The 144,179-nt window shown below is 45.3% G+C and overlaps 2 protein-coding genes across 2 annotated transcripts; one reads left to right on the top strand and one right to left on the bottom strand.

Annotated features, from left to right (window-relative positions):
• The first annotated feature begins 3,971 nt into the window (after window positions 1-3,971).
• On the top strand, window positions 3,972-27,029 carry LENG9 (leukocyte receptor cluster member 9). The gene is made up of 2 exons (XM_082274351.1): window positions 3,972-3,991; window positions 25,629-27,029. The coding sequence occupies exon 2, from the start codon at window positions 25,644-25,646 to the stop codon at window positions 26,916-26,918; it is 1,275 nt and encodes a 424-aa protein (XP_082130477.1). The 5' UTR covers window positions 3,972-3,991; window positions 25,629-25,643; the 3' UTR covers window positions 26,919-27,029.
• A 34,311-nt stretch (window positions 27,030-61,340) lies between these two features.
• On the bottom strand, window positions 61,341-129,176 carry LOC309568632 (leukocyte receptor cluster member 8 homolog). The gene is made up of 16 exons (XM_082274353.1): window positions 129,105-129,176; window positions 122,954-123,025; window positions 119,704-119,863; window positions 117,793-117,891; window positions 114,249-114,356; window positions 113,820-114,060; window positions 107,277-107,444; window positions 106,987-107,173; window positions 99,968-100,237; window positions 83,605-83,742; window positions 81,749-82,040; window positions 77,969-78,070; window positions 77,822-77,890; window positions 67,673-67,802; window positions 67,377-67,584; window positions 61,341-62,557 (listed from the first exon to the last, which is right to left on the bottom strand). The coding sequence occupies exons 2-16, from the start codon at window positions 122,989-122,991 to the stop codon at window positions 62,395-62,397; spliced, it is 2,373 nt and encodes a 790-aa protein (XP_082130479.1). The 5' UTR covers window positions 122,992-123,025; window positions 129,105-129,176; the 3' UTR covers window positions 61,341-62,394.
• Between the last annotated feature and the right edge of the window lie 15,003 nt (window positions 129,177-144,179).

Genomic DNA, 144,179 nt, shown 5'->3' with positions numbered 1-144,179 from the left:
GTCAGCAAGGTTTTCACCAGAGCCTCTGATGGTGAGGCTGCAGCTGACGCCAGGTCGGGGCCCCCAGGGTCTCCTAGCTCATGCTTACGGCTGGCTCTGGTGGATGGAGAGGAAGTAGCAGTACAGGGCCACAAGGGGTAGTCAGGTGAACAAGCCAAAGTCGGTACACAGAGATCATATGTAGAGCACACGGCAAGAAAGTCTTCACACAATTATTGCTCGGACAAGGCTGACTTGCAGTACGCGGGTAATATAGTGTTTCCTGTTAGAGTCTGGGGTGAAGCCATGCAGAGAGAAGATTATTTAAACCCACAGGTGTGAGAGCATGGGCCCTAAAGCTGAAACAGACCAGAGAGGTAAGCAGACAGTCAGGGCATGAAACATTACTGCAGATTCATGACACCCATATTTGGTAAATGATATCGCCTCTAGATCCCACTTTTTTGTTAACATTTGTTCTGTCTTCGCCAGGCTTGACGCTTGGTAGTCAGTCGTCGTTTTTTCTTTTGGCATCAGGACTGAAGACGAATTGGATTGCTGGATTTACATCGTGGGGTGTGGGGTTTTCTATTTTCATTAAAAGATTTGTCAAAGTGTGTCTGTGTATTTACAAATAACATCATTTTTTTTTTTCGGGAATGAGTAGGAGTACAATGTACCCCTTATTCATTCACATAGAGAGAGCTGGTATCTGGGGGCCCCCTTATTTTTAAAGGGGACTTTGAGATTCCAATGAGCTCCCCACCCACATCAAGATGCCCCCCTTTATTGAGGGTTTGCCGCCTGGTAAGGTTCAGGAGGGGGAGGGGCATATGCTGCACACTCACCATGTGCTTAGATTAAAGGTCTGGTATGGATTGGGGGGGGGGGGGGCATGACATTTTTTTTGTTTCTGGCACAAGTTTCCCCTTAAAACTCATGTCAGATCCAAAGGGCACTGGTATTGACTTTTAAGTGTTACTAAACCCAGGGCACAGCATTCACTATATCTGCTCTCACACGGTACACAGAACATGCAAATGTTCCAGGACCAGGACCCCTGACCCTCTGTCTGGACAGTGCTGATTGGCCCTGTGCTGATCACATGCACTCTCCCAAGAAAAAAAAAACTCTCTAGCAATACACACCAAGCTGAGCATGTGCAGCCTGGCTCCAAAGGCTCTGTCTTATCTGGACATGTTCTGAAGTCAGTGGAAGAAGAGGAGGATCTGTGCATACAGGATCAAACAATCTTTTTACACAATGCAGGGAATTAACCCCTTTAGAGTTCCACAGTAAGTATAACAAGCATGCTTTACTGCGCTTACACACTGATTTTACTGTTGTGGGTTTAATAACACTCTAAAGGGGATCCTACCATTTTTTTTCTTTGAGACAGAAAGAGAAAAAAACTGTTTCAGTATTTTACATTTTCCAGTTGGCTTCCTCAATTTTGTAAAGAATGGCATGTAAAAAAAAAAAAGAAGTAGGTACTAGGTAGTATACCTTCCACAAATGCGTCACTTCACAGGCAGATTCAGGACACCGACCAGGCATGCCATTAAAGGGACTTTGTATTTTTAAGGGCTCTTTCACACAGCCCGTCCGTCGGACGGACTCCGTTTATCTCAGCGGGGGATCGATCCGCAGATCCCCCGCTGAGCAGGAGGATGACAGCTTTTTTTCGCACTGTGTGCAGAGACACAGCTGTCAGTACCCCATACATCTCTATGGGGGAATCGGATGGGAAATCCGCTGGACGGATGGAAAATAGGGTTTCCATCCGTCCAAATTTGACGGATCGGATGTCAGCAGACATGTCTCCGCTGACATTCGATCCCCCATAGGGATGCATGGGGGGACCGTTCAGATCCGCCAAAAAAATGGACAGGCGGATCTGAACGGTCCGCCTGTGTGAAAGGGGCCTAATAGTTTACTTTAGGCATTCATAAAGCCATAAACAAAAAATAGAGTGCCCTCAACCTGTACTGAGTGTTACATATAAAATAACATAAAACAACACCGCATAACATAAATGTGCATCAAACTAAAAAATATGTGACATTATGTATGGATGATATACAAAATAAAGTATATCACCCATACATAATGTCACATATTTTTGAGTTTGATGCACATTTATGTTATGCGGTGTTGTTTTATGTTATTTTATATGTAACACTCAGTACAGGTTGAGGGCACTCTATTTTTTGTTTATTCTTTATTCTACTGTTCTTAGAGTTCGAGTGCAGCCACCCCCCCCTTTTTTTTCTCAGTTAAGTGCATCCATATATATTTATTTATTAACCGTTTGCCGACCGCTGCAAGTACATATACTGCAGCGGTCAGCCCCGGCCAGGCAAAGTAACGTATATATACGTCACTAGCCTGTCACTTGCTATTGAGCCTGGGAAGTCCGTGCGTGTGACCGGCGGACCCGATGTCCGCCGGTCACTCGCGATCGTCCTCCGTGAAGGGAGAAAGGCAGGCGGCTGATGTAAACAAGCCGCCTGTCATTCTCCCCTGTGTAGGAATGGTGATCATATGGTTCTACTATGTAGGACTGTTGATCACTGTTCCTACACCAGTAGCCACATCCAATCACAGTAAGAAGCACGCCCCTAGGGACACACTTAACCCCTCCTTCCCCAATAAAGTTAACCCCTTCCCTGCCAGTGTCATTTTGCAGTAACAGTGCATATGTATAGCACTGATTACTGCAGTAATGTCACTGGTAACCCCAAAAGAGTCAAAAATGTCAGTCAAGGGTCCGATCTGTCTGCCGCAATGTCGCAGTACCACAAAAAAAATCGCAGATCGCTGCCATTACGCGTTAAAAAAAAAACACCAAAAATGACAGAAATCTTTCCCTTTGTTAGTAAACGCGATAACTTTTGCGCAAACCAATCAAAATACGCTTTTTGCAATTTTTTTACCAAACATATGTAGCAGAAAACAAATTGGCCAAAAATGTTAAAAAATTTTGATTTTTACATTTTTTTTTGGGGAATTTCATATAAAAAATTTTGAAAAATCTTGTTATTTTTGCAAAATTTACGCTCTTTTTTTGTTAATAGCGCAAAAAGTAAAAATGGCACAGGTGATCAAATACCACCAAAAGAAAGCTCTGTTTGTGGGAAAAAAAGATGTCAAATTCGTTTAGGTACAGCGTCGCACGACCGCGCAATTGTCCGTTAAAATCATGCAGTGCCGAATCGCAAAAAAGGCCCTGGTCAGGAAGGGGGTAAAATCTTCCGGGGCTTAAGTGGTTAATAAAGTCATAGCTTCCTGTATAAGGGTGTAAAAAAAAAGTTTATTGATACATGTCCCCCAGTGCAGAGTGAGCCCCCCGTGCCATATTTGGCAATCATTTAGGCATATTAGCCTTTAGGATAAGTATACTTGTTTTGACAGATTCAGCTCCCAATGATTCCAATGGGGATTGGATTCGGCAGCTGAACGTATCACATATTTGAAGGTACATTCAACTTATCTGTAACACATACATATAACGTTTTTGCCAGAGTGGGCAAGGAACCTGAAGAAAATATAAGGCTGTATGCTATTACTAATCTATTTTCTGAAAAAAAAAAAAAAAGTTAGGCGCTGACCCAGAACAACTACGTACAGTAGAATGGGAGTTCTGGCTTCACCTCAGAAAACTGATTATTGAATGCTTGTTCATGGTCAGTGACTGTGAAAAGCATTAAAGCCAGAGACAGCCAGGCAACTAGCAGAAGGTTAGCAGAGCAAGTTTCAAATCCCTACTAAAGAATTGCCAGCCAGGCTGTTGCTGACATGAAGATAATGTGGCTGTACTGGGACTGATACATAGGATAAATAAGAGGGTGACTGCCCTCTTGTGGAAGAGCTTTGTACATCACCCATCCCAGAACACACTGCAGGGGAAGGTGGGGTTAGCGTCATTCTGATCAGAGCTACTTCCTGATTGTCTTTGGACAATGTTTTGTTTAGTAACTAAGAACCATGTGACGTACAGTGCAGTAAATAGGTGAGTCACTGTGACTTCGACTGCTGTACAAAGTATCAGATCAGAAGGTGTGGGAAGGAAGCATTGGAAATCTCTCTAAATCAAGTAAGTTTTAAAAAGGTTGTTATTGAAATAAGCTAGATATCAACATGATAGAATTGGTGATCCTAAAGAATCCCCTGGGCTCCCCATACACCTTACAGTCTTGTACAATTCCCTTTCGATCTACCAACAACTATGTAGTAGGGGGGTTGCCACCTCATCCCTTTATACCCGAACACATATTAACCCACTTTACCCCGGAAGGATTTGCCCCCTTAATGACCTGGTCCTATTTTGCCGTTCGGCACTGCGTTATTTTAACGGATAATTGCGCGGTCGTGTGACGCTGTACCAAAACAAAATGTACGTAATTTTTTCCCACAAATGGAGCTTTCTTTTAGTGGTATTTGATCACCTGTGTGATTTTTATTTTTTGCGATATAAACAAAAAAAGAGCGACAATTTTGAAAAAAAAAAACAATATTTTTCACATTCTGCTATATGACATTCTTAAAAAAAAACTAAATATTAAAAAATATGTCTGCTACATATTTTTGGTAAAAAAAAAATCGCAATAAGCGAAAGCAGTTTGGGCAAAAGTTATTGTGTCTACTAACTACGGGAAAGATTTATGTAATTTTTTTTTTTTAATAGTAATGGCGGCAATCTGCGATTTTTTTTTTTTTTTTGTGGTACTACGACATTGCGGCGGACAGATCGGACCCCTAACTGACATTTTTGACACTTTTGGGGGGACCAGTGACATTACTATAGTAATCAGTGCTATAAATATGCACTGTTACTGTAATAATGACACTGGCAGGGAAGGGGTTAATACTGGGGGTGATTAATGGGTTAAATGTATGCCTAATGCTTACTGACTTGTGGGGGGGGGGGGGGGGTTCTGTGACAGGCACAGAAATCGCAGTTTCAGCATAGCTGAAACTGCTGCTCTCTCCCTGCCTGTCAGTGAGAAGATCCGCCTGCTTTGTTTACATAAGCAGGCAGGTCTTCTCTCGGTTTCCCAGATGATCGGGGGAGGAAGGCGGCAATCGCCGCCTCTCCTCCCCTGGCCCGATTCCTGCTGTGTCTAAACAGTAGTACTACGTGACTGGACCCAGGGGAGCCGCACTGCCCCAGTAATATTACTGTGAGCAGTCAGCATGTGGTTAATTAAACAGGTTCTGAGGCTAATTTAATGCAGATAAGGTACTTAGCCCCCCTGTTCACATGGGGCCGATCTGATATGTCAAATCGCATGCCAAATTGGAGCCTATTGCCGGCAACGGCACCGTCTGAATCGGTGTGATGCCGACTTTGCGGCGCCACACCGATTCCCATAGTAGTTCCTGCACTACTTTTGGGGGCAATTTCAATAGACATTTGTGCATGAACTAGGGATACCACCTCATCCCTTTAAACCAGAACACATTAATTACACAGATTCTGTGGCTGATTAAGGCCCCTTTCACATGGCTCTGTTCCGTTGATGGAGCTGTGCTGTTCAGCCGGGATCGATCCGCCGATCTCCCACTGAGCAAGCAGATGACAGCTCCATCTCCGCTCTGTGTGCGGAGACGGAGCTGTCAGATCCCCGCTCTACTCTATGGGGGAATCGGATGAGAACGGACCGCCTGTCCATTCTTATCCGATCCGCTGGACGGATGGAAAATAGGTGTCAGTTTTTCAGGCGGACCTGATCGGATTCTCCATGCACCTCTATGGAGCAGCGGGTTTCAGTGGTGACATGTCCACTGACACCCGCTGCTATCCGATCCGGTCTGTGAAATCCAAGCGGATGGTAACCTTATTTTCCATCTGTCTGGATGATCGGATCGGTTTAAAATGGACAGGCGATCTGTTTTCATTCAATCTCCCATAGAGGAGAGCTGGGTGGAGACGGAGCTGTCATCCGCCTGCTCAGCGGGGATCAGTGTATCGATCCCCCGCTGAGCAAAACTGAGTCTGCCAGGCGGAAAGCCATGTGAAAGGACCCTTAGTGCCTTATGTGCATTATATTAGCCTCAGAACCTGTGTAATGTAATATGTGTCCTTGTTTAAAGGGATGAGGTGGCAAGCCTAGCATGAACCCGCACAGATGTCTCTCAAATCTCTCCCGAAGTCAGACTGAAATGCTGATTTGAAATCGTGTGAGTTCAGCTGAACTTGCGCAATTTCAAACCCTCATTCAGTGTGAACCTAGGCTAAGTGAGTTTAATTACCACCTTAATTAGCCATTGTGTAATCAATATGTTACATAGTTACATAGTTAGTGAGGTTGAAAAAAGACATCCGTATATCCAGTTCAACCTATGATGTGTGTGTGTCCGATTTTAACCGTACGATGTATACCCCTGTATGTTGTGGTCTCTAAGGTGCCCATCTAATAGTCTTTTGAAACTATCAATGCTCCCTGCTGATACGACTGCTTGTGGAAGAGAATTCCACATCCTTACCGCTCTTACAGTGAAGAACCCCTTACGCACTTTAAGGTTAAACCGCCTTTCCTCTAGTTTTAGTGAGTGGCCACGTGTCTTATTGCATCTCCTTTCTCTGAATAGTTTGTTCCTTATGCTAGGGTCGCCAGTACAGTATTTGTACATTGATATCATATCCCCCCTCAATCGTCTCTTCTCCAGAATAAGTTCAGTGCTTGTAGTCTTTCCTCATAGCTGATGTCCTCCATTCCCCTAATTATTTTTGTTGCCCTTCTCTGGACTTTCTCCAGTTCCAGCACATCCTTCCTGAGGACCGGTGCCCAGAACTGGACAGCATACTCCAGATGTGGCCGGACCAGAGTCTTGTAGAGTGGGAGAATAATCTCTTTATTTCTGGAGTGAATCCCCTTTTTTATACATCCCAGTATTCTGTTGGCTTTGCTTGCAGCGGCTTGGCATTGCATGCCACTGCCAAGCCTGTTGTCTACCAGTACCCCCAAGTCCTTTTCCATCCTAGACTCACCCAGAGGTTTCCCCCCCTAGTGAGTAGCTTGCTTTCTGGTTTCTGGCCCCCAAGTGCATTACTTTACATTTTTCAACATTAAACCTCATCTGCCATGTAGTTGCCCACCCCGTTATTTTGTTCAGGTCCGCTTGTAAGGTTTCCACATCCTGCATAGAAGATATTGGCAAGCCTAGTTTAGTATCATCTGCAAATACTGAGATTGTACTAGATATCCCCTCCTCTAGATCATTTATGAATAAATTAAACAGGATTGGTCCCAGGACAGAACCCTGGGGGACCCCACTTTCCACACCCGCCCAATCCGAGTACTCCCCATTAATCACCACCCTCTGGACTCTCCCCTGGAGACAGTTCTCTATCCAGGTGTTTGGGTTTAAAGGGATGAGGTGGCAACCCTACGAGAGACTGCCTGATTGGATCGATTGAATAGATTAGGTGGGTGCTCCTATTAGCTAGTTTTGGTAGATCTATGGTTGATTGTACAGTCAGATTGTAACATGTATAGTGAGCCTTATGGGCCTGTACACGCGATCAGAAAATTGTATGAAAAATACCGCTTTGAAACGATCGTACAATAGCATGATGGTTAGTACACAGCTTTCAAGAGCCGATCACGACAGTTCATCCGATATTATCCGATCAGACAAGCATGAAAATTTTTCTTGTACGACTTTTGTTTAATCTGTACAGTTGTCATTCGAAAATACACTACAACACATGACCTCACTTCCGAACTTTTATTCTGTCGTACGAGAATTTTCACCAAATTTTTGATATGGTAACTAGCATGCAAAAAAAAAGGACGATCATTCGTCTGATAATCTTATCGCGTGTACCAGGCATTAGACATTACACAATGGACTTGTATATACTGCTCGAAAAAATGAAAGGAACACTTTTTAATCCGAATACAGCATGAAGTCAAACTCCTGCAATGTTGATCTGGTCAGTTAAGTAGCAGAGGGGGTTGTTAATCAGTTTCAGCTGCTTTAGTGTTATTGATATTAACAGGTGCACTAGATAGGCAACAATAAGAGGTCCTCCAAAACAGGAATGGTTTTACAGGTGGAGGCCACTAAAATTTTTTCCCTACTCATTTATTCAGACTGTTTTTCACTAGTTTTGCATTTGGCTAGGGTCAGTGTCACTACTGGTAGCATGAGACATTACCTGGACCCTATAGAGGTTGCTCAGGCAGTCCAACTCCTCCAGGATGGCACATCAATACGTGCCATTGCCTGAAGGTTTGCTGTGTCGCCCAGCACAGTCTCAAGAGCATGGAGGAGATTCCAGGAGACAGGCAGATACTCTAAGAGCTTGACAAGGCCATAGAAGGTCCTTAACCCATCAGCAGGATTGGTATCTGCTTCTTTGTGCAAGGAGAACCAGGATGAGCATTGCCAGAGCCCTACAAAATTACCTCCAGCAGCCACTGGTGTGAATGTCCTTAACCAAACAATCAGAAACAGACTTCATGAGGGTGACCTGAGGGTCTGACATCCGCTAGTGGGCCCTGTGCTCACTGCTCTGCATCGTGAAGCTCGATCTGCATTTGTCACCAGAATTGGGTGATGAGATTAGGTTCACCCTGAGCTCATGTGACAGATGTGAAAGGGTCTGGAGAAGCCATGGAGAACATTATGCTGCCTGTAACATCATTCAGCATGACCAGTTTGGTGGTGGGTCAGTGATGGTCTGTGGAGGCATTTCCATAGAGGGATGCACAGACCTCTACAGGCTAGACAATGGCAACCTGACTGAAATCCTTGGAACAGAATGAGCCCTGCCAGAGCCCTACAAAATGTCCTCCAGCAGGCCACTGGTGTGAATGTCTCTTACCAAACAATCAGAAACAGACTTCATGAGGGTGGCCTGAGGGCCCGACGTCTAGTGGCCCCTGTGCTCACTGCCCGGGACTGTGGCGCTTGATTGACAATTGCCATTGAACAACAGAATTTGCAGGTCTGTCACTGGCACCCTGTGCTTTCATAGATGAGAGCAGGTTCACCCTGAGAACATGTGACAGACGTGAAAGGGTCTGGAGAAGCTGTGGAGAACGTTTTGCTACCTTTAACATTGATCAGCATGATCGGTTTGGTGGTGGGTCAGTGATGGTCTGGGGAGGCATATCCATGGAGGGATGCACAGACCTCTACAGGCTAGAGAATGGCACAATGACTACCATTAGGAATCAAGATGAAATCCTTGGACCCATTGTCCAACTCTACGCTAGTGCAGTGGGTCCTGGGTTCCTCCTTGTGCACTACAACTCCTGGCTTCATGTGGTGAGAGTATACAGCCAGTTCCTGGAGAATAAAGGAATTTATACTATTGAATTGCCCCCACACTCGCCTGACCTACATCCAATAGAACACCTCTGGGACATTATGTTTCGGTCCATCTGACACCGGCAGGTTGTACCTCAGTCTGTTCAGGAGCTCAGTGATGCCCTGGTCCAGATCTGGGAGGTAATACCCCAGGACACCATCCGTCGTCTCATTAGGAGCATGCCCCGACGTTGTCAGGCATGCATACAAGCACATGGGGGCCATACACACTACTGACTACAATTTTACATTTCTGCAAAATGGACTAACCTGCTGCATCATTTTTTCACTTTGATTTTCGGGGTGTCTTTGAATTCAGCCCTCCTGTAGGTTGATCATTTGCTTTCCATCAAATGATCTGATGTGTTTTCAAAGTGTATATTTCAGTGTGCTACAAATAGGGTGAATACCATCAATCAGTTAAATCTCTTCATCGTCAATGTAGTTTTCCTTAAAGCTCTCACAAAGATTACAGCATACCTTTGACAAAGAATGTATCCACTCTTCTCTGCAGAGGGAATGAGCCCTCTTTGTTCAGGTATTATCCAGGACCATCATTTACTGTAAATCAGTGCAATTCTATGCTGTGTTCACAAATGTCTGACACAGACCAACCCCCTGCTGCAGCCTCTCATCTTGTGGCTTGCTACAACATTATAATTAGCCATGGGCTCAGGCGTGTTCGGATCCTAGTTTCAACCCACCTGCCTGATCCTGCCAGGGAGCCGACACTGCACACCGCTAGAGATGGACTCAGGCGTGTTTGAGTTCCAACCTGCCCAATCCCACCAGGAAGTGGAAACTGCACTCCGCTAATCACAGGCAGTGAGACATCTCATAGTCCGCAGCTGCACAGATCGGGAAATGTCTCACTGCTTGTGATTAGCGGAGTGCATTGTCTGCTTCCTGGCGGGATCGGGCAGGTGGGTTGGGACCAGGATCCCGAACACGCCTGAGCCCATCTCTAATTCTAATAATGTAGTCTGATCACTGATAAATGGGGGATGCATTCCCCTGCCTACAAAATTAACTTAAAGCGGTATTAAACCCCAAACAAAAATGTTATATATTACTGCTTACTAATCATTAGATGTGGCTGCATTAGTTTTCTTTTTTTTAGGCTTTTTCCCTGTGTTTTCACCTGGTGATCTGGCCAGTAACACCATTCCTGTATTAGAGTGCCGCCTAGGGTTTCCACCTTTTCTTCAAGCCAAACCCGAACATTTTACCATTTTTTTCATATTTTTTTTTTTTAGTATACACAATAGTATTGTAAAAGACCTGGGAGACCTTTGGGTGCCCCGTAGTAATGTGACGTGTGTAGCGGTGAACAGTGGGTGTGGCCAAATTGCATTAACAGTGGCAGAGGCATGCCTAAATAAAACAAAAGCATTCTTGTAACCATAAAAATATGCTTAGATTGCTGTGCCACAAGTAAGAGCCTCACAGACTCATTTTTGAGTTTCTTCATGCACAAAAGTTAATCATCCTGGCACACCGGATCAGGCCGGCTGCTGTAAGCTGAGCTGCGCATGCTTACATTCCAGGCAAGCAGGTAGGTGTATTTTATTGCAGAAGAGAAATTGCATGTCTCTTGTGCAATAAAAAGCCCACCTACTCACAGCATGTAACGACAGCACTTTAAGACGAACATACTTTGGGACAAACTATATGAAAAAATAAACAATGCAACATATACTTTTCTGCACCCCAAAAGCTAATTTGCATTTGTAGGAAAAGGGGGGAGGAGGCAGCACACCATGACATTTAAGGTGAAAGTCTGCTTTAATATTCAACAAGCTTTAATGCAAGTAGTGCAAACTCACAAAGCCAGAATGCAGGAACAGACCCTCTCCTACCCCCTTCAATGTGTTTCTCTCCAACAGGGGCTTAAAGTGATTGTAACGGCAGAAGTTTTCTTTTTATCCTAATGCATTCGGATGAAAAAACCTTCTGTGTGCAGTAACCCCCTTAATAATTACCTGAACCCCATCTCTATCCGGCGATGTTTCTCAGCTGTTTGGGACCCCACCCTTAATTGGCTGAGATAGCAGTGCGGCGCAATTGGCTTCTGCTGCTGTCAATCAAAATCAGTCAGCCAATCAGGAGAGAGAGGTGGTGGGGGGTAGGTCACGGCTCCGTGTCTGAATGGACACAGGGAGCCTTGGCTCGGCTCCGGTGCCCCCATAGCAAGCTGCTTGCTGTGGGGGCACTCAACAAGAGGGAGGGGCCAGGAGCACAGAAGAGGGACCCAAAAAGAGGCGGATCCAGGCAACTCTGTGCAAAACCAACTGCATAGAGCAGGTAAGTATAACATGTTTGTTACTTTTATATTTCTTTTAAAACGAGACTTTACAATCACTTTAGGGTGGCCATACACGACTTAATCTGATTGCACAATCTCCTTTAGACTTACCAAAACAATGTAAAATGAGGACACACCTGAACAATCTATTGCATTTATATAAAATACGCAGGCCCTTACACTATATAGTTCTTAGCAGATCTAAAGCAGATTGTCACCTTAAAGCTTGTTTGGCTGTACTTTTCCTATGGATCACAGGATTGCAGTTTGTTCTGAACTCCTGTGACCTGTTTTCAGCAGAGAGGGGGCTGAAGTCCGCTCTCTGCTGACATCACAGAAGCCAGTCCAGTCACTGCATTATCACAACAATGGAAGTCGGGATCCTCCAGGTGCCTGGACTGACACCCGGCTCAGCCTCTCAGTGAGCCGCTGCGAGCCTGAGCCAGCTGCTCCTTTCCCCTCCACAGCCCCTAGCTCCAGTGAGCGAGGAGGGGCAGAGCAGAGAGCTGTGACTGACAGTCAGCAGCTCTCTGCTTGGGGAGCTGTCAGAACCGAGCGATCAGCGGTTTTCTATCTCTCAGTTCTATCTCTCTCTCGGTTCTCAGTGTAGAGGCGTTGGGGCACAGATGCAGCATCGGTAAGTATAAATGGGGGGAATCATACATCTCTTTTAAGTCCTGACCTGTGAGCTTGAAACACTTAAAATAAAAATATGTCGGGGGCGTGGCCTGGCGCAGCATGTGAGAGGACGTGTGTGAGAGGAGCTCCGCCGGACCGATCTCCTTTACCGCTAATCCTGCAGCCCTCCGGGCACGATAATCCTCCCTTCACCTCCCGCACACCCGCGGCACTGACCTCCACATGTCTCCGCCGAAGAAAGGCTCGGAAGCGGCGGCAAAACTAGCTGCATTCCGGAGGCTGGAGAAGGAGGCCCCGATCCAAGATGGCGCCGGCCCGTCGCTCGTGGTGGAGGAGCCGGAGAGCCCTGCTACATCCAAGGTATTGGAAGCGATTGCCACCTGCCAGACCATGCTGACAACTAAAATCGAGGAGGTGAAGGTAGATATATCACTGATGCGTCAGGATATGCAGAAGCTAAGGGACAGAGTTGGTGAGGCTGAACACAGAATCAGCGAGGTGGAAGACTCCCTCCCCCCATTGCAAAGCTCCTCAGACAGGCTGCAGCAACAAGTACACCTTATCCTTCAAAAACAAGATGACATGGAGAATAGGCTGCGCCGCTGTAACTTGCGGTTCATTGGCCTCCCGGAGGGCTCTGAAGGTGCAGACCCCTCATCTTATTTGGAACAATTGCTCACTCAAACATATGGCAGAGAATCCTTTTCACCCACTTTTGTTGTGGAACGTGCACATCGCCTCTCAGGGCGTCCCCCCCCCCCCCAGGGTGCACCCCCCCGCACATTCATCGCTAAATTCCTGAACTATCGGGACAGAGATGCCATATTGCGCCTGGCCAGAGTTAAGGGGAACATTCCATTTGGAAATCACAAAATAGCGATTTTCCCCGACTTCTCTGCTGAGGTCCAGAGGCGCCGCAAGAGCTTTTTGGAGGTCAAACGCAGGCTGCGTATCAAGAATATCAAATACTCTATGTTGTACCCGGCCCGTCTTAGAGTGGAGGGTGAGGACCGAGCCCACTTCTTTGAGGATCCGGAAGCCGCCATCTCCTGGCTAGAAGGACTGGAAGCTAGAGCCTGACCACCTTGCCCTGGCGACTTCATGACACTTTCTCCCTGATTGCCTATGCCTTATGCTGCTGCAGAGGTGGGGGGGGTTTTGTAGATCCTGCGGAACTCAAGACTTTGCGCCCCCCTTCCCCCCCCCCCCTCATTTCCCTGAACCACTGCTCCTGTGTTTGACCGGCGGAGCGCCCTAGCTCCACAGATGGAACTGATTTTTCTGTTCTCTTCCTATGGATTTCCACCTGCCCATAGGTTTTGCTACCCAGCGATACACCTGTTGGTTTTCGCCCCCTACACCCGCTCAGGCGTGTGTTTGTGCCCAACTCCCCTGTTGCCCCCTGCGACTTCTGCTGGACCTGGGCCCCCGGGCCCCCTTGCTTGTCCTAGTTGTATTTTGCTGTATTTTTGCTGACTATCCTGGGGGTCCCTGGCCTCCTGATCTTGCTCTTTACCAGTCGCATGTGGGCCTGTTCTGGTTGAGGCACTTGTTTGGGAACATGCCCGCACAAGTTGGGGTTGGTGCAGGGCAGGGAGGGGGGATTGGGGTATTACCATTGTTTACAGTTTATAATTGGTACAATCTCTATACTGTTTCTGTTCTATGCACATTGACCTCAAGTAATAACTGCCTGCTCTTTTGCTGCCGTTTATTAATGCTAGTGTATGACCGTGGAATTGTTAGTTCTGTGGCCTTATTGCCTGAGATCCTGGGAGCCTCCGCTCCACGCTCCGTATTACCCCTGCCATGGCCGCATTGAAATTGTTGACGTGGAATGTCAGGGGTATGCGCGATAAGATTAAACGGACGGCTGTCTTTAATGTTTTACGCCGTGTCCGGGCTGACATTATAGTACTGGTGGAGACACATTTGGAGGGCCGCGTACAGCAGTCTCTCAAACGGCCTTGGGTTGGCTGGGTGCAGCACTCTGCATATAGCTCGCACTCCAGGGGTGTGGCGCTTCTGGTGGCCAAATCGGTACATTTCCAGCTCCTAGGATCTCAGGTTGACCCAATGGGTAGATATGTCTTCCTTAAAACGTCAGTCTATGGGGAATTGATGCTGCTGATGGCTTTCTATGTGCCCCCCCCTTACACTGCTGTGGTTATAATGGAGGGATTGGCGTTTATGGCACAATGCCCGGGGGCCTCGGTGATCTGGCTGGGCGACTTTAACAATGTGATGGACTCGGGTCTGGATAGATCCGGTGGCGGCACCCAGGCACCGCCGGGGTCGTCCCCGACCAGGTTCTCCCGATTGTTGGAGAGCTTTGGTTTGGCCGACTCTTGGCGCAGCAAGTACCCCGCTCAGCGTGCGTACTCCTGTTTCTCGGCTGCACACCATTCTATGTCACGCATTGATCTGATATTGATGTCTCGAACCCTGCTCCCCAGGTTACTGGCGGCAGGCTTCGCCCCACGGACTCTGTCTGATCACTGCCCTTATTGGATACTGTTGTCCTTGCCCTGCAATAGACCTCCCCCGGCCTGGCGCCTGAATCCCGCCTGGCTCCCCTTGGTGTCTGATGGGAACGACATTGAGGGGACCTGGACACAATTCTTTTCTGATAATGAGGGCACTGCCTCCCCGGCTGCAGTGTTGGAGGCATTTAAACTGTTCGCCAGATCCACTATGATTTCCAAAATCAAAGCTGTTAGAGCGCGGGCTGCTGAGGAGATCTCCAGGGCAACGGCGAATCTGTTTGAAGCTGAACAGGCCTTTATGGCGGACCCGACTCCGACGCATGAATCCCAGTATAAATTGACCTCTAAAGTCCTTTCCCAACTTGAATATGAGAAGGCGAAATCTAAGATGTTTTTTCAGAAGCAGAATCTGTTTGCACATGGAGAGCGGGCGGGGAAACTCCTCGCATATTTAGTTCATTGTGAGGATAGGCCCCCGGTAGTTATTACTTTAAAGGATGACCTGGGTAATGAGATCACCGATCCTGCTGCGGTGACACAGTGTTTCCGATCATTTTTTAGTACACTTTACACCTCTAGGGCCCCCGCTGACTGCACTGACATGCATGACTTTCTGGACTCTATTGCCTTTCCCACATTGACACCCGACCAGTTGGCGACCCTCGAGGCACCCATTTCTGTGGAGGAGATTGCAGCAGCCGTGTCCGAGTTCCCTAGATCTAAGGCCCCCGGCCTGGACGGCCTCCCGATTGAATTCTTCTCCCAATATTCGGAACTCCTTTCTCCTAAATTATTGGCTTTGTTTCAATCTCTGTTCAAGGATGCAGCCCTGCCCCCTTCTATGCGGGAGGCGCTAATTGTGCTCATCCCCAAGCCGGGCAAGGACTTGCACGCCCCAGAGTCTTACCGTCCCATCTCTTTGCTCCCAGTAGACACTAAAATCCTTGCGAAAATTTTATCCCTCCGTCTTAACAAGGTGATCCTTTCACTCATACACTCGGACCAGGCCGGGTTCATGCCTGGGAGGAACACCTCATTTAACCTTCGCCGGTTATTCATGAATCTCCAGGCACAACACGACGGAATGGGCGGCAGGGTGGTGGTCTCCTTGGACACGGCTAAAGCATTCGACTCGGTAGAGTGGCCATTTCTATGGACCTGCCTGGACCGATACGGCTTTGGACCTAATTTTATTAAGTGGGTCAAACTTCTATATAGCGCCCCGGTAGCTAGGGTCCTGGCCAACGGCTGGCAGTCGACCGCCTTCCCTTTATCCCGTGGCACTCGACAGGGGTGCCCCCTCTCCCCCCTGCTGTATGCCCTGGCCGCGGAACCCCTGGCGATGGCCATTAGAGCACATCCCGGGATTCGTGGCCTACGTAAGGGACCGCTGGAGGAGAAAATCAGCATGTATGCTGATGACACTTTGTTATATTTGGAAGACTCTCGAGAATCCCTGCTCACAGCCCTTTCTTTAATTGAACGGTACGGACGATTCTCCGGTTTTCAGATAAACTGGGATAAGTCACAAATTCTCCCGCTTGACGAGAGCCCGCAGGCGATCGCCCCCGCAAACCCGGCCCTGCAGTGTGTATCCCGCATTAAATACTTAGGGATCCAGGTGACAGCTAGCTCAGCAGATTATGTCCCAGATAACGTTCAACCCTTGTTCCCTCTGCTTAAGGCCAAAATTCAAGTATGGTCCAAATTACCTCTGGGAGTGATGGGTAGGGTCAATTTAATTAAAATGGTTCTCCTTCCCAAAATTCTCTATGTTGTATGGCATTCTCCTATATATCTGCCACTCAGGCTGTTTAAGCAGATGGAATCACTCCTCAAGACCTTTGTTTGGGGTGCTAACCGGCACAAGATCTCCTGGCGCAAACTCAAAAATCCTACAAATCTAGGGGGGTTGGCCCTGCCGGATTTTAATCTGTACTATCTGGCAGCTCAGTTGTCCCAGTTCTTTCACATTGATAAAACGGATAGAGAACGCTTCTTGACCCTGCTCTGCCCTGGGTGGGCTCATCCCCTCGGGGACCCCCTCCTAGTTATCCTTAGGGGCATCAGGGGCTCGCCGGAGCCCCTGTGCCCCAGATCTCTCCTATATCACTATTGTCGGATCTGGGAGGTGGTAGCGTCCAGGCTTCGGTGCCCTCCGTTCCACACACTCACCCCTCTGTGGCATAATAGTACATTGCGTGAGTTCCTCTCCATCCCTGACCTGTCGATATGGAGTGGGAGGGGTATTCTCCTCCTTAGCCATATCTCCACGACCACTGGTCTGCGGTCTTACGAGACCCTGCGAGACCAGTTTGCGCTCCAGGGCCCCATGCACTACAGATACTTACAGCTCTCCCATGCCTATAGATCTCAATTCCCTGACGGTCCTCCTGAGATAGAATCGGTCACCACCCTTGAGATTGTTAAAAGTACAGAACCCAGTCACCTCATTTCCATGTTCTACTCTGAGCTCCACACACCTTCCTCGACCACTTTAGCTTTTGCACTTAAGACCCGCTGGGAGCGCAATGTGGGGGCTATGGAGGATGAGGAATGGGAGGATGCCCTGGAGACGTGCCGCAGAGTGTCGCCGAAACTGTCGGATCGCCTAACCCAGACCTTTATAATACACCAGGCTTATCTCACCCCACTTAGACTGTCCAAATATCACCCTGACTTGGTCCCCTCTTGTCCTATGTGCGCAGACCATGATGCTTCCTTCTTTCACCTATTGTGGAGCTGTCCCCAATTACAGACTCTATGGCAACAGGTAGTCACATTTCTGCACGACAAAATGGGGTCTCCTCTACAACTCTCCCCTAAGGAGTGTCTCCTGGGGGTCTATCCGGATGGAGAGATGCCCAAATCCACTGTCATATTTCTTCAGGAAACTTTGTTTATAGCGCGTAAATTGATAGCCAGGCGGTGGATGAGACCTACTCCTCCTACTCTAGGATTGTGGATTAAGGAAATTAATAGTGTCATCCCATTTCATAAACTTTTATATAAACATAGGGGGTGCCCTCAGAAGTTCAACAAGATTTGGGACAAGTGGGTGCAGTGCCCTGATACGGCTCAGTAGTGCAGTGGGTAACTACTTTATGCTGACCGCCCCAATTGACATAATATTGTCTGCTTGAGTGTTGGGCCGGAAGAAAGTAACTGACTACTGCCTTATTTTTACTATGTCTGTTCTGTTTCTAAGTGTTAATCACTGTGTATATTTGTATTTTTTTGTACTTCTGTGTGTTATGAATCTGATCGAAGTTTCAATGCACGGTTTATTTTTGTATTGTACCAAAAGTTTCAATAAACCTCACTGTTTTAAAAAAAAAAAAAAAAAAAAATATGTCCTACGTATGCCATCAGAAACTAAAATAAAAATAAAAACCCCATTGTTGGTGTCAGATCCCCCTCCACTCCCTGCAGTCTTCCATTTCCAAGCTGACTACATTGATGGGGGCTAAAGCTGGATACACACTATCCAACTTTTGTGGTTAGATTTCCTTCAGATTTACCTTTTCTACTGTATGTAGTGCAAGGGCCTGCCAGATTGCATACAAATTGAAAGTGTTTAGGTTTGACCTCATATTATATGGTTTTGGTAAGTCTAAAAGAAAAAGTCTTCAAAAAAATCTTATAGTGTGTATGACCCATTAGAGGCTATAGCACTATGGAGTCTGCATGCAGAAGGGGGAACTCTATCACTGCAATAATGCCAAAGTTCTACACCTATGCAGACACCATGGGGGGGTTTATTTACTAAGAGAGGGCAAAATGAGTCACAATTCTGCAGAGAAACCAATCAGCTTCCAGGTTTTATTGCTAAAAAACGTAGTTAAACAAGCTGAGGTTAGAAGCTGATTGGTTTCTTTGCATAATTGTGACTTATTTTTCCCTCTCTAGCTTTAGTAAATAAACCCCCATAGCACATAACACAGACTTGCTGAACTTCCGTGCAGACTGGGGATTCTCTGCTACACACGGGGGAGAGGGCATGGCTAAGCAAAGACTGAGTTGGCGGAGTTCCTCTTTTTTCAGTGAGTACAACCACCAGGACCAAGGAGGAGTGCTCAGTGGACCCCCATTGGCAGTGAGTGGAAACACAGGGCAGCTCCGCAGTTTCCAGCGATCACTTGCCATTTTTGGGCTGCCGATGGGACCAGGGAGAGGAAACCCCTCATGGTGTCTGTGTAACCGGTAGGTTGAAATCCGGACACATGATTGAAAAACCGGCCTGTCCAGGTGAATACCGAATAGGTGGCAACCTTAGTGCCTCCACTCTGGATGAAGGCGTCAGAAACACCTTCAGACAACAGTACTGACAGTTTGCGGAAAGGGGAGTGTTAGATATACTAGTAGATTTAGAGACAGGTAAGGGGAGTGTTAGATATACTAGTAGATTTAGAGACAAACAAATTGCAGCCAATCTCCAGCTAACACATTTTAAGCAATTAGGCCTGCCATACATGTTAAATCTTCTTATACAATTTTAGATTTACCTTTTAGTGCAAGGGCCTGCCTAATTGGATACAATCAAAAGTTGTTTATTTTGACCTCGTATTATATGGTTTTTGGTAAATCTAAAGGAAAATTGAATACTTATGGCCAGCCTTAAAGCGGCTGTAAACCCTAAAAAATAAAAAAAACCTGCAAGACAAAGGCATAATGAGCTAGTATGCATCGCATACTAGCCCATTATGTGTAACTTACCTTAGAACGAAGCCCCGACACGGACCCCCAGACATCGCTGCGGGCGCTGCCATGATCCCTCGCCGTCTCTTCCGGGTTCGGCGGCTCCGGCGCGGTGATTGGCCGGAAGAGACGGCTCCGGCGCGATGATTGGCCAGAGCCGCAATGATGTCACTCCCGCGCATGCGCGCGGGAGTGATTTTCCGGCAAGCTCCCGGCAAACTAATTGAAGGTCCCCCTGGACCTTCAGAGCGCATGCGCCGCTCGCGAGAGCGGCTGCATGCACTGTAAATATCTCCTAAACCATGCCGGTTTAGGAGATATTATTTGTACCTACAGGTAAGCCTTATTATAGGCTTACCTGTAGGTAAAAGTGCCAAAAAGTGGGATACTACCGCTTTAAGCTCTAAGCACACTGGGCTTCAGAAAAAATGCACACTCACGTAGAGCATTTTTGTACACAGTTTTGGAGAGTTTAGCTTTTTCTGCCAGAAAGCTCAAATCAAAAACACAAACTAAAAGGGTTTTATTTTTTTTACGGCCTCTATCGTCCTGTTCTGTAGAAGCAGCGATTTTTAAGCCTGTGTGCACGGAGCCTTACGACTGTTTTGTTCCTTTTGGGATAAAGGTTTTACATAAATGAATAAAAGCTGACCATTGTAATCATCCTTGTCAGTCGTAAATAGTTTGTCTCAACCCTCTGACTGCTACATCTGTAGATCAGCTTGTTCTGTTGAAAAAATGACAGACTTACTGACAAGATCACCAGGTGAAAATGAAAAAAAGAAAACGAATGCAGCCATCACATCTAAGAATTGCTAAGTTGCAATGTAATGTTTGCTTTTGGGTTTAATACTGCTTTAAAGTGGACCTTTTTTGGGTGTTATATATACAGCATTTTAAAATCCATTGCATACACAATACAGGAAACACAGCAATAAAGAGTCAATCAGTATGCAAATGATTCTCACAGGCTTTCTGTGGTAAGTGGCCCCTTGTTGGGTTTTTTTTCTGTGCTGACTTAAGGCCCGTACACACGATAAGAAAATCTGTAGGGAAAATTCGTCCGACGACCGATTTTCGGATTGTTAGTATGGTGCTTTCGACAGCCAACTCCAACTTTTCGGCTGACAAAATCCTGATGTGCAGGCTATATAATTTTTGTCGTCTGTAATACAACGTCCGATTTCCATCTCATTAGTACAGATTTCAACGGAAAAAATCTTATGAGCAAGACTAGGCATGCTCAGAGACGAAAGAACACCTACAAAACAATCCAACACATGACATCACTTCTGAAGTAGATTTCTGTCGTATGAAAATAACCTCTTCATTTTCCACATCAGACTAGCATGCCACAAAAGAACGGACGACAGATTGTTTGATAATCTGATCGTGTGTACGGGGCTTTAAGCTGGATACACACTATACAACTTTTGTTGGTAGATTTCCTTTGGATTTACCTTCAACTATGTAGTACAAGGGCCTGCCTGATTGCATACAAATGAAAAGTGTTTAGGTCTGACCTCATAGTATATGGTTTTGGTAAGTCTAAAGGAAAATAACTAAAGCAAATTGTATAGTGGGTATCCAGCTTTATTCCCATGTACCAGTGTGTGACAACTGTTTCAAAACTATAAATGCTAGTGGCTATAGAGACATGGCCATTGGGGTGGAAATGTGCATCTTAAAATGACATGGTGGGGATGCAATAGGTAAGATCTGCAATTCAAATGTTAAATTTCATCCTGTTGCCTTTTCTGGTCCACAATGCCCAGCTACAGCATACTGCAGGAACCTGCTGGGAGAGAGAGTGGTGCATTGTACAAGTCATTGGAGCCCAATGGAAGTTCTACATCTACAACTACTCACATGGTCACTACAAGCTTCAAAGATCCTGAACAATAAAAAGCCATAAGTGATATCCTAAACTTAAACACACAACTAGCAGGTGCCAAAATCTTCCTTTAAAAATGTGGACCAGAATGGTCAAAAAAAGGATTATACTTTAATATATCAGAATAATTTATTATCATTTTACAAAAACTATAAAATAAAATGCAGATGCAGCCTCCTTACATAAAAGACATCACAGATGGACATTTTCTTCACAAAAACAACACATACATTGCATAAAAATACATACTGCGTATTTCATTTAACGCTAAAAAGTCTCTACCATTCAGAAAATGAAGGAACTGTGGGAAGAAGATGTTTTGCAAGCTGTCAGTAAGGCTGCATTCACATGTCAGCGTTTGGATCGCGGGCAGAACCGCCGCGGTTCCGCCCGTGATCCGGAGATTATTGCAAATCGCGGGACGCCTAGCGTTGCCCGTTGATTTGCAATAGCCCCCCAAACGCTGAGCGATGTTGCCGCGATTTCCGCCTGCCGAATCGCGGCAACATCGCGCAAACAAAATCGCGGGACGCAATACGCTCCAAAGAAGTACAAGAGCTTCTTTGGAGCGTATTGCGTCCCGCGATTTTGTTTGCGCGATGTTGCCGCGATTCGGCAGGCGGAAATCGCGGCAACATCGCTCGGCGTTTGGGGGGCTATTGCAAATCAACGGGCAACACTAGGCGTCCCGCGATTTACAATAATCTCCGGATCGCGGGCGGAACCGCGGCGGTTCTGCCCGCGATCCAAACGCTGACATGTGAATGCAGCCTTAGAGAGGAAATACTCCTAAATCGCCTGCCAGAGGCCAACACTGTAAACAAGGCTTTTGCAGGATGGGAGTTATCTTTCAGGATAGCATTAGCTTCCTGAAGGCACCTCCTCTCCTAGTTCTTCCACACTCGGTAAATACGCCCCCTTTAATAATCGTCTGCATTATTTTTCTAACCTTCTGTAAGGAATTTCTGTTACGCACCATGCACATACCTTGCCACAGAGAGGTGTGATAAGTCAGCACACTCTCAATGGCAGCCTTTTAGAAGCTGAGGAGGATTCGCTTAGAAAAGCCTGCCCTCCAAAGCTTTCTCAAAAAGTACTATCTCTGATGAGCTTTGCCCACCAGACAGGATATGTGCCCTGTCAATAACAGATCCTCCCTAATTATTGTTCCCAAGAAACAGAATTCCTGTATGCTCTGGACCTCCACCTCAATCAATCACAACTGGTCCATAGCTGGTCTCTCTACATTTCCTAAAATCCTACAATCTGCAAATTTTAGAACATAATTGCTGTACATGCTTTAAAGTAGAACTTCAGCCAAAAGATTTTTTTAGTTTTAGATAGTTTTGAAGGTGTAAAACCCACAGTCAGGTTCGTACTGCTCACCAATTGTCCTGGTTATGAAAAATCATAACTAGCACCATAGTAGGCCATGAAGCTGTTCGGGGGTCCAGAGCTGTCTGGTTACACAGTGTATTATGCAGGTCACAATAATATTTGTAAAATGCATTTGGACAAAATGAATGCACAGCGTATCTAGTTTGGGAGCTTCTATAAAGTTCCTATGAAAATAATTAGTATTCTATATCGGTAAAGGAATTCCTTTAGGATGAAGTTTAAAGAGATTATTTAATGGATTTGTTCCAAGGCCCCATAACTTCGGTTCACACTACCGGGACCATAAGTCGCCCCATGACGGAGCGACTTTTTACCGCGACTTGTGAATTATTTAAAGCGACTTATATGATATACGACTTTGTATTTGGCCAATCAGAATATGATGTGTTGTGACCTAAATCCCATTTCCGTTTTTTTTTTTTTTACTAATCCTCATTTCCCACCAGTGCCACGTATCAGTGTCCACAAGTGCCACGTATCAGTGCCCACCAGTACCACTTATCTGTGTCCACCAGTGCCACTCACAGACCAGGCAGAGATAATGGTACAGTGGGTACGAAAAGTATTCAGACCCCCTTAAATTTTTCACTCCTTGTTATATTGCAGCCATTTGCTAAAATCATTTAAGTTCATTCTTCTTCCTCATGAATGTACACATAGCACCCCATACTGACAGAAAAACACAGAATTGTTGACATTGTTGCAGATTTATTAAAAAAGAAAAACTGAAATATCACATGGTCCTAAGTATTCAGACCCTTTGCTCAGTATTTAGTAGAAGCCCCCTTTTGATCTAATACAACCAGGAGTCTTTTTGGGAAAGATGCAACAAGTCTTTCACACCTGGATTTGGGGATCCTCTGCCATTCCTCCTTGCAGATCCTCTCCAGTTCTGTTAGGTTGGATGGTAAACGTTGGTGGACAGCCATTTTTAGGTCTCTCCAGAGATGCTCAATTGGGTTTAAGTCAGGGCTCTGGCTGGGCCATTCAAGAACAGTCACGGAGTTGTTGTAAAGCCACTCCTTCGTTATTTTAGCTGTGTGCTTAGGGTCATTGTCTTGTTGGAAGGTAAACCTTGGGCCCAGTCTGAGGTCCAGAGCACTCTGGAGAAGGTTTTTGTCCAGGATATCCCTGTACTTGGCCGCATTCATCTTTCCCTCGATTGCAACCAGCCGTCCTGTCCCTGCAGCTGAAAAACACCCCCACAGCATGATGCTGCCACCACCATGCTTCACTGTTGGGACTGTATTGAACAGGTGATGAGCATTGCCTGGTTTTCTCCACACATACCGCTTAGAATTAAGGCCAAAAAGTTCTATTTTGGTCTCATCAGACCAGAGAATCTTATTTCTCACCATCTTGGAGTCCTTCAGGTGTTTTTTAGCAAACTCCATGCGGGCTTTCATGTGTCTTACACTGAGGAGAGGCTTCCGTCGGGCCACTCTGCCATAAAGCCCCAACTGGTGGAGGGCTGCAGTGATGGTTGACTTTCTACAACTTTCTCCCATCTCCTGACTGCATCTCTGGAGCTCAGCCACAGTGATCTTTGGGTTCTTCTTTACCTCTCTCACCAAGGCTCTTCTCCCCCGAAAGCTCAGTTTGGCCGGACGGCCAGCTCTAGGAAGGGTTCTGGTCGTCCCAAACGTCTTCCATTTGAGGATTATGGAGGCCACTTTGCTCTTAGGAACCTTAAGTGCAGCAGAAATCTTTTTGTAACCTTGGCCAGATCTGTGCCTTGCCACAATTCTGTCTCTGAGCTCTTCAGGCTGTTCCTTTGACCTCATGATTCTCATTTGCTCTGACATGCATTGTGATCTGGAAGGTCTTATATAGACAGGTGTGTGGCTTTCCTAATCAAGTCCAATCAGTATAATCAAACACAGCTGGACTCAAATGAAGGTGTAGAACCATCTCAAGGATGATCAGAAGAAGTGGAAAGCACCTGAGTTAAATATATGAGTGTCACAGCAAAGGGTCTGAATACTTAGGACCATGTGATATTTCAGTTTTTCTTTTTTAATAAATCTGCAACAATGTCAACAATTCTGTGTTTTTCTGTCAGTATGGGGTGCTATGTTTACATTCATGAGGAAGAAGAATGAACTTAAATGATTTTAGCAAATGGCTGCAATATAACAAAGAGTGAAAAATTTAAGGGGGTCTGAATACTTTTCGTACCCACTGTATATAGGAACTGTAGGCATGGCTGCAATGTGGGGAATGCCTGGCTAATTTCCCTTCTTCCTGGAAAATCGGATCACAGTCGCTTGACAAAAGATAAGGATCCAACTTAGAGGCGACTCCCATTGAAGTCTATTGGCACAAGTCGGATACAAGTCACCTTGAAGTAGTACTGGACCCTTTTCTGAAGTCGGAGCGACTTCAGTAGTGCATATTAAGACGGCTCTCATTCATTTACATTGCATTTGTTATGACAAGCGACTTGAGGGCACACGAGTCGCCTGACAAGTCGTACTAGTGTGAATGGAGCCTTAGTTATGCACCTGCTGGTGTTAATTGTTACAGGAAAAGAATACAAATAAAAAATGTTTGTCACTGGGATAAGAACAGAGGGAACACTTCCAATACAACTGTCAAAAGTAGGGGTTTCCCTCAATTTGGGGAGATTTATACTACTTCCTGTTGTGCTCATGTAAAAGGAAGTAAGGAGAAATATTTTTCAACGGCGCACAGATGGCAAAAAACTTCTTTGGTCCTTTCTACATGCTACCAAAATCTTTAAAAAATAATTGCAATAAAATGTTGGGCTGGCTTTAACTATTTTAGTGTAATGTTCTATTTTCCTTTAAAAAAAAAAAATCTAATTTGACCAGAATTTATTTGTGACGTTACAGTCCTAATTTAGGATTTAATTTTTGTGTTTTAATTTTATCTTCTTTTTTAGAGACCTTAACTAAAAATGGAGGGAAGTGATTGTGAGGCTGATGCCAAAATGGAAGAAGAGAACTCACAAAATATGACAGAAGAACCTGAGAAGGAAGCATCTGATATTACAGTATGCCAATTTTTTCTTGCAGGAACATGTAGATTTGGCGATAGATGCCGAAACACCCATGTTGGTGCATCCGGTGGTTCTGAACAACCTACTGCTAATGAAAACAATTTAAGCCAAGACAAGAGCCCCAGTAAACCAAAAGGCAAAAAACCTCCAATGAAGACAGCCAGTGATGTCATCTCCAGAATCCAATGGGACCCAAATTTACCCAAAGAGCATTTTTCCGTTGGTTATCTTGATAGATTTTTGGGGGTTATTGAAAAACCATTCTCCGCTTTTTGTTGGGAAGATTTAGCTTCAGCTGGGATAGATGTCCTTGCCATACCTAAACATCGCATCCAGTACTTTAAATATCAAGAACTGGTGGTCTGGGACAAAACTAGTCGCACAGATGATGTGTTTGGTTCAACAGGAAGCGGATTGACAATCTTAGACGTAATTGCACAGCACAAAACTCTAGTACAAACAGAACAGAATGATAAGGAAGAGATGGAACAAATGGCCCCTGATTTGTTGGATGAAGAAGAAGACTCGGAGAATAGTACCCAAGATAATCATTTGCAGAACCAAAGCACTAAAAAAGTGAGGCCTACTCACTTTATAGCAGTCCGTATTAGCAGTGAAGAAGTGAGAAGCACTGTAAAAGAGGTACAAGAAGTTCTGATAAAACATAACACAGAAATAGCACCATTCCTTATTCCTTTGCCAGAACTTCATTTAACATTGTGCCTTTTGCATTTGGTCACTTCAGATGAAATGGAAATTGTTCATACGGTCATTCAAGAAATTAGGACTGAAATTCAGAGGATCCTTTCTCCAAGCTTCATTTTAAGCTTTGATGGACTGAAAGATTTTCATTCACGTGTGCTCTATTTGGCACCCATGTTTGTTCCAGGACTGTCAAGCTTTGTGGACAATCTAAACCAAAGGTTTCGCAGCAGAGGCTTAGTAGTCATAGATCCACCAACTTCCTCCAGCTTTCATGTGACTATAGCTAAAGTACCTAGAAATATGGCCAGTAAAAATCCCAGCCTTCTATTCCTACCAGAGGTTTACAAGAATATCCAGATTACTCATTTTGGGGCACAACATATTGACACCATTAGCTTTTGCCATGCCAGGAGTTCAAGACGTACTGATGGATTTTATACAACACTTCTAGAACTGCCACTGTACTAATATATATGACTGTACGCTAAACAATCTGGCTAATTTGTTTTTCAAAAGAATAACAGAAAAGTCTGTTGAGAGCAGCAGCCAAATGGTTTCAAGCTGTCCTTTTTAGAATAAAGAAAATAGAAATCTGCTTTGGATAATAGTCTTATTTCTTTCACTGTAGATGTTCAAAATAAAAAGCCTCAGATTCTGACAACTGTGCAATGTACGCCAAGAAATATGTTGAAAGCTTACAATTAGTAACAAATTAGATGTTTTCTTCCATTATTGATTGTTGATTTAAATATTTCTGCAGAAACAATTGCAGACTAAGCATTAATAAATAGACTACTTAAAAAAAAAAAAAAAAGGAAAAACTCCAATACAGTATAAAGCAGGGCTTCTCAACCAGGGTTCCTCCAGAGGTTGCTAGGAGTTCCTTTAGCAATGGGCAATTTCTGCCTCTCAGATAAGTTTTCAATGACACCATTGTTCCTTTTAGCTATCTGTAAGGGGGTAATTCTTCCCAATGATGACAAGAGTAAGGAGCATTCTTCCCACTGACTGTCACACTAATGTATCATGAGTTGTAGAATTTTAATTTTTAACAGGGGTTCCCGAGACCAGAAATTTATTTCAAGGGTTTCTCTGTGTTGAAAAGGTTGAGAAAGGCTGGTAATAAAGGATCACAAGCCACACTATTTCTCCAAAATATACGTAGAAAAATAAGGCACATATCGGTAACCACTTGCTGCCCACGACAATTCCGAATGTTCTCACATGTAAAAATCAGCTTCTTTTTTTTTTTCTCAGAAAACTACTTAGAACCGTCAAACATTACACATTTTCTGAAAGCAAAAGCACTGGAAAATAAAATGGCCATTTTTGCAATTGTTTATGTCACACATTATTTGCACAGCGGTTTATTAAAAGCAAAATATCAGGAAAAATTATACTTTAATAAATTTACTTTACATTTTCTTTAAAAAATGATACCAGGATTATGGCTGTAGCTGCAGCCATAATCCTGGTATTGCTGCTTTTGTCCAGGACATATATGTACATAAGATGGATAAATAGAGGTTAAACCGAAATTAGTAAATGTACTCAATTTAATATAGCGATCTAGGTATCAAAAACATTGCAATATTGTGCCACCTAGTGACCATAATGTGATAATTGTTTTCACATACCTTAAACAGGAAAAGCATTAGGGCCACTAGATGAAGCTTACTATCATAGGAGAAAATTTTACACAAAATATGGCATGTTTTTGTTGAGAAACACAAGCAGTGAGCGCAGGAGGGTATCAGAATAATAAGCATTTAATAGAAAATAAAAAAGCAACATCCATTTACAATTATGAAGAGTACAGCGTAGTAGCTCTGCAGGGCAGCTCAACAGTAGCAGCAAGGCATAGCAGAAGCAGTGAACATCCACAGTTTGAAGCCGGCTTGCTGTGACAGGTAAAGCTGGCACTAGAGCACTGAAGTCAAGCTGACACACACCATGATTGAGAGAGGAGAATTTTGCCCTAAAATGTATTGCCTGATCTTGTATTGCTTCCAGCTGTGCTCCTGCAGCTCCCCTGTGTGTAAGCAGCCTTTCTCAAAAAGGGTGCCGCTGGAGGTCAGGATGTGCTGTTGCATCATGGTACAGAAGGGCATTCAAATCTGACCAAGCTCCTCCACCAAACATCGGGAGCTCAGTCAGCACAGTTATATGCAGGGGAAAAGGGAAGGCATCTTCCAGAGTCCCCTGAGCGGTCTGCCTCCTCCTACAAGGCAGCACCTGGCAGCAAATGCATGTACAATATTGCAGATTTAAAGAGGATGTGTGTTTATACATTATACTGTAAAAAAAAATTGGGACGCCTGCCTCTACACGCACATGAACTTTAATGGCATCCCAGTCTTAGGCCGTAGGGTTCAATATTGAGTTAGCCCACCCTTTGCAGCTATAACAGCTTCAGTTCTTCTGGGAAGGCTGTCCACAAGGTTTAGGAATGTGTCTATGGGAATATTTTTCCATTCTTTCAGAAGCGCATTTGTGAGATCAGGCACTGATGTGGGCTCGCAGTCTCCGCTCGAATTCATCCCAAAGGTGTACTATCGGGTTGACGTCATGACTCTGTGCAGGCCAGTTAAGTTCCTCCACCCCAAATTCGCTCATCAATGTCTTTATGGACCTTGGTTTGTTCACTGGTGCACAGTCATATTGGAACAGGAAGGGGCCATCCCCAAACTGTTCCCACAAAGTTGGGAGCATGAAATTGTCCAAAATGTCTTGGTATGCTGACTCCTTAAGGCTGGGTTCACACTGATGCGAATTGGATGTGGGTTTCCCCGCATCTAATTCGCATGACAGGAGACTGTGACTGGCTCTCAATGGAGCCAGTTTATACAGCTCTAGGGTGGCCACAGTCCGCATTGCAGCAGGGTCCTGTGCGTCTTTGGCTGGGTCTGAATTCAGACAAAAATTTGGACCTGATTCACACCTGAAACGGTGAACAGGGACGCACTGGACCACCTGCTGTGAGCCGCTGACGAAGCTAGTGTGAACCAATGCATGGATGAGCGAGTTTGGGGTAAAGGAACTTCACTGCCCTGCATAGAATCCTGACCTCAACCCGATAGAACAGGCCTTCTTGTCCAACATCAGTTTCTGACCTCACAAATGCACTTCTGGAAGAATGGTCAAACATTCCCATAGACACACTCATAAACCTTGTGGACAGCCTTCTCAGAAGAGTTGAAGCTGGTATAGCTGCAAAGGGTGGGATGGGCAAACTTTATATTGACCCCTACGCCATCCCCATGAGTAAGTTTGTGGGTGGAGTGAAATGTGTTGAGGGCGGGGGCTGGCTGGGGTCTAGGTTGAGACTACCACTTGTCTATACACAGCAGGTCTTGCTCTGATGTGCAGCTCCCAGGCTCTTTAGCTCTTATCTGTTGTTGAACCCTACGGACTAAGAGTGGAATGCCATTAAAGTTCATGTGCGTGTAAAGGAGGTCGTCCGAATACTTTTGACAATATAGTGTATGTGTGTAAATGTATGTTCATGTACTATAATCACTTCAATACAGGGCAGTTACACCCCCTTCCTGCCCAGGCCAATTTTCAGCTTTTAGCGCTGTTGCATTTTGAAAGACAGTTGCACGGTCATGCAACACTTTGCTTTTGGCGGTATTTGACCACCGCAAGGTTTTTTCTTTTTTTGCTACACAATTAAAAAAAGACCAAAAAGTTTTAAAAAAAAAAAAAAAGTTTTTTGTTTGTTATAAAATTTTGTAAATAGATCCTTTTTTCCCTGCACTGATCGGGTGGCACTAATATGCGCACTGATGAGTAGCACTGATATGCAGCATTGGTGGGCACTGATAGATGGCAATGATGGGGAGGGCACTGGCAGGCTCCCTGAGCCCTGATTGCCATCCCCCCCCCAGGGTCTGCACTGGTAATCAATGCTCTGATTGCCAGCACAGACCCCCCCCCCCCCCCCCCGTCAGGAGAGCCGCTCAACAGCTCTTCCAATTTACTATCTGACCGGACGGGCGTCAAGTGGTTAAACCTTGACCTATAATCCAAACCAAACCGCAAACACTTGTGCGTATATATTGCCAGTTAACCTGTTCCCATCCGGCCTACATATAGGTTTCCACATTGGGCTGTATACCTCCTATGACACACCCTAACTGCAATCTTTTTGGTTCCACTATTTTATTGTATATTGATCTTGGTGAGCATCCGATGTAAGATGGGTGGGAGATACCTCAAACCTGTGGTTTGAACAGCGATTTCATTTGTGAGCGCAATTTCCGTATACGTTTTATTTCGTGCGCAAGCTCACGGTGGCGGGAGCGGTTACACATTTTTTTTTTCTATTTTTTTTTTTTTAGTTTTAGCACAGGTTAATTTTTTTTTTTTTTAAAAAAATAAACCTGATCACTTTTATTGCTGTCACAAGCAATGTATACATCCCTTGTGACAGCAATAGGCAGTGACAGGTACTCTTTATGGAGGGATCAAAGGTCTAAAATACCCTAAACCCCTCCACTACACTTCAATGTATTCAAAATGTCAAAAACTGCATTTTTGAATACTGTCACTTTTTAAATTCGGCGACTTTAGCAGCCAAGTAACCTGGATGTGATGTCATGGACGCCGCCTCCCGGTTACATCATCGGAGACCCGATCAAAGCCACATCTGGCTTTTATCGGGACTCCAACCAGCCTGCGGACGCACTGGGGTAACGATCGAGCGGCTTGACCATGCCTATGGGCAGTCACGGGGGTATACACCTACTCTCAGGTCTAGGCACTCAGTTTAGTTACAAGCAGTGTCAGAAGAAAGCCAATTCCACAAAGGGTTGGATGTGGTATCCGTCGATGATCATCAGAGAAATGGATTTTACCGCAAGTCAAAAATCCCATTTTCTCTTTCATTCATTGACAGACGCAGCTCCTGATTCTTTTTAACCATTGGGATGTCCCAAAGCAGTGTTACACATGAGGGATGGGAAATAAGCAGAAAAGGAATTGAAGGCTAACCATAGCCAAACAGATAACATGGAGATCAACCCTAAAAAACTGGAGCTTCCAAAAAAAAAAAACAACAATACATCCTCAAAGAAGACCAGGTTTTCCAAACAGCAGCCAGCAAAACCTTGCGGCCAAAAGAAGCATATGCAGATGCCAACATACACTTTATAATTTTGTAAAAAGTGTTCACCAAAGACCAGGTGACCTCCTTGCAAACCTGCGTCACTGACGCTTGATTACAGAAAGCCCAGGAGACACTAAACACCCCAGTTAAGTGCACCTTGAGAGGGAAAAAGAGGAACCTGACCCTTGATGCAATAGGCCTGAACAGTCTGTCTGATCCATCTGGAAACGGTCGCAGAAGAAGCAGGCAACCCTTTGTGAGGCCCATCTGTGAGCAGAAATAGAGTAAATTCCTGAAAGACTCTGTAGCTGCTAGGTACACCCTAATTGTCCGGACTGCATTCAAGGCAATTTCTTTTGGATGTTTAGCCTGGGACACAGGAAAGGCAACACAACACAATGTCTTCATTCTAATCACAGTCAGAAACCACCTTAGGAAGGAATGACGGACAGAGGCGAAGCACCACCTTATCCTTGTGAATCACCGATAAGGTGAACGACAGGATAATGCCGCCAATTCAGACACCCTGCGTGCAGAGGTGATAGCCACCAAAAAAGGCCACCTTTTGGGGCAGCGCAAGCAGGGAAACCTCCCGAATATTTTCAAAGGGAGGCTTCTGTAGTGCTGAAAGCACCACATTAAGATCCAAGGTCAGTAACAGAACCCACACAGAAGGAACCAAATTTAAGACACCCTGAAGAAAAGGTACACACCAGGGAGTGCGAGGTCAATGGTTGTTGGAAAAAAAAAAAAAGACAGCCAAAGCCGATACCTGGCCCCTGATGGTACTCAAGGCAGATTTCTGTTCAACCACCCCCCCCCCCCCCCCCCGTTGAAGGAAGGTTAAGATCCGATCCACCGGGGAGGAGCGAGGATGAACTCCCAAGAGACTCACACCACGCAACATACAACTTCCACGTAAGATGGTAGATCTTCCTAGAATCCCAACAAAGACGTTCTATATGCGGAGGAGGGAGAGCCGGCTCAATGCGGCATATCCAAACAACTTTATTATAACAAAAAAGTGAAAAGCACACATTCAAGCTACAACAGATTACGTATATAGGGATATGAGACAGAGAGCATTTTGTATGTGAACCAAAGAATCCATTAGTGGCATCATCTTGTGCATACAAGTGAGAATACAGTATTACAAAGAAATTTGATATACAGCAATCGCATGCATATAAGTTTCAGTATATCATGTTATATAGAATATACTCACCAGGGGAGAGCATATTTTTCATCACTCTCCACTAGCAGAGCACATCTAGCCAAGCACGCACAATCATAGTACAGATTGTTTTATTATTAATTTAAGGTGTCAGAAAAATCTGGAGACTCATCTCATTATTGAGTCCCTTTGGCGACATCGCCCCCAATCGAAATATCCACTCCTTTTCTCGCTGAAGGAGAATATTCTTGGGCAATATGACAGGAGCAGAAGTCCATGAAGTGTCTGTACAGCTAATGAGCAGCTGACATCACTCAGGTTACCTGTCGGAGCCAGACCTTTACATGTGCATGTTTTTCTGTCTAACCTAATTTACTGTATTTTAATGGTGCATAATTGCTTGGATTCAGGTGCATTTTAAAAGGCAACGTTGTCATTTTTACCCTATATACGTAGTCTGTTGTAGCTTCAATGTGTGCTTTTCACTTTTTTGTTATAATAAAGTTGTTTGGATATACTGCATTGAGCTGGCTCCCCTTCCTCCACATATAGAACTTCTTTGTTGGGGTTCTTGCCCCTGTCTAGCCTTGATTTATGTTCTAGAGTTTGAAGGGGAGGGCACAACCAGTATGGTGTGTCAGTCATCCATGCCTTACTGAAAGCGAATGTCTCAGTAACCTGATCAGGAGATACTACCCACTTTTCTTATTTAGATCTTCCTAGAAGTAGATTTCCTAGCTTTCAACAGCATAAGAATCACTGACTCGAACCCCAGGTGCTGAAGGATAGAGGTTTGTCTAACAGCCAAGCCGTCAAAGCCAGCGACTATAAAGCAGGATGGAAGATCTGTCCTTGGGACAACAGATTCCCCCCGAGAGGAAGTTCAAGGCGCATCGGCGACCAGCCATACCCGATCGGCGTATCAGACTGGCAACGGCCGTCTGGACAGAGTCCTTTCTGCTTTGATCCTGCATAGGAGTCATGGCAGATATTTGAGAGGGCTGGACCAAAAATCGGTCAGCCCACCTTAGAAAGCCAGCTGCACACCGAGCTGCCAGGACATTATTTGTGCCCCCTAGGTGATTGACAGACCACAGCCATGGCATTGTCCAAATTAATTTGTACCAGACACCCCTGAAGACGAATTGTCCAATGAGCCACACAAAGGCTGATCGCTCGGATTTCCAGAACATTAAATCGGCAGTCTGGACTTTGCCAGAGTCCAGACGCCCCTGAGCACATCTGCGCTGAGGACGCCTCCCCACCCGGACAGGGCGAGGAAGGATTTTTCATGCCAAAGTGCCAGAGAATGAAGCCACCTCTAGAGGCCGTGGATCCTTGCCCCATTTCACCAGAATCTCTTTAGCAGAGATCTTGTGTGGAACTGTGCAAACAGACGGCCTCAAGGGTGGATACCATCAGGCCCAACACCTACATGCAAGCTCAGAGGGGTGGCTGTCTGCTTAACAGAGGCTGAATTGCCTCCTGCAATGTCTGGAGTTAATCCAGAGGAAGAAACACTATGGCTGAGGCCGAGTCTAGAGAGTCAGACCCAGATAGTCCAGTTTTTTTATGGACAGAACCAAATCAGACTCCTGAAGGTTCAGAATCCAATTGAACTCCCTCAGAGTTTGCAGAGCAACCTCCAGTTGTCCGTCAGACTCCACTCGCAGATCATCCAGGTATCGCGATCCTCTGCTGACAACCAATGCCAGCACTGGGGCCAACAATTTTGTGAATACCCGAGGAGCGGAGGTGAGACCAAAATTCCCATGCCACAAACCGATAATGCTCCTCACACATGGCGAAATGGAAGAAGCAGTGGTGACTGGCACATATTAGAATGTGCAAGTAGGCGTCCTCGATGTCGATAGAAAATGAGAAAATCCCCGAGGTAGGGACGCCACTTCCGTGCGAATGGACTACATTCGGAACTTCTGTACCCGTACAAAGCAGTTTAGCGCCTTGAGGTCCAAAATTGGACGTACCTTGCCTTCCTTCCTGAGAACTGTAAAGAGGGTTGAGTAAAACCTCTGACAACAATTCGAAGTCGGAATCCGGGACAATCACCCCTCGGAAGTAACAAGTCTTGCACTGCCCAAAAGACACTCCGTAAGGAATCTGGAGACAAGTGCAGGTTGGAAGGGAAGAACCTTTCCAGAAGACAAGACCGAAACTTGATCTTGGAGCCAGACCAAATTAACTTTGTGGACCCACTTGTCCTGTACCAGGGAAGTCCATGATTCCGGAAACCAGCGAAGGCGCCCCCCCCCCACCCCAGATATGAGTGAGGGCGCCCCTTTATGCAGAGGACGCATTATCCGCAGGTCTTGAAGAGCCCACTCGTGGCTTGCCAGACCAGGTCCTCTTGGAACCTCTGGTGAAGGCCCTGAAGTGCTTTGATTCCTTGTCTAGAGACCCTGAGGGACAAAAAAAGGCCTCTTATGAGCCAAGAAGAATGGCCCACGTCTACGATGGGGCTCCTTGCCCTTGGTAGCCTGCGGAAGAAGAGTACTCTTCCCCCCCATGCGACCCTCAATGATGCCATCCAAAGAAGCTCCAAACAGGTGATCCCTCCCCAAGGGGAGATCAGATAAGGCCTTCTTAGAAGTCTGGTCCGCAGACTAGCATTTCAGCCAGAAAATACACTGAAGGATCACTGCTGATACAGACAGCCTAGAAATCAAAGTTACCCTAATCCAAAGAGGCCTTAAAGATAAACTGTAGCCCCTGGACCAACTGATTTGCCAGCTCCGCAAAGGCAGGGGGAAGCTTTTTCCCCTCCAGGTCCTGATGTAAAAGTTTAGCCCTCTCGGTCAGGAGTTTGCTTTATTTAACCTGGAACCGGCGAGTCCACTACAGGTGGTACCATCCACTTTTTAAGCAGGGAATCTACATAAGGATACCGCATAGCAAAACGCTTAGGGACCACAAGAGTGCATTTTGGACAACCCCACTGTTTTGTGACAATGTTGTCAAAGTAAGGAGGAAAGGGGAACACCCTTGCCGCTTTAGATGGCCTGTGAGTGCCAAAAGGGACCGGCGCCTTCGACGCAGCATAAGACAGTTTTAAAGTTTCACGCACGGACACAATCAGTGCATCCACCAGTGCCTTTTCATGCACGGCTAGAGGAGCAGAGGAATCGTCCTCACTATCTGAGCACTCGGGGTGTGTAGACGCAGACTCAGTAGCGTCGCCATATACCAAGTTCACCTGGAAAACAATGAGGGGAGGCCGCCAACTGCGATCCCCCAAAGGGGACACCGACCAAGGGTCCACTAATGGACCACCTACTGGACACTGCAGCAAAAAAAAAAAAGAGGGGAGGTCGCCCTCGATAAAGGGCAAAATGGGAAATAGCCCCCTTGTAGAGAGTCGCCCGCCAGATGCGTGGGCACGGTACCCTGGTGGTCCCGCAGTGCTAAAAGCGCTCCCCCCCTTCCAAGGGAGGCGCGAAGCTGACCAAAGGTCTAGCAGGCTGCAAGCACCGGCTCAAATTTTTGTGGAGGCCCAGCTGGAAGTGCACGGATCCCAGCCCGGCAGATGGCCAAAGGAAGAGTGGGGGCTTCAGCTGAATGCATTGGGGCCGCCCCCAATGGAAAGACCTACATTGACCACCAACATTTTAGAGGAGCTGGAGGGGGGGGGGAGGAACCTGGGGGTCCCACTGTCCTGCTTAGGGAGGGACCCACGTCCACCCCAAAACCCACCAGGAGTAGAGGAGGGACAGCTACTTACCATACCAGGAACAATGGGCACCGCTTCGGACAGACCACCGCTCAAAGCAATGTGGGTGCTGTCAGCCAGGAGGAACACTGCACCTTAGGCTGAGGTCATATGCATCCTTGCGAGACGTTTAACTCACGGGACAGCCTCTGTCCAGTGGGGCTTTGTCGCGGTCAACCTAGCGTGGAGCTGCAGTCTGCACACGCTTGCTGGCCAGACTGGGGGGACCCTCTGGATCTAGATTATCCAGTCCGTCAATTGATTGTAAATTCTCACAGGAACAAAAAATAGATAGAAAAAAATTCCATTAAAAAAAATCCTCAGGACCAGAGATCCCAGCAAGGAACTGGGTCCTTACTCCTGACTAGGCAAAAAAAAAAAATGAGTGCCTATAGCTGATTGTGGGTGTATACCCCCTGGAACTGCTCAAAGGCGTAGTCAAGCTTTTTCCCGCCTAGCGTCCTACTCCTGTAGGGGGCAGTATAACCCAAAGCTTACGAAGAATCAGGAGCGGTGTCCGTCAACGAATGAAGGAGAAATGGCAGCAGGTTCTCTGGACTGATGCGTCAAAATGTGAAATATTTGGCTGTAGCAGAAGACAGTTTGTTCACCAAAGGGCTAAAGAGCAGTACAATTATCAGTGTCTGCATACAACAGTGAAGTGGAAGTTTGGGGATGCCTTTCTGCAAATAGAATTGGAGATTTGGTAAGGGTCAATGGTGTCCTCAATGCTGGAAAAAATGGGATTTTTTACTTATCGTAAAATCCATTTCTCTGAGTCAACCGACAGACGTAGCTGCAGCTTTAAATCATAGACGGATGGGTAATAAGTCCTTCCCACTAGGAGTGACCAGGTAGAGCCAAAGGCTTTGACACGCCCAGGGGGGGCGGGATCCCTGGGTTATTACTCCTGGCCTCACCGTTGCATCTTCAGTTTAATTGCAAGCAGTGAACAACAACCAAAACCCAACTCTTCAGACAAAAGAGGGGTGGGAGCTACGTCCGTCGGTAAAAAATCCCATTTTCTTTTTTGTTCACCAACGGACGTAGCTGCTACTTTAAATCATAGACGGATGGGACGTCCAAAAGCAGTAACCACTGAGGGGTGGGGAAAGGACAAACTTTAAAGAATGCAATTCCCACGGCTAACAAAGCCAACTATATAACAAGGAGCCCAACAAGCAACAACTGGGGCTCAATTGTAGCAAAACCACAAAGGAGAAGGAAAAGTAAACTGCTACTTAAATAGCGGCCTGCAAAACCTTGCGGCCAAAGGACGCATATGAAGATGCTAACACATCCACTCTGTAATATTTGGTGAACGTATGTACAGGCGACCAAGTGGCCACCTTTCAAATCTGCATCACTGACGCCTGATGGCAGGAAGCACAAGAGGCACCCAACGCCCGCGTAGAGTGAGACGTAACAGGGAAAGGAGGAACCTTGCCCTTAAGAGAATATGCCTTCACCACCGTCTGTCAGATCAATCGAGAGATGGTCGCCGCAGATGCAGCCTGACCTTTACGGGGTCCATCCGTATTCACAGATTCCGACTTGCGAAAGGACTCGGTAGTCTCCAGCTACCCATATCGCCCGAACCACATCCAAACGATGCAAGGCAATTTCCTTAAGAAATCAAATAAAAACTATCTGCGCAAAAAATGTGAAAAATATAAATATTGTGAAAAACAAATCAGTGCACCAAAATATATAATAATTTGTTTAAAAACCAAAGAGATCTCCAGCAGCTAACACCAAAAAATGTGCTCACTAATCCCATCAAGGAAAATAAACAAATCAATAGTGTAGCGCCAGACTCATACAGGTGCAAACAATCTAAATAAAGCAAATAATATAATGTGCTAATATAAATCATATACAATCAATAAATGTTTATAGTGATAATATACGGTGCCAATAATAAATCATGCACAATGAAAAAAGTCCTTAATAGGTGAAAATACACAGTCTATTGAAACTGTGCACACAAATCCATGTATAGAAAGCAAGTAAAGTCCTTTCAAAAGAATCCCATAAGTGATGGATATAAGCAAACAACTTTGTGAATGTGCCAAATCCCTTCACCTCCACTCGTGGCCTCTCACCTTATATATAGACCCAAGAATCACCAAGGGTCCCATACAGCATTTATACCCTCTCTAGGGAGGTCAGGAGAGATCAGGTTCCACAACAGAAGGGGATCTTCACTTCCTTATATCGAGCTCAAGCCACATACAGCATGAAAGATAAATAAGGGGACATCTAGTGCTCTCTGTATGAATCAGTATGGCATTTATTCATCAAGCAAACCACACTTACATTAGATGGCACTCTGCAGTGCGTGCATCAACAGGCATGTGTAATACAAGACAATAGAGATGTGACGATCGGCATGCAGGCTCTGCCCCCTATACGCGTTACGTCAGAGCTTCACACAGCGTTGACTTCCTCGGTAGGGGTGGGAGCTACATGGCCGGCCCTGCATTTAAGAGGTCTACAGGTCTCACTAACTGAGCACTGATAGGAGGATACATCTGGTGCCCGCCCTATAGCTCATCAACCCACGGAGTTTATCACAGAGCTGAAAGATAAAATTGAGTTATTTAAGATTCACCAGAGTTTAATCAATTGGCGGGTGAATTAAAGAAGAAACTTGAAAAAATTGATAAGGAGATGCAGGAGAAGAAAAGGAAGACATTTATTAGAGATATGAACGACTACGAGAAATATGAGGTCTTTAACTGGCAAAAACTCCTTCAGGGGGATTCATTGCCTCCCTCCCGGGATAGTAACCCTCAGAGGGGGGGGAAAGGGATCCATCCATGTGGAGTAGAGCACCCCCAGCCCAGAATACTAATGGGAGGGGGAATAATGGATATGTTTACCAAAACCAGAGCCCAGCCCCCACCCATTATCCCCCATTCAGAGGGAATGGACATGGAAGATGGCCAGGAAGAGGTGGTCCCTTTAGGGGAAGGGGGAGAGGGCAATGGAGAAATAATAGGGGATCTCATCATTATACCCAGGATGAGTGGCACCGTCCTGAGCCAAATGGTCCCCCTAACCAATATGTAGAAACGAGAGAGGAGTCAGTGTATGACTCCCCGCGACCCTCCACATCCTATTCTATTCCAAATGGTAATAGATTTGCCCCGCTATATCAATCACATGAAGACCCCTCAAAGGTTTTTTTTAGGGACACCTAGTGGGCATACAAGAAACCCACTGGAAATCTATTTGGGGGAAAAAGAAAAGACAAAGAGGAAGGAGAGCGGGCCGACGCATCCAAAAGAAAAAAATACCAATAGGTACAGGGGTTTTCAATATCAGTGGAGCTTCCCTGAGTAAGGAAGAATTGAAGGTTTTAGACAAGGGATTAAAATATGCCCCTGTCAACAACCTCAACAAATTTAACACATATGTCAATTTGCAGAAATACGTACGTACCTTGAATCAGAAAAAATATTTTTTGTCTAAACCTGATAGTCGCCCTTCTGTAGTAGAGAGATCCCATCATTCTACAAGAATAGATCAGTGTTTAACCCGCCAAATAAAGACAACAAATATTTGGAAGTATTTAAATATTTGGTGACACATGATCTAGAAAAATTAGAAATAAAGAAAGTCCATGATCCACAATGGATCAAAAATGGGATAAGGAGTCTGGAAAATAACAAACAAGTGGTTATACGACCGGCAGACAAGGGGGGCGGAATAGTGGTTATGAGTGCTGAATATTACAATAATGAAATGAATAGACAGCTGTCAGATAGAGAAACGTATCTTCCATTTAACCACAACCCTATGATTAAGTATAAAGCTGTGTTGGAGAAATTGATTAAAAAAGGTCTGAATACGGATATTTTAAATAAAAAAGAGGCCACACACCTCAATCCCTCAACATGCAGGACCCCTATTATATATTTTCTTCCTAAAATGCACAAGGATCTAATTAATCCCCCTGGGAGGCCAATTATCAATGGTATTGACTCCTTGAGTTCGCGACTGGGCCAATACATTGACTTTTATTTACAACCCTTGGTTACAAGGACTGAAGCATTTGTGAAGGATACGAAACACATTATCCAATCCCTGCAACAATTACAGAATATGGATGACTGTATCCTAGCTACAGCAGACGTGAGTTCGCTATATACTATTATAGGACACCAAGCTGCTGTTAAAGCAGTAAAGTGGGCCTTGCAGGATACGGAGCTTGATGAAGGCCATACCAAGTTCATTCTAGAGAGCCTAAAGTTTTGTTTAGGCCATAATTATTTTTGGTATGCAGATTTTTTTCCTTCACATCAGGGGTGTTGCTATGGGGGCAAGGTTTGCCCCCCGTGTAGCAAACTTGTTTATGGCCCAGTGGGAAAGAGAGACTATTCTTTTGGATAGACCCGTTGAACTTGTGTGCTATAAAAGGTTTATAGATGACCTACTGATTATATGGAAAGGAAGTCTTGACTCTTTTAATCTTTTTAAGAATAATATGAAAAAGAATGATAGAGGTATTACACTCACCTGGACAGAAAGTAGGGAGGTGATACAGTTCTTGGAATTATATAAAAAAAGATGGACATATCTGTACAAGGAATTATTTTAAACCCACAGACCGAAACTCCTATTTACCAATAGACAGTTGCCACCATAGGAATTGGCTTTTTAATATTCCTAAGGGACAACTTGTCCGTATCAAAAGGAATTGCTCAAGTCAAGAAGACTATATTGTTCAATCGAAAGTGTTGATTGACCGGTTCTGTGATAAAGGTTACAATATGGATAAAGTCCTCTCAGACCAGAAGGAGGTCCTAGCATTAGATAGGAAAGTACTTTTGAGAGATAATACTAAATCAGTACCTGACAAAAAGGATTATAAACTGATCTTTGATTTTAATGTCCAACACAAACAGGTGGAATGAATCATTAAAAAACATTGGGGTGTTCTAAAACAGGATAGGATTCTGGGACCCCATTTACCTGCAGCACCAGGATTCATATACAGAAGAGCACCCATTTTGAAGGACCGCCTCGCTCCAGGGGTTATTAACCCACCTGTTATTAGGAAGAATACCCTATTTAAATTTCTAGCAGGTTTTTATGCATGTGGGAAATGTGGAGTATGCCGCCAGTCCAGATCTAATTTGAATAAGAGGAAATCATTTGTTTTGAATAGTACGGGTAAAGAATACCAGATCAAAGATCTGATTACCTGTTTCACAGTAGGGGTGGTCTACATGTTGGAGTGCGGGTGCGGACTCCAATATGTGGGCCGTACCTCAAGACCCCTTAATGTGAGGCTGGTGGAACATGTTAAGAACATAAAGAAGGGTAATATCTCACACAATGTATCAAAACATTTTAAAAAGGTACATGATAGGAAACCGGAACCCCTTCAAATTTTGGGGTATTGAACAAGTCCGAAAACATTGGAGGGGCGGTAATTACATACAGCAGTTGAGCAAAAGAGAGTCATTCTGGATTTTTGAAGCTAAGGTTTTATCACCCAGGGGATTAAACATAGATTTTGATCTCAACTGCTTTATCAGTGATAATTTACTGTACAGTATCTTCCTGCTATTTCTGATTCTTGACATAGGTGTTTTTTTAGGTATTTTTAATATTGAATGACAATTTAAGGTTTTTATATATATATATTTTTTTTTTTATTATATTTTTAATTTTTTTATGATTAAATTTTATGCTTATATATATTAACATTGGTGTATGGCAGATATAGATTTAATATGTTTTTAATAGTTATGATTGATTTTATTGATATTTATTTGTAGCAGCTTGTGTAAGTGATGCTCGGTATGCAGCCTCTGCTGAATAGAAGTATTATACTCTATTTTGTTTTAGCATTGTAATATACATATATTTTATGACTGCTTCGATATGTGTCACTAGCACTTTACTTGGTTCCGGTGTCCCGCGAGTTTATGAGATATAGGGCAGGCACAGATCCCCCGCTGAGCAGAAAGATGGCAGTTGTGTCTCCGCGCTGTGTGCGGAGACACAGCTGTCAGTACCCCATGCATCTCTATGGGGGAAATCGGATGGGAAGGGACTGTCGGTCCATTCTCATTGGATCCGCTGGACGGATGGAAAATAGGGTTTCCATCCGTCCAGATTTGATGGATCGGGTCGGATGTCAGCGGACATGTCTCCGCTGACATCCGATGCCCCATAGGAATGCATGGGGGGACCGTTCAGATCTGAACGGTCCGCCTGTGTGAAAGGGGCCTAAGTGAGACCTGTAGACCTCTTAAATGCAGGGCCAGCCATGTAGCTCCCACCCCTACTGAGGAAGTCAACGCTGTGTGAAGCTCTGGCGTAATGCGTATAGGGGGCAGGGCCTGCATGCCGATTGTCACATCTCTATTGTCTTGTATTACACATGCCTGTTGATGCACGAACTGCAGAGTGCCATCTAATGTAAGTGTGGTTTGCTTGATGAATAAATGCCATACTGATTCATACAGAGAGCACTAGATGTCCCCTTATTTATCTTTCATGCTGTATGTGGCTTGAGCTCGATATAAGGAAGTGAAGATCCCCTTCTGTTGTGAAACTTGATCTCTCCTGACCTCCCTAGAGAGGGTATAAATGCTGTATGGGACCCTTGGTGATTCTTGGGTCTATATATGAGGTGAGAGGCCACGAGTGGAGGTGAAGGGATTTGGCACATTCACAAAGTTTTTTGCTTATATCCATCACTTATGGGATTCTTTTGAAAGGACTTTACTTGCTTTCTATACACGGATTTGTGTGCACAGTTTCAATAGACTGTGTATTTTTACCTATTAAGGACTTTTTTCATTGTGCATGATTTATTATTGGCACCGTATATTATCACTATAAACATTTATTGATTGTATATGATTTATAGTATCATGTTATATGATTTGCTTTATTTAGATTGTTTGCACCTGTATGAGTCTGGCGCTACACTATTGATTTATTTAATTTCCTAAAGATGTGAAGGTTTCAGACAGAGTGACGGAAGTACTATGTCTACGTTCAGATGGAAGTCTGAAACCACCTTAGGAAGAAACGACTAGGCCGTAACACTACCTTATGCCTGTGTATTACCAGATAAGGAGAGGGGCAAGATAGCGCCGCTAGTTCAGAAACCCTGTATGCCACCAAAAAGGCAACTTTCTGCGACAAGGCGAGCAATGAAATGTGTCTTATGTTCTTGAAAGGAGATTGCTGAAGAACCGATAGAACCAAATTAAGGTCCCAAGGAAGTAAGAGACCTCCTAGTGGGGAGCCAAATAGCGAAACCCCCTGAAGAAATGTACGAATAAAAGAGTGCGTAGCCAAAGGGCGTTTGAAGTATACAGCCAAGGTCGAAATCTGACACTTAACCCTCCTCTTATGTTAGCTTTCTGTTACTATCCATGATGTTAACGGGTCGGTCTTGACCCGTGTCTTAAATCAGCCATAAAATACCCTCTGAACAATTATTTATCATCTAATTTGTTTCTTACCTCTTGGTTATCTTGTTAGGCTTCTTTATCCTTGAAAAGAGTGGTTTTAATATTTTGGTGTGACCCCTTAGACCTTTCTTTTGATAGCATACCTCTCATTTTCAAATTTAAAAAATGGTAAAATAAAGTCAGCAACTTTGAAATGTATTGGTCCTATGTTTCTTTACTTTATTTAGAGAAGCAGACAAGCAGGCAAAGAGATAGGCCCCTCCCTAACTACAGCTAACAGGGTTGAGAGGTGATTGGCTGTCAGTGTTACTAAGCAGAGAGTGTTTATGATTTCAGTTTTGGCACTTATTAGTGTCCTATAATCCTATATTATAACTGGGTCAGACCTGACCCGAACACCATAAAGTCTTAATTTTCACCACAGTATTTTATAATTTAGTGAAAAGGATTCTTTTTCGATTACATTGTTTAAATAGAGGTTCCTGACAAAGTAAAAAAATCTTGATGCAAGAAACAAATTTATGTGATACTTATAGACATTCAAAACCTGAAAACAGGTTGGTTCTGACCCTAACCCAAGAGGAGGGTTAAGAGTGCCTAACGCCAAATGTTGGTCAACCCCTTTCTGTAGAAAGGCCAGGATACTGCAGATAGAAAAAGGATCTAGGATGCAGCTTCAGCGATCCTCACCAAGCAATGTATGCTTTCCACATACGATGATAAATCTTCAGAGAATTGGACTTCCTAGCCTTGAGTAAGGTAGGGATCACAGAATCGGGCAGACCCCTGTCCTTTAACACCTTGCTCTCAACAGCCAAGCCGTTAAAGCCAGTGACTGTAAAGCGGGATGGAAGATCGGACCCTGAGATGGAAGATCTTCCTGCAGAGGAAGTGTTCACGGACCTGCGACCTTCAGCTGAATCACGTCGGCATACCAGGATCTCCAGGGCCAATCTGGAGCCACCAGAATTACCATAATCCCCTCCAATGCAACCCTGCGTAGCAGGCGAGATAAAAGTTTCAGCGGAAGACACACACACATAAATTAGCCCGTACCGACTCAAGAGAGCCACCAGGGCATCCACTGCATCGGCCAGAGAATCTCTAGACCGAGCCACAAATTGAAACTTTTCTGTTTTGTCTGGAGACTAACAGGTCCACATCCGGGGCCCCCCACCGGAGACACTGCTGGTGGAACACTTTTGGATGCAGGGACCACTCTCCCTGATCCAGAGTTTGGCGACTCCGGTAGTCCACCTGCTAATTGCCTACGCCGGAAATGTACACGGCGGATAGGGCTGGGACATAGTCATCTGCCCAGCGCAGGATCCCGGCTACCTCCAGAGCCCCCTTGATGATTGACATATGCCACAGCCGTGACACTGTCAAACTGGACTCGGACAGAACACCCCTTAAGATAGTCCGTCCAGTGGAACAGGCTCAACTTGATTGCTCTCAGTTCCAGAACGTTGATCGGGAGCTTGGACTCTCCAAAGTCCAGGTCCCTTGAGCATTCAGGGTGCCCAGCGCTCCCACCCAACCGGTCAGACAGGCATCTGTCGTCACCACCGTCCAGAATACTGGAAGGATTTTCCATGGAGAAGATTCGGAGAGCTGAGCCACTAATTCAGGGAGTCCTTAGATCTCGGACTCAAACGAATCAGACTGTCCAGGGATAGAGGATCCTTGTCCCATTTGACAAGGATCTCCTGTTGCACAAGTCTTGTGTGGGCCTAAGCACCTGCATAGGAGACACACACAGAGAGACACCAGGTCACAAGGCAGCAGCGAAAAAAATTGCTTCCCTTAACTTCTGTAACTGCACAGGAGGTAGAAATACCTTTGCTGAAGCTGAATCTAGGATCATCCCTAGATACTTCAGTCTGGTTGTTGGAACCAGGGCAGATTTCTGAAGGTTGAGATTCAAACCGAACTGCTTCAGAGTGTGAATGGTCACCTCCAAATCCCGTTCCAATGTCACAGACAAGTCCACTCGGAGATCGTCCAGGTACTCCAGAATCGCTACTCCTCTGTCGTAGCAGAGCCAGGATAGGGGCTAACACCTTGGTGAAAACCCTGGGAGCAGAGGCGAGACCAAACAGTAACACAACAAATTGAAAAAGGTCCTTGCCCACTGCGAATCGGAGGAATCGATGACCCTGACAAATAGGGACATGGAGCTAGGCATCCTTGATATTGATCAAGGCCAGCAGGTCCCCCTGATGCAAGAACCCCCACCACTGACCGCAGGGACTCCATGCAAAAAGTTTTGAGGTCCAAGATTGAATGCAATTTGCCCTCCTTCCGTGGAATAGTAAACAGGTTAGAATAGAACCCTCAAAAACGTTCCTGATGAGGAACTGGTACAATCATGCCTTGTGACAGCAAATTCCGAATCACTTCCTGCAGCCCCACAAGGCAGTCTGGGGACAGCTGAAGATTGGAATGAAAAAATCTTGTCTGGCGGACAGGAATGAAACTATTTTGTATCCGGACTGAATTACCTCCTGGACCCACCTGCCATGCAACAGTGAGGTCCAAGGATCCGGGAAGAAACAGACATTCCTCCACCCCTGACGTGGGTGGGGGCGCTCCTTCAGGCAGAAGGGGTCTGCTTGGAGGTGCTGGGGGCAGAGGATTTTTGGCTTACCAGCCCACCGTTTCCCAGATCCTTTTCTGCCCAAAGTCTGTTTTGTTTTCAGCGACATGGTCGCTCGAAAAAGAGCTGGGCTGTAAAGGAAGGACCTCGCTTACGCGAGGGAGACTTACCCTTAGTTGAGTGAGGAAGGAGTGTGCTCTTTCCCCCAGTGACCGTCTTGATCAAGTCATCCAAGGAAGGAACCAAATCCTAAGACCAGGCAGCTACAACTGAAGATGCAACAGTGAGGCCAGGGGTAATAACCCAGGGATCCCACCCACCCCGAAGCCTTTGGCTCTACCTGGTCACTCCTAGTGGGAGGGGCTTATTACCCATCCATCTATGATTTAAAGCAGCAGCTACATCCGTTGGACGAAAGAGGGAAAAAAACAAAACAAAACAAAAAAAAAAAACAAAAACAAAAAAACAGATACTTATTCCTTGTGTCATACCATTAGGGAGGCATAAATGGCCCCACATTTATTCTGCAGCAGGTCAGAGAACCCCAAACATACCGCCAATGTCATTAAGATCTATCTTTAGCGTAAACAACAAGGAGTCCTAGAAGTGCTGGTTTGACCCCCAGAGAGCCCAGATCTCAACATTGAGTGCGTCTGGGATTATATGAAGAGACAGAAGGATGTGACGTATCCTACATCCACAGATCTGTGGTTGATCTTCAAGATGTTTGGAAAAACCTACCTGCCAAGTTCCTTCAAAAACGGTGTGCAAGTGTACCTAAAAGAATTGACTGTTTTGAAGACAAAAAGGTTGGCCACACCAAATATTGATTTGATTTGGCTTTTGTTCAATTACTTTCCATTTTAGGTGATAAAAATAAACACTTATTTCTGAAAGTATTGTTAATTGACAGCATTTTTTCACACCTGCCAAAAGGTTTTAAACAGCAGTATACAATTTATTTCCTTGGGACTTAATGAAAATTAATTGAAACAATTAAAAGAAAACTGAACTTTTGTAAAATTCCTTTCTCTGAGTCCTCTGACCATCGCCGCCCACTCATACAGTCTTCACCAATGGGTATTGACCTCTTATCCATAGGAGCAAGCTAGGCATAAAAGACTTGTTAGAAACAAAGCAATTTACATAGACACACCTGTAGGGGGCTGTCCCACTGGTCAATTCCCCCGTGCGATCAGCATTCCCAACTCAGTTTGTCTTCTGCTTTCAAGTCCCAAGGAGGTAAAGGCGCTCTCCTAGGAGGAGCCAAATGACGCACCCCTTGAATAAAGGTGCGTACCGAAGAGTTTGATGCCAAGGGGCGCTGGAAAAAGATTGCCAGTGCAGACAACTGACCCTTAACCGTGGTCAGCACAAGACGCTGGTCCACACCAGTTTGCAGGAAGGCCAACACCGTTGCCACTGAAAAGGAGTGAGGATGGATGCCCCTGGATTCACACCAGGCAAAATAAGCCTTCCAGGTACAGTAATAGATCTTACCAGACGAGGCCTTCCTAGCCTTAAGCAGGGTAGGAATGACTGCCGACGAGAGACCCCGATCTCTCAGGACCTGGCTTTCAACAGCCACGCCGTTAAAGCCAACGACCGTAAAGCAGGATGGAAGATCGACCCCTGAGACAGCAGATCGTCCCGTAACGGGAGCCGCCAGGGAGGCTCGACGACCAGTTGTATGATGCCCGCATACCAAGACCGGCACGGCCAGTCCGGGGCCACCAGAATCACCAACTTCGGTTCCGAGACCAACCTGCGAAGGAACTGGAATAACTGAATCAGGGGGGGGGAGGCATAGATCATTCGATACGGATTCCAAGGCACCACCAGCGCATCCGAGGCGTCTGCCAGAGGATCGCACGTTCTTGCAACGAACCTTCCTACCTTGTTTAGCCGGGACGCGAACAGATCCACATCCAGGGATCCCCAACGCGCACACAGCATCTGAAACACCTCCGGGTGTAGGGACCATTCCCCCTGGTCCAGGGTCTGGCGGCTCAGATAATCAGCCTGCCAATTCTCCACACCCGGAATGTGAACTGCCGAAATCACCAGGACGTGTGTCTCGGCCCAAGACAGAATCTTGTCATTCTTGGGCTGCCCGGGCACTCCTGGTGCCCCCTTGGTGATTGATGTAAGCCACTGCAGTGGTGTTGTCCGTCTGCACCCGCACAGGGCAGCCCCGAAGATGATCCGACCAACGGAACAAGCAGTCTGATCGCTCGCAGTTCCAAGATGTTTATCGGCAGGGAGGATTCCTCCTCCAACAGAGTGCCCAGAACGCCACCCCAGCCCGATAGCTGGTGATCGCCAGGCTATGACGGAGGGGGAAGTCCTTTCGGCCGTTGTTGTGGACGGAGACTGGAGCCACCACAGAAGATCCTCTCTGGCTTGGCAACTCAAAGATATCCTCCTTTCCAAGGATTGAGGAAGCCTGCCCACCTGGCTAGGATCTCCGCTTGGAGAGATTGTGTGTGGATCTGTGCAAATGGTATCGCCTCGAAGGCTGACACCATCAATTCCAGGGACCTCATGCAGGTCCTGAATGACGAGGATTCGCTGTCCCTGAGGGACCTGACCTCACCCTGCAGAGTCCGGAGCTTGTCCTCTGGCAGAAATACTTTTGCTTGGGCAGAATCCAGAACCATCCCCAAGTAAGGGAGGCGAACAGAAGGAGACAAAGTCTACTTCTGAACGTTGATGGTCCACCCGAACTCCTGGAGCGTCTGAACCGTAGTTGACAGATCGCGTAACAGGCTCTGACTGGCACTGCAGGAGATCGTCCAGATATCCCAAGATTGCAACTCCCTGCGCCCGTAACAGGGCTAGAACCGGAGCCAGCACTTTGGTAAACACCCTTGGAGCCGAAGCGAGACCAAAAGGTAACGCCACAAACTGATAGTGTTCCTCCGCGATAGCGAATCGGAGGTACCTCTGATGACCCTCGAAGATGGGGATGTGTAAATACGCATTCTTGAGTTCGATGGAAGCCAGAAAATCTCCCGGGCTCAGGGAGGCTACCACCAAACGGAGAAATTCCATGCGGAATTTTTGAACCCGCACGAAGCGGTTCAGAGCTTTCAAGTGCAGAATTGGACGTACCTTGCCCTCCTTTCTGGGCACAGTGAACAGATTTAAGTAAAACCCCCAAAATCTGTCCTGATGTGGCACCAGGGCGATTACCCCCTGGGCGAGAAGATCCTGAACCGCCCGATGAAGATCTTGCAAGCGATCTGGGGTCAAATGAAGATTTGAGGGAAAGAACCTGTCCGCGAAAGGAATTTGATCTTGTAACCTGATCAAGCGATTTCCTGAACCCACCTGTCCGGAATCCGGAGCAGCCAAGGTTCGAGAAAACCGTGCAGACGTCCCCCCACCCCCTAGAACGGGTGATGGCGTCCCTTCAGGTCGAGGCGGAATGGGCCACCGCGCCAGCTTGGGCGGCTTTTGACTTGGCCACCATGGCCTTTGAAGGGTTTGCCCTTGTCCTGTGCCTTGAAGGCACGAAAGGACCCCTGATTTGGTTTAAAGGAAGGGCTTCGCTTACCGCGGAAAAACTTACCCTTGGGATTCTGGGGCAGCAGTATTGCTCTTGCCCCCAGTGACCCCTTTTACCAATTCGTCCAGGGAGTCCCCAAAAAGGTTATTCCCCGCATAAGGGATGTCAGACACAGTCTTCCTGGAAGTCTGGTCAGCCGACCAGCTCTTCAACCACACCAAACGGGTTATCACCGCGACAGCAGACAGACAGTCGTGCGGCTAAAGGGGCCTCATCCAAGGCCGCGCCACACAGGTACAGGACAGCCTGAATAATCTGGTCAACCATCTCCAAAGTAGTAGGAGGGGCGGAATCAGCCACAAGGGTGCGTCTGAGCACCTTGGTCCAATCCACCACAGCCTGAGAGACCATCACTGAGGCGAAAATGGATTTTTGTAAAATCTTACCGTAAAATCCTTTTCTCTTAAGCTCATTGACAGACGGAGTCCTCGTTGATTAACAACAACTCGGGTTATACTGCCCTCTACAGGAGTAGGACTAGACAGGAAAGAAAACGTTCTGGCCACACCCTAGGGGCAGTCCCAGAGGGTATATCCTCTCACTTCCTGCTACAGCAAATCAGTTATGTCCCAAAGCAGTGTTTAGAGAATTTAACCCAACTCAAAAACAGAGGGGCGGGTACTACGTCTGTCAATGAGCTTAAGAGAAAAGGATTTTACGGTAAGATTTTACAAAAATCCATTTTTCTCTGTCGCTCATTGACAGACGTAGTCCTCGTTGATTAATAACAACTCGGGACGTCCCAAAGCAGTACCACAAATGAGGGGTGGGATAGCAGAAATCAAAATCCAGAAGGCCCAACCGGAGCCAACCAGAAGCATCAAGGACTCATCGAGCAAAAAGATGAGACCTAAGTGAAACACCCAACAAACCCTTGAGGTAGACCAACAGTCTCCTCAGATTGCGGCCTGCAAAACCTTGTGTGCCAAAAAATGGATTTTTGTAAAATCTTACCGTAAAATCCTTTTCTCTTAGACAGACGTAGTCCTCGGTGATACACCACCTTCGGGTTATGTTACCTCCGCAGGAGCAGGACTAGACAGGAAATTAAAAAGCTCTGGCCACACCCTAGGGGCAGTCCCAGAGGGTATATCCTCTCTCTCTCTGCCTCAGCAAATCAGTTATGTGAAAAAGCAGTGCTTAGAGAATTTAACCCAACCCAACTCCAAAACAGAGGGGCGGGGACTACGTCTGTCGATGAGCTAAGAGAAAAGGATTTTACGGTAAGATTTTACAAAAATCCATTTTTCTCTAGCGCTCATCGACAGACGTAGTCCTCGGTGATACACCACCTTCGGGACGTCCCAGAGCAGTATCACAACTGAGGGGTGGGAAAATGAAATCAAATCCCAATCTAGAAGGCCCAACCGGTGCCAACTAGAAGTTTACAATGCTCATCCTTAATGATGAGACTTAACAAAAGAGAGAAATAATTTCTTTTTTTTTTTTTTTTTTTTTTCAAACAGAAAAAAAACCCCTCGAGGTAGACCACCGGTCTCCTCAAATTGCGGCCTGCAAAACCTTGCGGCCAAATGAGGCATCCGCCGATGCCGTCACATCAATTTTATAGAATTTTGTAAAGGTATGTACCGACGACCAAGTGGCCGCCTTACATACCTGGACCACTGACGCCTGATGGCGAAAGGCCCAGGAAGTACTGAGCGCTCGAGTGGAGTGCGCCCTAACAGGGAACGGAGGACTCTGACCCTTAATAGAATAAGCCTGTACCACCGTTTGTCTAATCCATTTGGCAATGGTCGCGGCAGATGCAGGCAAACCCTTTCTGGGGCCATCCGTGATCACAAAAAGTGAATCCGTCTTACGGAATGATTCCGTAGCTTTCAGGTATACCCTGATTGCCCGAACCACATCTAAGGAATGCAACGCATGTTCCCGATGATGCTTGGGCTGAGGACACAAGGAAGGTAGTACAATATCTTCATTCAGATGAAAATCTGAAACCACCTTAGGAAGAAAAGATGGCTTAGGATGAAGTACTACCTTATCCCTATGAATCACTAGGTATGGGGACTGGCATGATAATGCAGCCAGTTCTGACACCCTGCGAGCAGAAGTAATAGCCACCAAGAAGACCACCTTCTGGGATAAAGTAAGCAAGGGAATCTCCCTGATGTTTTCAAAGGGAGGTTTCTGTAGAACCGACAAAACCAAATTAAGATCCCAGGGCGGTAAGGGCGCGCGGACTGGAGGAGCCAGGTGCCGCACCCCCTGGATGAAATTCCGCACCAAGGATTTGGTAGCTAAAGGTTTCTGAAAGAAGATTGCTAATGCTGAAACTTGACCCTTGATGGTGCTCAAGGCTAGCTTCTGCTCAACCCCTTGTTGCAAAAAGGCCAATATTCGAGTCACCGAATAGGTACGTGGAGGAAATCCTAAAGATTCGCACCACGCAATATAAGTCTTCCATGTGTGATAATAGACTTTGCTGGAAGTCGCTTTCCTTGCTTTAATAAGGGTAGGAATGACTGAAGTAGACAAACCTCTGTCCTTCAGTACTTGGGTCTCAATGGCCAGGCCATTAAAACCAGCGACTGTAAAGCACGAAGGTAAATTGGTCCTTGAGACCACAGACACTCCCTGAGACGAAGTTCCCACGGAACGTCTGCGACTAACATGTCCAAGTCGGCCAGGCCGGCTTGAGGAGGCCAGCCTAGAATTTCTAGGACCACTGGCGCTGATTGGATCTGAACCAGGCGTCCCTAGAGCTATCTGGCTCCAACCATCCGAGAAAGTCTGGTCGTTTTCTGTTCCCACACATTTATCAGATACCTGATAGTTATCAGGAAAAATGATCTTTTCTGGTTGAACCTCAGGGACCGAAGTCACCCGACTAGAGGCTACTTGGCCTATCTGGTCAATCAGATCCGATTCCTGTGAGGTATCGGGACTAATCTTGGGAAAAGGTAAAGGAAAAGATCTATTCAGGGAACGGTAACTACCGCTTCCTGTGGTACTTAAATGTTGGAAGGGAAGAATCGCACCGGTAGTAGTGGTTGATGCTCGATCTAATGTCCTGAATACCGGTGAAAACGTCCCCCCACCCTGAAACCGGGTGGGGGCGCACCTTCAGGCTGTGTACTCCTTTACTTCGGGTTTGGCTGGGTTGGTCCTCTGCTTGTCCGACCAGCCCTTCTTGAACCCTCCTGGAGGAGTCTTGCCTTTCCCGGGAGTACCAGCCGGGCGCCCTTTATGGGCGGTAAAGAAAGGTCCTCGCTTGTTGCGAGGTCCCTTAGCTTTTGCAGCCTGTGGCAAAAAAGTGCTCTTGCCCCCAGTGGCATCCTTAATGATTTCATCTAGGTTGGCCCCAAATAGACGATTCCCCTGAAAAGGGAGATTGATCAAGGTCTTTTTGGAACCTAGGTCAGCTGACCAGCATTTTAACCACAGAACACGTCTGAGGATCACTGCTAACTTAGATGCATGCCCTAACAAGGGAGTAGTGTCCAAGGCTGCGTCACAGATAAACCGTAGCCCTTGTATGATCTGTTCCATCAAATCAGATGTCTCCTGGGGAATATCTTTTCCCCTAAGATCTTGGCGTACCATTCTCGCCCATTCCGTAAGTGTCTGGGAAACTAGACCAATAACAATTACTGGTCTAAATGCTGACCCTATCAGAGAAAAGATAGTGCGGGACTCTGCTTCTATCTTTCGATCCACCGGATCCTTAAAGGACGAAGTGTCCTCCACTGGAATAACCGTGGCTTTATTCAGCCTGGCAATAGGCGGATCCACGACTGGTGGTACCGTCCATTTCTTAATGATGGATTCCTCAAAAGGATAGCGTCTAGCAATACGCTTGGAAATAGTAAAGGTACGTTTAGAATGCTCCCATTCTCCTTTAATCTGATTACCAAAACATTTAGGTATAGGAAAAGCCTTCGCCGTCTTGATGGGCTTATTAGTCCCAAAAGGCCTCTCTGTTTCAGTTGCCTCTGCCGGTAAAGCCTCAAGTTTTAAGGTTTCTTGCACTGCCACAACTAGTGCGTCCACCAATGCTTCTTCCTGAATTATAGCAGGAGAAGAAGCGTCCTCCTCACTGTCTGAGGGGGCTTTACCTGGGATAACAGCCCTTGCAGAGGAACCTGCAACTGCAGTGACCATCTCTGAATCTGAGTCAGAGGTGTCAGATAGTATAGGGGTAGGCGGGGGTCGCTTCCTTGACCCCCGTCCCTGACAGGCCGCCTCCACCCGAGCCACCAGACTCCAAAATTGCTGTAAATGACTCTATACTCTGTGCACCGGCGGGTCCCGAGGCCCCCTCGAGGGAAACAGGTGGGGGAATATGTGTGGCAGGGTCCATAATAACTCCAGTTACTTCCTGGATAATATAATTCAAAAGTAAAGAAAAAAACTTTTTTTTTTTTTTTTTTCTGACCCCCAGCGCCACAAAAAGCCCCTTAGTGTTACCTGCTAGGGATCCCTATCGATCGAGAGAGAGAGAGATAGACCCCCAGGCTCACCACTTGATGCTCAGAGTTAAACTGCAACAGCTTACAGCGCTGTCTTCACAAACAGGAAGTCTTTTGGCTGGCTGCGCAGGAAGAAAGGAGGCGGCTCCGCCCCTCTGCACGCCTTCCGGCGCCTCCCCCAAGCTCCACGAGGTGTAGGATCACCTCAAACATGGCCGCCCCCATGTTGGAGACACGAGGCTACGCCAAAATGGCGGCTCGTGCGATCCAGCAAAAAAAATGGCGGCGGCCTATACTGAATAGCGGTGTGCTGCAGGGCACACAACACTCTCTCTGCATGGGGATCTGGCGTGATTGGCGGTACCGGCCCTGGCGGACCGCATGGCCGTTCGGGAGGCCTGCTAATAGCTGGAGATCTGATTTGGAAGGCAGTCTACATGTCCGTGGCTTCTGACTGGTAGGTAGCTATACTTAACCCATAAGATTCCCAGAATGCCACAGCTTACATATTTTTTAAACATGTATACAATAGATTGTTAGCTCCCAAACCAAGCCTCCTGGCTTTTGCACACATAAAATCACACTCAAAGTAGGAGGATTTGTGACATGTTATAGGATAGAAAGGACTCTTTCTTACCATACAGAGAGGGGCCCGCGTTCACCACAAAACCCGTCAGGGAAAAAAGGGGGAACATACTACTCACCATACCGGAACCAGGCGGGCACCAACTCCTGACAGTACCCCTCTCCACCGGGGCGGGAGGGCTGTCGACCGATACGGACGCCGTGACTCATGGTCTTTGGCGTTTCAGCGAGACGTTTAACTCGCGGGTTCAGTCCTTAAAATGGGACTTTGTCGCGGCCGACCCAGCGCGGAGCTATGGCCTGCACGCGCTCGTAGGCTGAACTGGGGTGACCACCGGATCTCAACATCCAGCCCGTCGCCCAGTTCAGCTTTCTTGCTTGAAGATCTCACAGGAACACTGGAGAAAAAAAGCTGTCTAAAAATCCTTTAAGAAAAAAATTCTTGCCAGGACCTAAGATCCCAGCAAGGTATCTAGGTCCTTACTCCTAACTAGACAGAAAATAACTGATTTGCTGAGGCAGAGAGAGAGAGGATATACCCTCTGGGACTGCCCCTAGGGTGTGGCCAGAGCTTTTTAATTTCCTGTCTAGTCCTGCTCCTGCGGAGGTAACATAACCCGAAGGTGGTGTATCACCGAGGACTACGTCTGTCGATGAGCGCTAGAGAAAGAGGCATCTGACGATGCCATCACATCAACTTTATAAAATGTTGTAAAGGTATGAACCGACGATCAAGTCATCGCCTTGAAAACCTGGATCGCTGACGCCTGATGGCGGAAGACCCAGGAGACACTAGGCGCCCGAGTGGAGTGCGCCTTAACAGGGAACGGAGGATTCCGACCCTTAATAGAATAAGCCTGTACCACCGTCTGACTGGTCCATCTAGATATGGTCGCGGCAGACACAGGCAACCCCCTTCAAGGGCTATCCGTGATCACAAAAAGTGAGTCCGTCTTACGAAAACAAGTTCGTAGTAGTCAAGTGTATCCTTCTGAACCCCATCCAAGGAGTGTAATGCAAACTCCCAAGGATGTCTAGTCTTAGGACACGGGGAAGGTAATACAATATTTTTATTCAGATGAAAACTCTGAAAACCACTTAGGAAGGAAGGATGGATTTGGAAGAAGAACCACCTTATCCCTATGAACCACCAGATATGGGAAACGTCAAGATAATGCGGCCAGTTCTGACACCCTGTGTGCAGAAGTAATGGCCACCAAGAAGGCCATCTTCTGGGATAATGTAAGCAAGGGAATCTCCCTAATATCTTCAAAGAGAAGTTTCTGAAGAACCGACCACACTAAATTAAGATCCCAGGCGGTAAGAGTGCACGCACTGGTGGAGCCAGATGTCGCACCCCCTGGCTGAAATTCCGCACCAAGGAATGATTAGCCAAAGGTTTCTGAAAGCAGATTGCCAACGCTGAAACCTGACCCTTGATAGTGCTCAAGGACAGTTTCTGCTCAACCCCTTGTTGCTGCTTGAAGATCTCACAGGAACACTGGAGAAAAAAAGCTGTCTAAAAAATCTAAGAAAAAAATCCTGCCAGGACCGAAGATCCTAGCAAGGCATCTAGGTCCTTACTCCTAACTAGACAGAAAAAAACTGATTTGCTGTAGCAGGAAGTGAGAGGATATACCCTCTGGGACTGCCCCTAGGGTGTGGCCAGAACGTTTTCTTTCCTGTCTAGTCCTACTCCTGTAGAGGGCAGTATAACTCGAGTTGTTATTAATCAACGAGGACTACGTCTGTCAATGAGCGACAGAGAAAAATAGGTTTCATCAAGGAACCCGCCACCATATAGGAGTGGCGAGCAAGAGATTCCATCCGCCTATCCGTAGGGTCCCTGAACACCAGAGAATCCTCCGTGGGCATAAGAGTGGCCTTGTTCAATCTGGACACTGTAATCCACTTTAGGGGCCATGGACCAGCGCGAATCCGTAGGAGACGCAAAGGGATAACAGAGCTGAAACCATTTTGGTACCACAAAATTGTGCTTCAAATTGCGCCATTGCTCGTTCACCGTTTCGTGAAACTCAGCAGGACAAGGAAACACCTTTGCCGCCTCCTGGGTTCTACGGGTCCCAAAGGAAGACTGCTTACCCAGTGGGTTGGGCTCATCCTTTAAATGTAGTGCATCTTTAACAGCAGTAATAAGCGCAGACATAGCAGCGCGTTCTCTGGCCGTCGCAGGGGGGGGAATCATCCCCCCTCCGAGTGAGAGGACTGAGATCCTTCAGGGGGTACACTGTCTATGGCAACCATATCAGACTCTGAATCAGAGGAGAGCGAAAGCCTAGGCCTTTTTCTAGAATCCCGTTCAGACATCAATAGATCCACCTTGGACGCTAAAGTCGTAAGAGCAGCAGTAAATCGCAGATGATTCAGACATACCTGAATCATCCACCAAAGCTGGGGGGAATTTGCTGTCCTGGGACTCCATAAAAGCTTTTATGGTGCTGGCCCTTTAAAATCGCAATAGCGGCAATCCCACCGCAATAGGGACTAGACTGAAACACCCCACAGGTAGGAATAAAACTGATAGCCAGGAGATATCCCCCAAAAAACAGCAATAAAAAGACCCCCAGGAGAGTTACCACGCTTGCTGAAGATCTCTCTGCATGAGGAAAGGAAGTGATGTCACACCGCTAGAGGCTAAACAGGACTCGGACTAAAGAAAAATGGCTGTCCATAGGAATCAATGGGAGATTCCGGGAAAATGGCCACCAAACATGTAAAAGCAAACCGCCACACACAAGATGGTGCCCGAAGGGCGCGATACACCACAGAAAATGGCTGCTGAAGTGCCCATAGCGAAGCCAGAGCAGCCACCCATACCCAAAATGGCAGCCCGCGGTTTTTCACCACTGCGGGCCGCCCACAAATGTCTGTACCCCAGTAAAAAACAAACACACTAATAGAACCACAGGGTTTAGATACCCCAACAACCCCCCACAGAGCGTCCTGGACGCGGGAGAGCCCCCGCAGGGACCAGGAGGAATTCGAGCCCCAGACACAGACATGAGGGGAGAGAGACACCAGACTGTCATCCCCAGAGGCCCCACACAGAAGGTACTTACCGTACCATGATGGCGTGGGCGCCTCTCTGCGACTGCAAGCCTCCCACCCCAGGCGGCGGGGGTGCCGTCAGCCAAACAGGACTATCAACGCACGGAACCGCGGTTGTGACGTTCTAGTGAGGTGGCCACCTCACGGGCTTTTGTCCCCGAGGACAGGGACAGGTCGTTTGCGAGGCCAGGGCGTACTCAGCCTGCTAAACTCTCAATGGCGGGCTGGGATTCCATAAGGTTCTCTGTCCTGGGACACCAGGACAACCAGTCCGACTCCCAGCTCCGCAAACGCTGTAGTCTTCCGAAGATCCAACTAACTAAGCGCAGGAACAAATAAAAAGCTAGTAGTGCAAGAAAACACTTAGCAGAAAATAAAAGTAATAAAACAGAAGAAAGGCTGAGACTGTAGCCCCAGCACAGGGATAGCCTATCTTACTCCTAACTAAGCAGAAGACAAACAGAGTTGGGAATGCTGATAGCAGGGGGGTATTGGACCAGTGGGACAGCCCCCTACAGGTGTGTATGTAAATTGCTTTGTTTCTAACAAGTCTTATGCCTAGCTTGCTCCTATGGATAAGAGGTCAATACCCATTGGTGAAGATTTTATGAGTGGGCGGCGACTGTCAGAGGACGTAAGAGAAAGTTGCATTTTTTCCTGAAATTTTCCCAACGAAACACCTTATTTTGGCACCCATATAAATGTGGGCCAATATACTGTAATCAACAGAGTCTGCTAGTTAAAAGAATAAAATTCACCTCTTCTAATATGTTACACACATATTTAGGGTGTAACCTGTTACTTTGAAGCAGCCAACCTGTATCCCTATCATGCACATTTTTTTTACCTGCAAAATCGTGTGCATTTATTTTTTTTACACAAAAAAAAAAGTTAACTTTAACCACTTTAGACCCGGAGGATTTTGCTGCTTAATGACCAGGCCCTATTTTGCGATTCGGCACTGCATTACTTTAACGGACAATTGCTCGGTCATGCGACGCTGTACCTAAATAAAATTGAAGTCCTTTTTTTCCCCACAAATAGAGCTTTCTTTTGGTGGTATTTGATCACCTGTGCAATTATTATTTTTTGTGCTATAAACAAAAAAAAGAGGAACATTTTAGGCCAATTTTTCTGCTACATATTTTTGTATAAAAAAAAAAAAAAAAAAATCGCAATAAGCGTATTTTGATTGCTTTGCGCAAAAGTTATTGCGTCTACTAACTACGGCAAAGATTTGTGCCATTTTTATTTTTTTTTACTAGTAATAGCGGCGATCTGCGATTTTTTGTGGGACTGCGACATTGCGGCGGACAGATCGGACCCCTCATTGACATTGACACTTTTGGGGGTACCAGTGACATTACTACAGTAATCAGTGCTAAAAATATGCACTGTTACTAAAAATGCCATTGGCAGGGAAGGGATTAATACTATTAGTGATCAAGGGGTTAAATGTAAGCCTAGGGGAGTGATTCTAACTGTGGAGGGGTTGGGCTTGTGAGATCACAGAGACATGTGATCCTATATAGCAGGATCACATTCCTTTTCTGTCAGCGGGGGGAGATCACGAGTGGCCGGCGGCCATCGGAGCCGCTTGTCACACGCACTGGCGTGTCGTAGTACTACATTGGTTTGCCCAGGAGAGGCCGCCTGCCGCAGTACATCTGCGGTGGGTGGTCATCAAGTGGTTAAAATGATATCACATTAGCATGACTTAAGTAACGTAGCAGAATAGTAAAGCTCAAAGTAAAATGTATGCGTTTTACTTTATGAAAGATTTGCTCCCCTTTGATGCTACAAACTAAACGAACAAGAAAAAAAAACAAAATGTGTAAATCGTTCGAATAAGTTGGGTTGATGAGGGCACAAACTACAGTAGCAAGACGGACACACTTTTTACAGGTATATATAGCAGTCATCTTTAGTAGTAAACGGCTGGTGTGTGGATGGCTGGTATGATAGCTCTGCCCAACCCTGGTGTATAGGTGAGCGGTGGTGACGTCACATGCTTAAGGTAAAACAACGTGGGCGTGCTGTTTACTCTTACCTTCACAAAGCGCTCCTTGGCTTAGCCCTAGATGCCAGCTATCACAGACGGTTGTCAGTTCCAGCATTTAATAACACCAGGACCAGGCAATTGTTGCGGTTTTTTAACAGCACTGCGACAAATAGCCACTATCCCAGCGCCACTTTAAAACACACTGGGGACTAAAGTAGTTAAAGTATCAGGACGTGCTGAACACTATCCTACTGGACTGGTTTTATCCAACTATTTTATGCTGTAGAATTCTGTTCAAGACTGCAATAGACACAGTACACTGAATGTTCTAGTCTCTGGACTGTTACACACTGTACCCAATACCACATCATACTGTTCTGCTTTTTTATTCCCCACAGTTCTAATGTGTCTGCAGTGTATATTCTTTACTCCCCACCACATTCTAATTTGTATAATGTCTTGAGCGTATTATACAAGCCACACTTTTACATTATTATGCATGACTGTTGCACGTGGTATGTTTTATACACCCCTGCATATACTCTTGTACACTATAAAGCCTCTCCCGCAATCAGCTGTGCCCCCTTTTAAGACAGCAAAGCCAGGTTGCATTCACAATAGTTGTAATATGTGCTCAAACATGTACATTTTTCTAGTACTTCCCAAGGCAGGGCTAAAAACGAAACGTACGAGCCGCTATATTGTCACCCAATCTGCAGTGCTTTTTGGTTTCCCGCACCTTGTTCTGGTGTGAACCGGCCCTTACAATTTCTTCTAAAACTGACACTTTCACTTTGAAAAGGAGAATAAAAGCCACTTGCAACTCATGAGTTTATTAAGGGAGAAAGGACCAACATCAGTTCACTTTTGCACAATACCACATTGTTACAATTTTAAGATTGGGGGCAGGGAGTATCTTTCATAAAGATGGGCTGAAAGGGAGGTTGGGAATAACGAAAAAAAAATAGAAAGCATGAGAAAAAAAAAAAAAAAAAGAAAAAAGTTTAAAATAAAATTAAAAAACAAAAAACAAAAACACTTTGGGAAGGCTTTGGCATTTGATATTACCCAATATTTACCTGCTGAAAATAGGACAGAAATAAAAGTAAACCAAATATAATAATAGGTGAGTAGAGAGGAGGGAGGGGGAATAAAATAAAAAATAAAGGAAAACAAGGAATGGGCCAAATTAATACAGCTATAAGCACATCTTCTCACAGGCTATAAGGATCCAGGAGTGGGAAGTGATTCCATGAAGATGAACAGGAGGGTTTTCAGCGAAGCATAAACTTCTTTCTTCATTTGCAGACTTTTTGGATGTTAAAACAGTTCTTTATATGTATGTATTTAGGAAAGTCTTATTTCGCCAAGGCAGAGCAGCTTGTGGTGCTTATTTGGTTTCTCCCAATCTATGAGTTGGCTTTTTCCTTCTGTAATTTACGCCTTCTCCCCAGAGCCACAATAGTTGTTTTGGTGCAGCATGTGGACAAAGGCTTTGTGCAAGTGAGGTAAAGAGAGAAAAGAAACTGAAACATAGTTAGTGTCCATTTACAACAAAGCTAACAAACATTCAAAATACAAAACGTAAAAAAAAAAAAAAAAAGAATTCTTTGCTCACTTCAAAAGAAACCCTTAAATACAAAATGTACATACTGCTTTGTAAACAGCTAAATAGTATCTTATGTACAGAACACTAATTTTAACTTAAGTGTAAAAAGCTAGAGTTCCAGCTTAAATCTCCCAACCTCTGAGACAAGTTCTCTTCCTGACCAGGTTAAACCATTCTGCGGACCTTAAACCTCATCCACAAGTGGGCTGGCTATTAGATCAGAGGGTCTTCTACAGGTATAGACTAATAGTTGCCTTGCTATATTAACTGGTATCCATCTTCTGTCCAGCACCCACAGCATGTTCAAATTGCATTGTAAAATCAAAGCAGTTAACACTTATCTTCTGGAAGCTCTAGCTATAATGGCTGAACCCAATCAAATCAATGATAATTCCATGTTGAGTGCGAAAGCATAGCACATTGAACAAAGAAAATTACCAAGGTCTGAAACGGCTCTCAGTAAGTCAGAGAAGCCTAGGTTCAGAATGGAATACCAAGTCATGGACCCCTCTGATCAGAAATTGATCCAATACAAGCATAGTTTCATATACACACATAGTGTGAGCTTATATCATGTGTTGTAAAACACATTTAAAATTGATTTGCAATTAAAAACTGGCTCAGAAGTTTGGCAAGACCGTTAAGCTTTGCTTGCAATCAATCTTGCTGGTGTCGTTCCCTGCATACACAAGGGACAGAGAAGCCAGGAAACTATGGCACTCCTCCTCACTCTCGAAGGCCAATTCTGACTGAATGTAGGAAATTGGGAGCATCGGCCGAAAACTAAAGAATTGAAAGAAAAAAGCAGCAAGGGAAAAAGGAGCAAAAAGAAAAACCACAAGTTAGAATAACAATGAAAATATGCATTATTAACCTGAAATAAAAGTTTGTAAGTTCACAATACACAAGCAGAAAAACATACCTACCTTTAACTTCACTAACTGCAGGGTGCAAAACACTTTAAAGTACAGCAGCAAATATGTAAAATAAATGCTACACAAAATTACTGCAATTGCACAGAAAAGTAATTTCCAGCAAGATTTTAATACAGTGTTAATACAAGGTAACACTGTTTAATAAAATCACTTGTATCCATTATTTAAATGGCAACTATGCACAAAAATAAAAAGAGCATGATGCAGCTTGGCATTAACGCAGAAGTCTTTGTTTTATCTACAGCCCCTTAATTTATAGTTTTATTACCTTTTGATCATGCCAGTAGAGCTATTTTTCTCCTTATGACAACCGGCCAGGCTCTCAAGAGTGGAGGTTACAGGTTTGGAATAACATTACAGATGTGGGGATGCTAACAATGGTCACTGTTAATTCAGACTGTTTAAAGCCGAACCTTATAAAAAATACAACTAAATGCAGCTCTGTAATCAACAATACATCTCATCAATGTACATTCTTAAATGCATGGAGATCAAGTACCTGAATTCAACCTAGTTACACCCCTCTTGCAGACCCTGTACATCAGAGCTGAAGTAGAAGAGGAAAAGGCAGAACAAGGAGCCAATCAGTTCATGTACTGACAAAGGGCATGCTGACAGGAGGAGCAAGCAGAAAGACTTCTCCATTCGCTATTCAGTCACAGGCTGTGAGTGGGCCCAGAACTAGGCCTGAAGGAATTAAGTTGACTGATGCTGGCCATCAGACTGTGGACATATACTGACAGCAAAAAAAAAAAAATACTGCTGGGGAAAATCTGTAGGTTAAAAGGTGAATGTTATAACAAAAGCTTTTTTTTTTTTACAGGCTATTCATTATCTTATTGTAGCTGGAGTTTTTTTAACCCCCCCCCCCCCCCACCCGAAATAAAAACACCCAGTTAATATGACCACTTAAGGCCTTATGCACAAGTCATTATGCAGAATCTTGCTGGTTGCAAGATTCTTCAAATCAACTTGTCCATAGAATGTAAAAGTATACTTTCAGCCCGACTCTATTCAGAGCCAACATTTCAACAATGTATGAGAGGCGCCTGAATATCCGCTTTAATTCATGTATGTGGCAGTGGCGCGTGTGCATAACGATCCCCTTGATCATGAATGGCAGAAAGCCAAGCATTCTGTGCACATTCCACCACATGAATAGTTCAGGGCAAACATGTACCTTCCAATAGTGTGTGATCGATGATGCTTACACATTGTTATTTGCATGTCAGCCCTAAGCAGCAGCAGCTGCAATGGTGTAAAAGGTCCATGTACACTAGATGCATATAAACATTAGCACAAATATCTATCATGCATACAGTATCAAATACAGTCCCTTACATAGGACCTTGAATGCTGATTTTTTAAGTTTCAGTGTAAGCATCTGTATATGCTGCAGACCAAAAACAGAACTGTTTACATGGGCCCAAAAGGAAAACAATGCTGCCATATATAGATCCACAAATTGCGATCTGCATGAACCTTTAAAAAAAAAAAAAAAGTGTAGGTTGGAGCTGGGATTTGAGGAGTCTGTCCTTGAAGGTTCATTCAAAACTACATCAAGCAAAGACTGCGCTGTCCGAAGGTTAATTATGCCGTGTGGTTTCGCAACAAAACAAACCACATTGTCACCCTAATAGGAGTGGAAAAATAGTGGATTTACTGGCTGGATAAAACAAGCAAAAAAAAAATAAAAAATAAAAATATGGGGTCTTCGAAAAACAAAAACGACTAAATTAATGCCAATGATAGACTGCATTATGTATTTTTTTTTTATTATTATGCCCAGAGTTGATCAATGGTAAAAGGCCGGTGTTAGGCACCAGAAAAGTGACAAATCTGAGAATGAATAGGCAGGTTGCATAATATAGCAATCAGTGTGCATGGTAGGGACAATGTTATTTTGATGCAGAGCTGTGTCTGAACAGATTTTAAAAAGTGCAAAAACTAGGATTGATATATAGCTTTATGAATTAGTACACAGCTAGATGCAAAAAAAAAAAAAAAAAAAAAAAGTAATTCTAGTCAATTTTTTTTTTTTTTTAAATGGAGAAAAAAAAGTGGTCAATTCCTTGCTCTTCTAAAAAGGCTAGCTAGCTGCCTGGCTGATGTGTTGACCTCTTGCTTCATTACGCACTGAAAGAACTCTAGCTTTTCCAATCTGCATACTTTTGCCTAGTTATCGATTTAGGAAGCATAAAAATAGAGAATTGATATGCCAGCCAGGTAACAAGAATTTCAGGAAAGCAAAGGAGTGCAAATGAACCACCTAAAACCGGTTATACCATTAGATAAAACAAAATGAGTAAGGAGTTACAGGAATACTACATAAAAGTAGTCCATTTCAGCATTATGCAAACTAGTTAACCCTTTCGTGTAAAGGCCATATTCAGAAATGATTATACTGATATACGAGTAAATATCTATTTTTTTTCCTGCACATGCAGATTTGTTCAACCTGCCAAGAATCATGCAATTCACAGCCTTGGTTGCCTAGATTTATCAACTGATTTACACAATATACATAATCACTTGAGAGATAACAGAATTTTCCAATTATTCTGCTTATCTTTGATTATATATGCCCCCTTTCGCCTAACATAGAACTCTATTCTGCGAAAAAACTCAAAAAAAAACTTAAGTCACAGTCATTGAATATAAAAATAGGAGAATTGTAAAGGTTAATACAACTTTACAACAGGAAATGCCCTGGAAGTAATATAGCACAGGATACTAGAGACCACTATAGAGTGCACCAAGTAACATCTATGGGCAGCCATATCGAGCTATGCTAGATTTGAAAAGAACAAACAGATTACTGACGGGGGGGGGGGGCAATCCTTCTGTACAGAAGTCCCCGGCAAAACAAAGCCCATAGCCTTGTGAGAGCCAATATACTAACAGGTTTAAAACTAAAGGATTCTAAATGAAGCAACAAGGATATATGCATGTTATTTGACGCATCAATAATAAATGTATGTTAAGTCAACCTACTTCATACTTACCTTTAACACTGCAAAGGTTTAATGCAAAAGCCTACATGGTGTTCGCAAATTACAGAACAATCCTATATTCTTCTGCAATCAGCCTCAAGTATAAAAACATTCTACACCACAGCTGGAAAGACTAAATTACTTGGGTTGTTTGATGGCATTCCCAACAGTAAATACATGTGTCATTTATAGCTATGAAACCTACTAACTGGGGGGCTAATGACAAAGAGAATCTTCCTATAACTTACTGTGGTGTAGGCTTTTCACTAAATGCCGCTATGGTTTCAGGTACATCTTTTAGATAAAATTAACCCAGCTTTGCCTCCATCTTAATGATAAACCTAGGTCTGCGGAATTTGTTTAAATAGGGCAACTCTCCTTCCATGTGATTGGTAGTAGTAGACAAGTTAAACATCTATCACCACCACACATTTTTTTCATTTCCCTAGGGGGGGGGGGGGGGGGGGGCAAGTGGATACAACACTTGGTTTTGTTCACATCAGGCCCTTTAGTTTCTAAGCAGCGTGGCCTGACAGGCACAAATCCCTCTTACCCCCCATCTGACAACGCTGCTAGAAAGGAGACAGATTTGTGAGTGTACGCTCTGTTATCCGGCAGGAGCCACTCCAGAGGCCAGTGCTTCCATTTACAAACAAAGATCACACAGCCTGCAGTGATGTGTGATATTTCAGTTCTATGAATGAGTGATCCCTGCTGTTGGGCTGCGCTTTACATCCCTGGTCCCCAACCCTGGTCCTCAGGGCCCACTAACAGGCCAGGTTTACAGGATAACTGAAATACATCACAGGTGATATAATTTGCTGCTCAGTGATTGCAGTACTCTAGTCTGCATCTCCCCAAGGGAATACTTAAAATCTGGCCTGTTAGGGGGCCTTGAGGACCTGAGTTGAGGAACACTGCTTTACATGGTATTGGTCAGACATTGATGATCGTTTATTCATAAAAGTGAAAGCTCACAAATATGCAGAGCTCAGATCCATCAACCAGTTTATGTATGAACAAGCGTCACAATTGATTGATCAGTGCTCCTTGTTCATTCATAATAGTAAAAGAGCATTAAGAGCGCCTGCTCTGTGTATTGTGTATTATACACAAATAGGACAGATACTTTACACAGAGCCAAAGCTCTAAGAGATCTTTTACTATTATAAACAACCAACATTGTCCATTTATTCCTAAGGCTACATTTACACGGGTGATTCAGTCTACTAATAGCACCAGCAAAAAGATGCTGATTCCAGTAGCTGTTTTCTGCTACCTGTGAGCAGTTAGCTGCTGAGTCTGCACACTTTAATGACAGATCAGAGATGGCCGCAGTGATCTATGGCTGTTTGTACAGCCAGCGATTACCTGGAGTGATCGCTGTAGATAAATAGCTGGGGCTCTATACTGGTTGTACCTCCCCCACAGAACGCTCATAATATGGGGTTCTAAAGGGGGTGAGGCTATAGCCAGCATACAGAAGTGCATTTAGGGGTCAACAGGATCACCAATCAGAACAGGACCAAGCACTTGGTCCCATTCGGATTGGTGGCCCTCTGCATATAGCACATAGGGAGTAAAAAAAAAAAAAAAAAAGATAGTTCTTTAAACACAAGAGGGGAAGATATCTGAAGTGAGGTTTGATTAAGCAATATGCTAGCCAAAACATACGTTTTAATCATGGTCTTAATGGCTGCCTTCCTCTCCCTTTCTAAAAACTTGTCGATCAGATACCCAGACATGCGTGGCGCTTGTCTATAAAGCTTGAAAAACCGGTGATAGTTTGACAAAGCCCAAGCATTCCTAAGAGACAAAGCATGGGCAACACAAGGGTCCTCTTTCATCTCTTTGGTCAGGTGCGCCATCTCTGTAGTTAAATCTGTAGAAAGATGGAAAATGGAGATAAGACTGCAAACCCGCACAAAGGGGTGTACTACAATAGGTTTTATGCTTAGGTATTTCCTTACCGCTAGAGTTTTTGGTGAAAATATAATACAATATGCGATAGGCTGTAAACTCTCCAATGTTCCCAGCAAGATTCTCAGCATACAAAGACTTTAGCTGTGCTTGACACTGGTTGAATTCCTCATGATCTCCCTTAAAAAGAAAAACAAAAAATTATGAAAATTGTAAATTTTGAACACCCTACTTGTATTACATAGCTTATCTCCTTGAACAGTAACACAACCTGAGCAAAAAATCTAGTTAGTCATTAAGCATTTCAATCTATTTTAGATTTACTAAAAGTAAATCTAAAGTAGAAGGTATAGCCAGCTTTTCTTAAACCAGAGGAATTTTGGCGCACCTGTAAATTCTGTGTCTTGGGGTACAGTATAGGACACAGGAATCGTTTGATTTACCATGGGTTACATGCCGCTTCAGGGGATTGGACACTGAAAAAGTTTTCTGCGTCCACCCCCCAGCATCTCCATATAACCCCACCCTCTCCATGAAGCTCCAGTTTTATTAGGAAGCAACAAAGATCACAGCCAAGGGAAAGAAGGGACACGTGTCCTGTACTTTCTCTCAAGATATGCAGTTTACAGGTATGTTAAACTCCTTTTATCTTCATCATACAGTACAGGACACACCGCAATCAAATCATATTTGGCTCCAAGCAATCAAAAGGGAGTGAAACAATACAGCTAAAGCACAGCAACAGTCTCAAAAGAATCAAAAATAAAAACACCTCGCTACTGGAGCAAGCGACAGAGGGTAATGAGCCAAAGAACCAACGATTTGGGACTCGTGAAACAATTCCGCTAGAAGTATAGTTGTTAGGTTTTGTATAGGCCCAATAACCTGACCTCACTGGTAGAATGGGTTGAAGCAAGGCAGATGGAACTTGTTCCCAAAAGGACAGAAAAATCATAAAAAAAAAAAAAGAAGAAAAAATAACCACCCAGCCTGGAGGAAGCAGAGAGGAAACCCAAGAGGGACTTTCCTGTAATGAATTAAGAGAAAGGGGGCAGGCCCCAAGGGAGACATGGCACAAAGCCACAGAAGTTATGCTTGGCCCCCTAAGGGGAGCAAAAATGGAATGTTACGCTGTTTGGCAGGATATGGCAGGGAAAGGATAGACAAGACGCACCTGGATAGAAGAGAATGAGCTTCCATGCTAACCTGTCCACAAGTGGAGGAAGGAAGGCAAATTTACTGCTGCTAGTGGGAACAGAAGAGAGATCCACTTTTAAAAAGGATCACACAAAAGGTAAACCCCTAAATCTGGAGGGCAGGGCTGAGCAACAAGGTCCAGTCCCACAGAAATTTCAGTCCCACAGAAATTCCATTCCCACAGAAATTCCAGCAGATGACCAAGAAAAAATATAATTTTTGCAAGAACTTACCGTAAAATTATTTTCTCTGAGTCCTCTGACAGTCGCCGCCCACTCATACAATCTGCACGTCTGGGTATTGTTCTTATCCACAGGAGTAAGCTAGGCAGAAGATTTTCTTAGAAAACATTCACAAAATGTTTGTATAGACACACCTACAGGGGGCTGTCCCTCTGGTCCAATACCCCCATCTAGCTGCATTCCCAATTCAGTTTGGTAGCAAGCAGTATAGAGATCCATGAACCCCAAAAGAGGGGTGGGGGGTGGCAACTGCCAGAGGACTCAAGAGAAAATTTTACGGTAAGTTCTTACAAAAATTCTATTTTCTCTTACGTCCTCTGACAGTCGCTGCCCACTCATACAATCTGCACGTCTGGGACGTCCTAAAGCAGTGTAATGTGAGGGGTGGGAAACGTAACCGTCAAAAGGCAACGCAGCACCCAGGTCAGAGAAAAGAACCTTATCTGAATCAGAAAGGTAAAACCACTGGGTAACAAGAAAGCTCAACAGGAGCGAACAAACCCAGGAAGCAAAATAAACAAGGGGAAAAAAACCCCAACAGGAGGAGACAGGCTAAAACCACCATGTCTCCCCTAAGGCACTGCCGCACTCAGAACTTTGCGGCCAAAAGAGGCATCTGCTGATGCCAGGACATTAAGTCTGTAGAATTTTGAAAAGGTTTGCACGGACGTCCAGGTCGTCGCTTTGCACACCTGAGTCACCGACGCCTGATGGCGGAAGGCCCAGGACGCATTCATCGCTCTGGTAGAGTGCGCTGTGACAGGGAAAGGTGGAACCTGATCCCTAATTGAATAGGCCTGTACAATCGTCTGTCTTATCGATTTGGAAATGGTTGCAGCCGTACCCGTCCGAGGTCACTTAGGAAGGACAAAAAGACATTTCGACTTTCTGAAAGATTCAGTGGACAGGTAAACCCTGATCGCCCAGACCACATCCAAGGAATGCAAGGCAAACTCCTTAGGATGCTTAGGCTTCGCACAAAGCGAAGGTAAGACAATGCCCTTGTTGAGATGAAAATCTGAAACCACCTTCGGAAGGAAGGACTGATGAGGTCGCAAGACCACCTTATCCCTATGCACAACCAAATAGGGGGAGCGGCAAGATAGAGCCGCCAACTACGACACTCTGCGAGCAGATGTGATCGCCACCAGAAAGGCAACTTTCCGTGACAGCACTGATGTTCTCAAAGGGAGGACGTTGCAAAACAGACAGGACCAAATTCAGGTCCCAAGGGGGCAAGGGAGCCTTCCTAGGGGGAGCCAGATGGCGCACCCCTTGAATAAAAGGTGCGGTTCAAGAAATTTGACGCCAAAGGGCGCTGGAAGAGAATGGCCAGCACAGACAACTGACCCTTAATAGTGGTTAGCACGACGCTGCTCCACACCAGTTTGCAAAGCTAACACCCTCGCCACCAAAAAGGAGCAGGGGGTGGAACCCCCGCGATTCACACCCGGCGAAATAAGCCTTCCAGGTATGATAATAAATCCTACCAGACGAGGCCTTCCTAGCCTTGAGCAAGGTAGGAATGACCGCCGAGAGATCTCTGTCTCTCAAGACCTGGCTTTCAACAGCCACGCCGTCAAAGCCAGCAACTGTAAAGCAGGATGGAAGATCGGCCCCTGAGACAGAAGATCGTCTCATAGTGGGAGCCGCCAGGGAGGCTCAACGACCAGTTGCATGATGTCCGCGTACCAAGACCGGCGCAGCCAGTCCGAGGCCACCAGAATCACCAACCAAGGTTCCGAGACCAACCTGCGAAGGAACCTGGACAACAACTGAATTGGGGGGAAGGCATAAATCAAGCGATACTGAGTCCAAGGCACTACCGAGGCGTCCGCCAGAGGGTCACGCGTTCTTGCCACAAACCTTCCCACCTTGTTGTTTAGACGGGACGCAAACAGATCCACGTCCGGGGATCCCCATCGCGCACACAGCATCCGAAACACCTCCGGGTGTAGGGACCATTCCAAGCAAAAAGAAACAAAAAGGGCGCACCGACCTAGCGCATTATCCTCAATATGGCTTTATTTGTACAACATAAAAATGGCTACTCACAAACCGAAGTAGGAAATAATCATATCAGACTCAATCGCTCCAGTGTCAGGAATAGTCCATGTATTAGTCCATAGTCCTGTTAAGATGGCTGACGCGTTTCGAGGCTAAGCCTCTTCCTCAGATCTGATCCTTTGGTGCCCCCTTGGTGAATGATGTAAGCCACCGCAGTCACGCTGTCCGTCTGCACACGCACTGGGCAGCCCTGCAGACGACTCGACCAATAGAGCAAACCGAGCTTGATCGATCACAGTTCCAAGACATTGATCGGCAGGGAGGATTTCTCCTCCGACCAAGTGCCCTGGGCAGACAAATTGCCCAGAACTCCACCCCAGCCCAACAGGCTGGCGTCCGTGGTGACCACAGTCGCGGGCGAAAGGACTTGCCTTCCATCAGAGCCGGAGACCGTAGCCACCACAGAAGATCCGATCTGACTTGGGGGCCCAAAGAGATCCTCCTTTCCAAAGAATGAGGATGCCTGTCCCACCTGGCCAGAAGGTCTGCTTGAAGAGATCTCGTGTGAAACTGCAAATGGGATCGCCTCGAAAGCCTACACCATCAAGCCCATGGACCGCATGCAGGTCCGAAGCGAGGAGGAGAACTTGTTGTCCCTGAGGGACCTGACCTCGTTCTGCAGGGTGCGGAGTTTGTCCTCCGGAAGAAAGACCTTCGCCTGGGCGGAGTCCAGAACCATCCCCAGGTAAGGGAGGTGAACAGAAGGGGACAAGGTCGACTTCTGAACATTGATGGTCCACCCGAACTCCTGGAGCATCAGAACCGTGATGGACAGATCGCGTAACAGATTGACACTGGAGCTCGACCCTAAAGCGGAGTTCCACCCTGGTTATACATTTTTTATAAAAATACCCCCGGGAAAGTCAGGGCTAGCACATTCCACAATGGCTAGCCTCTGATCTGTCCCGGGTTGCACTTACCTTTCAGGAGAAATACTTACCTTGAAATTGTCGTCCAGCGCTGCCATCTCAGGTGTGGGCAGCTTGAAGCCAGCACGATCCTCTTCGGTCCTCTTCCTTCTTCTTCGGTCCCCGGATGCACTGCACCGGCCCCAACGTCACTTCCGGGTCGCGTGCGTCATCCCTCCACAGCTTCTGGGCATGCCCAGAAGCTGTTTAGAAGGGAATGATGCGCGCGCCCCGGAACTGACGTCGGGGCCGGTGCAGGCGCAATGATTCCTGGGAGCGATGACGTTCAGCTCCCAGGAATCATTGCAAAAGCCAGGAAGTGACGAATCACTGTGGCCGCCGAGGGGAGGAAGTAAGGTGAGTATATTTTCTCTAAAAAGGTAAGTGAAAAAAAAAAAATAAAATTGTGATTATCCATTTGTTTTTCAGGTGACCGGGAGCGAGAAGATGGAAGTATAAATTTCGGGTGGAACTCCGCTTTAAGAGACAAGGCTAGAACAGGAGCCAGAACTTTGGTAAAAACCCTTGGGAGTCGAAGTGAGGCCAAAAGGCAACGCCATGAACTGATAGTGCTCCTCCGCTATTGCGAATCGGAGGTACCTCCGATGACCCCCGTAGATAGGGATGTGTAGATACGCATCCTTGAGGTCGATGGAAGCCAGGAAATCTCCTGGACTCAGGGATGCTACCACCGACCAGAGGGACTCCATTCGGAACTTCTGGACCCGCACAAAGCGGTTCAGAAACTTTAAGTCCAGAATCGGACGCACCTTTCCCTCCTTTCTGGGCACTGAACAGATTCGAGTAAAAACCCTGAAACCTGTCCCGATGTGGAACCAGGACAACCACCCCTTGGGCGAGATCCTGAACCGCCCGATGAAGATCTCGGAAACGATCTGGGGTCAAATGAAGATTTGAGGGAAAGAATCTGTCTGCTGGGCGTGATCGAAACTCTATCTTGTACCCTGACCGAATTAGTTCTTGAACCCACCTGTCCTGAATCTTGGCCAGCCAAGGTTTGGGAAAACAGCGCAGACGTCCACCCACCCCTGAAACTGGTGAGGGCGCCCCTTCAGGTTGAGGAGGACTGAGCCGCCGTGCCAGGATGGGCGGCTTTAGACTTGCCCGCCCAAGGCTTCTTGTGGCCACCAGCGGGCTTGAAGGACTTACGTTTGTCTTGTGCCTTGAAGGCAGGAAAGGACCCCTGGTTAGGTCTAAAGGAAGGGCCCCGCTTACCGCGGAAGGACTTGCCCCGGGGCAGCAGAGTGCTCTTGCCCCCAGTGACCCCCTTGACCAATTCATTCAGAGTCCCCAAAAAGACGACTCCACGCAAAAGGGATGTCAGACACCGTCTTCTTGGAAGACTGGTCGGCCGACCAGCTTTTTAACCAAATGATGCGACGAATCGTAACTGCGACTGCAGACAGTCGTGCGACTAGGGGGGCCTCATCCAAGGCTGCGTCACACAGGTACAAGACAGCCTGACCAATTCTATCCACCATCTCCAGAGTAGCAGGAGGGGCGGAGTCAGCAATTAGTGCACGCTTAAGCGCCGTGGCCCACTCCACTGACAGACATGAGGGGGACATTACAGATCCACACTGAACTGCCATCCCCACAGAGGGCCCACATACACACCGACAGACAATGCCATAGACAGAGGGGTAGTATGGTACTCACCGTTCCAGCGAAAACGTGGGTACCGATCTGACAAGAAGCCTCCCACTCTGGGTGGTGGTGGTGGTGCCGTCAGCCGAAAAGGACACTAGCAACACGTGGCGTACCGCAGTTGAGACATACCAGCAAAGTAGCCACTTCGCAGGCTCGTCCCTGAGGACAGGGACATGGTCGTTTGAGGCCTGGGCGTACGCATAGCCTGCTAACGCTCGATGGCAGGCTGGGATTCCATAAGGCTCTAGGACAACCAGTGCGATTGCCAGCTCCGCAAACGCTGTAGTCATCTGAAGTCGATAGGAACAAAGAAAAAGCTATCTTATGGAAGAAAAACACTTTCTCAGGGAGAAAAAATAATGAGAAAAAAGGCTGAGACTGCAGCCCCAGCCAGGGAAAAGCTAGCCTACTCCTATGCTAGGCAGAGACAACCTGAATTGGGAATGCAGCTAGATGGGGGTATTGGACCAGAGGGACAGCCCCCTGTAGGTGTGTCTATACAAAGGTTTTTTGAATGTTTTCTAACAAAATCTTCTGCCTAGCTTACTCCTGTGGATAAGACCAATACCCAGACATGCAGATTGTATGAGTGGGCGGCGACTGTCAGAGGACGCAAGAGAAAAGTCATTTTAAGGAGAAGATTGCACAGGAGGAGATCAAAGGAAGACAAAAAGGTTGACCAGGACCTAAAGGATACCAACTGATATGCCATAAGCAATGCCAGGCAAAACCCAAATACAGAATGAGGAACGAGTAGCAAAATATAGGATTCGATTTATTTTTATTCTATAGGGTGAACTAGAAGGAATCATGTCTTTTTTTTAACCTAACTCTAAAAACTGAGGTTCCCTATCAGACCACTAGGAGGAATTGTCTTCCTAGAAAGCAGAAAGGAGAAAGCAGAGCAGAGTGGGGGTGGGGAATGAGGCAAAAAGCAGAGGGGGATGACAACCTTTTTGCAAAAGATCAGCCATTAGGCTAAATAGGGAGACAACACATTTAGGGAAAAAAACACTAAGAGTGCAAGTTTCCCTACACCTGTGCCCTATGAACTGCTTTGTTGGCATGGCACTGAAGAATGTCTTGTAGGATAGGGATGTTGTGTATGCTACAGAGTAATCAAGTAAGCCAGGAACCAGTATGTATAAGCACAGGGAAACGGTCTTAGCTTGTTCATACCACTGATGCCATTCAGGACTCAGGCTGCTCTTGTTACAGTGGGCATACTCCCAAAGGGCCTTCATGGTCTGGGTGTCATAGGAACGGACTATGCCATGTGGCATAGTTTAATAACCAAGCAAGCATAAAGCTCAACAGCAGCACAGGAAGTTCATCACATTCTCTACTCACAATCTACATTCCAGGAATAGACCACAGGCAAGTTGGCTCTCTTAGATGGCATAGTCTGTATTCAGGGGGAATGGTCCCTTAATCCAGAGGTATTTAGGCAGATATGCTCCAGGTGGGGTACTCTGGATCTCCTCCTAGTCTTGCATCTCAACACCAAAATGAACAGGATCATCTCCAGATCAGGTGACCCCCAGGCAGCCGCAACAGACACTTTAGGGGCACTATGTAACCGCTTTATTCTGATCTTTACACGCATTCTAGATAGTTTTGGTAATTACTGTGGCTTTAGATTGCTCTCAAAGGGCATAGAACACCCGATTTGCTATTAGGCAAACCTTTGCATCTTCTAGATCACCCAAACCACCTAGCCCCAGGCCCAGTCTGTCATCCTGCATTTCGGTTGCTGGCTTTAACAGGCAAAATATTCCATACGGGGAGAATGAACCAAGGCTGACGTCTGAAGATTCAGTACCCAACCTAAACCATTCCAGAACAAGTATTGTCTCTGCTGGATTGCCTCCTCCGAAGCAGATAGTCCAGGTAGTCCACAGTGTGGCTATCCTAGCTTCTCAACAACTGGAGCCAACAGCTTGAAGGCCATGAACTGCCCAACCAGATAGGGGTGATCTTCCACTGCACAGAAAACCAGAACAGAAACCACTGCTGAGGTGGTAAGATTGGAATGTGTAGGTAGACATCCTTGAAATTCAGTGACGCCATGAAGTCTTCCTGATGAAGCAAAGCAATTACCTGAGTTCGAAAAAAGGCTGCAAAGTCTCCGGGAACGGTGAGCAGGCTAAAAAAGAAGCCAAGAGACTTCACCACTTGGGTTATGGTTGCAATGACCCCCATAGGACAGCAGTGTTTCAAGGGATAAAAGCAAAGGGTGGACTGAAAATGACTTGGGAGTTAGGATGAAAACCAGTGAGTTTAGGGGTAGAAGATTCCAGCAGCAGTAACTTCCAAGTTAGTGCGCAACATATCGGCCAGGAAGCTCGACGAGGTCTTATGCGTCTCAGACAGCCCTGGTCACAGATTCCACCTGATCCTCCACGGCTTCCTCGCCTGACAGCCAATAATATCATAAAGGAGTAAGAAGGGACACACAAGTCCCATGTCTGCATCCCTGGCATTCCAAGCCAATGTGAACCCGAGACCTGGTGACAGCATAGATTTGGCTGCAAAACTGTGCAGAGGGTCCTCTATTCCTAAACAAAGGAATTGGAAACCCCCTCCATTGTTCATCCATGGCTTACTGATAGTAAAGAGATAAGTCAGTCTATAGAACACCTATGTAGGAAGTCAACCCAGTAGGCAAGTGTCCCAATACTTGCTTACTTTGTTCTGAAGAGGCAGCTGCAGCAGGGCAGGCAATATGTTTCTGCATCAGTGAGCAGTTTGCAATATGATCGGAGGAGTCCCAGGAGCTGTTTTTTTTTGCTCAGGACCAGTAAAAATCACACACACATTGGACAGTTTATTTGGATTGCCACCACTGCTATATGTCGCTCCATAGAGTGAAAACTACTCAATAGCCTCTCTACACACAAAACAATGTTACGTGTATCAATATTAACAGAGGCACTCCCCAGACAATAGGTGCAGGACCAGAAGGCCCAATCTTCAACCATTACAATAGATGCAGGGCCAGAAGGCCCAATCTTCAACCATTACAACAGGTGCCTCACCCCCAAAAGGCATTCTGGGACTCTACGTCCCTCCAGGGGGTCACTGGTCTGGACCTGTAGAGCAGTCTGTAAGCTCTGTCACCAGATGCACTGCATCCCGGAGATAGTCGACTGCAGGGTCACCAGATGCACTGCAGTCCCAGAGATCACTGCTCACCAGATCCAACTCCAAATGGCAGTTGCCATCTTGCATGTGGGGTCTGGGAACAGCCCCTCGACCTGTAGTAATTGATCCAGATAAAGCCCAATACTACTTGTGCAAAAGGTGTAAGGATGGGCTAGGAAGCAGTGAACTAAGTCCTTACAAATAAATCTTCAGAGACATCTGTAGGGACATCCATCAACTAAAAACACTAGCTAAAAACTGAGGCTTAGCTGAGCTCAAAGGGGTTATGCCCTGGGTGGGAAGTTCACGTATTTTTAAGCCAGTGTTCATTTACCCGACGGTGGTAGCATAACCCAGGTAGCCATGAAGTCCACTGTGTCCTAAGATGTATGATTTAGGCAACTCGATTTTTTTTGTACTCCCCGTAAAATTATTTTCTCTATGTTCTTTAAGACGACACAGCTCTCACCCCTTTTAGGTTGTTTGGGTCGGTTCGTAAACCATATTTGGTCTATGCTGAGGTTGTTTAGATATGCATCATACTTTTACTGTTTGCTACTGACATTCTTTTGACAGGGAGCTAGGTCACTCAATGGAGCTGTTGTCATAGCTACCTGTCCAGTTTTTTTTACATATCCTACTCTTGGAAATTAACAGCTTTACTCACTGGATGAATCGTTATTCAAATGCTTAAATCTCCCAAACTCTTGAGAAAAGAATCATACTGCGAGTACAAAAAATATTTTTGTGGCTTTTCCTTCATGCTGAAATGAACCAATTGAAAAGGCACATCACAGATAGTGTTATACACAGCCATGTAAACCCAAACTATTAAATGGTAAAAACCATAAATGTTAGAAGTTAGCAAAATATTAGACATCAGAAGTAATACAAATTTCCCAGCTATTAAAATATAAGATTTTACAAACTGAATATGTATATCAAAGGGAAAGGGACCTGGTGGACGAACCTTTTCCAGTGCTATCCGTGCATGGGTCTCATACACTTCTACAGTGAACTCTGTGCGAATGCCTTGAACCTGTATGCAAAATAAATAAATCCATTACAAACTGAACATAAACATGCAATACTCAGAGGTATTCTAAGTAAAACATACCGTTAAATCTTGGCGAATTGATTTTAGTTGCTCACAAGCAAATGCGTAATCTTGCTTCTCTTTAAAGTGCCCCTTCACCATTGTTACAGATTTTCTTAAAACCTGGGAAGCAAGACAAGTCAAAGAAAAAGTAAATGTAATGTACATTGGTCTTTGAAATAAAAATATGCCCAATGCTACAATTAAGGGACACAATACAATTCAACCAAGGAGCACATACTACCACCATGAGACAAGCCTGTAGGATGGACATTGGGCATAAGGGTATGTTCCTCCTAGTAAACTATACAACAGTGTACAGGAAATGCTATATTTTAGCTTAATGTCCTAAAAGTAAAGTGGTCTTAAGTTGTATTTTTTTCTATCCTTCAGAAAAAAAAAAAAAAGCTGTTCCTTGCTAGGCAGGAGAGTGAAGCACGCAAATGCAGCAGCATACCCGTCAAATTAACATCTATCTCTTTAGGAGGGATACCACACTGGTCTGATAATCGTTTATCCTTTTACCAAACACGTTATCCTATAGCTGCTATGTAAGCAAAGATGCTGCTGCATAGAGATCTTTGGAGGTTCCATGCATGTATCAGTTTTGTGGATAAACTGTTTTAGCTAAACTAAGTGCCAACTGATGAAAAGACTACTAATCCATGGCACACTATTAGCATATTCCCTCCACCTACTGCAGCAAAGAGGAAGAACACCTGCATTGAAGGTGCAAGTCACCTTTTTATTTTAGTCAGGTAGGATTTTTTTTTTTTTTTTTTTTTAAACAAGCCAAAAAGAATAAAAATATTTCTTCTAACCACACAACAGTGTTCTGTAAAAACAGGACATTCTGTATATGCTTACTACTCCCTACTCATGTGACTGGATAACCTCTTTTTTTCCCTCATGAGGTTTACAAACATCTTAGAGTCACAATTTCAGACACTCCCTGCAAAAGGATTTTCAACTAGGATGACCATTTCAATTCATCCACATATATAAGGATGCTGGCACTGCAGCTTTACTTAAAGCATATTTCCACGTTTGAAAACAATTTTTAGAGAAAATACCACTAGATAATTTGTCCCCATTTACACAACATACCTTAAAAATCTTTGTTTTTCTAAATAGTTCTTGCCTTTCTAGGCGTTTGTTTGGAAAAGGCTTCAGGCAAACAATTAAAATGTGGAAGGAAACAAAATCTGTACCCACTGACAGCAGGACACACCAAGTTTCCCCCCAATAACATAATGCAGAAGGCCAGCTTCTAGCCCTTAAACCTTCTTGGCTCATTCACATGTGTTGATTATGAAGAACGAAAACGCTCATTAACGTGCCTCTAAGCGTTTATGACATGCTTTTGAAGCGTTGAAAAAGCATCAAGAAAGCATGTTAAACACCTATAGAAGTGTTTTCAAGAGAAGTGCTTAAGGGGGGAAGTGATGTATAGGAAATTATCTGCTTTGAGATGTGGTTAGGTTGTGGTGCAATAGCAGATATTTTGGTCAATTCTCTAAGATGGATTTGTATACTTTGATCTGACATTTGGCTTAGTCCAGCTCAAGAGGATCATGGAAAGAATGTCCCAGAGTTAAAAAAAAAAAAAAAAAAAAAAAAAAAAAGGGAGGGTGTTGTGTCAGTATTGGGTGCATCCCATAGTTTTGCAGAGATTTTTCCAAAGGCATTTCCATACTCTTTGCAACAAAATCGCAGACATAACCCTCAAAGTTCTTTGATTATACCAACATGAAGTTGTCCACATTTGATGTCCTTCTCAAGATTGTTAGACCCCCGACTAATGCAAGCCACAATTATAAAGGAATCCTGCGTGAATGTCTCCTTTAACTTGGAGGTAAGTCAAGTCTAATGATGGCCATGCAATATACAAAAAAAATAAAAATTGGCCGAAATTTGGTCATGTTGGCAGTTCTTTTGTTGTTTGGCCAGTTAATGGGCACGAATTGGTAGGGACATTTTTGAGCCGAAAAAACAAAGGACAAGTTTGGAAATTTTCTGCAGAATGAACGATAAATTACAAAGGTTAATGTGTTTCTCGCCCAAACTGTTTGCACTAAGTATATGTAAAAAAAACTAACAAAAACGATTTATCGGTCAATAAATGATGGCACGATAGTGTTCGTTTTTGGAAAATGAGTTTGAACGATTTTTCGTATAGTGTATGGCCAGCATAAGGATTTCTTTGATTACCATTCCTGAAGACAGCCAACCCATGAAGTCACTCTACCTTGTGATTGGCAGTGAGTGAATTACATCTCAATGTGTACTGAAACAAATACCTTAAATTATCAGCCTTCATGACACTTGCTGGCAACGACACACGCTTGTGAGGTCCTTGCTGGCACTAACTTATGCTGGCACCAACACTTTGCTGACACAAAAAAAAAAAAAAAAATTACCACTGGCAATGACAAATGCCTCTGCTCCTGCTTGGCACTGTCAGTATTGCTGGCTTGATGCTTTTTCCCCACACACAGACGCAAATTGTGCTACCACATAGATGCTCTGTACCTAACAGGAAGTAGTTGGAGCGGCTTTATTCTAGTTCTCCATCTATGCACTATTGTGAGATACAGGAACCTTCAATGCCTCTCTCTCAGCAGCCAGCTAACGCTTTAAAAAGGATTCAGCAACGCACCGTAAATGCTATAGGTGTGGTTATGGTGCGATACCACTGAAATTAATGGAGACAGCTAGTAAGCGGCAATGTCTACTGAAAGACATGCTGCTTATTGTTCACCAAAACGCTACCACATCTGTATGTACTGAGCTGCGTGGTGCCTATTGTAATATTTATGGCCTAAACTCTACTTAAATACAGGGTATAGACGCAAGTGTGAATGAACCCTTACAGCAATTTTTATTTTAGGATATGCTATGTAAATGGGAACATGCAACAAATATAAAAGTAGGTGTTATCCCAAATTGGCTGGAAAAGGATTGAAGGAGTTTGGTTCCACTTTTGAAGCCAAGGAAAGCACAATTTTAGCTTCTATTTAGATCTGAATGTCCTATGGTTCTGCATATGCGATTAGCTAAGACACCACCTGTTTCAGGGTTTGAAAGTTTGGTTCAGAGTTAAAGAACACTGGCAACTGTAACCGTAATTACCAGAGGCAGGCCTTCAAAACATACACTATTAGTCTAAATGTAAAATTAAAACATTTCAGTATACAGTACACTCTTCTCTGAAACGTGCCTCTGTTTGTCAAAAAGTAGATCTTTTGAGCACTGAAGGATCATGAGATAGGGAGGTACTTGCAGGGGGAAAAATAAAAAAAATAATCCTGGAACTATCCCCCATCGGGTGTTATTCCAAATAAGGAGTCAGTCCTGGTTCACATATGTGTGATGACAGACCTTGCATGCGATTCGGAGCGCACTGCTCTGACAATCACATGCGATGTCTGTGCGATGCAAATTCAGCCACACAGTGAATTTGCTCGCATTTGGACAACTCGCACAGGACCCTTTTTGGGTCCGCCCCAGAATCTAATCGCATGGGTGTAAACACCTATGCGATCTGATTCATGTCCTGACAGTTCGCACTGCGATATGCAAACTGATCTAGGGGCATTGTTAACTATGTATTGACACCCCCAGTGATTCGCATACGACCGTGTGATCTGTCTGCGAGTCGGGTGCAATGTGGGAACCCGCAGTGTATTCGCAGGGTTCCCGCATTGCATATATATGAACCTGCACTAAAAACATTAGCTTTTATTTTTCACAAAATTTAGGAAAAGTAAAAAAAAAAAAAAAAAAAAAAAAAAAACTTACTGACACTGGTCTCACAGTTGACGGGTCTGGGGCACAAGTTAAACGCAAGTAATGTTTAGTAATATCTTGGGAAGTTCCCACTATTTTTAGCTCATTCCAATCCAAGTTGTCAGAATCGTTTGGATCCAGATTATTGATCTGCAAAACAAGAGGCTCAAGACGCAGTTTCTTTGGACTGTGGCCGTGCTGAAAACGGGCTGCTCGCTTTTCCTTCTTGAAATCCTTCTCTGGGTCCTCAAAGTCCATCGGAACATCCTTCTTGCGATTTCGTTTGCTGAAATGTTGCTCATTTCTAAAAATATTTAAAGGATTGGTAAAATTTTGGCCCACTAAAAAGCCAATGTCATGTCCAATAATCTGGCAGATCATTGATATTGCAAAAAATAATAAAGAATTTAAGTCAACATTTAACTGTCGATCAACACTGTTTCCTCTAAAAGAAAGCTTAAAATGTATCTAAAGCCAAAATGTACTTTAATTTGGATAGAAGAATGGTTAAAAAACCTGACGTGACATTTGAGCATGTGGTGTCCCACTGGGGGGGAAACTACTCACTTCCCGCTCTATAGATACTTTGGAGTGATCTCTCATTTCCTTAAGAGGGAAAAATTCCCTCTTGGACAGTTCTCATCACAACAAATTTCCCCACTGGAAGATTTCCTCTATTCTTGTTCTAGCAAGTAGCAACCTGAAATAAGAATTCTTAATTTTGCTTTAAAATCCTTACACAGGGTATCTTCATTATAGCAGGGCTATGCTGTCACCTTCAGAGTGATTGGACACTGGCAGGAGATAAAAAAAGAAGAATGGAAACCCTCCCCTCCTAGGTATACCCCTCTCAGCTAGGAAAGGTTTCAGTTTTTTTTTTTTTTTTTTTTTTTTATCAAGTCACAAACCACAAAGTCAGAGGGTCGGTATCATTGTTCTGTACTCCAAGAAAAGGAATTTAAAAAAGGCATTTCTCATACATCCTATGATTAAAGGGATGTTCCAAAGCACAGAATATGAGGGGGTGGTAAGAATGGAGGTAGTGCAACAAGCCCCAAACAACTAAACCAAAACAGGTTAGAAACTTACCCAGAAGCCTTCAAAACTATTAGTACGAATATGCATTTGGTAGAATTTCATAAAAGAAAAAAAAGAAGTATGAAAGATAGGGTAGCAGCCTTAAAAACTTGAGCCAACGAAGTCTGATGATTAATAGCCCACGAAGTACGGACTTCGGAAAGACCTGACAGCGGGGGAGGGGGTTTCACTCAATCTGGTGGCGGCAGCCAGATGCCTGCCTGTCAGGTGAAAGCATTCATGTGCCTGCGCTGCCGCCCGATTGCTCACACCCACCCCCCCAGTACCACTGCGCCCTGCCATATTTTCTGGGCTCCACTTGCCTATCTGCGGGCCTAGGACCATCATGGCAGAAGGAAGGGAGAAGAGTGGACACGTCCCCCTTCTTTCTGTGACCGGGAAAGAAACGTCTACAATGTCACTTTCAGGTTAGCCCCTCAGTGTCCTCCGCTAGCATAGACAGGCAGCAATGTTTTGAAATGCAATCTGCATTGTAAAACATTCAGTGGAGCCCAGGAGACACCTGCATGTCTCATTGAAAAGAACCAGTCACCTAAATATTATCACATATGGGGACTTTTTGTCCCCTATTTGAAAAAAAAAAAAAAAGTTTTACCAACAATCTGGGTAGCTTGTGTTTGTTTGCCCTAAAATTCACTTTAGAATGTTTAATAAATGTGTGTGTTAAAAGTATTCACATTTTTAATAAAAGGCAGCTAGTAAAAAGTCATCACCCACCACTCTTACAGGTAGACCCAATTAAACTAAAATAAAAAAGTGATGCTACGCACCTTTTGCCCCTCTGATTTCTTCCACGGCCACGTTCTGCATGTCCCCCCCGACCACGTCCTTTCTGTAGACTTCTACGACCAACTGTTCGGCTTTCACATCCAGATAATGAGCTGCTGTCAGAGTCTGAATGCGACTCACTATATATAAAAAAATAAATAAATAAAAATACATTTACAAAATAAAATTTTTGCTATCACTACGGAATCCAACCAACATTCAATACTGGTAAGCCACCAACTCTAGTGCTTTGCTGTAACTTCAACAAGCAAGAAATAAAATGCACGTCCATGCAGTACATTAAAAGCCGGGTGAGGTTTTAGTATTAAAACAGGCAGTAGTTCTTAGAACACCGTGAAGGTTTTTTACTAAAGAGGAAGTAAAGCTTCCTCTAACTAGTACCGCCTATGATAAGGCTTACCTGTAAGTACTGTAAATATTTCCTAAACATGCACCGTTTAGGAGATATTTACTTTGCATGCAACCAGTGTCTTTACTGGCGCATGCGCTCCAAAGGAACGGCCACCTGTGCCGTTCCTTCAGAGCCTTGTGCCGTGAATGGCGGCTCCCATCGCGGCTCTTAGTATGCAATGCAATTGTCTTTCAGGTTTTTATTTAAATTTTTTGGGGAGGTTAACAACCTCTTTAACCACTTGCCGACTGCCTAACGCCGATCTACGTCGGCAGTCAGCCCCTCACAGGCAAAGTGACGTAGGGCTACGTCACTAGCTTGTGAGGGTCTAGGGAGCGAGCGCGCGCCCCCGGAGGCGCGCTCCCGCGTGGTCACGGACCCCCCCGCGCGTGTGACCAGCGGACCCGATGTCCGCCGGTCACTCGGCGATCGGCGGGGGAGAGGGAGAATGTCAGGCAGCTTGTGTAAACAAGCTGCCTGTCATTCTCCTCGCTGTAAAGACACTGATAAAACGGATCTAGTATGTAGATCCGTTGATCAGTGTCCTTACAGCTCAAGCCACAGCCAATCACAGTAGAAAGCACGCCCCTAGGGATACACACAACCCCTCCCTTCCAAATAAAGTTAACCCCTTCACAACCAGTGTATTTTTACAGTAACAGTGCATATGTATAGCACTGATTACTGTAGAAATGTCACTGGTAACCCCAAAAGTGTCACAAATGTCAGTCAAGGGTCCGATCTGTCCGCCCCAATGTCGCAGTACCGCAAAAAAAAAAAATCGCAGATCGCCGCCATTACGCGTTAAAAAAAAAAAAACAACAAAAATGACAAAAATCTTTCCCTTTGTTAGTAAACGCGATAACTTTTGCGCAAACCAATCAAAATACGCTTTTTGCGATTTTTTTTTACCAAACATATGTAGCATAAAACAAATTGGCCGAAAATTTTAAAAAATTTTGATTTTTACTTTTTTTTGGGGGGAATTTCATATAAAAAAAATGTGAAAAATATTGTTATTTTTGCAAAATTGACGCTCTTTTTTTGTTTATAGCGCATGATCAAAAAAAAATCACACAGGTGATCAAATACCACCAAAAGAAAGCTCTGTTTGTGGGGAAAAAAAGGACGTCAAATTCGTTTAGGTACAGCGGCGCACGACCGCGCAATTGTCCGTTAAAGTCACGCAGTGCCGAATCGCAAAATACCCCCTGGTCAGGAAGGGGGTAAAATCTTCCGGGGCTTAAGTGGTTAACAAGTGATCCTTGAAGGTTCTCTAGGACTACTGACCTAAAGTGCTGTGAATTTACTGCATGTACCAGCATTTTACTTCCTAAAAATCAAAAAAAGTGACAAATTACAGAGGATGTAAACTTCCATCTTTAAATTTTACCAATATGTAAGCCTATAATAAGGCTTATCTATAGGTAGTGTACAGTTGCGCTCATAAGTTTACATACCCTGGCAGAATTTGATTTCTTGGCCATTTTTCAGAGAACAAGAATAAAAAAATTCTTTCACTCATGGTTAGTGTTTGGCTGAAGCCATTTATAATTAACTGTGTTTACTCATTTTAAATCATAATGGACAACAGACACTACCCAAATAACCCTGATCAAAAATTTACATACCCCAGTTCTGAATACCGTGTATTGCCCCCTTGAACATCAATGACAGCTTAAAGTCTTCTGTTGTATTTTTGGGTGAGGCTCTTTATCTTCCCAGATGGTAAAGCTGCCCATTCTTGGCAAAAAGCCTCCAGTTCCTGTAAATTCTTGGGCTGTCATACATGAACTTCACGTTTGATATCTCCCCAGAGTGGCTCAATGATATTGAGGTCAGGAGACAGATGGCCATTCCAGGAACCTTCACTTTATTCTGCTGTAGCCAATGACCGGTCGACTTGGCCTTGTGTTTAGGATCATTATCACGTTGGAATATCCAAGTGCATCCCATGTGCAGCTTCCGGGCTGATGAATGCAAATTTCCCTCCAGTATTTTTTGATAACATACTGCATTCATCTTGCCATCAATTCTGACCAAATTTCCTGTGCCTTTGTAGCTCAGACATCCCCAAAACATCAGGGATCAACCTCTAGGTTTCACAGTAGGAAAGGTGTACCTTTCATCATAGGCCTTGTTGACTCCTCTCCAAATGTAGCGTTTATGGTTGCGGCCAAAAAACAGGATTTTACGATAAGTCAAAAATCCATTCTCGTAAGTTCATTAACTGACGCAGTTCTCTGATCCATATCAGTAGGGTTATACTGCCCCCTACAGTAGTAGGACACTAGGCAGAAAAAAAGGTTCTGGCTACGCCTATTGGCAGTCCCGGAGGGTACACCCTCTCAATTCCTGCATAGGATGTCAGTTTTGTATCAAAGCAGTGTCAGAAAGTAACATCAACCCAACTCAAATAGAGGGGCGGGTACTGGGTCTGTCAATGAACTTGAGAAAAGGATTTTACGGCAAGTCAAAAATCCAGTTCTCTATCGTTCATTGACGGACACAGTTTTCTGATCCATATCAGTAGGGACGTCCCAAAGCAGTGCCATAAAATGAGGGGTGGCAACAGCAGAATAGAACAAGTCCAAGGCTAAACATAGCCAAATCAGTCAACATAAGACTCAAAAAAAAAAAAAAAAGATAAGGCCCACCTGAACCAAACAGTAAACACCCTCAAAGAAGGCTAAAAGCCCTCCAGACAGAAGCCAGCAAAAACTGCACCCAAAAGAGGCATCTGCAGATGTCAGCACATCCACCTCATAAAATTTGGTAAAGGTGTGAACAGATGAAGTACTAACCAGGCCCGACCCTGCTCAGCTGCCGAGATCAAACGAGAGCGGGCACATTCAGGGTGGTGTGGCCGTAGGTCCAGGTAACAGTCTTGCAACCTGAAGGACAGATGCCTGTATGGCAAAAAGCCCAGGAAGCACCAGGCACCCGAGTAGAACGCGCCGAAACAGGGAAAGGTAGGCCCTGACCCTTAAATAAGCCTGCACCACCGACTGTCCAATCCGTCTGGAAATAGTCGCAGCAGGCGCAGACAGCCCTGTTCTTTAGCCATCCGTGAGTACAGAGAGCGAACCTGACTCACAAAAAGACTCAGTAGTCGCCAAGTACACCTTGAGTGCCCCAACTATATCTAGAGTATGCAACGCACATTCCTTAGGGATGTGAGGACTTAGGACACAAGATGGTAATACAATGTCCTCGTGCAAGTGAAAACCAGAAACCACCTTCGGAGGGAAGGACAAATCCGGACAAAGTACCACTTGGCCCCATGAACCAACACATAGGGAGAACGACAGGACAAGTCGCCAGTGCAAACACCCTGCGCACAGTGACCGCAACCAAGAAGGCCACCTTCTATAATAAAGGTAGGCAAGGGGATACCCACAAATACTCGCAAACTAAGGTTCTTGAAGAACCAACTGCACCAAATCAAGGTCCCCAGTTGGTGACAGAGGTCGCACCGGAAGTATCAAGTGTAGCACCCCCTGGAGGCATTTACGCACCAGGAAATGGGTGGCCAACGGCCTTTGAAAGAAAAATGCCAAAGCCGAAACCTGACCCTTGACAGTACTCAAGGCCAACTTTTGATCAACTACCCGTTGAAGGAAGCCAAGATCCGGGCCACCAAGTAAGAGCGAGGAGGAGCCCATGAAGACTACCACCACACAATATACGACTTTCTCGTATGAGAAAAATACATCCTAAAGGTCGCTCCCCGCGCTTTAAAGCAGGGTGGGAATCACTAAAGCAGACAATCCCCCATCCTTCAGCACCTGGCTTTTAACAGCCAAGCCGGCAAAGCCAGCGACCGCAAAGTCGGATGGGAGATTGGCCCTGGAGACAAAAACTCCTCCGAGAAGAATTCTCCAAGAAGCATCTGCGGCTAGCCTGACCAGGTCAGCATACCAAGCTCAGCGAGGCCAATCCAGAGCCACGAGAAAGACCAGAATCCCCTCCGCCTCGATCCTCCAAAGAATTCTTGGCAGCAACTTGAGAGGTCAGGCAGACAGCAGTTGATACTGACCTTAGCCCATCCGTTAACACTCTCACACCACCATGCCGGTGTCAGCCTTGCGCAGGTGACCACGCTAAACTTCTCGGCATCGTTCAAGTTGAACTTAGCGAATGTTCTTGCCTATGACCGAACCTATGGTGCCACCAAAGCACCTGCCAGAGGGTCCCAGGAAGGAAACCTCAGCCCTATCCAGTAGATGCGACGCTAACAGGTCCACGTCTGGAGTGCCCCCAACGAAGGCACAACTGCTGAAACCTCCGGATGAAGGGACCATTCCCCTGCATCCAAGGCCTGTCGACTGAGGTAATCCGCCTGCCAATGTTTCCCCACCTGGAAAGGGAACAGCGGAGAGAGCTGGAACAAGGCGCTCTGCCCGGCGAAGAATTGTCACTTCCAAGGCCGCAAGGACACCCTTGGTGCCCCCTTGGTGAATGACATAAGCCAAGGTTGTGGCATAGTCGAATGAATGTGCACCAGAGAGCTGCAGGTGCCCGATCCAGTAAACTAGGCAAAGCTGGATCGCTCTCAGCTCCAGGACATTGATCTGTAACCTGGATCCTCCAGGGACCATACTCCCGACGCAGAGAACCTGCCGAGGACTCCTCCCCACCTGGACAGGCTTGCATCCACGGTGACAATTGTCCAGTAAAAAGGAGGTAAAGGATTCCAGATCAAGACTCCCTGGTCAGCCGAATCCAGAGAGTTTGGATTCTAGTCCCATTCGAGAAGAATAGCCATCTGGGGGATCCGAGAGGGATTGAGCAAAAGGGACCATCTCGAAAGACACCATCAGCCCCAGAACTCGTATTCAGGTTTGAAGGGATGACCATGTGCGGGACAGCAACAGCTGAACCGCAGTCCGAAGTTTCAAGAGTTTTTTCCCCCGAAAGGGAGAAAACACCCTGACTGAGGACGAGTCCAAAGTCAGGCCCAAATAGTCCAGTCTCATGGAAGGGACCAGGGATGACTTCTGAAGGTTCAGAACCCACCTAAACTCCTCCAGAGTTCTCATGGCGACTTCCAACTGCGTTGTCAGCATCTTAGGGGAGACCACACGGAGAGGCAACTCGGCCAGGAAACCAGGACCGATACGCCCCGCTGCCGCAAAAGCGCCTGGACCAGAGCCAACACCCTTTTGAAGACCCGAGGAGCAGAGGCGAGACCAAGGGGTAAATCCCACAAACCGATAGAGACCCTTCCCCACGGCAAAAACGAAGAAACCGTTGGTGTCCCGAACATAACGGGATGTGAAGGTAGGCATCCTAATGTGTATGGAGGCAAGAAATCCCCCTGATGTAGGGAAGCCACCATCGTACAAAGTAATACCATCTTGAATTTTTGATCCGTACGGAACTGCAACCGGACCGCAAGACCTCGTGATCCCAGCTGCCTGGGAACCAGACCAGCCAAAGGTCCAAGAACCGACAAAAACGTCCCCCACCCCATAAATGGGTGAAAACGCACCTTCAGGCCGAGTAGGCCTGATCCGCAGTTCTGGAAAAAAAACTGATCTCTTGTTGGCCAAACCAGGGTCATTTGGAACCACCCGAGGAAGACTTCACCACATCGACTGTCCGAGGGACGAGAAACTGTTTGAGAGACGAAAAGGAGGGACCCTGTCTGCGCCGGACCACCACCGCCGAAACAGACAGGTGATCCATACAAAAAAGGAGCCGCGTCCAGCACGGCATCGCAAACAAATCACAGCCCCTGTGCCAGCTGGACCAACAGCTCCTCAAGGGCAGAAGGGACTTGCCCCTCACCAAGTCACGGCGTTGGAACTCCACCCTTCAGGCAGAGTCTGCGTGGCAAGGGCCATCATGAACACTGTTCCCAGTGCAGACTACGCCAGGGAGTACAGATCGCAGGCTAGAGCCCGCACGATCCTATCCCCCAAGTCCTTAAAAGGACGGGGATTCTCCCACCAGAGCAACAGTAGTCCTATGCAGCCTAGAGACCGTACTTCCAAAGGCGGAACAGTCCACTGTACCAGAGACTACTCAAAAGGGTAACATCTAGCAGCCGCTTAGACACCCCAGGGGAACGTCTCAGACGGCCCCCATCCTACATGAGCATGCTAGCAAAATAAGCTGCTCCAGATGGCAGGTGAGTGCCAGATGCTACCTGCGCCCTAGGTGCAGCTGCATCCTCTAAATTGCAGGGTGTCACGCACCGAACCAACCAGTGCATCCACCAGCACCTGTATCATGCACGGCAGGGAGGTAGAAATGTCATCCTCATTGTCCGAGGAGACAGGGCGCGAGGCAACAAACTCGGCAGGGAGGCCCCACGTCTGCGGCGGCTGAGCCAGACTAAGAATCTGAGACATCAGACGAGGCAGGGGTAGGTGGAGAAACGTTTCAGCGCACCTCCCACCTCCACCCGGGCCCACATGCTTCCCGAACCACCGAGAAAATGCATTGGACAGTGGAGCTCCAGAAGGCCCTGCGGCCTCCGTGAAGGGGTCAGGTGGGACACATGGCCTGCAGGGTCCATACTGAACCTGAGGAACCTGCCAGGAAAATTTGCAAAAAACTGAATTTTTGTAAAATCTTACCTGTAAAATTCCTTTCTCTGAGTCCTCCGACAGTCGCCGCCATCTTCATATTCGTCACAATGGGGTATTAGACTTTGCTCCGTAGGAGTAGCTAGGCAACAGAATATGTCAATATTAAAGCTTTTAACATATCCCCACCCCAGGGGGTGGTCCCCTCAGTCTATACCCTCCTGCTTCCTGTTTCAGTTTCAGTGGAATAGCAGTAGAGTACCTAAACCCCAAAAGAGGGGCGGGGGCGGCGACTGTCGGAGGACTCAGAGAAAGGAATTTTACAGGTAAGATTTTACAAAAATTCCGTTTTCTCTTACGTCCGACAGTCGCCGCCATCTTCATATTCGTCACAATGGGGACGTCCCAAAGCAGTGCAAACCAGATGGGTGGGAAACGCAGCCGCGCCTAAAGGCAACGCAGTCTCCACATCAAGAAAGTAACCTTACCAAAGGAAGGAAACCAGCTGGGCAACACGAGAAAAAATTTGCTCAACGGGAGCAATAACCCAGGAAAAAAACAAATAACCCAGGGATACAAAGAAATCCCAAACAGCCCAAAGGACCAAAACCAGGGACCCTAAGGGACCGCCGCACTAAGAACCTTGCGGCCAAAGAAAGCATCTGCCGATGCTTGAACATCCACTCTGTGGAACAGAGTGAAGGTGTGCATGGTCGACCAAGTCGCCGCCCTACACACCTGGGCCACAGAAGCCCCATGACGACAGGCCCAAGACGTACTCAGAGATCTGGTAGAGTGCGCCCTCACAGGCATAGGGGAAACTTTTCCCCGCAAAGCATAGGCCTGTTCAACGGCCTGTCCGAACCAATTGGCTACGGCAGAAGCCGACGCCGCTACGCCCTTCCGAGGACCCCCGGAAGGACAAACAAAGAATCCAACTTGTGAAAAGATTCAGACGATTTTAGGTAAACCCTAATCGCCATGAACAGCATCCAAGGAGTGCAACACCACCTCCTCCGAATGTTTAGACTTCGCGCAAAGCGAAGGCGAGACAATGTCCTCATTGAGGTGAAATTCCGAAACCCTCTTCGGAAAAAAAGAAGGGTTAGGTCGCAAGACCACCTTAACCAAGTGAGTGACCAGATACGGACAATGGCAGGACAAGCTGCCAGCTCCGACACTCTGCGAGCCGAATTGATCGCCACCAAAAAAGGTGACCTTCTAGGACAACATAGACAACGAGATCTACCCGATCCGTTCAAAAAGGACCATGTTGTAACACGGACAGAACAAGATTCCAGTCCCAAGGAGGCAGAGGCACCCTCCTAGGAGGGACCAGATGCCCCCGAACAAAAGTGCCAATCAAGGAGACAGATGCCACAGGACGTTGAAAAAAGAACGGCCATCGCAGACACCTGACCCTTGATCGTAGCCAGCGCCAAACGCTGTCAACACCCTTTCGAAGGAAGGACAACACCCCAGACACCGACCACGGGCGAGGTGAAGACCCCCTGAACTCACACCAGGCAAAATAGGCCTCCGAAATACGGTAAAAGACCTACCCCGAGGAAAAATTCCTCGCGTCGATCAAAGTGTGAATGACCTCAGGGGAGAGACCCCTATCCCTCAGGACCTCGGTTTCAACAGCCAGGCCGGCAAAGCCAGCGACTGCAAGTCAGGATGAAATATCAGCCCTTGAGACCGGAGATCTTCCCGAAGCGGCAGACGCCATGGGGCGGCGACCGCCAAATGCACGAGGTCTGCGTACCAGGACCGGCGAGGCCAGTCCGGTGTCACAAGAATCACCGTGTTTTGGTTCCGAGACCAACCTGCGAAGGAACCTGGGCAGCAATTGAAACGGTGAAAACGCATACATCAGTCGGTACTGATGCCACGGAGCTACCAACGCGTCTGACGCGTCTGCCCGAGGATCGCGTGGCCTTGCCACGAACCTGTTCACCTTGCTGTTCAGACGAGACGCGAACAGGTCCACCTCCGGAAGACCCCACGTCGCGCACATCATCTGGAGAACACCCGGACGGAGGGGCCATTCCCCCTGGTCCAGGGACTGGCGGGATCAGATAATCCGCCCGCCAGTTCTCCACCCCCGGAATGTGAACCGCCGATATCGCCGGGACATGCGTCTCGGCCCAAGACAGAATGTCGGCCACTTCCCGAGCCACCCGGGCCCCCTTGGCGAATGACGTAAGCCACCGCCGTGGCAATGTCCGTCTGCACCCGAACCAGACAGCCCTGCAGCCTGTCCGGCCAACGTTGAAGGCACAGATTCATCGCACGCAATTCCAGAATGCTGACCGGAAGGGAGGATTCCGCCTCCGACCAAGTTCCCTGGGCGGACAGAACGCCCAGAACACCACCCCAGCCCGACAGGCTGGCATCCGTGGTGACCACCGTCCATGAGAGAGGACGAAAAGACTTGCCCCCTGACACCGTCGGGGACTGGAGCCACCACAGAAGAACCCTTCTGGTGCGATGGCCCAACGAAATCCGGATCCAGAGATTGCGGTCGCCCGTCCCACCTGGACAGGATCTCCGCTTGGAGACCCCGCGTGTGAAACTGGGCGAAGGGAATCGCCTCGAAAGCCGAGACCATCAATCCCAGACATCTCATGCGCGTCCGGAGTGACGAGCACGGAACGTCCCTGAGGGACCTGACTTCTCCTGAAGAATCCTGAGTTTGTCGTCCGGTAGGAAGACCTTCGCCTGGACCGAGTCCAGAATCATTCCCAGGTAGGGAAGACGAATCGACGGACACAGCGTCGACTATGGAAAATCAATCGCCCAATCAAACTCCTGAGAGTCAGCATCGTGAAGGACAGGTCCTCCTCCAGACCCTGGCTGGTCGCAGACCGAACCAGAATAACTTCCAGAGACCCCAGGACAGAGATGCCCTGGACTCTCAACAAAGCCAGAAACCGATGCAAGCACCTTGGCGAAAAAACCCGTGGAGCCGAAGCGAGACCAAAAGGTAACGCCACAAATTGGCAATGATCCTCCGCAATGGCAAATCGAAGTCACCTCTGGTGACCCTCAAAAAACGGGATGTGAAGGCACGCATCCTTCAAGTCGATGGAAGCCATGAATTCCCCCGGAACCAGGGCAGCCACCACCGACCGCAGGGATTCCATGCGGAACTTGCGAACACGCACAAGCGGTTCAGAGCCTGCAAGTCCAGAATTGGACGTACCCTGCCCTCCTCCTTGGGCACAGTGAACAGATTGGAAGAGAACCCCCGAAATCTGTCCCGATGAGGCACCGGAACCACCCGAGGGAAAAAATCTGCTCTCCGGCCGGGAGAGAAAACCTCGATCTTGTAACCAGAACGAACGATTTCCTGAACCCACCTGTCCCGAACACGGGCCAACCAGGGTTGAAGAAAAACCGAGCAAGCGTCCCCCCACCCCAGAACTGGGTGAGGGCGCCCCTTCAGGCCGCATTGTTATGGGCAGCGGATCCAGACTGGCCGGACTTATGCTTACCTGACCACAGCTTCTTTTGGGAGCCTTGGCCTATGAATGGTTTGCCCCTATAGGGCGACCGAAAGGCACGAAAGGACCCCTGAGAGGGCCGAGAAAAAAGCATGCTTCATACCATGAGCAGCCTTAGCCTGGTGGGATTGGGGCAGGAGCGTGCTCTCACCACCCGTGACCCCCTTTATCAGTGCATCCAAGGATTCGCCAAAAAGGCGAGAGCCATCATAGGGCAGATTGGCTAAGGTCTTGCGCGAAGATTGGTCCACAGACCAACACTTCAACCAAACCAGGCGGCGAGACAATACCGCCACACTGTGTACACGTGCAGCCAACGGTACTATATCCAGGTCCGCATCACACAAATACATGACACCCTGATGGATTTGATCCACCAAATCCAATGTCGCCGGTGAGGCTGAATCAGCCACCAGGACGCGCCTGAGTACCTGTGTCCAATTCGCGACAGCCTGGGCTGCCATAAGCGAAGCAAATAGAGCCTTTAGCATAGAACCCGTAATAGAGTAAGAATGACGGGCAAGAGACTCCAGCCTCCTGCCCGTAGCATCCCGGAACACCAGGGTATCCTCTGCAGGAATCGCAGTGGACCTATACAAAACCGCCACCGCGTGATCCACCTGAGGTGGCACACACCACCGCTCATCAGTAGCGGGCGTGACAGGACAACGCAGCTTGAACCTACTTGGTACAGCAAAAGGCTTGCGTATATTGCACCATTGTTTCTTAACAGTGCGCTGAAAATCATCAGTGCAGGGAAAGACCTGCGATGTCTTGCGTCTTTCTGCGTCCCATAAGCTGCCAGGGCAGCAGGAGGACATGGTTCAACCCGTAAACGCAGTGTTTGCTTGATAGAAGCAACCAATTCATCCATGAGTGCAAGCTCTTCAGGCGAGCCAGGGGGAGAATTATCCACCCCTTCTACCTCAGACTCCACCCCGGACCCCACAAGACCCAGGGAGGAACGGGACCCCGATAAGGAGACCCCAGCTATAGCAGCCCCATCACCAGCACCCACTGATCAGAGGAGATTGAAAACTCTGGTTCGTTGTGTGGATTGAGCAGCCACAAGCATTAGCACCCGAGCAGCAAGATTAGACACAACCGCAGCCAAATCCCCCCTTGGGGGGGAAAACAGCCCTTGGTCACCCACCAAGTGGTAGGAAATCCGTTTCCCTGAGAATCCATTGCCCCAATGATAAGCCGGAAAGTAAAGGGTTAACTGCCCCTTAAACAAGCGCGGCGAGCGCTGCCCACCGCACACACACACTGGCACAATTTTTACCCCCACCGGGAGAAAAAGGCTCAACACAGGCAAGGATAAAGGGATAGGGAGGTAAAAACCTGTAGAGACCATCGCTGCTGCCTCAATCGGTGCACCCAGGGAGAGGAAGCGATGCAACACAGGGCGCTCCATGAAAGCCTATGGAAGGCTACAAGAAAATGGCCGCCCGCAGTGATACCATGCGGCCGGAGCGAGCGCTGCCAAAATGGCGCCGTTTGGCGCCGAAACCGCCGCTCCTCCACCTCAGCGAGGTGGACTAAACACAGCATAGCATGTAAAAACATGGCGGACCGCCGCAGCGGTCGCTGAAAGTGCCCCAAACATGATAATAATCATGCCCCACAGCACACAGCCGTTCACACATACAGAAACTGACACAGACAGTGCAGCACAGCCCCCCCTCCTTGCAGCCCACAGCATGCAGCCAGAGAGACAGGGATTTCAATAGTGTGAAACACAGGCAGGGTAACACAGTCCCAGACTGAAACCCCCCCAACAGACAGGTCCCCACATAGATACACTTACCTCCTAATGGCGTGGGGAACCCACACAGGCGAACAAGCCGCTGCGCATGAGGCAGGGAGAGTCGCATCCAGGACGCAAAAAATCGGGGTTAAGAAACCGCACAGCATCCAGTGAGGTAGCCACCTCACCAATCATCCCTGCACCGAACAGGGATGGGTCGTTCACTGTGCCAGGAGCGTTACCTGGCTGAACGCTCGATGGCAGGCTGGGAAGCCACTGACCCACAACCTGCGACCAGGGGGATCAGCCCGAGACCCAGCCCGCACGAATCCTCTTCATCAGAAGAACTAACTAATGCTGACAAAAAGAACAGCTAAGTAAATCAAAAAAAGAAGATAAAGGCTGAGACAAAATGCCCCAGCATAGAGAGATCCAGCTACTCCTGACAAGCTAGACATTGAAACTGAAGCAGGAAACAGGAAGCAGGAGGGTATAGACTGAGGGGACCACCCCCTGGGGTGGGGATATGTTAAAAGCTTTAATATTGACATATTCTGTTGCCTAGCTACTCCTACGGAGCAAAGTCTAATACCCCATTGTGACGAATATGAAGATGGCGGCGACTGTCGGAGGACGTAAGAGAAAATATTACTTTTTTTTTAAAAGGAAGTGGCCCCACAGCGCTACAGCACCCCCCACAGGTCAGGCACGCACTAATGCACCCCCACAGAGAGAACGAGAGAGAGAGACTACCCTCATGACTCACTGTCCCTGTGCAAGCAATTGGATTAGGAGGTTCTCAGCGGTGACACAATGAAAAGGAAGTGAGACAGGAAGCTGCCCAGGGAGAAGGGAAGGGCTCCTCCCACCAAAAGAATGCCTCCAGGCACACCCATTGGCCTTCACAGCAAGAAATCCACCGCAAAATAGCCGACAACGGGTGTGCCAAGATGGCCGCTGCCAAAGAAGCAGACGGAGGCTACAGGAAAATGGTGGCCCCGCGAGGAACGCAGTAATCGGGACCCACAGGGGTACCTCCTGCCAGCCAATCTACATCATCCAGCTGTAGGAACCTCACCAAGGCCCCCCCAATCAGTCGAGCGCCACGGACGGCACACTTCCCAGCCCCCATGCGGCCTGCAAAAGAGGTCACAGCCCCACGTAGGCCCAAACAGTCCTGCACGTGGGAGGGGGGGGTCACAACAGGATAGAGGGAAACCCAGGAGTGTGAAGGTCCGATCATCCCAGGGAGGGGGACCACTTCCACCCAAAATCTGCCGGGGAGGGGTCGGGAACGTTTACTCACCATACCAGGAACACAGGCGGGCGCCATCTCCTGACAGGACCCCACGCAAACCAAAGTGGGGGGCTGTCGCCAAATAGGAACGCTGCAACATAAGCCTAGACACTGTCGTGTGCGTCCTGTCGAGACGTTTAACTCGTGGGGCCAGTCCCTGTCCAGTGGGACTATGTCGCGGCCGACCCAGCGCGGAGCTAAGGCCTGCACGCGTTCGCTGGCCAGACAGGGGTGACCACTGGATAAAGAGGGACAGCCAGTCGCCCAGCCCGGCATAGTTGCTTGAAATTCTGGAGAAAAAAAGCTAGCTAAAAAAAAAAATCTACATCAAAAAACACTTATGCTAGGACCAAAGATCCCAGCAAGGAACTAGGTCTTTACTCCTGACTAGGACATCCTATGCAAGAAGTGAGAGGGTGTACCCTCCAGGACTGCCCATAGGCGTAGCCAGAACTTTTTTCTGCCTATTGTTCTACTCCTGTAGGGGGCATTATAACCCTACTGATTTGGATCAGAGAACTGCGTCCGTTAATGAATGATAGCGAAAACTCATTTTTGGTCTCATCACTCCAAATGACTTTGTGCTAGGTTTGAGGCTTGTCTGTGCTTTTTGGTGTATTGTAAGCGGGATACTTTGTGGCATTTGTGTAGTAATGGCTTTCTTCTGGCGACTCGACCATGCAGCCCATCTTTCTTCAAGTGCCAACAGCCACACCACGTTTTCAGAGAGTCCTGTATTTCACCTGAAGTCATTTGTGGGTTTTTCTTAGCATCCCAAGCAAATTTCCTGGCAGTGGTGGCTGAAATTTTAGTTGGTCTACTTGACCCCGGTTTTGTTTAAACAGAAACCCTCATTTTCCACTTCTTGATTAGAGTTTGAACACTGCCGATTGTCATTCTCAATTCCTTTGATATCTTTTTATATCCCTTTCTTGTTTTATACAGTTCAACTACCTTTTCCCGCAGATCCTTTGACAATTCTTTTGCTTTCGACATGACTCAGAATCCAGAAACGTCAGTGCAGTACTGGATGAAAGATGCAAGGGTCTGTCAGGAGTCCAGAAACTCATTGACCTTTTGCACACACAAATTACAACCAAACAGATCACAGGTGAGGATGGTTACCTTTAATAGCCATTCAAACCCCTGTCAACTTGTGTGCATGTTTATTAGGCCAAAATCACCAGGGTATGTAAACTTTTGATTAGGGTCATTTGGGTAGTTTGTGGTCATGATTTAAAAAGAGTAAACACAATTGATTGATAATAAATGGCTTCAGCCAAACACTAACCATGAGTGAAAGAAAGGTTTTTGTGTTATTCATATTCTTGGCAAAAATGGCCAAGAAATCAAATTCTGCCAGGGTATGTAATCTTATGAGCACAACTGTACATATCTCCTAAACAAACACCGTTTAGGAGATATTAACTGTGCATGCAGTCAGTGACATCACTGGCGCATGCGTTCTGAAGGAATGGCCACCGTGCCGTATCTACAGAGCTCTATTCCGTGACAGGTGGCTCCCGTGCGCATGGGCCAGAGCGATGTCACAGCAGCTCCAGTAACAGAGCCGGAGTCTGCAAACCCAGGAGGAAGACTGCTGAAGAGGGAAGCAATTTTCAGCGATATCGCATCGCTGAAAGGCTTTGTTTTCAGGTAAATTTCACATAATGTACTAGTATGGGATGCATACTAGCACATTATGCCTTTGACTTGCAGGTAATGAAAAACAAAAACAAACGTGCAGTGATTTACAACCGCTTTAACCACCTGCGGACCACAATGCGTAAATATACATTGCAGTTTGTAAGTGGTTTACCAGGATTATGGCTGAAAATATCAGCCATAATCCCGCTATTTATTTTTTTCCCCAGACAGCAGCTGGCTCTCTTTTGAAAGCATTCTGAGACTCTGGAACACTTTCAGAAAGAGCGGGAGTTGACACCTCTCTGATATAGGGCAGTCACTAAGTGGTTAAAGCAAAAGTTTTTTTTTTCTTTTCTTTTTTTTTAAAAAGATTTGGCGTTTTTTTTTTTTACCCCCAGATCTCTTTATAAAGAGGACCTGTCATCCTTATTTCTATTACAAAGGGAGGTTTACATTTCTTGTTTGAGGAATAAAAGTGACTAAAAGGGATAAAAAAAAAAAAAAAAGGTTAAAAAAAAGGTCCCATCCCTCTGTGCTCGCACACGGAAGCAAACGTATATGCAAGTTGTGCACGCATATGTAAAACGGTGTTCGCACCACACGTGAGGTATCACTGCGAACAATAGAGCGAGAGCAATAATTCTCATGCTAGACCTCCTCTCTAACTCTTAACAGGTAACCTGTAAAGGTGTTTAAAGCATTGCCTATGGAGATTTTTATATACCGTAGTTCTTCGCCATTCCACAAGCATGTGCAATTTAAGCGTGGCATGTTCGGTATCTATTTACTCGTCATAAGATCTTTCATATTATACAAAAAATATATATAGTGTTTGTTTTTAATTAAAATGTATTCTTTCCAAAGAAAAAAATATTTTGAAAAACCACAGCGCAAATACCGTGCGACAAATTGCAACATTGAGAGATATATATATATATATAGAGATATATATAGAGATTATATATATATATATATATATATATATATATATATTATATATATATATATATATATATATATATATATATATATATATATATATATATATATATATATATATATATATATATATATATATATATATATATATATATATATAGTGTGTTTGGGGTTCTAAAGTAATATTCTAGCAAAAAAAATACTGATTTCTACTTTTAAACAAAAAGTGCCAGAAAAGGCTTGGTCACCAAGAGGTTAGGCAATTAACTAAATACCTTCGGCAAGGTCGTCTGTGAGGGGAGCGAGAGGAAGATCTTGATCTGGACCTAGAACCTGCGCTTGAAGAAGAACTGGATTCTTTCATGAAAACATTACGGTTACCAAACCGTGTAGGGAAGCTGCTACCACGCCCTCTTAGTGCACAGGTGCCACCGTTTCCACCACCCCTTGAAGACTGGGTCACAGTGATGGTGCTGCCGCGGGAAGACTGAAGAGTAGTTTGCTCCCAATGCTTCTTCTTTGGACTCTCTTTTATACTATCCTTCCTAAAAATAGTAAAACACAAGTTATAGCAGAGTAATACAGATGGCAAATGCACCTGAATCAAGCTACCATAAAACAAAATAAGTAGCAACTAGCACTGTATCTGTCAAGATCAGAAAGGACTGAAGAAGTAGGGGCTACCTCAATGTGTGCATTGCTAGACCTCAATGTCCACTATGGACTTCTTAGCTGTTTGTGCAGTTATTTAAGCAATCTGTTAACAGAGGCTCTAAGTGCGCTCTAGCGCTATCTCCTGCAGAATCTGACTGACCATCAGCCTGTAAATAATTCTGGGCCTGCAGTATGTGGTCTTTGATTCAGATTTGGGTTAAGGCAGTCTCCTGCTATTGATTGTATACGGGAGGTTGTTTCAAACCTTACTGAGGCAGTGCACACCACCTTGCATTTGGAGGATCAGCCTACGGTTGGTTCAAGGTCTAGGGTCTTTTACAGCTGCGAAGACTTTGCCCTACACCAACTTTTTGAGGCATTCCACTATGCAAGCTGGAAACAGCCTGAAGGGTCCTGGGCTCTATCTGGGAGTGGGTCAGAACATTTCTCCTTTGGGGAAGGCCCTTTTCTCTCATCTTTCTTTGCAGTGAGTACTTGTGGACCTTTCGAGTCTGACACACAGGCTGTAAGACCCAAAGCTAGAGGTTAGCTAATTCCACTCTTCAGTCCTCTTCATAAAATGTGCCCCCAACCCCAATTTGTATACAAAGGGGATGGAGTTGTACATCCAGATGAGTCCCAAGACTGTAGTGCGCCTTCTTGGCATTTGTTTACGTATTAGTCACCAAAGGGTGAGGCTGTTCAGCCCAAAACCTAACAGTTGTATCCTGTAGATCAGTGGACCATTCTATAATGGTCAGGGAACTCCCCCCCCCCCCCCCTCCTTCGTCTATAGGGGCTTGTAGGGTGTTGGATTACCCTCCCAACACTGCCTTTTCTTCTGTAGTCCATCTTCGATAGACTCTCCCCATCAACATCTGTGAGTCAGGTGTGAAGCTATTGCAAGTTTGCGCACATACTAGGGAATTGAGTCTTTGATCAAAAGCAGTTGTTCCAGTTTCCCTGAGGAACCCCACTGAGTAGGTACCTTGACCTGGACTCGGTTTAGTGGATTTTGGTGGAGACTTTTAGGTCTGGGAATTCTCTCTGTGGCAGGGCGAGTAACCTGGTCCCTGTGCTGCATGACATTATAGCAGTTGTAACCCTAAAAAAAAAAAAAAAAATAAGATTCTGTTCCTTTAAAGGCATGCTGTAAAGCACAGGGCTTGTGTAATTGTTCCCTTCTGATCTTGTAAAAAAAAACTAGTTGATCCTGCCAGTTCCTGTGTCCCAGTCTGTGCTGACCACAGTAATCATGGCTGCTGATGCCCGAGTACAGTGGTCAGGTCAAGTGCCTCTGTCATCCCGCTGCTCTGCTCTGACTATACCTCTCTTCCTTCCCTTCCTGAGCGGCTTTCTCCTCTCCGTCCCTCCCCTGCAATATGCAACCATAAATACATGTACCCCCTTCGTTTTAGGCTGCCATCTGCCATAGTGTATGATTCTTTAACTGAAAAGTTTTCCCAAAACGGGGGGGGGGGGGGGTGTAACATCCACACAGCTGCAGTATTAGAAAGGGTTTTTTTTTTTTTTTAAACTAAAAACACACACACTATGGAAGCCTAAGCTGAAGGGGGTATAAGTCACATAGTCAGACTTTACACACCCTTCAAGGAGGTTATTCTAAAACTGCATAGTCTCCCTTAGCTACAGCGTTGTGGGTCTTGTTGATGCCTTTGCTCCAAAGAGTGACACATACCCTTCAGGCGCTCCTACGCCATCATGCTAGGAAGTAAATAGTGCTGTTCTGACATGGAAGGCACTTATTAAAGCCCTACCGTTATTCAAGGCTACGTATACTAGCAGAGGAATACCAACTAAATTGAATCAAGTGTGGGATTGTTGGATAAACAGGATCTGATTATAATTGATTTATTACAGGGATCATAAAAAGGCATGGTCGTGTATGTGTGTAATTTGTTCAGGGGATGGGGGGGGGGGTGCATATCCACCTACATGTGGGTGAGGATGTATCCATACAGTAGGGGTCTACTGTATTTGATGATATGTGGTATACCTTAGGTATGGGGAACCAGTACCTGTCCTTTTGCGTAGTCTTTAATAACATGGTTCTATACAATAGAACTGGTTAGTATTACAGACATGTTAAGTTTTAGAGTTATACAGCGAGTCCAGTGCTGAATGTTCTAGTGTTTTGTCTGTAATGTGAGGTTGGTTATCAGGCTGTCATGTTTGTTTTTGGATTTGTACCCATAAAATTTAATAAACAGAACTAAAAAAAAAAAAAAAAAAAAAAATAAAAAAAATGTGTAAACAGCCAACCACTAGTGGAATGAGCAATAATGGAAAAGAGGGATTAGGAAACCGAAATGGCAAAAGCCTGAACTACCTGTAAATTGTGGATGAGAAGCCGCCTGCATGGAGGACCATCCGTGACTATAAAAAAAAAAAAGTCTTCCGAACAGAAGCTGCAGAATTTAAAAGAAACCCTAATGGCCCAAACCACATCTAAATAATGAAGTGCCACTTCCTTTGGAGGGGAGGGATTGGGACACAGAAAGCAAAAAATAATGTCCTTATTCAAGTGAAATGCTGACACTGACACATCCTTCAGCAAGGACAACCAAGAACGGAGTACCACCTCAACTCTTTTCAGCAATAAAAATCATTTCCTGAATATTTCTGCTTTTGCAGGGCTGAAAGAACCAAAAATTTAGATGCCCTAGTGTCAGTGGAGGTCTTGTAGGTGGAGCCCTGGATGAAGGTACAAACCAAGGAATGTGAAACCAAGGGACCTTGGTAGAGTAAAGCCAAAGGGAAAACAGGACCGTTCAGAGCTCAGGGCCATCCATTGGTCCCCACACGCCACTGAAGGGCCATGCCAATAAAGGCAGCAACTGTAAAAGCAGGGTCGAAGATTGGACCTTGGGAGGCGCAGCGGAAAACAGCATGACATGCTGGCGACTAACCAAAAAAAGTCCGCAAACTACGCCTAGTGCACCAAATTTGAAGCCACGAGATTTGGAATTTTCACCCAATCATCTATCCCTTGCAACAGTCAGGGTAGGAGCATTAGAGAGCGGAAGGGATAAATCAGGTAGTACCCGATTTATAGAGTAAAGCATAGATTAAGCAGCGCATTGGCCTATGGGTCCCTCATCCTGGCCATGAACTGGGTACTTGCCATTGGAGTCTGGTTGCAAGGAGATCTGGATATGGTGTGCCTGAGTGGTGACAAATCTGGCAGAAGACGTCAAGGTGGAGAGACCACTCCCTGAACAAAAACACTTATGACTGAGATAGTACGCTTGCAAATTGTCCACTCCCAGGATGTGAACAGTGGACAAAGCCGGGACATGATGTTTAGCCCAATCTAGCATTCAAGTCACCTGCAGCACAACTGCTGTGCGCTTTGTGATGCTGGACAACAGTAAGAAGAGTGAAACCACAAGAACAGGGACATCCTTGACCAGCGAGACAGATGAAGTCTTGTCTGCATATCATGCTTCGTAGAAAGAAACCATGAGGCCCAAAACCCTCATGCAAAAGGAATGGAGGCAGTCAATTGACATGAAAATGAAGTTTAGGAAAAGTGATCAAGAGTAAAGGGGAGCTCTCTTGAAATAATTGTACCTTTCTACTGACCCGAGTGGCGGGGAGGGAGCTCCCTCAAACCGGACCTGGTGACATTGTTCCCTAGGGTTCTAGGTCCGGGGTGAATAGGACTCCCACTCCCGTATTACATCCAAACATGGTAATATATTTTATCAGTATTATACTACGTTGTGCCACCTTCCCACCATTTGCCATACCGTTCTATAACCTGTAATGCTCTGAATACTTCCTGAGATTCCTAATAATTTTGATTGTCTGATACTGCACCATTCATTAGTTGCTCTTTTTTATATGCTTATGTACATGCATTGGAACATGTTGAAAATTTGAATTTTCTGTTTTATTTGTTATGTTTATATTCTCTTATATAAAAAACTCAATAAAAATTTATTGAATGAAAAAAAAAAAAAAAAAGAGTAAAGGGGAGCTCCAACGCCAATTAGCCCAAGGTATGGGCCAATGCAAAGGCTACTAAGACTGGTGGAGTTTGGCAGACAATGCAAAGAGAAATAGTAAGGAAAAAGGTCCCAGACACCCCACAACTAGCACAAGAGGGAAAGGAGTCTTGTCACACTTTTATTCGGCTGTCATCCGAGCCCCACTCTTCATGCCAACCTGAACCTGCCCCTTCAGAGGAACCCAGGCAGTAGCAGCTACAGGGCAAAGAAAAATCCCATAGGCAATCCAATGCACCCACCCCATGGAGATTACTCAGACTGCAGCATGGCATCTTCAAACCTACAGTTACATAGTAGTACCAGCCCTTCAAATAGAATGGTGTCTCAGGGGGATTGCAATCTGACAATAGTCCAGGCATGGCCAGCCAAGCCATGGAATGGGCAGGGCCAATCCATCGCGTGCGTTCAAGATAAAATGTCCACTACACTAAAAGTAGAGTCCCGCCAAGGTAGGGAATTGCATGCACTCGGAGGAAAGGCTGAGGAAACTACTAGGATCCATATACACAGCCTGTTGCTCCAACATTGCAGTTGATTGAAGATAAGAATCCATTAACACAACAAAAACCTTAGAAACAGGAAAACTGAAGAATTTAAAGATCCAAACTCTTAAGAGCTAGGCAAAAAAACTGAGCTGTGTGTTGCAGAAGGGGGGTTTGACTACCAGTGAGGCCAAAAAGGAAAGTGTGAGGCCGCCCATAGATTTAAATATCTACATAGCATTCTAGTCCTGCAGGTGGCATAATAACCCACTGGTCAAAACCTTAAGATCTGGCTGTGTCCTTCAATGAACTCAAAATCAATTTTTTCAAGCCCATTAAGGGACACAGGTCCCATGCCTCAGAATTATGTATTGTTTTTTCAAATGGCTCTCTAATGCTGGGTTTTACTGAGGCTTGCGTAGAACTTTTCCACTACTCAGTGTCCAATCCTCCCGAAGGTGGCAGCATAATTTAACCGTTTCAAACAAGGGGGGGGGGGGCACAGACAGCCCAAAGGGAAGAGCCACAAACTGGAAGTGCTGCTGACCCACCGACATTTGCAAGAACCGCTGATGAAGAGTTCAAAACAAATAGGGTCCTGCAAATACAGATCCTTGATGTCAATAGATGCTGGAATTCCCCTTTCTTGTAGCAATGCAATAAACATGTTGTGCAAGTTCAATTTGGAACATGAGAACTTTCAAGTCCAATATAGGGCAAAAACCACCTTTTGGTTTTGAAACTATAAATAGGTTGAAATAACAGCCCCAAAACTGTAAAGTGAAACTTATATAGGGCAGTCTGCAGGGAACGCAATCTCGATAGACAGGCAGGTTTGAGGGAATAGAGCAGAGAAGCAGTAGGGACACCACATCCCAGACACATTGATCTGATAAGCCTTCTCAGTGTCCAGGGCATAGGTGTGAGAGAAGTTAAGGGGTGGGGGGGGGGGGGGGGGGACCACAAGGTGGAATCTTCCTGCTTCAGGGAGGCATGGGGGGGGGGAGAAGGTCTTCAAGAACTCAAAAATACTGGGATTTGGTTTGCCACTGCCCCAGTCCTGTAAAGCACTAGCCAGCTAGCTGCACACAACGTTACAGTCTGACATCCATGCAGCGGGGGCCAGGTAAAGCTCCATCAAGAGGCAACCCAACATAAATCTGTAATCATTTTGCCTAAGTGGTGTAGATGCAGCAAGGTAGAAAATGGGATTCTTCTTCAATCTGTCAGTAAATTAGAAAACCTGTTCTCAGAGAGGTTATCAACCACCTAAGGACACGATCACAAAAATGAGTATGGCTGGGAATGAGAGGGCCCATACTAGCTGACTTAAAAGCTTGTTTGCCAGCATCCTCACTGGAAGGGTGAAGCATATAACCATGGATAAAATTCACTTAAAAATAAATGCACATTTTTTTGCATTAGGAGCCTGTAAAACTTTGCACCAGCATTTAGATCATTGATGCCATGCAGGTCTCCTGCACACTGACAATAACGGGGAGTGAAGGACAGAGCAACGGCACACGCCCACACCTGTTGCTATGACAACACGCTTCGGAGGCGTGTGCCGTTGCTCTGTCCTTCACTCCCCCTTACCGTCGGTCTTCCAGCCAAGCCGTGGCGCACATGCGAATTGGCGACTATGCAGACTGGTTCGGGCCCAGGCTCACTTGGCCAACTACGCTGGAGCCTAGGCAAGAAGATCCTGGGGTTCCACCATCGGGTGAAATAGGAGCAGTGATCGAGCTCCGTGTAAGCCTTTAAGGGGCCATTAAGGAGATGACCTAATGTACATGCCCTTAACCATGAGTGCATCTGTTTGTAAAGTTCCGTTTGAGGTCTTCTATTAAAACTGTATTACGCGAGGTCGGCAGTGTGCTAGTGTCTCCTTTGCCTTTTTTGTACAGATAACTTACCCTTTAAAGAGCCTGTGTCCTGTACTGGGCAAACATTAAAAAAAATACATTTGTCATGTTTTGCCAAATGTGCAATAAAATCAATAATTCTAAAGGGCATCTAAGACACTGAGTAAACAAATCAAACCTAAACATTTGATCAGAAAGGTTTACTCCTAAACATGATGGTTAAATATGGCAGTATTTGCTGTAACAAAAAGATACATACCCTGGTAGAGGTTCTCGACTCCAGTCTACAGTAAACGCTGAACCATCTTGCAATCTGGCTTGTAGAACTTCTTTAAGGAGTTTCTCAGTCCGATCCTTGTCTTCCTCCGTTTCACATGCAGTAAAGCAACGCTGAACATATTCTTTCATTGCTGGCGGCCAGTCTTCTGGTTTTGCAGAAGAATTACCGCTACAATCAAGATTGCATAGGAATTAAAGTGCATTCAAGAAGAAAGCATGAACCACAAATAATCATGAATATTTTAATAAGTACAATATTATTTGGTTACCAGTGATCTTGGTTCTTCTCAGTTTGCTGTTGTAACATGTGGTGATGCATGCGTGTTGCCTGCTGCACACTATTGTTATTATGTTGCTCAGTAGATGAAAAATTCTGATTGGTCATTACCATAGGGCGCTTCTGAATGTTAAATTTAAGACCACCAGATCCAGGAGCTTCTGCAAGAAGAGAAAGGTAAAAAATGTATTCAAAAACTGAATTTTTGTAAAATCTTACCTGTAAAATTCCTCTCTGAGTCCTCCGACAGTCGCCGCCTCTTCATATTCGTCACAATGGGGTATTAGACTTTGCTCCGTAGGAGTAGCTAGGCAACAGAATATGTCAATATTAAAGCTTTTAACATATCCCACCCCCAGGGGGTGGTCCCCTCAGTCTATACCCTCCTGCTTCCTGTTCCATACCTCAGTTTCAGTAGAATAGCAGTAGAGTACATACACAAACCCCAAAAGAGGGGCGCGGGCGGTGACTGTCGGAGGACTCAGAGAAAGGAATTTTACAGGTAAGATTTTACAAAAATTCAGTTTTCTCTTACGTCCTCCGACAGTCGCCGCCTCTTCATATTCGTCACAATGGGGACGTCCCAAAGCAGTGCAAACATGAGGGGTGGGAAACGCAGCCGCGCCTAAGGCAACGCCGTCTCCACATCAGAGAAAGTAACCTTACCAAAGGAAGGAAACCAGCCGGGCAGCATGAAAAAAAACTGTGCTCAACAGGAGCAACAACCCAGGAAGAACAAATAACCTAGGGATAAAAACATCCCAAAACAGCCAAGGGCCCAAAACAAGGGACCTTAAGGTACTGCCGCACTAAGAACCTTGCGGCCAAAGGAAGCATCTGCCGATGCCTGAACATCCACTTTGTAGAACTTTGAGAAGGTGTGAACGGACGACCAAGTCGCCGCCTTACACACCTGGGCCACAGAAGCCCGATGAGGACAGGCCCAAGACGTACTCAGAGATCTAGTAGAGTGCGCCTTCACAGGCATAGGAGGAACCTTCCCCTTCAAAGCATATGCCTGCTCAATGGTCTGTCTGATCCATTTGGCGATGGTAGAAGCCGATGCCGCCATGCCCTTCCGAGGTCCCTCAGGAAGGACAGAGAGAATCCGTCTTGCGGAAGGATTTAGTCGAATTCAGGTAAACCCTGATCGCCCTAACAACATCCAAGGAATGCAAGGACACCTCCTTCGGATGCTTAGGCTCCGCGCAAAGCGAAGGCAAGACAATGTCCTCATTGAGATGAAATTCCGAAATCCTTTTCAGAAGAAAAGAAGGATTAGGTCGCAAGACCACTTATCCAAGTGAAGTACCAGATACGGAGACCTGCACGACAAAGCTGCCAGCTCCGAAACTCTGCGAGCCGAAGTGATCGCCACCAAAAAGGTGACCTTTTTGGACAACAGAGGTAACGAGATCTCCCTGATCTTTTCAAAGGGAATATGTTGCAACACGGACAGAACAAGGTTCAAGACCCATGGAGGCAAAGGCTCCCTCCGAGGAGGGACCAGGTGTCGCACCCCTTGAACAAAGGTGCTAACCAGAGAATTAGACGCCACAGGGCGCTGAAAAAGAACGGCCAGAGCAGAAATCTGACCCTTAAATCGTGGCCAACGCCAAACGCTGGTCCACGCCCGTTTGAAGGAAAGCCAACACTCTCGAAACCGAATATGAGCGAGGGGAATACCCCCTGGACTCACACCAGGCAAAGTAGGCCTTTCAAGTACGGTAGTATATCTTCCCTGAAAAAGGCCTTTATAGCATTGATCAAAGTATGAATGACCTCCGGAGAGAGACCCTTATCCTTCAGGACCTCGGTCTCAACAGCCAGGCCGTCAAAGCCAACGACTAAAGCAGGATGGAATATCGGTCCTTGAGACAGAAGATCTTCCCGAAGAGGCAGACGCCATGGAGCGTCGACCGCCAGATTCACGAGGTCTGCGTACCAAGACCGGCGGGGCCAGTTTGGCGCCACCAGAATCACCGTTTTCGGTTCCGAGGACAGCCTGCGAAGGAACCGGGACAGCAACTGAATTGGTGGGAAGGAATACATCAGCCGATACTGATGCCACTGAGCCACTAACGCGTCTGACGCGTCTGCCCGAGGATCGCGCGTCCTCGCCACAAACCTTCCCACCTTGTTGTTCAGACGAGAACAGGTCCACATCCGGAAGACCCCACTTCGCGCACAACATCTGGAAGACCTCCGGGTGGAGCGACCATTCCCCCTGGTCCAGAGTCTGGTGGCTCAGATAATCCGCCTGCCAGTTCTCCACCCCCGGAATGTGAACTGCCGTTATCGCCGGGACGTGCGTCTCGGCCCAAGACAGAATGTCGGCTACTTCCCGAGCCGCTCGGGCACTCCTGGTGCCCCCCTGGTGGTTGATGTAGGCCACCGCTGTGGCATTGTCCGTCTGAACCCGAACCGGACAGCCCTGCAGCTTGTCCGTCCAACATTGAAGGCAAAGATTTATCGCCCGCAATTCCAGAACGTTGATCGGAAGGGAGGATTCCTCCTCCGACCAAGTACCCTGGGCGGACAGAACGCCCAGAACACCACCCCAGCCCGACAGGCTGGCATCCGTGATCACCATCCACGAAAACGGACAAAAAAAAACTTGCACCCCGACACCGTCGGGGACTGCAGCCACCATAGAAGATTCCTTCTCGTGCGAAGACTCAACGAGATCTGAAGATCCAGAGATTGTGGTCGCCCATCCCACCTGGACAGGATCTCCACCTGGAGATCCCTCATGTGAAACTGGGCGAAGGGAATCGCCTCGAAAGCCGAGACCATCAAACCCAAACACCTCATGCCCGTCCGGAGGGATGAGCACGGAACGTCCCGAAGGGACCTGACTTCGTCCTGAAGCGTTTTGAGCTTGTCTTCCGGTAGGAAGACTTTTGCCTGAACCGAATCAAGAATCATACCCAGATAAAGACGAACCGACGGGCACAGCGTCGATTTTGGGAAGTTTATCGTCCAACCAAACTCCTGCAGAGTTTGCATCGTGACGGACAGGTCCTTCACCAGACCCTGACTGGTCGCAGACCGAACCAGAATGTCATCCAGATACCCCAGGATCGAGATACCCTGGGCTCTCAATAAGGCCAGAACCGGTGCAAGCACCTTGGTGAAAACCCGCGGAGCCGAAGCGAGACCGAAGGGCAACGCCACGAATTGATAGTGATCCTCCGCAATGGCAAATCGAAGATACCTCTGGTGACCCTCGAAAATGGGGATGTGTAGGTACGCATCCTTCAAGTCGATGGAGGCCATGAATTCTCCCGGAACTAGAGCAGCCACCACCGAGCGCAGGGATTCCATGCGGAACTTGCGAACCCGCACAAATTGGTTCAGAGCTTTCAAGTCCAGAATTGGACGTACCTTGCCCTCCTTTCTGGGAACAGTGAAAAGATTTGAATAAAACCCCCGAAATCTGTCCCGATGAGGCACCGGAACCACCACTCCCTGAGCCCGCAGGTCCTGCACCGCCAGATGCAGATCCCGCAAACGCTCCAGAGACAGTTTAAGGTTTGAGGGGAAAAACCTGTTCGCCGGCCGAGAGAGGAACTTGATCTTGTACCCAGACCGAATGATCTCCTGAACCCACCTGTCCCGAACGCGGGCCAGCCAGGGTTGAAGAAAACCGAGCAAACGTCCCCCCACCCCAGAACTGGGTGAGGGCGTCCCTTCAGGCCGCAATGTTATGGGCAGCGGATCCGGACTGGCCGGACTTCTGCTTACCTGCCCACGGTTTCTTTTGGGAGCCTTGACCCTTGAAGGGTTTGCCCTTATAGTGCGACTGAAAGGCACGAAAGGACCCCTGAGGGGGCCTAAATGAAGCATGCTTCTTACCTTGAGCGCCCTTAGCCTTGTGAGATTGGGGCAAGAGCGTGCTCTTACCCCCAGAAATCCCCTTAATCAGCGTATCCAGTGAGTCGCCAAAAAGGCGAGATCCCGAATAGGGCAAATTAGCCAAGGTCTTGCGAGACGATTGGTCCACAGACCAACATTTTAGCCAAATCAAACAGCGGGTCAACACCGCCACGCTGTGCACACGTGCAGCCAAAGGAATAACATCCAATTCCGCATCACACAAATACATGACACCCTGATGGATCTGATCCACCATAGCCAACGTCGTCGGCGGGACAGTCAGCCACCAGGACGCGCCTGAGTACTTGCGTCCAATCCGCAACAGCCTGAGCCGCCATAAGGGAGGCAAAAATAGCCTTTAGCATGGAACCGGTAACCGAGTAAGTATGACGGGCGAGAGACTCCAGTCTCCTGTCCGTAGCGTCCCGGAACACCGGGGTATCCTCTGCCGGAATCGCAGTGGATTTATTCAAAACCGCCACCGCGTGATCCACCGGAGGCGGCACACACCAACGTTCATCAGTGGCGGGTGTGAAGGGATAATGCAGTTTGAACCTACTTGGCACAGCAAAAGGCTTTTTAAGGTTGCGCCATTGTTCACTAACAGCGCGCTGAAAATCCTCAGTGCAAGGAAAAACCTGCGATGTTTTGCGCCTCCGCTGTGTCCCATAAGAAGCCAGAACGGCAGGTGGACATGGTTCATCCAGTAAATGCAGCGTTTGTTTGATAGAAGCAACCAAGCCATCCATGATTGCAAGCTCCTCAGACGAGCCAGTGGGAGAATCATCAACCCCCTCAACCTCTGCATCCCCCTCCGACCCTGCAAAGTCCAGGGACGAACGGGACCCCGATAAGGGGACCCCAGCCATAGCAGCCCCATCACCTTCGCCCTCTGAATCAGAGGAGATTGAAACTCTGGGCCTTTTAGTGGATTGAGCAGCCACAAGCATCTGCACCTGAGCAGCCAGGTTAGCCACAAGTGTGGCCAAATCGCCCCCCTCAGGGGAAACAGCAGCAGCCCCTTGTCCACCCAGTAAGGTGGGAGGAAATTTGCTTTCCTGAGAATCCATGCCCCCAGAAGTGTGCAGGAGAAAAAAAGGGTAACTGCCCCTTTAAAAGCGCAGCCCACCGCACACACACACCAGCACAATGCGACCCCCACAGGGAAAACTACAAACTCAGGACTAAGGAGGATAAAAACCTGGAGAAAACACTGCTGCATCGATCGGTGTGCCCAGGGAAAAGGAAGTGATGCAATAGAAGCCGCTCCTATAAAGCCTATGGGAGGCTACAAAAAATGGCCGCCGGGGGAGGAGGTACATGCAGTGCTACATGAGGCCGGAGCGATCGCCGCCAAAATGGCGCTTGGCGCCAAAAACGCCGCTCCCAGCTACAGAAGAAGCCCTCATATGCCTGTAGAAAAACAGTAAAATGGCGGACCGCAGTAGCGGCCGCCTCATGTTGCACTAAACATGATCCACAGCATGTCCTACAACATACAGCATGTCACACAGAGAGATCACACAGTTATGCACACAGAACAGTGTATCACAGCCCCCCTCCTTGCAGCCCACAGCAGCATCCAGACAGGGAGTCCCATAGTGTGAACAGACATGCAGGGTTACACAGTCCCAGACTGACATCCACTAAACAGACAGGTCCCCACACAGAGTACACTTACCTTCTGAGTGGCGTGGGGAACCCGCACAAGCGATCAAGCCACTGCACATGTGACAGGGAGAGTCGCAGCCAGGACGCAGGAGGACTGCGGTGCGAAACCGCATGGCGTCCAGTGAGGTAGCCACCTCACCATAGCATCCCTGCAGCGAACAGGGATGGGTCGTTCACATGTGCCAGGAAAAATACCTGACTGAACGCTCAATGGCAGGCTGGGAAGCCACTGGCCCACAACCTGCGACCAGGGGGGCCAGCCCGAGACCCAGCCCGCATGATCCTCTTCATCAGAAGAACTAATGCTGACAAAAGTAACAGCTAAGTAAAGAAAGAGAAAAAAACTCAAATAAAATCAAAAAGAAGATAAAGGCTGAGACAAAATGCCCCAGCACAGAAACAGCCAGCTAACTCCTGAAAGCTAGACATTGAAACTGAGGTATGGAACAGGAAGCAGGAGGGTATAGACTGAGGGGACCACCCCCTGGGGGTGGGATATGTTAAAAGCTTTAATATTGACATATTCTGTTGCCTAGCTACTCCTACGGAGAAAAGTCTAATACCCCATTGTGATGAATATGAAGAGGCGGCGACTGTCGGAGGATGTAAGAGAAAAAGATTTTTGAGCATTATAGAATCTATATGCAATCTGTCAAACATATTATACATGAAAAAGGGTTCACCGAGTACAATTAAATAAAAAGAGACAGAAGAGAACAGCAGTTTGCTCTGCAATAGCAACTATAGAAATATGAAGGCTACTATGGAGTCACTCCTACAATTTAAAAGTAAATCACAAAAAAAAACGAGAACAAAAGCCCCACCTGACAAGCTGCAGAATAAGTTGAAATCTTCCATCCTCTGAAACTACCCCCTCCCCCCCCCCCCAGAATTAGTTGCAATCTTCCAAGACGGCATGTACTACATACATGTCTTTATTTAGCCACAAACCAGACTTTAATGTACATCTAAGGCGATTAACTTACGTTTCATGCGGTTCCATAACTGTTGTCCTTTCTTTTGTTTGGTAGAGTCATAGTTATGCTGCTGAGAGTAACTGTTGGAATTTGTGTTTGAATGTTGGCTGCCTGAAGATGCTCCTTGAGGACCAGATTGGGACAAACTATGATTTACAGTTTGAGGAGAAGCTGGCTGGTTACTAGAGGAAGAAACTTGTGACTGGACAGTAGAATAAGACATGCCGTCTTCAAGGCCAGGAACTGGAGGCTGAAATCAAATAATTGATAGCTTTTCATTACTTTCAGTAATGTTTTTTATCTTCATAGAAAGATTATTGCATCTTGTTTGCTTTATGCAGCCACCAAAGCAAGATTACCATGCACATTATAGGTTCTAATATCATACACACGCACACACTGTCCTTACAATATCTGGAAGAGAAATGAAAGTCCTACCTGGTTTCCCTGGTGCTGCCCAGCTGCCTGGGTTTGTTGAGATGCTTGTGCTTGGTAACTGCCTGACATACCATACTGACCAGGAGAAGAATATCCACTATACAAATTCTAGAAAATATTATAATAGGACATATTACTAAACTGCAAACACTGCTGTTTTTAACCACTTGACCCCCAGGCTAATGCTGATATTTCTCTCAAACATGTAAAAAATTGGATTTTTGAATTACTGTAAAAATCTATTTCTCTGATGTTCATTGACGGACACAGCTGATAATCATAACCAATGGGGTTATACTGCCCACTACAGGAGTAGGACACTAGGCAGAAAGAATCTGGCTACGCTTATGGGCAGTCCCAGGGGGTATACTCCCTCTCTCCCTGCTAGAGGTACTCCGTTTTGTTACTAGCCGTGTCAGAAGAATTACAACTCTACAGAGGGGTGGGTGCTGTGACCGTCAATGAACATCAGAGAAATGGATTTTTATGGGAAGTCAAAAATCCCATTTTCTCATTCGTTCATTGACGGACACAGCTCCTGATCTTCATAACCATTGAAACGTCCCAAAGCAGTGTTAAAAAATGAGGGGTGGAAACAAAGCTCCTGAGCCGCCAGGACACTTTGTGCCCCCTTAGTGATTGACATAAGCCACAGCCATGGCATTGACTAATTGAATGCGCACTGGATATCCCTGAATACGATCCATCCAATAGTCCAGGCACAGTCTGATCGCTCGGAGTTCCAAGACATTGATCGGTAGTCTGAATTCTGCCAGTGTCCAGATTCCCTGAGCAGAATTTTTGCAGAGGATGCCTCCCCAGCCAGACAGGCTGGCATCCCTGTCCAATAAAAGTGGATTAGCCCAGCTGTAGCGCCAGAGAACGAAGCCACCATATCAGGGACCCCTTCGTTCCCCAGCTCAGCCAGATCAGATTGTCCAGAGACTGCAATGTGGCCATGTTGTGGCCAACCTAGCTGGCCGCTCGCTGGCCAGACTGGGGTGGCCAATGGATCTAGATTATCCAGCCCATCCCCCAGTCCAGCAGTTGATTGTAGATCTCACAGGAAAAAAACAGGAGAAAAAAAATTTCTATCTAAAAAAAAATTGGCCAGGACCAAAGATCCCAGTAAGAAACTAGGTCCTTACTCCTGACTAGCCTGAAAAAAAAAACTGAGTACCTATAGCAGGGAGAGAGAGAATACCCCCCTGGGACTACCCATAGGTGTAGCCAGATTCTTTGCTGCCTAGCGTTTTTCTGTAGGGGGCAGTATAACCCCAATGGTTATGAATATCAGGAGCGGTCTCCTTCAATGAACGAAAGAGAAATCTGCATTTTTGTGTACTAGAAAAATACCAAGAACCCCCAAACATTTATTACACATATATATATATATATATATATATATATATATATATATATATATATATATATATATATATATAACACATACATACACACCCTCACCAGCCACTTTGCCTTCAGAACTGCCTTAATTCTTCGTGGCATAGATTGAACAAGGTGCTGGAAACCTTCCTCAGATTTTGCTGCAGATTTGTCGGCCGCACATTCATGATGCGGAATCTCCCGTTTCACCACATCCCAAAGGTGCTCTATTGGTTTGAGATCTGGTGACTGTAAAGGTCACTGGAGTACAGTGAACTCATTGTCATGTTCAAGAAACCAGTTTGAGACAATTTAAGCTTTGTGAAAAGATGCATTATCCTGCTGGAAGGAGCCATCAGAAGATGGGTACACTCTAGTCATAAAAGGATGGACATGGTCAGCAACAATACTCAGGTAGGCCGTGGCATTTAAACAATGCTCAATTGGTACGAAGGGGCCCCAAGTGTGCCAAGCAAATATTCCCCCACACCATGACACCACCAGCCTGAACCGTTAATACACGGCAGGATAGATCCACGTTTACTCCAAATTCTGACCCTACCGGCAGGATAGATCCATGTTTTCACGTTTACGCCAAATTCTGACCCTACCATTTGAATGTCATAGCTGAAATAGAGACTCAACAGTAGGGATAGACCGATATGTTTTTTCAGGGCCGATACAGATATTTTGGTCACAACGTATCGGCCGATATTTTGTAAATTTAAAGTTTTGAAAAATAAGACAATTTTTGACACAAATCTGGTACTGAACATGTTAATTTTTGTTTAATGCTTGGTGGCTGGCTGGCTGTCTGGCAACTTGTCTGTGGCTGGCTGGCACAGGGCCTGTGGGTGGGTGGCCAGCTGGCTGGCACCGGAATGCTGTGGGTGGGTGTATGGCTGTGATACACTTCTGTGAGACTAGTCTCGACTCCAGACAAGGCTGTCCAAGGTGAGGGAGCCGGCCTAATAAGGCAGAAGGACGTCACAAAAATATCAGCAATATTGGCCAGTTCGGGGGGGGGGGGGGGGGGCGGCGATACCGAAATATCGGGGAAAGTGCACATCGGCCACGCCGATAATTGGTCTTTGAGTTACTGTTGCCTATCATCTCGAAACAAGTCTGCCCATTCTCCTCTGACAAGGCACTTTCCTCCACACAACTGCTGCTCAGTGGATATTTTCTCTCTCAGGGCCATTCTCTGTAAACCCTAGAGATGGCTGTGCATGAAAATTCCAGTAGATCAGCAGATTTTGAAATACTCAAACCAGCCCGTAGGGCGACAACCATGCCATGTTCAAAGTCACTAAAATACCCTTTCTTCCCCATTCTGATGCTTGGTTTGAACTTCAGCAAGTCGTCTTCACCACGTCTAGATGCCTAAATGCACCAAGTTGCTGCCAGGTGATTTGCTGATTAGCAAATTGTGTTATCAAGCAATTAAAAAGGTGTGCCTAAAAAAAGTGTACGGTGAGTGTGTGTACGCATGTAGACATACATGTATTTTCATTCATTTATTTTTTAAACAGAGGCCATAGAGAATAAATTGGTAAGTAGGGATGCACAGATACCAAGAATGCTCACGAGTACTCGTGAAATGTTGCTAATACTGATATTTTGCGGTGTGATTTGCGTCAATACAAAATGAATGGGCACAAATTGCACTGCAAAGAAAAACACATGCGTGCAGGAACGCAGTGTGATTCCTGTCCAAATCAAATGCAATTCCCCCTACCTCTGGGGAGTTATGTTTTACACATTTCTTCCAGGTCAATAACAGGCAGGGGATATCAGCGCTGATGCCTCTACCTTTTACCCGGTGGCATTCGCCATGCCAGACTCAGGCATGAAGGTAACAGCAAAGTCCAGGTTTACCTTAAATGCATCTCGCATCTATGCATGGCAACACCATAATTGACTATATTGCACTGCCATTCATTTTGAAGGGCACCCCAACACAGAAATTTCAATTGGCTGTTAATTGTGCTACCCTGGGTCAGGAAAATGCAACAGGTCATTAAAAATGCAAAGAAAAAAAAAAAAAAAAAAGAAAACCAATGCAAATCAACCATAAAAGGTGTCCACCGTAGGCAACCTGCATACAATTTATGAAAGACAATTTGCCTGCGTTACTAAGAATTATAAATATACATACCATTGGATAATAGTAGTTGTAAGCATATTGGTAGTTATACTGAGAGTACCACTGGTAATACTGTTGCTGCATTGTTGCATCCCCCTGTACTGCAGAGTACTATAAATAATAAAAAAACAAAAAAAAAAAAAACATTTAGCTTTTCTAAATACTCTGCAAAAAGGTTTCAAAGTAAACCAGTCATGAGATAAGTTTAGAAACCCCCATTGCTGGCTTTCTGCTAAAGCCAAATGCCCGCCCTCAACAATCTGAAGTCCCATCCCCAGAGCAACCATTCTTTATGGGTCTCAGAAAAGGGATAGAACTATAAATCTCTACACTTGTTCTCCCATAGCAACACAAACATGTTAAGCAGGTATAATTCGTAAACAATCTAGGGTAAATACAATAGATTATGTCTTCACTTGAATTTTTTCCCAAAATCCCCTTCTACTGTTCAGTTATGCTGCATAATGTAGCACACTGCTCATGTACTCAATGTCCTCCAAAATTTCATTTCACTTTTATGAAAAGCACTTCAGTTTTCTTACATAAAGCTAAAAGTCAATTTAAAAACATACACTGCAACAAAAGATTCCACCCCCCCCCAAGGTGCAGTCTAAAGACCCAAAATGGTTAATAGCCGATTCACAGCATGAATCGCACAGAAGAGCTGAAATTACTCCAGACCACACCAAAAGTAGGGCATGCACGACTTTACTAAACACACACTACTGTACCGTGCGATTGGGTGCAGAGACAAACGCACTGCATTTGTGAGCTGCATTTAGGGGGTCGTTAAATTACCTCGGACACCCACTGCAGATCACAAGTGCAGTGGATTTTAAAGGCGGTGTGGAAAAAGCGCATGAGCACTGGTTCCCCGCACCGCGTTTTGGTGTGAACTGGGCCATAATGTTTTTCGGATGCTAAGTTTCTCATCAGCCCACTGAAAAGTTTTGAGTTGTGATATTAATAGCAGATCTTTCCAGTCAGTAGGGAAAAAAAGGAATTGCTAATACAATATCTGTAGAAAAGAGAATTTGAAATGTTTCATTATTACAACAATGTATATAAAAAGGACATTTCTAAGCAAAACGGAACCTTGAAATGTTAAAATGTACTTACTTTACAAACAATTTACAAAGAAAAAAAAGGCACAAACACATACGCAAAGACCCAAATGTAACAGGGCCAATGGAAGTATCATTTAAAGTACAACCCCTTTCACAATTGTGCAACTTGTCCTGCGACTTGGGACTGCAAAGTCGCACTTCATAATTTCCATTGAGTACCATTCATATCTGTGCGACTTCAAAGTAGTCCCTGCACTACTTTGGTCCAATATTACTGTGTTTTGGGGTCCATAGACCATTATTACACAGGCATTGCTTCAAATCCAGTCAAAATCACGTCAAATTTGCATGACTTTTAGGTTGCACAAGTGTGAAATGGCCTAAAAAGGAAAAACTTTTTTTTATTAGTTTTGGATAGAGTGAAGAGGCATTAGAACACCCGTCAGCTTTTTTTGCCGTCTGTGCCCCACCTTAGGGAGATTAATCCTATTTGTCCTGTTTACCATTATCACTAATGGGGAAAAGTAAAAGAAAATCCCAAATTTTGTGTTGTCCCCAGAAAAGTAAGAGGGGAAACCTGCCAATGGGGACACTAGTTCTGCCGACCTGCCCCCCCTCCCCAAGAGATTCCCTTAATTTTTTATGGGACACAAAGTGTAGGCAAATCTCCCCAATGGGACAAAGATAGCAAAAACAAACCTTACAGGGGTTGTACCCCCAAACACCCAATTACTCTATCCAAAATGAAAAAAAAAAAAAAAAAAAAAATGAAGCCTATAGTTCTACTTTAATATATATTTTGCCAGTAAGATCTAATAATCTCCCAAGAATCCAAGCTTCTAAGTTAGGACTTTACCTGAGCATTCGACTGCCCGTCACTTGATCCTTTATTAGCTGCAGAGGTAGAATTGGCTTTGCTAATGCTTGCTAAAGCCTGCCTTGCTTTCTCCCACTCAGGATTCTCATGCATTGGTGCTTCCAAAGCACCATCTCTGCTGGCACCATACTGCTGAACCCTGTAAGAAAATCAAGTTCATTGTAAAACCTAGGTTTTAATTTTGAAGATACAAAAGCAGGGTCTCGTTTAAATTCTAAAAAGCCGAGAACAGTGGGTGTAGAAAAATAATCAAATTTTGTTGCATTGCAGACACAAATGAAGACAGACAGTTTTTGTTTTATCCAGCAGTATTTACTTAGTACAACTTATAACATCCAAGTGAAATATATAACACCAGCATGTCGGGGGGGGGGGGGATCAAAAACAAACATTGATTTAGAAAAAGGATAACCCCTTTAAAAAATGACTTGTAAACAGGTGTAGCTAATCACCTTCTCAATGACACACAAAGCCATTTGACTTTCAACTGTGATTAGCTGTGGTCATTTTGATTAGCTCAGCATGAAAAGAGCTTTCCTGGAGCATTTCTGTCCCTGGTAGTGCAACTAAGGCAAACAATCAACTATGGGTGGCGAGGCACTGTCGATGGATCTCCGGGATAAAGTTGTGGACCAGCACAACAATTTCAAAGGCTTTACATAAAGCTGGATAACAAAAACGGTCTTGATTTCAGGTTGCAAAGCAACAAAATGTGATTTTTAAGTGGGGTGATTTTTTTCTATAACCACTGTATAGATCTATATTAAATAGAAAGATCCAGCTCTGATGATTTCCATAAGAGGAACTTTTTCCAGTCAGGGCACCTTGAAAAGTATTTTCAGGCATGAGGTACCCCAGTCTAAAGCCTCATACACACGATCAGATTATCGAACGATCTGTCGTCCGTTTTTTGTTGCATGCTAGTCTGATGTGGAAAGTGAAGGTTATTTTCATACAAAATTTCCTGTACGACAGAATTCTACTTCAGAAGTGATGCCGTGTGGGATTGTTCTTTCGTCTCTAAGCATGCCTAGTCTTGCTAGTCTTACGAAAACTGTACTAAAAATCGGGTGTTATGTTGACATACGATGAAAATTTTATAGCCTGCACATCCAGTTTGTCGTCCAAAAATCCGTAATCGGCTGTCGAAAGCACTATACTAACAATCCAAAAAAACGGCAGATCGTTCGGACGAAATTTCCCTTCCGATTTTCGTATCGTGTGTACGGGCCTTAAGGCTTAGTTCACATCACTGTGTTTCAGGAACATGTGTGTGCATTTCCAACATACAGACACACTGCTTTTTAACTGATGTGCAGGGGTGCCACTATTTGGTAAATGTGGTGCGTTTTCAGTGCAGAGCAATAAAAAAAAAAAAAAAAAAAAATTCTTCTTTACCCGTGTTTCTCCAGCTAGAGCAGCCTTTTGAAATGAATAGGCTGCCCTAAACGCAGCCAGAGTTGTTAACCATAGACCATTTCATACAGGGTTGTGGGGTGGTAAATCTATGCAGTTGAGTCGCATTTTTACCACCCCTAACTGCTCTCCCTTTAGCTGCAGAAGTCAGACACATACTGAGGCCACAACAGGATGTATACCCCCAGATGAATAAGTCTGTGCTGCAACCGTGTGCATTGTACATGGCTGCAGTATGGTAATGTTGCTTTTAGGGAGTTGAGGAGACAACATATCACCTCTTCACTGCCTCTGAAAAGCGATCCAAGAATGGACTGATTTTCAAAGGCGCAGAAGACCTTGCCACTGTTGTGACTCAGCCATTAAAAAAAAAAAAAAGCAGTTCCAAATAGTACAAGATTAGGGGGGTCAAGATTAAGTGTAATACAAGTACAAACCCTTTTTTTTTTAAATCTGCGGTAATGTACCTGCTGCTGGGTACTGCCCTGTAGGGGGGAGGCGGAGAGCTCAGGACTCTGGAAGATGCCTCCCCCTTACTGTGCACATGACTATGCTGACCAAACTGCCAATTATTTGGTGGAAGAGCCAGAGCTTGATCAGAAGAACCGAATGTCTTACTGTACCTGGATATGTGGCACCCCTGACAACCTCAGCCAAACTAGACTGTGGGATTCTGCTTAGTAAAATGTTAAAAGTATAAATAAGAGCGTAAATTTTTTTTTTTTTATGCATTCTTTGCATTGTTAAAAGGTTAAGGGTAGGTAGTATTACTCCCCCTTAGGCCTCATGCACACAGGGCGTCAGAAAAAAAAAAACGAGCTGCAGAGCCACTTCTAACGCCAGGAAAAAGCAGCTGGAAAAACATGCTTTTGGTAGCCTTTTCCATTGGCGTTATTGCACATTTGGCCATGTTGGCTTTTAGCAGCGTTTTTTCTGCCTCCATTCAAAATCAATGATTGCCTAGGAGCCGTATGATATGGCTTTCAGCCCATTGATATGAATGGAAGTGGCATCACAAGTCAGATCAAGATGATGAGACTTGTGGTGTAACTTGCGCTCAGAGAATCTTGAAGGGAAACTCATGCCAAAATGAGGCCTGGTATGCATTTTGAGGGGAGCCCCACACCAAAACAGTGTGGGTGCCCCCCCAGAATCCCTACCAGACCCTTATCCGAGCATGCAGCCCGGCAGGCCAGGAAAGAGGAGGGGACGAGCAAGCGGTCCCACCCACCCCGGACCATACCTGGCCATACCGCAATCCGGCAGGAGCCTCTGTTTTCTCCCTCTTCTCCCTGTGGCCCCAGCATCACAAGTGTGGGCACCTGGCTGTGACAGCCGGGTGCGCGAGTCGTGCTGCACTTCCTTAGTGGCTGGGCAAACTTCTGGGACCTGTGACATGTTCCAGAAGATTGCAGGGAGGGGGGGGCAGAACTTCCACTCGAGCTGCCTAAGTCAAGTATGAGTGGGTACCTGTCAAATCTAGGTACCCGCTCCCCTCCCCAAAAAAATGACATGCCAAATGTGCCATGTCAGTGGTCAGGAAGCACTTAAAGCGGAAGTTCCACTTTTGGGTGGAACTCCGCTTTAACTTGGAGAAAGTGTCATTTTGTCAGTTGAGAAGGTATACAATCACAGATTATCTTATATTAAGAGATCACGTTTGCAGCTTTCCTTTGGGATAGTTGTGCTGATGCACGGAACACAGCAATTTTTTTTTACCAAAATATTGATACAAAAATACTGATTAGTTGTACAAAGACTAAAAGGATGCAGAAGTAGGGGAAAAGCCATTAAACAAAAAGACAATACATACCATTCAGGATTAAGCGGTTCTCCAAGATTAGTAGCCATTACTATCTTTAAGATGAGATCTCCGAGGAGAGTCCTATTAAACAAAAAGCAAAAGATATAAAAAAAAAAAAAAAAAAAAAAAAAACAGAGCTGATACTACTGATTGCAAATCATTACTTTATTTACTACAGAGGAAGGTTTCAATTGGGGGGGGGGGCGACAGTATTCAACTCTCCTCTGCAAATTTATGGATAAGTCAGTCACGTTTAAAGCCCGCCTATGGCTAAATCAGGGCTGAACAAACCCCAAAAGCCAGGCAACCAATGCACCTTAAGAATTACAGCTGGCGCCTAACTTTTAGCGTTCTCTAGTAAAAAAAATCCTGCTGGCTCCTGAACAGACCATATTATATTGTCCACCCCAGGCATAGATTTTGTATTACTGTGGTGTGGAAGCACTACAGGGCCTTTTAGTATGGCTGGCATGAAGCTTTCAGAAAGAGCAAGTATAAAAAGGACACAATGCAAAAAATGGTGCCTAATGGGGGTGGAAGCAAAGCACAGAGTTGGCTTTCAAGCATATGTCAAGGCAAACCTCTAAAGACCCTGCAGGTACAGAAAACACGTGTTGATCTACCAGAAATGCACTCTGCTCATAGATCCTATCATGTGGGCTGACAACACACAGTATTTCTGTAAACAGAGTTCAAAGAATATAACAAGTTATTATTAATGGTGTCACTATAAACGACCAACACTCCAGGGTTCAAATACTTAAAGAGGCGCGGGAGCCGCTGTTCACGGCACATGGCAATGAAGGAACGGCACGGGCAGCCGTTACTTCAGAGCACATGCGCCAGTGATGTCACTGGCTGCATGCAAAGCAAACATCTCCTAAACAGTCTATGTTTAGGAGATATTTACAGTACCTATAGGTAGGCCTTATCATAGGCTTACCTATAGGTAAAAGTTGCAGAGGAGGGTTTACTTCCTCTTTAACCACTTTAAGACTGGGCCTATTTTTGACACTTGGTGTTTACAAGCTAAAATCTGTTTTTTTTTTTTTTTACTAGAAAACTTCTTCGAACCCCCAAACATATTTTTTTTTAAGCGGAGACTGTAGAGAATAAAATGGAGATCGTTGCAATATTTTTTATCACACCGAATTTGCGCAGCGGTCTTCCAAACGCAATTTTTTTTCCGGGAAAAAATTCATTTTTTTTTTTTAATTAAAAAAATAAGAAACCAGTAAAGTTAGCCCAATTTTTTTTTCATAATGTGAAAGATGATGTTACGCCAAGTAAATAGATACCCAACATGTCATGCTTCAAAATTGCGCACGCTTACGGAATGGCGACAAATTTTGGTACTTAAAAATCCCATAGACTTTAAAAATTTCTACAGGTTGCCAGAGTTACAGAGGAGGTCTAGGGCTCAAATTATTGCTCTTGCTCTAACGATCGCGGCAATACCTCACATGTGGGGTTTGAAAACCGTTTACATTATGTGGGCTGGTTTTCCGTATGCGTTCAATTTATTTTTACACTCTTTTTTTAAAAAAAAATCAATAAATTTTGATCATTTTTATTCACATTACAAGGAATGTAAACATCCTTGTAATAGAAATAGGCATGACAGGTCCTCTTTATTGTGAGATCTGGGGTCAAAAAGACCTCAGACCTCACAACTACACAAAATCGGCCTTTAAACTGGTTGCTAGGCAATGAAATTGGACGTCGCTCAGGTCCTCCAAGACCATAGAGTTGAGTGAGGGCCATCTTGCCCTCACTCGACTTCCTGTCTGAGGATCCGGGACAGAATTGTTTTTTTCCCCGCTGCCAGTGAGTCCAGTAAGCAGGGGAAACCGGCCGGGGGCACCTCTTCCGCCGCACCATAAGGGTGATCTGCCGCTTGGACCACCCTTATGTGAAAGCTGACCGCCCACCGTTTTTAAAAATACCGGGGTTATGGCAGCAGATCTGCCATAACCCCGGTATTTAGCGTCAAAGGACCGACGTAAATAGGCGGTGGGCGGTCGGTAAGTGGTTAAACTGGGGGGTGCAAAATCTGGTGCAGCTGTATATGGTAGCCAATCAGCTTCTAACTTCAGCTTGTTCAATTAAGCTTTAACTAAAAACCTGAAGACGATTGTTTTTATGTAGAGCTGCACAAGATGCTGCACTCTATAATTTTAGTAAAATCAACCTCTACATGTTCATTGTAATCATATATATTAACAAATAATGTTAAAAGAATGTCGCATACACCATCTTTTCACCTACAGAATATTATGTCGCATATGAAAACCTCTGATGCACAACCCCATCACCAGAAATTTTAATTAAAATTATATTCGTGGATGTATACAGTACTGTGCAAAAGTTTTAGGCAGGTGTGAACTGCTGGAAAATAAAGAATGCTTTCAGAAATAGAAGTGGTAATAGTTTATTTTTAAGAATGACAAAATGAGAAGAAGTTAATGAACAGAAGAGAAATCCGAACAAAAATTTGTTGTGACCACCCTTATCCTTCAAAACAGCATCAATTCTTCTAGGTACAATTGCATGCAGTTTTTGAAGGAACTCAGCAGGTAGGTTGTTCCAAACATCTTGGAGAACTAACCACAGATCTTCTGTGGATGTAGGCTGCCTCAAATCAGAGTTCAGAGAAGAACTACTAAACTAGTACATGGATTGCAGGAAAAAACTTACCAGGAAAGGTTAAAGGACCTTAACATGTATAGCTTGGAAGAAAGAAGAGACAGAGGGGATATGATAGAAACTTTTAAATACATAAAGGGAATCAACTCGGTAAAGGAGGAGAGCATATTTAAAAGAAGAAAAACTACCACAAGAGGACACAGTTTTAAATTAGAGGAGCAAAGGTTTAAAAGTAATATAAGGAAGTATTACTTTACTAAGAGAGTAGTGGATGCATGGAATAACCTTCCTGCAGAAGTGGTAGCTGCAAATACAGTGAAGGAGTTTAAGCATGCATGGGATAGGCATAAGGCTATCCTTCATATAAGATAGGGCCAGGGACTATTCATAGGATTCAGATATATTGGGCAGACTAGATGGGCCAAATGGTTCTTATCTGCCGACACATTCTATGTTTCTATGTAATCCTTCTGTCTCTTCATGTAATTAATCCAAGACAGGCTCGATGTTGAGATCAGGGCTCTGTGGGGGACAAACCAGCACTTTCAGGACTCCTTGTCCCTCTTTACACTGAAGATGGTGCTTAGCCACTTGCCACACAACATTACATTTAATGCGGTGGGGTACCAGCTGCAGACTAAAGCTGGATACACACTATACAACTTGTGGTTAGATTTCCTTCAGATTTACCTTTTCTATGTAGTGCGAGGGCCTGCCAGATTGCATACAAATTGAAAGTGTTTAGGTTTGACCTCATATTATATGGTTTTGGTAAGTCTAAAGGAAAAAGTCTTCAGAAAATCCTTATAGTGTGTATGGCCCATTAGTCATATAATATATATATATATATATATATATATATACACACACAAACACAAATTGTGCCTCTTCCAGGTTTGGGGCACGCAGTGCGCTTCTCCTGTGAACACTGTGTTTAGTGAACAGTCAGCGATTACATGACGTTATCATGTATGGATTCCCATTGATGAATATCTTGCTTACAAGCTTTAGCCATACTTCTCTTAAGTCCATATACACAAAGATGATTTGCATACCTCACATACAACCAAACGAAAACACGGGTGCTGGTAACAAAAAGTCTCGATTCACATCTGCGCATGTATTTCGCAGTGAAAGCAGCTCATTCCTTTTAATGGGCTGCCCTACTCCCCCACCTTTTTTTAAAATCACGCTGCACTGATTTAAGAGAAACATGGGGATAGAAGTCCCGACCCCTTTTTTGAAAGCACACCACAGTTGCAAATATGTGGGGGTGTCTGCTAAAGTGTAGCACGTTGCTCTTATGATATGATATGTGAATCTATCCTTACTAAGAGTCAATAAATAGGACTTAAGCCAACTAAAAATGAACAAGTAGTGTTGCTGGTTCTAGAGGCATCTTTAAAACTCCTAAAATGTATTTCATTATATTCTTTCAACTATATGTGTGGGGGGACTGCTGAACATCCCTCCATATGGACTAATACTGAAGAATGGTAGAAGCTATATTTAGGTCTCTATTAAGTATTGCCTATCATGCATTTAGGTTTCACAAAGAAATGTGAAAAGCATGTCAGGTGGAGGAAAACATTACTTAGAAAAAGATTCCAGTGAATTCTCAGCTGCTTTCTGTAATTCAATAGGAGGCTATTTAGACAGAAGCTATTTAAAGATCTTGTAAGTCTTCCCTTTTTTTTTTTTTGTTAAAGAACAAAAACAAGACTAGGCCTAACAAAAACACCTATATGAACCAGGCTACCTTGAGACATGACTAGTGAGGTTTAGATTGGTGACATCACTATATTTCATTAAATTTACTAGTCTAGTTAATGGTTGGGAACTACATTTCATATTCATTTTAAATCTTAAAACTAAAATCAACATGTAATCACTTTAGAAACAGGATTTTGGTCTTTGTGCTGGCTTGTACACAGTTGCGAGGTATCCTTTCTGGCAAAGTAAAAGCTGTTAGGCAACTCTACATAGCTACTTACTAGCATTACTTCCTGTGAGGAAATTGCATTAAATATCCTATGGCACAGCGATTCCTGCCCACCTCCTGAAACTCTTCCTCTCGGCTGCTCCGTTTCATATTTTTTTTCTTTTTAGGTATACATTGGGTATATAACTGGTGCCCCCAGATTTCATGTGCTGTGTATAAAGCTCAGAGGAGATTTTAGGTGCGCAGGTATGGCCAGGGCAAAGCACATGTGGAGCTGCCTCCCTTGGCACAGAACATCAGACAGAAAAGGTGCCAGCTCCTGCCAGTCATCTCCCACAACTGAACACCAGAATTGGCAGGTCCGCCACTGGCGCCCTGTGCTTTTCACAGATGTGAGCAGATTGACCGAGCTCATGTGACAGACATGAAAGGGTCTGGAGAAGCTGAATAAATCGTTTTGCTGCCTGTAACATCGTTCAGTATTACCGGTTTGGTGGTGGGTCAGTGATGGTCTGGGGAGGCATATCCATGGAGGGACGCACAGACCTCTACAGGCTAGACAAAGGCAACCCGACAATGGATACCTGTCATTTGGTGTCGGGATGAAATCCTTGGACCCATTGTCAGACCCTATGCTGGTGCAGTGGGTCCTGGGTTCCTTCTGGTGCACAACAGTGCCTGGCCTCATGTGGTGAGAGTATACAGCCAGTTCCTGGAGGATTTAGGAATTGATACCACTTATTGTCCCCCACACTAGTCTGACCAAAATCCAATAGAACACCCCTAGGACATTATGTTTCGGTCCATCTGACGCCAGCAGGTTGCACCTTGGTCTGTTCAGGAGCTCAGTGATGCCCTGGTCCAGATCTGAGAAGAAATACCCCAGGACACCATCCGTCCTCCCGTTAGGAGCATGCCCCGACATTGTCAGGCATGCATACAAGCACATGGGGGCCATACAAACTACTGACTACCATTTTGAGTTGCTGCAATGAAATTTCAGCAAAATAGACTAGCTGCTGCATCATTTTTAACTTTGATATTTAGGGGTGTCTTTGAATTCAGCCCTCTGTAAGTTGATCATATTAATTTCCATCAAACGATGTGGCATCCTTTCATTCCGAACACATTACCCAGTCCATATATATATATATATATATATATATCTCCATCCAGCATGAGATTTTACCCCATTGAGATCTGATGTGTTTAAAGGTGGGCCTTTAATTTTGAGGGGTGTGTGTGTAAAATTATATATATGTATATATATATATATATATATGTAAAGAGATACACAGTGAAGGGAGAAATATATATTATATATCCCTGCGCTGTGTAAAATGTATACATCTCCTGCATTGTGAGATATATATATATATATATATATATATATATATATATACACACACACACCTGGACAGTGTAATGTATATCTCTATCTCCCTGTACAATGAGGCGGTCAGTGAGGAGTGTGATCAGCCTGGTTAGCACAGCGCTGTGACCTAGTATAGAGCCCTCATAGTGGCGGCACACACAGGAGAGGGGGGGGGGGGGGGGCTGGGTGGACATTACCTCAGTCAGCTCACACAGGAAATGGAGGCCTCTCCCTCCTCCGGGTGTTCGGGCGGCGCTCTCTCTCTCGGTCGGTGTTGAGGTTTCCTCTCCCCCGTGCTCTTCCCGCGCAGTCCTCAGTCGGTGAGCTCTGTGTGACTCCCGTCCGTTGGAATCCTATTAGAAGAGACAACTCCACAAAAAAACAAAATGTCGGCAACCGTCCGTCTTACCACTACGTAGCTGCTTCTTCTTTTTTTTTTTTTTTCCTTTCTCCTATTTCCGTCCTACGTCTGACGACAGCACGTTCGGGTTAGACCATTAGCGGAAAGAGAATTCCTATTGGTTCATCTGTGCAGAATGCTGATGAAGAGCAGGCGCCTCTTCCAATGAATAGAGAGGAAGAGGGATGGGCCGTTACACAGGAATAGCAAAGTGTTCCTATTGGGTACTGGAAGGGGGGGGGGGGGAGCAGAAAATCTGAAAGCGTTTACTGCAATCAGTTACAAAATAATTTCTATATTTTTGTAAGATAGACTGGAAAGAGATAACGTTCTTTTATTGAAAAGAGAGTTTTTACAGCTGCTTTTAGGTTTTATTTTTTTTTTTTGCAGCTTAACCACATTCATACCGGGCGAATTCTGGCACTCCGCTCCTACATGTGAAAATCATCATTTTTTTGCTAGAAAATTACTCGGAACCTCCAAACATTATATATATATATATATATATATATATTATATATATATTTTATATATATATATATATATATATATATATTTTAGCAGAGACCCTAGGGAATAAAATGGCAGTCATTGCAACTTTTTATGTCACACGGCATTTGCGCAGAAATTTTTCAAATGCGTTTTAAAAAAAAAAAACTTTTAGGAATTAAAAAAAAAAAAAAAAAAACACTAAAGTTAGCCCAATTTTTTTGTATAATGTGAAAGATGAGGTTATGCTGAGTAAATAGATACCTAACATGTCACGCTTTAAAATTACGAACACTCGTGGAATGACGCCAAATTTCGATATGTAAAAATCCCCATAGGCAACAATTTAAAATTTTTTTACAGGTTACCAGTTTAAAGTAACAGAGGAGGTCTTGGGCTCGAATTATTGCTCTCGCTCTATCGTTCACGGCGATACCTCACATGTATGGATTGAACGCCGTTTACATATGTGGCCGTGACGAACGCATACGTTCGCTTCTGCGTGGGGACAGGGGCAATTTCATTTTTTTTTATTGTTTATTTTATTTTTTATTTTTACACTTTCCCTTTAAATTTTTTTTTTTTTATCACTTTTATTCCTATTACATTCCTTGTAATAGGATTAGTGAATGACAGGTCTTCTTTATAGGGAGATCTGGGGTCAGTAAGACCTCAGATCTCTCTTACAGGCTAGAAAGCCTAAAATAAAAAAAAATAAATAAGAAAACGATTCAGCCGAGATCAGTGCAGTATTGAAAACTGCCAGGCCGGGCGTGACGTCATCACGTTGCGCCCGGGCCTCCAAGAGTCAAAGAGACTGCCGGAGACCATCTGGTCCTCGCAGTCTCTATGGTGACGCTTCCGCCAAGGGCCGATTCCTTCTCCGGATCACATCGGCGAGCGGGTAGAAGCACCGGAGCGCGACGGGGGGGGGGGGGGGGTTGTTCCTCTCCCGCCGCCTGTAAGAACGATCAAGCAGCTGAACAGCCGCTATGATTGTTCTTATGGTGAAGGGAAAAAAATGGATATCTGAATGATGCCTGCAGCTGCACCCATCATTCAGATATCACCCCTCAAAGCCAAGGACGTCATATGATGTCCACCTAAGGGGAAGTGGTTAAAAACGCCCCTCCATGTCATTCTATGGCCTCATGCACACACAGGCTTTTAGGAGCTGTAAGTGGCATAGGTGTTTTCAAGCTGTAAAAAAACCCAGGGCCAGTGCGTTCCTTAGCTGTAGCGTTAAGCTGTAAACGCCTGAGGCTGCTAAAGGCTGCTTAACGCCATATTCACATCAGGCCACATCTGATGTTTTTAAGCTGTAGTAGTTGGATTTGAGGTTGGAAAATCGAAGAGGGCAGAGAAAGGCTGCAAAACGCTAACACTGCTAAACGTGGCTAAAACGTGCATTGAAACCAATAAAAAAACACTTCTAAAAGCACGTTTTTACAGCTGCTTTTTCCTGGCGTCAGAACTGGCTTTGCAGCTCTATTTTCCAAACACCCTGTGTGCATGAGGCCTACAGTGCCTTGCAAAATATTCACCCCCTTGCCATTTTTCGTGTTTTGTTGCCTCACAACCTGGAATTAACATGGATTGTTTGAGGATTTTCATCATTTAATTTACAGAACGTGCCCACAACTTTGAAGATTTTTTTTTATTTTTTTTTTTATTGTGAAGCAAACAACAAATAGGACAAAATGACAGAAAAAGTCAATGTGCATAACTATTCACCCCCCTAAAGTCAATACATTGTAGAGCCATCTTTTGCGGCAATCACAGCTCCAAGTCGCTTTGGATAAGTCTCTATGAGCTTGCCACATCTTACCAATGGGATTTTTGCCCATTCTTCCTTGCAAAACTGCTCCAACTCCTTCAAGTTGGATGGTTTGTGCTTGTGAACAGCAATCTTTAAGTCTGACCACAGATTTTCTATTGGATTGAGGTCTGGGCTTTGACTAGGCCATTCCAACACATTTACATGTGCCCCTTAAACCAGCGGTCCTCAACCCTGGCCTACAGGGCCCACTAACAGGCCAGATTTGCAAGATAACTGAAATACATCCCAGGTGATATAATTTGCTGCTCAGTGATTGCAGTACTCTAGTCTGCATCTCCCCAAGGTAATACCTAAAATCTGGCCTGTTAGTGGGCCCTGTAGGCCAGGGTTGAGGAGCACTGCCTTAAACCACTCAAGTGTTGCTTTAGCAGTGTGTTTGGGGTCATTGTGCTGCTGGAAGGTGAACCTCCGTCCTATCAAATCACGCACGGGGTAGTACAGGTTTTGCTCCAGAATATCCCTGTATTTAGCACCATCCATCTTTCCCTCAACTCTGACCAGTTTCCCAGTCCTGGCTGCTGAAAAACATCCCCACAGTATCATGCTGCCACCACCATGTTTCACTGTGGGGATGGTGTTCTTTGGGTGATGTGATGTGTTGGGTTTGCGCCAGACATAGCATTTTCTTTGATGGCAGAAAAGTTCAATTTTAGTCTCATCAGACCAGAGCACCTTCCTCCATACATTTGGGGGGTCTCCCACATACCTTTTTGCAAACTCAAAACGTACCACTTTGTTTTTTGCTGAAAGTAATGGCTTTTTTCTGGGCACTCTGCCATAAAGCCCAACTCTATGGAGCGTACGGCTTATTGTCGTCCTATGTACAGATACTCCAGTCTCTGCTGCTGTGGATTCTGCAGCTCCTCCAGGGTTACCTTAGGTCTCTGTGCCGCCATTCGGATTAATGCCCTCCTTGCCCGGTTTGTGAGTTTTGGTTATCGGCCGTCTCTTGGCAGGTTTGCTGTTGTGCCATGTTCTTTCCATTTGGTTATGCTAGATTTGATGGTGCTCCTGGGGATCATCAAAGATTTGGGATTTTTTTTTTTTTATTACCTAACCCTGACTTGTACTTCTCAACAACATTGTCCCTTATTGTTTGGAGAGTTCCTTGGGCTTCATGGCAGTGTTTGGTTAGTGGTGCCTCTTGCTTAGGTGTTGCAGCCTCTGGGGCCTTTCAGAAAAGGTGTGTATATGTAATGACAGATCATGTGACACTAAAGGCCCACACGTACCGATTGTCGGCCGAACAATCGGCCGTCTTTTGTCCAGTGCTGTCGTGTTGGTTGAAAAGTGCTCAAGACTGCACACGAATTTTGTCGGCCAACAACAACCAACTTCAGAAGTGATGTCATGTGATGGTTAACTTTCCGTGTGTTTTTTCTTCTCTGAGCATGCCCAGTCTTGCTCATCTGGCTTTTGTCGGCCGAAATCTGTACTGACTGACGAACAATCGGCCGTTCTGGTGTTGGCCAACAAAAATTTTATAGCATGCAGACCAGATTTTGTTCGGCCGAAAAGTCGCAGTCGGTTGTCGGAAGCATCATAACAAGCCGACAATCGGCCGATCAGACGTTGGCCGAATATTTACGGCTGACAATCGGTAGGTATGTGTGTACGGGCCTTTAGATTGCACACAGGTGGACATCATTTCACTAATTATGTGACTTCTGAAGGTAATTGGTTGCACCAGACCTTTTTATGAGCTTTTTATGGGCTTCATAACAAAGGGGGTGAATATATATGCACATGCCAATTTTCTATTTAAGAAATAGTTTTATGTATATATTTTTCTCATTTCACTTCACCCACTTAGACTATTGTGTCCTGAGCCATCACATAAGATTCAGATTAACAAAACATTGAACTTAAGGCTGTAATGTAACAAAATAGGTAAAAAGTCAAGGGGGTGAATATTTTAGCAGGGCACTGTAAAAAATAAGAGAAAAAAAAAATAGTTTTCATTTTAAAGTAAAACTCCTGTCACAAAACAAAAACCTCCTGCAGTAAGGTCCCTGCACTGCTAGGTATAGTTCACCTTTATGGAAATAAAAAACGTATACCGCGCTCTGTGGAAACAAATTCTATACAAATGACAAAGCAGTAGCATACCATGTGATATAAAAACAAAAAAATAGAAATAAGAAAGTTGTGCTAATATCTCATAAATAACCAAAGAGGGGTTGACAACCTCTCACACATGAATGCAAACATTGAAAAAGTAGAAAACAAAAAGTGGCAAATGTAAATAAAAATAGTTCCACAGAAGTCTAAATTGATAGAGTCCAACCGTGTAGTCAATAAAAACACGCATGCCACATATATCTTATGACCTGGTAGCTAGGATCTGAAGCCCTTCAACAATTGGCCGCATGCAAGGCTTACCAAAATGAGTTGAACATCCATTACAGATACAGTGGTGATCGAAAGTTTGGGCACCCCAGGTAAAATTTGTATTAATGTGGATAAAGAAGCCAAGGAAAGATGGAAAAATCTTCAAAAGGCATCAAATTACAGATTAGACATTCTTATAATATGTCAACAAAAGTTAGATTTTATTTCCATCATTTACACTTTCAAAATAACAGAAAACAAAAAAAATGGCATCTGCAAAAGTTTGGGCACCCTGCAGAGTTAATATCTTGTACTGCCCCCTTTGGCAAGTATCACAGTTTGTAAACACTTTTTGTAGCCAGCCAAGAGTCTTTCAATTCTTGTTTGAGTTATCTTTGCCCATTCTTCCTTACAAAAGTCTTCCAGTTCTTTGAGAACTCTGGGCTTTCTGTCACGCACTGCTCTTTTAAGGTCTATCCATAGATTTTCAATTATGTTGAGGTCAGGAGTTTGTGAAGGCCATGGCAAAACCTTCGGTTTACACCTCTTGATGTAATCCCCCGTGGATTTCGAGGTGTGTTTAGGATCATTATCCATTTGTATTAGCCATTCTCTCTTTAACTTCAGCTTTTTCACAGATGGCATCAAGTTACCATCCAAAATTTGCTGAAGTTTTACTGAATCCATTTTTCCTTCTACTCGTGAGATGTTCCCTGTGCCAATGGCTGCAGTACAACCCCAAAGCATGATTCATCCACCCCCATACTTAACAGTTGGACAGAGGTTTTTTTCGTTAAATTCTGTGCCCCTTCTTCTCCAAACGTACCTTTGCTCATTCCGGCCAAAAAGTTCAATTTTAACCTCATCGGTCCACAGAACTTGTTTCCAAAATGCATCAGGCTTGTCTATTTGTTCATTTGCAAAGTTCAAACGCAGATTTTTGTGATGAGGACGTGGAAGAGGTTTTCTTCTGATGACTCTTCCATGAAGACCATATTTGTACAAGTATCTCTTTATAGTGGAATAGTGTACCACAACTCCAGTGTCTGCCAGATCTTCCTGGAGGGATCGTGCAGTCAAACGTGGGTTTTGAATTGTTTTTCTCACAATCCTGCGAGCTGTTCTGTCTGATATTTTTCTTGGTCTTCCAGATCTTGCTTTAACTTCCACTGATCCCGATGACTGCCATTTCTTAATTACATTCCGAACAGAGGATATTGACATCTGAAAACGCTTTGCTATCTTCTTATAGCCTTCTCCAGCTTTGTGAGCGTCAACTATTTTCAGTTTCAGTTTTCTAGGCAACTGCTTAGAAGATCCCATGGTGCTGATTGTTGGGGCAAGGTCAGATGAGTCTGGGCATTTAAAGCCTTTGAGATTGACATCACCTGGTCTTCCTAGACGATGATTGAGAACAATCCATGACACTGGCAGGTCTCAGCCTTGCAAAGGGGGCAGTGTATGCTATAAATTCTGCAGGGTGCCCAAACTTTTGCAGATGCCATTTTTTTTTTCTGTAATTTTGAAAGTGTAAATGATGGAAATAAAATCTAACTTTTGTTGACATATTATAAGAATGTCTAATCTGTAATTTGATGCCTTTTGGAGATTTTTTTCATCTTTCTTTGGCTTCTTTATGCACATTAATACAAATTTTTACCTGGGGTGCCCAAACTTTCGATCACCACTGTAGGTCAATCAGGCATAAGATAAGATATATACAAGACTCACCCAAGCTCTACCGCCATATAAATGATGTGAAGACAGAGTGTCGGTGCTCAGGCCAACCAGTCCACTGTAGATAAATCCAACAAAAAGCTGGCAACTCGGTGCTTCTTCTTAAAAGATCCTTTATTGATCCACAACAGCAAATACAATGTCCATAGACACGCGTTTTTCCCTCAGCCTTCCTCATAGCTATGAGGAAGGCAGAGGCCGAAATACGTTAGAATCTATAGATATTGTATTTACTGTTGTGCATCAATAAAGAATCTTTTAAGTTGGCGGGTTTTTGTTGGATTTATCATAAGATAAGATCATCATCATAAGATTTATCATAAGATAAGATAATCTCCTCTGTTCACCATAGGCGATTCTTTTTTTGTTTAAAAACGTTTTATTTGGGATAAAATGGTGGTACAAAGAACATTATATATCAACAAGCATGGTATTACAAATAGATTATTATCAGGGTACAAAAGATAGGATATATAGTCTAATAACAGAATCATTGTAGTTGTCATTTAGATACAAATAGAAGAAATATTTAGTGGTCGGTGTCACAGTAAATTGTATATTTCTAACGGCATCTTTACTCAGCAAAGTAATTTAAAGCAAAGGATCAACATCTTATCAAAATAGTTATTATCTAAATTAAATTGGTTGGAATAGAATTTCTGCATATTTAAACCAGGGGTCCCATTTATTGTCATAGAAGTGGGTAGAGTTGTAAATAGTGTGAAAGATTTTTACCATGAGGCTGATTGCATTAATTCTTGTTTTGAGTTGGGAAGAGGGAAACGATACGGATTTCCAGTGTACTGCTATCAACCTATGTAAAGCAACACTTATTGTATGCACTAGCCTCATATGAGGGATGGATAGGTTTGTAATGGAAGAGAATAGAGGGCAATTAAGAGTAATAGGAGTATCGGAGATAGTGGAAGCAAATTTTTCTAATTGATGCCAAATGTTGGCTATCTTACCACATTCCGAGAAGATGTGTGTGAAGGAACCTGGAGAATCACAACCTCTAAAGCATGGGTGTCCAACCTTTTGGCTTCTCTAGGCCACATTGAGTGTAGAGAAATTTTTCTTGGGCCGCATAGAAAATATATACTATAGATAAGGTATATAAGTAATAAAACGCCGCCACGCCCTTCCTGCCCTGCGGCCACCCCTTCCCCTGCACTAATTTAACACAACTAGAGGATGATAAAATGAAATGGAATCAGTATACAGAGGTTTACTTCTTCTGAGAGATATTAAAGGAACACTGTGACCACTTCAGCGATTTGAAGTGGTGATGGTGGTAGGAGTCATAAACACTGCACATGCTGGGGTATTTACAGTTATGTGCTGGGGGATAGTTGCACCCTTAACACATATGACTTAGGCAGCTAGAAAATGTCATGTCCTCATTCATACATGTATGAACAAGGACATGACATATTATGACAAAACACAACTGGTTATTAAAAAACATATTGCAACAAAATATACACACACTAATGCACATACCTTTTCTACTTAATTTGCAGTCTGCTGGCAGTTACTTCTGGTGCAGTTGCTGCTGGCGGATAATGCTGGTCATGCGAGTACTTCTGGTCATCAGGTGACGTTGGGTACTACTGGAGGAAGCAGCGGCTGCAGTAGAGAGCAGAGCCGCTGTTTGCTGTATGGCTCCTGGTACAGGCGGAGTGCATTTCATATCACTCCGCCTGTGACCGAGCTGGAACTATACAGGAAGCAGCGGCTCTGTCACTGACTGCAGACATCCTAAGTCTCCTGCGGCAGCTGGGAATCGCACGGCACTTGCAACCTAGTGCGTGCCCATCCAATGCAGCCTTAAACAATGCCATCCAATGCAGCTTCACCAGTGTGTGCCCATCCAAATCAGCCTGATCAGTGCCCATCCAATGCAGCTTCACCAGTGTGTGCCCATCCAATGCAGCCTGATCAGTGCCCATCCAACGCAGCCTCACCAGTGCATGCCCATTCAATGCAGCCTGATCAGTGCCCATCAATGCAGCCTCACCAGTGCATGCCTATCCAATGCAGCCTGATCAGTGCCCATCCAATGCAGCCTCACCAGTACCCATCCAATGCAGCCTCACCAGTGCATGCCTACCCAATGCAGCCTCACTAGTGCAGGCCCATCCAATGCAGCTTCAACAGTGCGTGCCCATCCACTGCAGCCTGATCAGTGCCCATCCAATGCAGCCTCAGCAGTGCATGCTCATCCAATGCAGCCTGATCAGTGCCCATCCAATGCAGCCTCACAAGTGCATGTCTAGCCAATGTAGCCTCACCAGTGAATGCCCATCCAATGCAGCCTCACCAGTGTGTGCCCATCCAATGCAGTCTGCAATGAAGAGAGAGGAGAGCCGCTGGATTACACAGAGCGGGGATCTCCCGCTTACCCAGCCACCGCTGTCATACAAAGTCCTGCCTCCTGGACTAGCTCCTATGATAGTAGTCACCAATGTGCTGTCTATCATAGGAGCCGGTCCTGGAAGCAGAGCTTCGTATGACAGTGGCCGCCGGGTAAGCAGGAGATCCCCGATCTGCTTGTAATCCGGCAGCGCCCCCCGAGGCAGCCTCTGCCCACAGTTAGTTGGAAGCCACTGTGGCCATGCCCCTGACTCGACTTCCTTCCTCCCCGGCAAAAAAATAATAATTGTCAGGGGGCAGAGGGCCCGCATTGCCTGCAGTTCTGGGCCGCATGTGGCCCTCGAGCTGCAGGTTGGACATGCCTGCTCTAAAGCAATTTGAAGGAATAGAGGGTAAAATGGCATGTAACACCACAGGCGATTCTTAGTATAATCTAGGGCAGGGTCTCTCCGAATCTCATTAGATCGGGAACAAGAACAGAAATATGTCACTCACATGTCCTTTGTTAAAACGTAAATCCACTTTTGTTGAGAAAAAAATATTCCCCTCTGGATAATCTAACAAAAGGTTGCAGATTCCTACCTTTTGTTATTCAGAAGAAATCCCTGTCAGTTCCTCTGTGTGTAACGCTCGGGGGTTTGATTTAGTGAACTGGATTTGCAGCTGCAGAATTTCCACTCAGTAGTCTTGTAGAGATGTGTTGAATCACCTTATCCAACTCTCCTGACTCATCATAGTGGCTCAGCCCGCTTCAGTATGCACATACACAAACACTCAGATAAGATGTTGCTGGAGTGATAGATATCTATGCAATAGTATTGAGGTGATATACTGAAGGAATAGGCTTGAGTAGTGATAGCAATTAATGATAGGCATTCAGGTAGTAATGTTGCAGAAGCGATAGCAGATGGTGATAGATAGTATGCAGGAGGGTTAGCAATCATGTACAAGTAACAGGTGGTAGGGGATAGCACATGAAGTGTACAGGAGATGCTAAGTTAATGCAAGGATATAAGTTACAGGTGGTAGTAGGCTCAAGAGCTAGCAATCTAGGTAACGATGCAGGTGATAGATATTGTAGTGCATATATCCTAGAGTTTAGCAACAGTTCTTAATATGCAAGAATAGATAGCATGTGACTTGATAGGAAAGGATCCCCTGCGGGGTACTTATCACTAGCTGGTAAGCGAGGTAAAGGATCAGGTAGCGAGGTAAAGGATCAGGTAGCGAGGCTTCGATCAATCCAGGTATAGGAAGATAGCTGGAGGATTCGGCAGCGTCAGACAGGGATGTATAACGAGCGGTTGCACGAACACCTTGTGAGTGCACAGCGTCGGTTGAAATAGCCGCTCAGAGCGGCGCCTAGTGATGACGTCATCAGATGTTAAAGAGACATGCAGCTATATGCGTTCCACCTACCTGAATGGTGGAACGCAATGCGGAAGTAAGAGGCTAGAAAGGTACTGAAAGTACCAGGATCTTACACTGTGCCTCTGTACTGAGTGAGTCTAATGGGAGTGGTTTCATAAATATCAATCAGCTGTGCAGCTGCAGGGCACTAATGAGGAAAGCTGCTGGGCCTGTATCCTTTTAGACGTTTTCCTATTGGGAGTATGTCACCAAAAATTACATTTTTGTTGCAAAGGATGTCTGAAACCTGACTTGTATCTTAGTGCAGAATTCTGAGAAAATCAGTGAGCCAATCGCACAAGCAGGAAATTATGTTTCTGGGGGGCATTCTATACAATGTGTACAGAACACCTCCAAGTTGCCATATTGCATTGCATTTTCAGAAAATTACAGCGGAAAGGTCATTTTGAATACCATTCAATTACAATATGACTTGTGTCACAATTGTATACGCTATATTATTTTTTCTTTATTTGTTTTTTTTTTTTTCATTACAAAAGTAGAGTTACCTTTTAAAAAAGTACTTGCATAATTTAAAATTCAGATGGAACAGGATTGATTCATATATGCTTCCGTTACAGCAGGCTCCGCCCTATGCATTTCGTCATAACTGACGTCATCTGGGGCACAGATGCTGCACTGAGCTGTCACCTCTAATATAGGAAGCAAAGGAAGCCAAACCTCATTTTGGATCTTATTGAATTCCTCACAGAGACAGCTGACACACATCTAGCAGTTTTAAAAGACAGACCATGTTTCTATGCAGAGATAAAAGATTTGCCAAAACGTTCCCTTTCAGTCTTAACCACTTAAGCCCCGGAAGATTTTACCCCCATTCCGACCAGGGGGTATTTTGCGATTCAGCACTGCGTGACTTTAACGGACAATTGCGCGGTCGTGCGACGCTGTACCTAAACGAATTTGGCGTCCCTTTTTCCCACAAACAGAGCTTTCTTTTGGTGGTATTTGATCACCTGTGCGATTTTTTGATCACACGCTATAAACAAAAAAAGAGCGTCAATTTTGCAAAAATAACAATATTTTTCACATTTTTTTATATGAAATTCCCCCCAAAAAAAATGTAAAAATCAAAATTTTTTAACATTTTCGGCCAATTTGTTTTATGCTACCTATGTTTGGTAAAAAAAATCGCAAAAAGCGTATTTTGATTGGTTTGCGCAAAAGTTATCCCGTTTACTAACAAAGGGAAAGATTTTTGTAATTTTTGTTGTTTTTTTTTTTAACGCGTAATGGCGGCGATCTGTGATTTTTTTTGCGGTACTGCGACATTGCGGCGGACAGATCGGACCCTTGACTGACATTTTTGACACTTTTGGGGTTAACAGTGACATTTCTACAGTAATCAGTGCTATATATATGCACTGTTACTGTAAAAATACACTGGTAGTGAAGGGGTTAACTTTATTTGGGAGGGAGGGGCTGTGTGTGTCCCTAGGGGCGTGCTTTCTACTGTGATTGGCTGTGGCTTCAGCTGTAAGGACACTGATCAACGGATCTACATAGTAGATCCATGTGATCTGTGTCTTTGCAGCGAGGAGAATGACAGGCAGCTTGTTTACACAAGCTGCCTGACATTCTCCCTCTCCCCCGCCGATCGCCGAGTGACCGGCGGACATCGGGTCCGCTGGTCACACGCGCGGGGGGGTCCGTGACCACGCGGGAGCGGGAGCGCGCCTCCGGGGGTGCGCGCTCGCTCCCTAGACCCTCACAAGCAAGCAACGTAGCCCTACGTTAGTTTGCCTGTGAGGGGCTGACCGCCGACGTAGATAGTCGTGCGGCGGTCGGCAAGTGGTTAATTATTGAGATAGAAATTCAAAGGAAATTTGAGTAGGATAACAATTAGTGATCTCTATAATCATAACAAAATTCTAATTAACAATAAATGTGGACTAAAATACATAGTCCATTACTAAGGAAACCCTCTAGTGGCCATGTAGTATACTACCACCAAGAGCAAAAATGACCTCCCTATGCACCTAAAGAATGATCCAAGATCTTGTTAGTTCACCTTTACCATAGCTCCCAACTGTCCCTGATTTCAAGAGGCTGTCCCTGATTTAGAAGGACTGTCCCTGATTTTGAGGGACTGTTCCTGATTTTGAACGACTGTCCCTGATTTCAAAAGACTGTTCCTGATTTCGAAGGACTGTCCCTGGTTTTGAGAGACAGTTCCTGATTTCGAGAGACTGTTCCTGATTTTGAGAGACTGTTCCTGATTTAGAGAGACTGTCCCTGATTTAGAGAGACTGCTCCTGATTTTGAGAGACTGTCCCTGCTTTCGAGGAACTGTCCTTGTTTTAGAACAATGTCCCTCTGTCCCTCTTTCCTCCTCATTTGTCCCTCATTTTGCTCTGATCTATACAGTTGTATAAAAAATGCACTTTTTATCTTTCAAAAAGTGTTTCCCAGTGCTAAACCGTTCATCCAATTTCTACACTGCTGCATTTGTACATGTCAAAACCTAGTATAAAGAAATAGTGGTGATAAAAAACAACAACAACAAAAAAAAAAACACTTCTGGGTTTAATAATTTTTCTTTTTTTTTCCGTATAATTCTTCAACCACCTAAGGTCCACCCCATAGCAGTTTTACTTTATATGTACCTGACTCTTCTGGGTAGGGGGTGATTATACACAGCAGGAGCCTATCAGCGGGTACCAGGTACTCGATACCCACCAGCACCCGCCGATTATCAGGCAGAGAGGCACAACCTTGGTCTGTCTATGTAAACAAGGCAAGCTGTTCGACAGGAGAAAATAGATGGCAAAGCAGGGAACAAACTTCCATGACTTCTCCTTGTAAAAGCACCTCCCACAGTGTAGTAAAACACTGGCTAGGCACACAGTTAACCCTATGAACGCCCCTGAGGTTAACCCCTTCCCAGCCAGTGTCATTAGTACAGTAACAGTGCATATTTTTAGCACTGATTACTGTATCAGTGTCACTGGTCCCCCCAAAATGTGTCAAAAGTATCAGTGTCAGAATGTCTGCCGCAATATCACAGTCCCGCTAGAAGTCACTGATCGTCGCCATTACTAGTAAAAAAAAAAAAAGTAAAAATATCTCATAATTTGTAGATGCTTTTTGCGCAAACCAATCAATATATGCTTATTCAGATTTTTTTTGCCAAAAATATATAGCAGATAGGTCTTTTTTTGTTTATAGTGAAAAAAAAAAAAGTGCAGAGGTGATCAAATACCACCAAAAGCAAGCTCTATTTGTGGGGAAAAAAGAACATACATTTTATTTTGGTACAGTGTCGCACAACCGTGCAACTGTCTGTTAAAGTAGCGCAGTGCCGTATCGCAAAAAATGGCCTGGTCATGGAGGGGGTAAATCTTCCAGAGGTCAAGTGGTTAAGGGGGCATGGCAGGGGTGTGTGTCCTATGCCTACATACGTTTGCTAGTAATAGGTGTCCCTCATTCCCATCTCAAAATGTTGGGAGGTATGTCTTTACCAAAAACTGCCTATGCAGATAAGGGAGGTCAGTAGACAAAAACAAGCTGTGCAGCTGTGACCATTAATGAATAAAGCCCTTGCTATAGGTGTAGGCCATTTACGTATCTCATGAAGCCTTACTGGAAAACTCCCAGGATGTTGCTAAGGACATTGCTAGGGGAAGTCTAGTGTTACTCTTCACCTTCACAATCACAGGGGTGCTCTTTCTTTGACTCAGACCCACAAATTTGTTTTGTTTCCCAACATAGTAGCTCTGAGCCTAGCTTTTGAGAGTTCACTCCTGTAATGGTGGATAAAAACAGTAAAAACTGGGCTTGTCTTAGCAGCATCCTAGAAGTTTTCCAGTAAGGCTTCATAAGGTATATGTACACCTATAGCAAGGGCACTATTCAGCTCAATCTCTTCTAGCTCTGCTGAGCAGTGTTAATTTTGGCAGCAAATTTCAATTTAGTTTTAGTCTTAGTCTTAGGACTAAAATGGCATTTTAGTTTTAGTCCCATTTTAGTCTTCTGCAAGTGTTTTAGTCGTATTTAGTCGACTAAAACTCCAGTACATGTTATTATTTATGGTGGTATTAAGCTTTCAGCATGCACCAGTGTTAATTTTGGCAACAAATTTCGATTTAGTTTTAGTTATAGTCTTTTGAATAAAATGCCATTTTAGTTTTAGTCATAGTTTAGTCTTAAGACTAAAATGCCATTTTAGTTTTAGTCGTATTTTAGTCTTTTGAATTGTTTTAGTTTTAGTTATATTTTAGTCGACTTAAATTGTGTTAATTTAGTCGACGAAAACGTTTTAGTCGGTTTTAGTCGACGAAATTAACACTGCTGCTGAGTCAGCCCTCCCGGCTTTCACGGACACTTCCATCCTCTTCCAGTCTACTTCTGGGTTCAGATTCTTTAACCACCTAACTGGTATGTGCATGGGAGTCACATCATCACAGCACAGAGCAGGTTAGTAAATATGTGCTGAGCTGCACATGTACGGCTCATTGTACATTTACGCTGACAGGCAGGGGGAAGCAGTTATGACAGAACACACCAATTGGGTCTCTTCTGTCAAAAAAATGCTATCTGTCAGCTCTATTTTTGTAGCTGCTGACTTTTAATAAATACAGAAAAGGCTGGAACTCTACTTTAAATCTAGTTGATTAAAAACAAGCCATTTTACTAGCGATTTAAGACGTGATTTAACCGGTTGCCGACCGC

Source organism: Pelophylax lessonae (genome assembly GCF_965119305.1).
Source record: "Pelophylax lessonae genome assembly, chromosome: 12".
Classification (NCBI taxonomy): Eukaryota; Metazoa; Chordata; class Amphibia; order Anura; family Ranidae; genus Pelophylax; species Pelophylax lessonae.
The sequence above is the reverse complement of the archived record's forward strand: the minus strand, read 5'-3'. Positions and strand labels throughout refer to the sequence as shown.

Bases quoted from the DNA above. Each gene is read 5' to 3' on its own strand.
- LENG9 (XM_082274351.1), top strand. From the start codon at position 25,644: ATGGAGGGAAGTGATTGTGAGGCTGATGCCAAAATGGAAGAAGAGAAC.
- LOC309568632 (XM_082274353.1), bottom strand. From the start codon at position 122,991: ATGGCTACTAATCTTGGAGAACCGCTTAATCCTGAATG. The intron at 100,238-106,986 runs GTATGTATCTTT...TACTATTTTTAG, and splicing joins AGTCGAGAACCTCTACCAGG to GAAGGATAGTATAAAAGAGA. The intron at 82,041-83,604 runs GTGCGTAGCATC...AAATATTTTTAG, and splicing joins AGAAATCAGAGGGGCAAAAG to AAATGAGCAACATTTCAGCA.